Source organism: Centroberyx gerrardi, chromosome 22, assembly GCF_048128805.1.
Source record: "Centroberyx gerrardi isolate f3 chromosome 22, fCenGer3.hap1.cur.20231027, whole genome shotgun sequence".
Taxonomy (NCBI): Eukaryota; Metazoa; Chordata; class Actinopteri; order Beryciformes; family Berycidae; genus Centroberyx; species Centroberyx gerrardi.
Window position 1 is genome coordinate 24,733,250 of NC_136018.1, and position 144,179 is coordinate 24,877,428.

Consider the following 144,179-nt stretch of genomic DNA (forward strand, 5'->3'; position numbering starts at 1 on the left):
GAAACAACCTGCTCTTGGCTAGGCTCAGAAAGATGCTGGAAAATGAACATGTAAAAATGGATTGAGAGTGTTTTTGGTACATGACACCACACACACAGCTTTGAATTGACCTCAAGACAGAAAACACTGGAAAGTTTGAGTTTGAGTTTGAGTTTATTAGTATTCATGCTCACAGTTAACAACTTAATAGAAGCAGAATTTACATTAATAAAAATAGAAATATATCTATACATGATTGTACCTCATAAAAATGTAAAACTATACATATTTATATACACACATGCACCTATACATTCATACTCATACATACACATTTACAAAATACAACCATGCACTTACATACAACCATGCATACATTTTAAAATGCTGCTTTCAGCCTGTTTGTTCTGTACTGGACGTGTGTAAAATTGTTGCTGTTCCATAGCAGTCTGTTTGTATTATCTGCTCTTGTCTGTGGGAGCAAGTCATGGAGTGGATGTTGTGCGTGTGTCATCTCTTTGACCAGCTGAATGACTGCCTGTTTCCTCCTGCTCTGAAGAGATGGGAGTTGCGGTGGTGGGGTGCAGCCTCTGGAGATGATCCTGAGGGCCCTTTTTTGCACCCTCTCCAGTAGTGCAGCCTGGCTTTTATTGCACCCCACCAGAAGGACACTGCCATACTCCAGAGATGGCCTGACCACAGCAGTGTAGATGGTAGCCAGGTCCTCGCAGGGTAGGCCGTGTCTGGCTAGAACAGTCAGAAAGTGTAGCCGTTTAGAGGCTTTCCTCACTACCTGTTCAATGTGAGTGTCCCCGCTGAGGTCAGAGTCCAGGTGAAAGCCTAGGTACTTGGTGGTGGTCACGACCGGGACTTCCTGTCCCCCCAGAAACAGAGGAGCAGGTTGTGGTGGGTTTCTGGAGAAGCAGATTCTCAGTTCCACTGATTTTTCTCCATTGAGCAGCATATTGTTTGATGCAGCCCATTTATCCAGCTGCTGGGCATCCATCGCCATTGAGGTGTCACTATGAATATTTGTTAAGGGAATGGCCCGAGACAGTCCTATGTCGTCAGCATACCCAATGTGCAATGTGTTGTCAAAGACAGTCTTTCGAGTGGACACATGCCATTTGCCATCACCCTCTGCCTTCTTCCAGTCATGTAGTTGTGTACCCAGGCTAAAAGTCTAGGGCACAGCTCTGTGTTGGCCAGATGTTGCAGCAGCTGGGCATGGTCCACCCTATCAAAGGCCTTAGACATGTCAGCCAGCAGCACTCTCACCATTGCTTGCTGTTTTACATCTGTAGTCACTAACCAAGAATGTGTGGCTTTAACAAGGGCAGTTATGGTGCTAGACCTAGGGAGGTAGGCATGCTGGTTCTTACATTCAGACATCACTGTTGGCATCAGTTTATTTATGATGAATCTTTCCTGTATTTTTCCCAAGCATGACGTTAATGAGATGGGCATCCAGTCACTAGGAGTGCTGGGGTTTGAAGTTTTGGTTATGGGGCACACATTTGAAGTCTTCCATGCAGCTGGAACTGTTCCATGCACGTAGGAAATGTTCACAATGTAAGAGAGAACAGGGGCCAGATTTTCAGCATGATCCTTCAGCAGCCATGATGGTATGCCATCAGGCCCACAGGCCTTTCGTGGGTTAAGTCCTGTAAAGGCCCTGACACACCAGGCCGATGGTCGGCCGTCGGCCAATGTCGGGCCATCGGTAAGCGTCGGTGTCCCTAGTTTTTGCGGTGTGTCCCGCACCGTCGGCACTAGTCGGACCCTGATGGCGTCTTTTCGGCCGATTGAGCATGTTGAATCGGCGTTGGAGCCCGTCGGTGAGAGAGATCACTCTGATTGGTAGTTCGTGTTTTGCCTCTGGATGATTGGACTGATAAATTCCTTCAACATGTGGAACTGAACAGGAAAGAGCCGAACGAAATTTTTAAAATCGGAGGTTTCATTTATCTCCAGCTCTCGACACAGGTTCGAGAAAGCCCCTTGAGCCTGTCGCTGGAGTATTCATGATTTCACCCATTTAGTGCGGTTTCTCCTTATTTTTCACCTCCGCCTCTTCCTTTCTTCTTCCACAACCAAAAGACCAAGGGCTGACAATGCCAGTGCCATTTGCAACTTCTTATCAGACATATGGTTATTTCCCCTCACGCAGGCGCAGAACGTACGTGCTAGTTGGCCGTCGGCTGTAGTCTTTGCGGTGTGTTCAAGTGCAACTTTTTGGACCAGACGCAGGCGACGTGAGGCGACGCAACAGTGGGCCTTCATCGCCGCTGGTTCTTTGACGTCGGTTTGGTGTGTCAGGGCCTTAAGGGCTTTATTGTTATTCTCATGTGTAGAATATGGGACCTTAACAGGAATGAGGATTAAAAGCAGTACACAATAAATGCTCAAAAGTAAAATATATCGCTATTGTAACTTTACTAGCTGTTGCATTTTTAGTAGTTAGCAGTTAATGTAAGGCACTGACTACTTAGGGGTTTAAGCCCTTAAGGCTAAATCCTATTGTTATTATGCTAGTTTGCTTTTACTATAGTCACTTATCTATTTTTACTAGTAACCGATGTAACTGATAGTAATCCGATGGGGCAATTCGCACTGTGAATGTACGTCCACTAAAAGTGCTTGTTTTTGCCACTGACAGGCTCAGATTGTTATTATAAGTGTCTGACAACATTATGGAAAGGACCCTACAGAGAAATGAAACGTTTTTCTTTACCTTTCGCTTAATCCGAAACCATGTTTCAGTCATGGTTGTTTTGATTAAATTTGAAAGTGGTGAGACAGGAAACAAGTTATTTTTATCAAAAAATATATACAGTATATCCCATTTCTACAATTCTCTCTGGATAATCAAACTAAGTGTTTCAGTCATGTAAACAGGATTATTCTGGGGAGTTGTCAGTTTATGCAATCATGTAAACGGCTTAATCAGACTATTGCCTTAATCGCAGTATTGGCAATAGTCGCATTATTGTGCGCATGTAAACGTAGTCTAGACATGTGAAGTGCTTTGAGCAGGAGAAAGGCTTATCATTTCTTAGAGTCTATGAGAGGCTAAGATCATGCACATAATGCTATGGAAACATTTATTGTAAGGAAATGTTGAAGAAAGAAATGAAAGTTTAAGCACCAATTTTTTATTTAAAACAAAGTTAGGTGCAGTAAGGAGAAGCTGTCAATAGGGACCCCTAGTTCCAACGTCTATACTCAGGTGAAGTTTGTTAGTCCATACAGCGCCCTGAGCTCCACACCGGAACGGCGTAGAAGCCTTCTCCAAAACAACTGAAGTTGCTGGGGACCTGACTTCACAGTTCAAAAAATAACAGAAGATAACCATAAAATGGATCCATGCAGCTTGAGCAGCACAATTCAAGTCTCCGGAAGCTAAACGATCCCAAAGTGACTTGAAAAGACAAACATTTACACCATTATTTCGCTGAAATCGTCACTCTAGCCGTTATTTCAAAATACGTCATGTTTGCCTGCACTCTGGCCTCGATAGGTAAGACTAGCTCGAATTAGCAGAAACAAGACTTCTGGTTTGGCCATTTAGCCTTCAGAATAAAAGCGTGCGATTTGAAAATAGGTAGAAATAGTTTTAAACCAATTACTTTGTATTTAATCGTCAAATTCAATAAGTCAGCACCTTACTGTTTGATGTCCACTTAAGTCTCTGTTCTGTTCTGCACAGTGTAATACATGCAGCGTTTATAGTTAAACAAGACTAGGTCAAAACCTAGTATATGGCTGGACCGTGTATGGGTGTGCCACGTGCCACGGCCGACCAATGGTGTAACTAACTCCGCTGTAGACTGTTAATACAGAATAATAGTCCATACATCCATACTGATCTCCGTTCCAGCGCGTCCCGTCTCCTCTCTCCGCCGCTGTCCTCTCCACCGCGCCCACGGCCCGCATTGATCGATATCGGTCAGCCTGCTTACTGTGTGGGAGAAACGGGCTCCCGATCTCAGCGGAGAAACAAGATGGCGGAGAAAACGAAACTTACATTTCTGGCTCTGTGATCCTATGATGTGCCACGTGCCACGGCCGACCAATGGTGTAACTTCATCACTCAGTCAGTCAGTCAGTCAGTGAGTGACAGACATTCGCGTTTATAGGGCTGGCCCCGCTGTTGCAGTCCAGCCAAAAATGGCACATTCTATGGCATTTTTCATTATTATTTTGACATCAAACACTTAACAGTATTTCTACCTATTTTCAAATCTCACGCTTTTATTTTGAAGGCTAAACGGCCAAACCGGAAGTCTTGTTTCTGCTAATTAGAGCTAGTCTTACCTATCGCTGGGGTGCGCGCAAACGTGATGTATTTTGAAATCAAGAGAGGTAGATAGATAGATTGTCCTCTTAGAAGAAATTTGTTTCCACAGCCTGTACACATACAAAAATTTAAAACAACATCCAGCAAATATAGAGACATGGGGGGTTGTGTTTTTTGTATTGCACATATTTATTCTTTGTTCTTGAGAGAAGGACACAAATGTTATCCATTTCTTTCCCATCAGCCTATACACTTTTACAACCTATTAACGTGTTGAAATTGTCGGCAGCATATGTTAACATAATCCCACAATTATTTATTAGTCTATTGTTTTATTTACTATTTTTACTGATTCTTTTTATATTCAAGTTGTGTTCTTATATATTTCCTTTCCCCACTGAAATATGTTACTTTTGCCACTGCAATGACCAACCCACTAAGCAATTTTACGTTGATTAGCCGTTCAAAAAATGTCTAAATGGTTATAGGTGTCTAAGCTAAAATGAGGCTAAATAAGGTTTAAAAGTGAAGGTTTAGTGGACGTCTTCGTATTAGAGTCTTGTAGGGTATATGACAAAAATAAAGCATCTTGTACATATGGACTTCTCTGGTGCATATTTGTTTGATATTGACACCTGTTTATGCTTAACTGAAATATGTAATAATGTATTTACTGCTGGTTATTCGGGATCGCCAATGGGTTTTGTGAAGCATTGGTTAATAATTTGTGAAGGAGATAGGATCATTAGCTTTAAAAAGTGGGATAACCTTAGCTAATTTCAGATCCTTTGGAAGTACACCATTAGCTATGGAGACTAAAATATGAGTCAAAGGGGCAACAATAGACATTTTAACTTATTTAACAATAGAGACAGGAATATTATCATGGCCAGGAGCAGTATTCTTTAGTTGATCAAATTATCTCACACACTTAGCATGAGGATATTGGGGGGGGGGAAAAAACATCAATAGGAGCACATAATTACCTTCAGTGTAATCCAAGGCGTCACCTTTAATGTGTGTGAGCATTTGCAAGTTATACTCCTTTTACAAAGAAAGCAATTTAACTAGAAGGGGGAAAAAAAGTTGTAAAAGACGTGTTGAATACGTGTATCAGACGCATAGGTTTTTTAAAAATCCTGTGATGTATGAGAGGCTTAAGTCTTGTTTAAATTGAATCTTTTTTAAATTTGTTTTGACACATTCTCCTCTTCAAATGAACCGAGATTATTTGGGTAGCCTACATCCAGGAACAGGAAGTGTCCTTTTATGGAATGCTGAGACTTTTCTGGCTCGCACATCAACTTCCGGTAGGGTGTATGCTCGGAGCGAAGTCTCTATCTGGAAATAAAAATAAACAGATTCCTCTTTTTCAGTCTTTCTTTTCCAAACGGTAAGCCTCGCCGTTACTAGAAAAGCTGTCGGTACCTTTCTGGCGTCAGAAACCGACGTTTAACTCGTGTTATCTCAACATAACTTCCGTTAATTTCCCCTACTGTAAACAGTGTGTGGGTCCTGTGGAAGTTAAATCGGTTTAAATATATTGTGGCATCGTAATGCACGACACCGTTTCTGACATCATGTTTTTTTGTTTTTTTTCTGGATAAATCATTTCAGAAAATGTCCAAGTCTCTGAAGAAGGTAGTGGAGGAGAGTCGGGACAAGAACCTACCCGAAGTGGAGATGTGCGATAGAGGCATTTCCAACATGCTGGACATCCCAGGACTGTGTAAGACAACATCCTAAAGTTCACTTCAATGTGTGTCTTGAGCCTACTATTCGAAACTGTCACTACTCTTCTGTTCTACATTTGAAAAATTTAAGTAAATGAACACAGCTAGGACTCCTTTCTGGCCATGGGTGATGACGTCACTGCAGACAGCTCCTAGTGAGGTGGTAGAAAAACGCAAAACCTTCAATAAAATTAACCTACAATAGAAATACCATACTTAACCTGAAGCATAGTGTTGGGGAAGTTACAAAGTGTAGTTTTTCAAGCTACCAGTTGTTGGAAAATGGCAAATTTGGCAAATTGGAAGAAGTGGATCTACAGCAAAGCTACATTCAAGACAAATGCAATTTAGTTCACCAGTTACTTGTGAAAAGTAGTTCAAACCATTTGTGAAAAGGGATCATATCTACATCTGCAGTGTCATATAATACAAATTCACGTGACTGCAAAACTACCACTGATGAGGATGTTATTAGAAATAAAGTGAATGAATGTTGACAGCTGCCTGCCAGAAACTAGAGTCCAACCAAACCAAATAAACCTATATGGCTTTATCACAATGTTTACTATCTGTTGGATGTAACTACGTTTACACTCAGTCTGGATCTAAACCCAAACCAAGCTACACTATTTGGCTACTTCACAGAAATAGGTGGCATGAATGGTAACTTTCTGTTGGATGGAAACTTAAAATGAATCCTGAATTTCCTCAAGGGGATTAATGAAATGCTATCTTATCTTATCTTATCTTAAAATAAAGAATTAAAAAAAGAAAGGGGGCTTTGTAACATCTGACTGGTACAACAAGTAAAAGAGTAAATGAAAAAAAAAACTTGCTTTTCTTTCCCTTCTTTTCTAGACAAAAATAGTTGGTAGTTGCAGTAGTTAACTATGCCTCAAAATGACCAAAAAGTAATATACTCCTAAAACAATATTCAAATTTGAATATGGTTGAACTACCACCAAGCTATTGTGAAATGTAGTTTACTACTAGTTTAGTTACATGTATTGGAACTACTAACCAGCATTGATTACAGACACTCTGAAACACCCATACTTAACTTAAAGAACAGTTCTGTTTTTTTTTTTAGACAGTCACAGAAGAGAGAGACAGGAAAGACAGGGCAGAGAGGAGATTGCTAGCTCTGATTGTGTGTTTTCAAGAAGTTATCCCATGTTAAAGTAGCTAGTAACTGCCAGCACATTTAGTAAACTAAAAGGTAAGAAATGAAGCAAAATAAAAGTATGACATTCCCTAAAATGGAATTATACAAGTAATGCACAAGTAGCTTAGAAACAAACTATAAAGATGCACTACTAAATGCAGAGTTGTGTGCAGTCCTGTACTGATATAATGCTGCTTCTTGTTTCAGTCACGTTGTCCAACATCACTCAGCTGGTACTCAGCCACAACAAGCTCACAGGTAAGCTCCTTCCTCATTTATTCTGCTGACATGCAGGCAGGGTCTGAAATTATTACATGCCTTACATAGCTAACCATACTTGAGAATTAATATCAATTTGTGAAATAGGGCTGCACAATTACGGCTAAAATGATAATCAATGATTTTGCAAAATATTGTGATCACTATTATTCATCACGATCATGTGCATCAGTGTTAGGAAACAAAATCATTTTATGCCACTTTTGCACCATGGCATATATTTTCACTTTTTTCAGTGCAGTATTTCTCAAAGTAGCAGCAGAAAGTCTTTTTTTTCACTGTTACAGTTGTACTCATTGTATAAGTCAGTGAGCAAGTTTTAAATGAATGCACAGTACCTGATTCTATACAGAAAACAGCACTGAAAAGAGGTAGGTATATTTTTATGAGAGGTATATTTTTGCTGGTAAAAATATTAATTTAATATTAATATTTTAATAATTTTATGTTAATATTAATGAGCCTTAAAGACACAGCAACAGAAACAGCCTGTTCTTGGTAAGGCTCAGAGAGATGCTGGAAAATGAACGTGTAAAAATGGATTGAGAATGTTTTTAGTACATGACACCAAACAAACTTTTAATGGACCTCAAGACATAAAATAAAACACTGGAAAGTGTAGAATATGGAACCTTTAATTTCAGATACTGAATACAAGCCACAAAGCCTTCTGCTCAGCCGTTTTGTGCCTTTTGGCATGGAAGGTAAAAAAGATGAGTGTTGGGGTCAGTTTAATCAGATTCATATAGTTACAATAAGTAACAAACAGTGCAAATAGTTGTAGCTCATGTGCCCCTATTTCCTCTGTAACAGCATGTACATATTGACTCTTCACCTTCAGTAACAACCCAGTCAGTAAGTATTAGAATGAAGTGATGTGATTTTCTACCACTAGAGGTCAGGATAGGCCCATCAACAAACTCAGTGTTGCAGCATCTGTTAAACAAGGAACTGAAACTGTTGTGTTAAAGGATTTCTGTACCCATTTAATACTGGAAATGAAGGGTTATAATTATTATTAAAAATACATTATTATTATTATTAAAAATACTTTATAATGGAAATGTACTATTAGCAGATTCCTCTCCTGCTTCTCCTTATTGTGTTGTACAGATCACTGCCCAATCTGAATTATCTGAAAGCAGGACAAGTAGAAATCAGTATTACGAACGTGAACCATCACCTTGCAAAATATTATTATCTTACAAATCATTTAAAGCTGTTGCAGGTAGGTTTTATAAGTTCACATTTTGTTTGAATTCAGCAAAAGCAATCCACATGTTGGGTGAACATAAATGAGTAAATTAATATGTCAGAATCTCAGCAGTATTGATGTCACCCTTCAAATTAAATTTGGTGCTTAGGCATCTGACCAATTGAGGCAAATTCTGGAACAGGAGGGCTTTGCTCTGTGTTGTCAGTGGTTACTGGAGGGACGGAAGAGGGGTGAGAAGTGTGTTTATTTTCCTGTTTTCCTTCAAACTTGCCTACTGTGGCTTTAATCTTGGACTTGGCCTTAAAATCTTGTTTCTGTTAAAGCATGTGACAAAAATCTGCGTTTGGAAATAAGTGAAATTGTCTCACTCAATTGGCAGTTTCATTTGATTTCAGGTGTCTCAAGGTTTTTCATGACACAAATGATAATATCTAATATCCAAGGGAGATTGCTCCACATGTTTCCAGATAATTCCAACTTGATTCAAGAAAAATCTTGATGGTGAATGATGGTGAAATTATGTCACACTATTATCAGAGTATGTCACTGGTTGCAACTAATATTTTCAGACTGACTAAAGCCTGGGACACATTAAAAGATTTTTCCAATCATAATAACGACAATGAAAAGTTTGAGCAGCGCACATTTAACAACTGAAATCTGCAGATTTCCAGTCTCTTGTGATGCACACACACAACAACAGTTGTCTTTGAGGAGCGCAAATCAAAAGACATAGACTGTATACAAAAGACTGTGAATACGTGGCCGCAGTTCTCTCGCGAGAATGTGATTTTTCGTGGTACACCTGCACTTGCGAGAATGCTTTTTTCCGTGATATTTTGATTCCAAAACAAACATGCAGCCCACACGGCTTGCAGCAATTGTGGTTTGTGCTGCAATTTGCATGGAAAAAAGACTGAGAACACATGCCGCTTACTTCGTCTGTCGCAATCTCCGTTTTCATTGGCTATTGAAAAAAAGTCTTTGACGAGCACAAACCACATGATCATGCAAAGACAAGCCCCGATAAAATCAAACATGTTTGATCTCATCGTGACGTTGCCGATTGGGATCATGGGAGAGAGATTTGAGTCTTTCACTTCCACACACATAACGATTACAGGTGCGACTAAACAACGTGACTACCCTGGACTACCGGCGACCCCGCCCGATCTCAAATCATTGCCAAATCGGGCTTCAAAAACGTGTAATGTGTCCCAGCCTTTAGGGATGCACTGATTCAATATTGGAATTGGGTACGATCCCGGCGAATATATATGTATTGGTATTGGCTACAGGTTGTCTGATCAACCTTTGATCCATTAATTTATTAGTTTAGTTCAAATACTTTTTCCACTCAAATCCATTTATGCAAACCCCAGCCCCTCTAAGTGGTGGAAATTATGGGCTTTTGCCATTTTAATGGAGCCACACTATAGTTTTCCCTCTTGACTATCTTTCAGACACAGCCATCGCAAAGTTGACTTGTAATTGCAATGCAAACTAAAGGATTTTAACTAAAGGGTTTATTTGTCCTTGCATAGTACACAAAAATGGTAGATAGAAAACAAGTGTGCATGCTATTTAGGTGTTTGGGGTTACTCAGCCACTACAGACTTGACTAACACTTTGTGGGAAACACTGACACTGAAACACGCACACACAGGGTCAAAGATAATGCTCAAGTTGATTTAAATTTGGTATGTGTTCAATTATTTTCCTTCCTCTTCTTGACTTCTTGACGTTGTCTGTTGTCTGTTGTGGTTTGTGTGGCTGTTGTTCTCTAATCTGATGTTAGAGACGGAGAGATTACACACATGTGGCTCCTTCATTATTTTTAGCCCAGATCAAAGAGCACTGGGATTAGCTAATTGGTGTCATTACCTGCCTTTGGGCACTCTTAGGTATGCTAAATCCTCAGCTCAACCCTCCCAGAATTCATAGCTGTTGTATTATTTTTTTAATGTAACCAACTATCCCCACCCCTGCTACCTCACACACATATACCCCGTAGGTCCTTTTTAATGGTGGTTATGGTGTAAATGCAATAGAGGTCTTCTTATCCCAGCTAGGTTGGCAATCCAACAAAAAAAGCTGCACTGTGTTATAAAAGATGGAAGTGATGTCGCTGCCTTCTGAACTTTGGAAGGTAGTCAAGAATTACAGTGACATTTGGAAAGTCTTTCATTAGAGAGAGAAAGACTACATAAAGGTTGAGCTCCTATTGGCTGCCACCCAGTTGTAACATGCCTCCACTCTGGTCATTACCATCAGTCTAGCTGACCATTTCCCAACACACACAAACACTAAATGTCACGAATCATATCTGTGTGCATGCTCTTCATGCAGTACACTCATTCTCTCACACACACACAATCCACCAAGTCCCCAGGTCATACACCCAGATAACTAGATAGAGAAGCCCATATGGAAATCAATAGAGTATATTGTACGGAGGACCATATAAATTGTGTAGGTTTTGTCCACCTGGATGGGGGGTCGTGTTATTACCATTGATTCAGCCCTGGTCAGCGGCCCACAGAGAGTGAGGCCAGCTAAATGGAATTGATTCCTGACATCCTCAGTGAACCACAAGGACCTTTTAAAACCACCGACCATGGAGAGAGAGAGACAGTCACTGCTGTCAAGGGTTAGTTAGTCCTCACTGACTAGAAGACACAACATGACATCCTCTATCTTTAGTCCTCTACTGTTGGCCACTGGAAGTTGCTCAGTACTAGTATTGGCTTGATTGGCTGATGGATAGTATATTGGAGAGTGAGAGGAAAAAGATGTGCAGCCTTGGTCACATGCTCGACTTGAAGTGATTACAGTTTTTACTGTTTTTATGACAACACACTAGCCTGATATTCACTGAATGGCCATTTTGTTTCCACTCCATGTTAGCCGTTTTCTGTGTGGGGGGGTGTTTTCCCCGAACCAATCACTAGTGACTGACGTATCTATTATTATCTATTATTTTCAGTTACACTGATGCTGGGTGTATTACTAACTTTACCAAGAATGTCATCGTTTTTGACAAAAATATTGTCTTTGCAAAGACAATATGTTGGTTAAGGAATGATTTCAACAAATATTATGCCGAAACGGCAATAAAAAACTGTTGCACGAACGGTTCAAACTTTAGTCCTGCCCACAAAGGCGCTGATTGGCCTGATCGAGAAATTGCCTTCAACACCAAACTCTGAATCGCTCGACCAAATCTGAAGAGTGGGCGGGTCGCGATTCAGGAGTCTGGAACCAGGCTAACAACACACAGACCCTTATGCATAAAACTGAACAGTAACAGCACTGAGGTGCACAAAAGCTGCAGCTCACTAATTTGAGCTTAGTCTTAAATTTACCAGGCCCACATTACTGTTGCCTTATTGTCAGCCAAGGAAACTCAACATGGCATTACATTTTTAACAGCCACCGTGGTTATCCAGCCTGATACAGTGTGTGATATAGACTGGATCTTTCAGAACAGCAGAGAACAGCACAGCTCTGTATTTTAAGAGAAAAAATGGAGAATAGTTTGTAAGACATGGTGACATGGTAAAATGGTTTGCTTGTAATAGGGTAGTGTGAACCTAAACAAATTGAATACAAAAATGCGAAAAAGTTTGTTTTTCCACTATGGTTTTGACCAAAGAAAACAAACTGTAGTTGTGATCGCACTTTTAATGATTAAGCTTTCCTCTTCTCATAAATCTGTGTGTTTTAGTAGCAGTCCTCATCTGACTGGACGGCACTGTGCTTCTTTCAGCCTGAAACAAAGTTTTCATGTGTAGTTTGTCAGCTTCAAAAGCAGAGGAATTCAATGTTGTGACTGCGCACGCACGCACACACACACACACACACACACACACACACACACACACACACAGACACACTCCGATGCCTTCTGTGAAAGGTCCCTCTGATATGGTATCAGTATGCCAAGACCTCACCTCCCCACAACTCATCCCCACGGCAGCATTCACATCAGGGCCTGTTTGGTGTCTATCTTCCCTCATTCTCCCTTTCTCCCTCCTCCATCCCTCCCTCTTTCCATTGATCAGCCTGGTAATCTGATAGAAACTTTCTGCTCTTCATTATCAGCCCATTGATCTGTGTCCACCTTTCTGGCCACAGACAAAGAGGGATAGAACCATGGATGAGTAGATGGATGGATAGATGGATGAGTGGAGGGATAGAGGTGAAGGAGAGAAGCAGATATGTCCATCATGTTAAAATGTCAAAGTGTACAGCTGGGGTCAACACAACGGCTAATTGAGCCATCAAAGACGTGAGGTTTGTTTGAGCCCCGGGCTAACGATGATTAGCTTGTTAACAGGAGATGGGGACGGGAGGGTGTGTGTGTAACCTCACTGTCTCTGTCTCTTTCTTAGTTGGAGATATAAAGCCATGAACATGTTGGAGAAGAGAAAGTGTGTGTGTGTGTGTGTGTGTGTGTGTGTGTGTGTGTTTATGCACGTGCACATGCTCGGATGAACATGGAATCTGATATGCTTGTCATTTTTCTCCTCTCTCTTGCTCTCTCTGTCTCTCATCCAGTGGTGCCTGCTAACATCTCTGAGCTGAAGAACCTGGAGGTTCTCAACATGTTTAACAACCAGATTGAGGAGCTTCCTACTCAGATCAGCAGCCTGCAGAAACTCAAACACCTCAATCTCGGGTACGCCTCCATCTGTGTGTTTGTTTTGTGTGCGCTTGCCCCCACCCCTCCATTCTGATTCCTTGTAAATCTCAGTTGTAGGAGTAAATTGTTAACTTTCTCTGTTGTTTATGCTCTGGCTCTGCTGCCCCAGGGCCAGCCTTGTCTGCTGTCTGAGTTTCCTCCACACACATGCACACAGACACTGCATCTCACTACGTTGTCTGCTCACAGTGTTGTGGGTTCAAGTCCTGAAACGTCAACGATAAAATATGCAGAGATGATCTGTGTGTACAATGCGACAATATTGTCAACAGTATTGTTGCACTGTACAACCCTGTAAATTCTGTGTCAAATCTGCGTCAAAAGTGCTTCCGGAACCAAATGTCTCAACTCTATATAGTGTTGTCATAGTGTTATAAATATTTATTTTATTTATTTAACCTTTATTTTCTCAGGTTGTCTCATTGAGATACAATCTTTTTTTCAAGAGAGACCTGGTCCAATAAATGGCAGTGCCAGCAGCAATGTTATATGACACAATACATACAAAAAAATACATATAAAATTGATAGGTACAAATATACATAATCACATTAAAATATAGCGGAATTAGGGCAGGGATCAAGCCCAGGCCCGGCTCAAAAACCACACCCCCGAACAGAGAACTACATTCAGAGTGGAAATTATTTCAGGACTAGACTAGACCCCCACCCACAAAACTGCCCTAAGATGTATTCCAGCCAGAGGATCGTCACAGAGTGACTCAATTTATGATTTGTTTGCAAAGCAGACACATTGATTTAGAATGTAATCAGCTATCATGGATTTAAAATATGAGAGAGTAACAAGAACCTGCAGTTTCAGACTCTCTTGAAGAAAATCCCAAGACCAGGGAACGTGATAGCTAAATTACCTTTTTGCTTGTTCGGTACGGACCTTTGGCAGTGAGAAAAGTAGAATGGAATGAGAACGGAGATCATATCTACTTTCTTGGTATGTTAAAAGTGAAGCCAAATAAGCAGGTATTTTACCAAGCTTTGTTCCTAAAATAAAAGCCAGTTCTTAATTTAAGTTTCTTCACCAGGGTCTCAATATGTTTTCAATAATTTAACTTGTTGTCAATCCAGATCCACAGATATGTATATGAATTGACTAGTTTTATTGGTTGATCATTCAGTGTAACAATTTGATTCTGACATGAATTCTCAGATTTTGCATTCGAGAAAACCATGTATTTTGTCTTGTCAAGCTTGACAAGATTGAGATCATATAAATTATTCAGAATGACATCAAAGGCTAGCTGTGCATCCTTACGTGCTTGAGATATACTCTTGCCACTAGAATACAAAATTGTGTCATCAGCATAAAGATGCACAATGGCATGAATAGAAATGAGGGAGAAACTTTCTTCCTTTATAGAAGACACAGTTTTATCCCTCCATACCAGAGATGTTTTGCTCAGTTTGCAGATGGTACCCATACAAGGCGGACAAAATGGGGTTGATCTTTATTGGCACTACAACTTCAAGCAGTCTGTCATAAGTCGCAAAATTGGTAAAAACAAGCTTACGAGTAGCACCCATGTACGTTTGTTTGTGTAAGCGGAGACAGCTTGAAGGAAGTAAAAGTGAAAGTGGACATGGTTTGGTTATAAAAATACAAAACTATCATCTGCAAGCTTTGTAGCATGACTGTCATTACCAGGGGTTGAAACACCAGCAACTTATTTTACCACCTGAACACGAAATATGCGAGTAGAGTATTGTAAGTTTTTAGTCCTGCGACAGCAGGGGCCTAAGGATCGCAATGTGGGTCGGTTGCTCTGTTCACCACTTTTGGTCATGTTGCTGAAAGTGTGCCATAGGGAGTTAGATTGCAGACTATCAATCGAGAGACCCATGTTCGATTTCGGGCAGGGACGCTTCTACAAAATTCAATGTCACAGGGCTGTTAGACTGTTTGTCTTGTAAATTTAGTCTTATCAAAAGTTTAGATGATTGTTCCAAAATGCTACAGTGTGGTACTTGCTTTTTTAAATTAACAATATATTAAAGTAACTGCACTGTTGAAATTCGGGGAAAACAGGCATTTCTACAGCTTTCTTGTACTTAACATTTTTCAAATGATAGTACTAGAAAAACCAGTGGATATGAACAACACTTGGCTAAGCTAGAGATGTGTATAATACTGACTAGATCTACCAATACACCATTGGTATCCAGGGTTAGCAACTAGGTATGTAGTCTTACCTTAAATGTAAGAACTGAACTGTCAGAAACTTCTCACACTGTAGAATATTGAACATTATCCCAGTCCCCAAAAAGCCAAGGATCACAGGTCTTAATGACTACAGACCTGTCGCCCTGACCTCTGTGGTAATTAAGACCTTTGAGCGCCTTGTGCTGACCCACCTCAAGACCATCACAGACCCCACCCTAGACCCACTGCGGTTCGCCTACAGAGCAAACAGGTCTGTAGAGGACGCATTCAACATGGCCCTGCACTACATCCTCAAACACCTGGACTGTCCTGGAACATACGCTAGGATCCTGTTTGTGGACTTTAGCTCCGCCTTCAACACCATCATCCCAGCTCCAGGACAAACTCTCCCAGCTCAGCGTGCCTGACAGCCCGCATGGCTGTGTCAAACTCCTGAAATTTGCAGACTACACAGCCCTCATTGGCTTAATCACCAATGGTGACGAGTCTGCATACAGATGGGAGGTTGAACAGTTGGCATCATGGTGCAGCCAAAACAACCTGAAGCGCAATGCTTTAAAGACAGTAGAGATAGTAGTGGACTTCAGGAAGAGCCCAGCCCCAATCACCCCCCTCATCCTGGTCAACTCCCCAGTCATCACAGCGGAGTCATTCAGATTCCTGGGCACCATAATTTCCCAGTACTTTCTACTGCAACTGAAGAAATTCAACCTGCCACAGAAAATGATGGTGCAGTTTAGAGCTTTTAGACAGCTGAGAAGTAAATGCGCTTCCTCAGTTAGGAAAGCCAAATCATATTATATAAATGCAGTTTCTACCTCCAAACCCTAACTCAGCGAAATTCTGGAACGTAGTTGATTCTACTGGGAATAAAACTAGCGTTTCTTTAGCTTCTCATATGATGGTCACTGTCATTTAACTGGTCACTGGTCACTGGACATATGCACAACTTTTGACAAACAATTCATGGCAGCAGGCCATCTGTTTGATTCTGGAACCAAGGATCCTGGCAATTTAGCAGAAAACTTCAGGCCATCATATGCTAATAGTCTGAGTCTCCTAAATTCTCCCTTTTCTCTCCCCTTTTTCCCACGGCGCAGCCGAGGGCATCACGACGCAAATTGAGGTCAGTCAGTCAGTCAGTCAGTCAGTCAGTCAGGTAACGCTTAGTGAGATGTTGTGCTTCATCAGATGGCCTCTAGAAGGCGTTTCTGACTGTGCGACGCAGTGTTTCCCATACAGAGGCACAAAATCAAAAGTTGCTCATTGTATGGAAATGGATCTAAATCGATCTCTAATGTGCCTGATGTGCGCATCACATCATGTCTGTAATTTGGAGATGTACAGACGGCAGACCAGCAGCACTGAACTCAATCCACAGTCTCCCGGTGTGAAAACAAAAGTGAAGCTTAACATTCCACAGTTAGTAACGGGGATTTATAGACAGTAACTCGTCTTCGCTGCCCTACAAACTTTAACGGCAGGTGCCTTTAACGTTACCTTGTGGTATTTAAAGGATAACGCTGGTGTTTTTTAATGCATTTCTTACCGTCAACAAATCCTATTAAAATAACAACATCAGCAATGAATTTGTTTTGCTAAGTCTCATCCATGTAGCCAATGCCCAATAAAGCCATGTCCCAGTAGCCATAGAACTCCATTGTATTAAAAAAAACGATTAAAAACACGTCAAAGAGCCATACTGTTGCTCTGGGCAGCATATTTCATCATTGCGATGCACCGGGCCAGCCTACTTCTTCCTCAAACAACTTAATAAGCCGACCGTAAACACGTTTTCCATCTCAGGAAAGTAGTTCCGTAGCACCCAAAATAGTCCCCGGCGTAATGAAGAATGTGTTTCCATTTGAATTTGATTTGGTAATAACTGCAATAGCCTGACTTTTCGTGGTAACAGTTAGCAATGCGTATGTCTTTTTGAGCTGTATTTAAAGGGTTTTAGCTTACAATTGGAGCCAGTGACTTCCGGTTGAAGGCTAAAAAGGGTACGTGGGAAGTCGGAAAGTAATGGGAGTAGAGCAAACACATTGCTGATTTTGTTATTTTCATAGGATTTGTTGACGGTAAGAAATGCATTAAAAAACACCAGCATTATCCTTTAAGTAATGCTAGTGGAATTAGGTAATTGAACCGTGTTGCAGTGCTTCAGTGAATGGAATTGAACACGCGCTGTGGGTCTGTACAGGATATGTGCTAACCCTAACCCTGCCACAAAAGTAGTCACAGATGCACTTTTAGCCATTGGCTCCAAGACATCAACTGGCGATGATAGTTTAGACCTCTTCCTTCTAAAACTCTCTGCTCCATTAATCTCAAATCAGATAACACATCTTTTTAACCTATCCATCATATAGGGTTTAATCCCGAAGGCATGGAAGGCTGCTCATGTTCTCCTGCTGCATAATGTAGGAGATAAAAATGATATCAATAACTACCAGCCTATCTCCAAATTAGCCTGTCTGGCCAAAATCCTGGAGTCTCTAATAAATGATCAACTCAAGGCATTTCCCTTGAGGCATTCTCAGTTGAACTCTCATCAATCTGGTTTCAGGTCAAATCATAGCACCATCACAGCCACTACCTAAGTTTTAAATCATATTGTGTCTGCTCTGGACAAAAATCAACATTGTGCTGATCTGTTTGTTGATCTTTCAAAGTCGATCATTCCCTGCTTTTACACAGACTTTCACTTATTGGTCTTGACTCCGTTGCATGTAACTGGTTTCATAATAACCTTATTTATCAATATCAGTGTGTAAAAGTGGTTGATATTCAATCAGAGATTATATGTGTGACAAAAGGTGTCCCCCAAAGTTCAATGTTAGGTCCTGTCTTGTTCACTATTTATATTAATGATATTGTCTCAATTTAAAACTCTGCAGAATACATCTTTATGCAGATGACACAATACCATACTGTTCCACTGATTCTATGCAGTTTTGCTGCTGATAATCTGCAAACTTCATTCAATATTCTGGAAGAAGCACTCATTGAGAAATGACAACACCAAACTCCAGATTAACACCCTAAATGGTAGTTCATTAGAGATGGTTCCACACTATAAATACTTAGGTATGTGGATTGATAACAAACTCTTTACGTTCATGTTGATAATGTTGTAAGAAAGTTGTGGATGAAACTTGCCTATCTGTATACAAACAAATCCTGCCTCCCTGTTTCATGTAGAAAAAGAATCATTGAGGCAACTTTTCTTTCTGTCTTTGACTATGGCGATGTAATATACAGACATGCTGCTGCTACCACCCTTAAGCCCTTAGATGCAATATAACATTCCGCAGAGGTGGGGGACATGAAACAAATTTTATGACTTGCGACTTACTTGACTTAGACTTCAGACAGATGACTCAAAAGTACTTGACATTATGATAAGATATGATATGAAGATATGATAAGAGTATGATAATTTACCGTTTTTGAAACATGATTGGGTGACTTTCAGCACAACGCAGTGAACGGCGTGAAAGCACACAAACCTGACAACCTAATGTTAGCCTAGCAACGACAGCAGACCATAGCAGGCTGGACAACGCAGGGGGAGGCAACTGTAACTTGCAACTTGGATACAGCGTCACTGTATCCAATTCCGGACAGCATATGACCAAAAAATCACAGTTTCTCATAAATTAACCATCCTCCATCTGTCTTCTTTTACGTTTAATATCGCTTTTACCTTAACTTGCAATTGATTTTCTTCTAGTCCATGCAAATGGATGATAGCGCACATATTTTTGAGATGCAAAAGGTGTATCCAATTCGGGACACTTAATTCAGTCTGTGTTGGCGGCGATATTAACCTTTCCTATACTGTCACAATGTTACAGATACCTGTAAGTGGCTAAGCAGGCTATGTACTCAAGGCTCTCAAATTTCTGAGACTGCCAGAACTTTGTCGGAGCCTAGGACTCCATGGATCGGCTGTCGTTGACCTTGTCACACTGGACAAACAAAGACTGCCGACCATCGTTCATGACAAAAGATTTTGCCCAGATGTGAAAAATTTGTCTCGGACAGCAATAAGACGGACAAATCACACAGTCTGCATTCACCTTAGACCGGCTTCAGCGTTTACAGTGTTTTTTTAACCAACTATTGAGTAGTGTCTCAACTGCTCTCAACTCAAACAGCAGTCCTGTGTGTGTGTGTGTGTGTGTGTGTGTGTGTGTGTGTACACATGGTTACAGAGTTGGACAAGTTGATTCAATTCCTCACCCGTCTAGTAGAAATGCTTCTTATATTTGTTGCCTTAGGATCTCTAATGCTGGTAGGCACAGTATAGGCACACACACACACACACACACAGCCAGGGTGTCAATGTGAGCTAGGATTAGGAGATGGGCCTTGGTGTGTATTGATCCACAGACAAACATCATCTGGATAGTATAAGCCTCACACTTCTATTCAGGCTGCGTGTTCACTTTTGATTGTCTAATTGTTTATTTTTCCAGCTTTGTGTATGTGTGTGTCTATCTGTGGGCATGCCTGTAAGTACTTTATCTCATTTGTCAAAAGCAGTTTGTCCCTCCGACCTGTAAATTGCCTCCATACACACACACACACACACACACACACACACACACACACACGTAAACACAAGACACTGTCGCAGAATCAATTTGCCTCTGCTGATCAAATCCTCCCTGTCTTGCTAATTCCATGTCTTTGAGCTGCTCTGCGCTTGTTTGGCCACTGACATGGATAATAGTCATTCCCCAAGGACAGGCATGCAGACAGACAGGCTCATTGATTGATTGATATATTGATTGATTTGGAGAATACACACTTGACGATAAGTTGGATTTAGGGAAAACACACTTGACAAGCAACTGGGGAGCACACACTTGACGACCAGTTGAGTTCGGGGAACACACACTTGGCGACCAGTTGGATTTGACCAGCACACAGTTAACGACCAGTTTGGGCAACACACCTTTTGGCCTTTCAACCCTCTCTATTGATACTGAACAAAGCAGAAAGCCTTCTGAAATTATCTCTGATGCTGAACTGAAATTTCCTTGACCTTGTGCTGTGTCAGTGACAAATTGAATTAAATTTGAAAAGGTTTTAATAAATTGATCACTGCAAGAACAGTAATGATGCAGAATTTTGAATAGAAGTGCGTGTGCATGTGTGTGTGCAGTATGAACCGTCTGAGCGGCTTGCCGAGGGGATTTGGTTCGTTGCCAGCTCTGGAAGTGTTGGACCTCACCTACAACAACCTGAACCAGAACTCCCTGCCAGGAAACTTTTTCTATCTCAGTGAGTACACACACACACACACACACACACACAAACACACACACACACACACACACACACACACCTCTTGTGGTGCTGCTCTGGATGCTGTGTTAATCAGACGGAAGGAGGAGGGATGATTACTGACAGAATAACCTTTCATTATGTCATCAACACCAGACATAGCAATGATGATGTTCTGCATTTAATTTATTGAAGGGATTTGGATGGAGAAAAAACAGATGTTACCTGCTGTTCGTTGCTCTGTATTGAAAAACAGCAGAGATGATTCCATTTGCTAAAATGTTACCATGTTGAATTACTATATGGCATTTTGTAAGGAAAGGGCTCTCAAGATAGATGACAACCCCAGTAGCAATTAATAGTGATTAGGGCCTCATGATCAATCAGATTACATTTGGAATTACATTTTGAACATATGCACAATGTCTAATGCACATGAGGCTGTGTGTGTGTTTTTTTGTTTTTTAATTATTCTCTTTAACACGTTATCAAACTGGTTAGACTGATCCCACTCTGAATTGTTGATGTTGAGGTGTTAACCAATTGTTAAGCAATCAGAAGCCAGAGAGGCAGTGTCTAACATCAAGACAAACAGGATTAACCAGGCAGAGAGGCAGTGTTTAACAGTAATAGAGAGTGGATTAATCAATCAGAAGCCAGACCCTGGACTATACATATCAGTCTACATATACAGTAGAGTCAACCAACATATGGACTGTATGTAGTTCATATGTAAACACACCAAACGAAAGACCAGAGGGTCAACCGACACTTATCTCAGAAAAGCTAAAGCTGTTTTGTCTTGTTTAACTGCTTTATTATGGAGGCCAACAAAGCTGCCTATTCTGCCTATTATAAATATACAGTACATATACATTTAGCATTCTATGTCTATTTGTTGTGTGGAATTGTTGGGATTCCTTTATTAATGCATCAATAGTTAACTTGTTGAGGAGTTTCACTACATTTAGTGTTGTGCTGCAGTCGGTGGAGAAATTATTGGGACAGTGAGCTTATGTTAGTGATCTACAGTGTAATATGGATTTCACATTATTATTATTATTATTATTATTAATAATAATAATAATAATAATAATAATGATAAACTTTATTTGTATAGCACCTTTCATACATAAAATGCAACTCAAAATGCTTCACAATTTAGCACTAAAGAGAAAAGGCATAAAACAATTTAATAAAAACAACAAAAACAATTTACATTGAAAGAGGGATAAAACAGTGCAAATAAGTAGTAATAAATATAATAAGTAGTTATAATAAATACATTATCTAAAAGCCAACCTGAATAGGTAGGTTTTCAGCAGGCTTTTAAAAATGCCCAGAGAGCTCGCAAGTCTAATGTCCTCAGGCAGAAGTGTTCCAGAGTTTTGGGGCATAGTGGGTAAAAGCAGCTGCCCCTCTGTTTTTGTGGACTACGTTGGGCACATGTAAAAGAGTAGCATCAGAGGATCTAAGGGGTCCGGGTGGTTGGTAAAAAGTTAGGGAGTCAGAAATATAAGAAGGTGCCATGCCATTCAGGGCTTTGTAGACGAGTAAAAGGACCTTAAAATCAATTCTAAAAGAAACAGGGAGCCAGTGAAGGGAAGCTAAAATAGGAGTAATACGCTCTCTCTTCCTGGCTTTTGCCAAAAGTCTTGCAGCAGAGTTCTGAATAAGCTGAAGTCGCTGAATTGACTTTTTTGGAAGACCAGTGAGTAGGGCATTGCAATAATCTAACCTACTGGAAATAAAAGCATGAATTAATTTTTCAGCATCGTGTTGCGTTAAAATTGGTCGTACTTTGGCAATATTTCTCAGGTGAAAGAAAGCTGTCCTGGTGACTTTGGTGATGTGGGCGTTAAAACTTAAATCAGAATCTAGAAATCAGATAAGACTTTTTACTTCTGATTTAGTCAGGTGAGCGAGGTCTCCAAGTCTGTTAAAAAGATTGTCCCTTTTGAATTTGTTTTCAATTAAAAGTATCTCTGTCTTTTCCTCATTCAATTTTAATTGAATTCAATTTTAATTGAATGAGGAAAATGTCACTCATCCATTGATTGATAGAAGCCAAGCAGTTGGTCAAGGAATATAAGGCGTTTGGGTTGGTCGGTTCAACGGAAATGTATAATTGAGTGTCATCTGCATAACTATGAAAGCTGACATTGTGTTGACTAATGATATGACCTATTAGGAGCATGTACAATGAAAATAGAAGTGGACCAAGACAGCTTCCTTGTGCCACGCCAAAGGGTATGTCATATTTCTTGGACATATGATTACCAAGACCAACATAAAATTTTCTCCCTGTGATGTAGCATTGAAACCAGTTCAGAGCACTTTCTGAGAGACCGACCCAATTTTCCAGACGGTTTATTAAAATATTATGGTCGTTAGTGTCGAAAGCTGCGCTTAAATCTAAAAGGATGAGGATTGACACTTTGTTTGAATCAACAGCAAGCCTGAGATAATTTATTATTTTTTACAAGAACTGTTTCTGTGCTGTGATTGGATCTACAGTAAAACCTGATTGGAATTTCTCTAGGATACTGTTTTCATTGAGAAAGGTATTGAGTTGATTAAATACCACTTTCTCAAGTATCTTGCTCATGAAAGGTAGGTTAGAAATAGGCCTGTAATTACTAAGGATATTATTATCTAAGTTTGATTTTTTTAATAATGGTTTTACTACCGCAAGATTCCAGTTTCCAATGAGATGTTAATTATCCTTAAAAGAGAGGAAGACAGACTTTCATAAACGTTTTTGAAAAGGTTACTAGGGACTGGATCAAGAGCGCATGTGGAAGAGTTGGTTTGTGATACAATCTTACGGAGTTCTGTATCTGTAATTTTGGTAAAACAGCTTAAAATCGGAGGCCTGTTTTGGGGGATGTCAGGGAGTTTACCAGCTGTTCTGACAATGCCCGTCCTAATGGAAGTGACCTTGTTGTGAAAGAAGTTGGCAAATTCTTTGCACTTCAGAATTGAGGCTTGGCTGAGTGGGTCGTAGGGGGCTGGATTTAGTAGCTGATCGATGGTAGAGAACAGTACCCTAGAGTTTCCACTATTCTCAGTAATAATCTTTGAAAAGTGGGCCTGTCTCTCGGTGCGTACAGCTTTATTGTAGGTGGCAATTTGTTCTTTTAGAATGCCAAGCTGAATTGGAGAATTTGTGAGCTCAGCAAACCGTAGTTCTGCTGCAGCATCTAAATGCCGTTTTTTGATTATGAATTCAGGTTTGCTTCTTATAGTGTTTAACAGAACATCAAAAAATACACAGTAATGATTGGATATAGTGATATCGGACACCAGGAGATCAGTGACACTTATCCCTCTAGAGATAACTAGATCAAGAATGTTACCATGTTTGTGGGTGATGTCAGTGACATGCTGAGTTAATTCTAAACTGTGTAGAAGATTGAGGAAGTCCATAGCTTTAGCATCCATCATATTATTTATGTGGATGTTCATATCACCATTTATAATTATTCGATCGTAGCTAGTAATGATAAGTGACAAAAGATCAGAGAATTCAGGAAGGAACACTGTGGAAAACTTAGGCGGACGGTATATTGTTAAAATTAGTACTGCTGGTTCAGCCTTTAGAACAATAGCAAGATACTCAAATAAAGAGAAATCACCAAAACTGACCTTTGTGCAACTAAATTGGCTTGAGAAAATAGTGGCAATTCCGCCCCCTCGTTTACCCTGCCTAGTCGAATGAAAGAAATTGTAATTCGGGGGACAGGCTTCGACAAGTGCAGGCGCACCATCGTAGCTGAGCCAGGTCTCAACAAGAATCAAGAAGTGCAATTTCTTCTCAGCGATAAGATCATTGACTATAAAGCTCTTATTGGTAAGAGATCTCACATTGAGTAGAGCCATATTAGTTTTAGGCTTATCTGATTTCGGTAGATTATGCAGAGGTACTGTAGAAATATGAACTAGATTTTTAAAACTGCAGTCAGTTCGTCTGATTTCCAAATGTCGCTGGGCAGAAATCAGCGTTGGGATAGGAAAAGTGGTCCGGGAGGGAAATCGGTCAGTGGTGGGATCTCCTCGCCGTTGGGATGAGGTGCAGGGATATGGTAAAAGATGAATATGAGTCCAAGGAATAGTCACCTTTGTTGGCCTCCGTGGTAAAGCAGTTAAACAAGACAATAGCTTTAGCTCTTCTGAGATAAGTGTTGGTCTGGTCTTTATTTTTGGTGTGTTTGTGATGGCATCTCACTGTCTCCTCTTGTCAGACAAGCGGCAGTAAATCTATGTTTGACACGTATGTGTGTGTGTGTGTCAGTTGCTCCTGTCCAGTTTGCGTGGCGTTATTAATCAGCTGTGACTGGTCTTACTGATCAAATCCCAACCTGGTTAGGTCTCTCTCTCTCTCTCTCTCTCTGACTAATAGAGCTCTGTGTGTGTGTTACAGCCACTCTGCGTGCTCTCTATCTGAGTGACAACGACTTTGAGGTTCTGCCTGCCGACATCGGGAAGCTGACCAAGCTGCAGATAGTAAGTTCAGACTTGAAGACCTGGACCCCAACGCCATCCATAAGTGAACCTCTCATTCTACACTATACTCATGTTTTCTGACATTGAATCCATCCCACACCCTGAGATTCCATTGAGACCTGTTATCAGCTTTTGTTGGGTAACAAGGCAAGAGTAACTACAATTTTGAAAAACCTATAACTACAACCTGAATATGACATCTGAGCAGCACAAGATATGAAATGTTGATCAAACATTGTCAGTGACACAATATAGCTCAAGGGGTGCACTTACTTTTGCACCGCCTATTGTCTCAGACAAAAAAAAATTACAATAATTTCATTTTAAAATAATTTTATAGCCCAACAAATTGTGCAAAACCTCAATGGGTGTACAAACTTTTTCATGGCTTTTTCATATAGGGTTAAGGATATATATATATATATATATATATCGTAAGCTAATGTTCCAGTTCCCATCTGTCTGATGTCTATGCTAACTAAGTTAGCTAATTACAAAATACATCTCCCGGGGGAAAATGACTGCTTATACTAGTTAGAGTTACTGGGATGTTGTATGTGGGTCATGTCTCTCTCCCCGCAATGTAACTTATCCATGACCATGTAAACACTTAATATGAAAAATAAGGCTTTTCTTGTGAATGGAAGACGGAACTTCAAAATAAGAGCTAACTTGCTGATTCGTCAGGCAATGGAGAGATGAACCTTGAGCGGATATGTTGTTGAAAAGTTTTTCAGAGCACTTCATCCTTCTTTTTGTGTTCCGAACTTACCTACACATCCCTGAAGTTCCCCAGCTCAGAACTACATGGACAGGAAGGGCATGAGCGTAGTTCCGATCAGGGTCCTGGTTACACTAACGGCTCCCACTAAAAACAAACTGCCAAATGCAAAGTGACCTACCTTAATCCCACTTATCTTCATTGTTTTTTAACTAATTACTTTATGAAGGATTGAGTTATAGTAATGAACTTGTCACAGAACTTGCAATCTTAAAATAAACTCCTGACTCCACAACATATTCTCTGAATCATATATGAGCTTTAGGCAGTACACTTGATAGAGGGCAAGCGACATACAAAAACCCATTAAAACTATCAACATATCAGTGATGAGAAGATAAGAGTGATGAGAAATACAGCAATATTGCACACAAGGATTGCAGCGGCAGTAGCGGAAACACTGTGATGTAGGCACGGAAACTGAAAATGAAAAGCCTGTGTGTGCTGTGCAATTAAATCAAATTATATAATTTTTAGAGGATTTATTGAACAACCATTTCTCTCACAAGCATCAGTGCAATCACAAAAATGAAAGCTAAGAGAGTGATGGTTTATACTTATTGCATGTAACAATATCCTGTGCTAGGTAAGAAAAAAAACACCAGTGCAATCTCTTCTTAAAGCAAACAGCAAAACTGTTACTAACTTCCAAAATAAATGATCACAAAAATAGTTACAGCTGTTCTAAACCAGCCAGAATTCCCTGAACAGCTTTAGAGCAAATCATCTTTGTCACAGCTAAACAAATAAATGTGCAAATCAATCAAAGTAAAAATGGTTTTAAAATGACTGATTTTTTTCCTTGGTCCTTGTTACATGTGAGCACTCCTCAAGGTCTTTCCCATAAAGGATAAGGCTGGTGTTTTTAAATGCATTTCTTACCGTCAACAAATCTTATGAAAATAACATCAGCAATGAATTTGTTTTGCTAACAAGTCTTGTCCATGTAGCTGATGCCCAATAAAGCCATGTCTCAGTAGCAGGGTATATGCAGGAATCCTGAAGTTAAATTCAATACCTTTTAAGACCTTTTTAAGACCTTTTCAATATATTTTAAGACCTCAACGCCACTTCGAGCTGTAACCGGTTACATCAGCGACACACCTTTAACTTACATTTACTATACATTGATTTTGAGATTGCAAAACTAAACAGTCTTAGTTTGCGATAACTTCTATGGACCACTGTATCAATACAACAGAATTCAGATAGGCCGGGAGTGAACAAAGCTCAAGAGAATAAATTGAGTGACTAACCCAAAGGCAAGGTTTATTAAAAGTAATAACAGTAACATGCTCACACACACACGCACGCACGCACGCACACACACAGACACAACACGGTCATTAACAAAAATCTCTGTGGTCTTTGCATGCTTTGCTCTCTTTCCCATTCACTTTCCATTGCATTTGGCCTAACAAATGAGGCCATACATCATTTTCACACAAAACATTGTTGGGAATCACATCGTCAGCATGCTATTGGGCAGGTGGGGCTCTACAGCAGTGAATGGCAACTCAGCCATTAGAAGGACACTCCTAGGCCTACTGTATATTACAGTTACAACTGATAAAGCCACACACACACACACACACACACACACAGTCTTATGAAATCATTAATTTCAGAACTCAGAATTTCACTATATGTACTTGTGTAAACTTTGAACTTGGATAATGATAATATATGAAACAAACGGTGAGCTGTGGGGGGGCTCCCTCCTTACAAATACCTATCAAGATTCATGGCATGTGCCTCAATTCAGTTGCTTTGCGTTCCAACAATTTTTCAGTTTGCACCAGCTCATTGCGTTTTTCTTTGTGTCTCCTCCTGAGGGTGTTGGACTTCGTGATCAGTTGGGCCATTAACAATCCAGATTTTCCCACAAGCGCTACGCGGCTACGCAATTCGCCCGGTGCACAAGAGGGCGTCTCTTAACTTCCGGGTTATGCATTACTGTTTCCGGTTGTAGTTTGTTGTAGTAGTTGTGAGGAGCAAAATAAATAAATTCACGCAAACTTTTAGCACACAAACTCTTTGGACAAATAGGCTATTCACATTGAAAAAATAGCTACAAAATTAAATACCTCATAAAATGGCGATTAAGACTTTTTAATACTTTTTAAGGGCCTTCATTTTCGCTAAATTGATTTATTACCTTTTAATACTTTTTAAGACCCCGCAGACACCCTGAGTAGCCATAGAACTCCATTGTATTACAAAAATGATTAAAAACACGTCAAAGAGCCATGCTGTTGCTCTGGGCAGCATATTTCATCATTGCGATGCACCGGGCCAGCCGACTTTTTCCTCAGACAACTTAATAATCCGGCTGTAAACATGTTTTCCATCTCAGGAAGGTAGTTCCGTAACACCGAAAATAGTCCCCGGCGTAATGAAGAATTTGTTCCCATTTGATTTGGTAATAACTACAATAGCCTGACTTTATAATTGAAATTATGTCTTTGTGAGCTGTATTTAAAGGTTTTTAGCTTACAATTGGAGCCAATGACTTCTGGTTTGAAGGCTAAAAAGGGAACGTGGGAAGTCGGAAAGTAATGGGAGTAGAGCAAACGCATTGTTGATTTTGTTATTTTCATAGGATATGTTGACGGTCAGAAATGCATTAAAAAACACCAGCGTTATCCTTTAATCATCTACCCTGCCCTGTTTTTTGTTTTTTTTTCTCTCTCAAATAACACACTGAAATCAAGCCTATATTTAACAGGATCAGTAAACAATTAAAAATAAAAAAGAACAAAATCTGAATCATCAGTCTAGGGTGCGTAAGGTTTCTCTACTACTTCTCTCACTCTCTGTGACTGCCAGCTAATGTTTGTATGCCATTAATCACCTCTGCCCTTCTTGGACAAGAAGACCAGCGTATTAACCATGTTTGGTTTTTTAAGCATGAACACTGGCATGTCACAATTTTCCCTGAGGCACTGAATAGTCTTTCGGAGAGTGCACTGGTGCTAGGCACACATAGATACTTCCTGGCCAGATTACTTAACATGGGAAAGTTGACCTGGTGGATTTTCCTCCAGGCCAGAAGGTTACCTTCACTGTCAGTTGTGGGCGACAGCAGGTAGCTGTCGCCCATAACTGCTTCAACAGCTTGTTCAAGGTGTGCAGAGGAGGATGTAGTGGGGACAGTAGTCTTGAAGAAGCTTCCCAGTGTCTTCTTTGCCCTCTTCTCATCAGGGGCTCTGACTCAGGAGCTCTGCTGGTGCTCACACTCTGGGTTTGCTGAGCTTGAGGTAGCAACAGAAGGCCCCTCTCCTAGAAAAGTAAGAAACAACAATGGGGATTAATACAGTCCTATTTTACTATTCTACATTGTCAGGGTGTTAATACTTAAAAATGCTGAATCCTGAGTTATCCTCTCCATCTCAGACATCAACCTCGCCTTGATGTCTCTTAGGTTTTCAGCACTTAAATATTCTGCCTTGAATCTCTGAAATTTTTTTTTTTTTTTCACCTTTATTTATTCTGGAGGAGTTTCACTGAGAGCAATGCTCTCTTTTTCAGGAACGCCCAGATCACATTCACACACACATTCACACCTGGAAGCTGACCAGTACAACCACAGTCTGATCTGCTGGCAACTGAGCAGCTCCACTGGAGCGGTTGGGGTTAAGGGCCTTGCTCAAGGGCACCTCAGTGGTGGTAATGAGAGAGGGGCAAGCGCTGCTTTTCACTTTTCCCCACCCAGATTTATCCTGCTGGTCCGGGGGATTGAACCGACGACCTTCTGGTCACAAGCTCGCAGAAGCTCACAAGGATTGAGGAAAGAGGCAGTATCTGGAAGAGACTGTGTGACAGGATCCTTGTATTTGCTCTCCATGTAATCCACAACTTCCACAATAATTTTTGTCTTCAACACATGAAGAACTGATTTAAAATAGGAAATGCTATCATAATCTTACCCAGACAGAGCATCCGTGAAATCTTGTAGTGGCCTCAATTCTTTGTTGATCAATTCAAGGACTTCTATGTCTTCCCACAAGGGAACCAGGTGTCTTGTTTTTCTGTCCATTGAGAGGACTTGAGACAGAGCCCGCTGCTGCTCCAAAATCCTCCTCATCATCATCTGCTGCCTCGTCCCCCATCTTGTTTTGCATTCTGTGATTAGGACGTGTGCTGGTAGGTTCAGCTCCTGCTGGGCTTTATTTAATGCTTGCTTCTTTGTCCAACTGTGGGAGAAATGTCCCACCATCTTTCTGCACAGCTGTGCAAGGTCAATGCGGGTGTCATTTTTGACAGCATTTTCTGCAGAGAAAAAAAGCGTTCTCCTTTTAATATTGATCAAGTCAGCAGCATCAAAACTCCACGTAAAGTAATTTCGCACATATATGATTACTCACATAGAAGTGTGATGAGGCGCTCAGAGCTCCTCCACATGTCTACTAGTCTATGTCTACATGGGACAGCCTGTCTGTGGATAAACTGAAAGTATTTATTGCACAATATTGCGCAATTCTGTGTTTCCATGGAATATCCAAACATGAATGTCAACAGCTACTCGTCAGAAACACTTTTTTCAGACAAACCATGCCAAGGAGCTGCTTTAGAGAAATCCAGTGAGTGTGTTGTCTGGGTCGGAGGAACAGAGGAGAGGAGAGAAAGTGAGTGCGTAAAAGCACGTTCCCAAACTGATTTAACGGACAGAGCTCATTATAATTGTATAAATATTTGATATTTAACGAATGTTATCCATACTGGTTATTGCCTGTTATTTAAGCCTAATACTATATAACATTGTAAGGTAGGCTATAGGAAACGTGAGATTAGTGCGTGCGTAATAGCGCATTCCAGGAATTCCATGCAGTAAATTCACGACGATTGAACAATCCTGTCATGTTTTTTTTAAATACCTTATAGTTCATTATTGTTTATCATTTAATTGCACAGTTCTTTTTGCAGTTTGCTTACTCAAGTGCGTTTGGCGACGTGCGTATAATATTTTAGATGATAAAATAATGTCTACGCCTCCATTTCCCCCTATGTATATTGTATTTTAGAAATAAATAACAGACACTGATTTTGTTGTGTTGCTTTTATTACAAAGATAAAAAAAAATTTCCCTATGTAGACCACATTAGGTTATTTGCTTCAGTTTCGTTTCAATGACTATGTTGACATGGACTGCAATAATCCGACTACTGACCTTATTCTAAATAAGACAATATTTCGATTAAGGTGTTTACATGAGTTGCTTATAGAATGTTCCATTCATATTCCCGTTTACATGCTACAGAGCATAGTCCGATTAATGACTGAAGACGCACACCCACATTACGTCCCTACGTCCGAGTTTCCCTCCGGAATTTAACCTAAAACCGTTGTTGGGAAAAATGTTGGGACTTCTTTTTACCGGTGTCATCTTTTCTTCTGTAAACAAGTTACGCAACACTCGCTGGAAGCTAGAGCATGTGTCGTCAAGCAGTTGGATTGCCGTACGTGTCACAAAATGCTGCGGAAACTAGATAGGACGTCATAGTGCGATTAAGGTGTATACATGTCTACAATGCACTTCAATTATGCAACTAAAATCGGAATACTCCACTGGACTGTCTGAAATCGACCAATCAGCGCTAAGAGGAGGGCGGGCCTTACAGAATGGCCAGCCAATCAGAGCAGTAGCTCATTAGCATAAGACGCTGCTTATGTAAAACAACCTATTTTCTTGTAGGTGGGAAACAAACACTGGGAAGTGAATAGCTAAAGCTAAAACTAAACGATTATTTCTGAAAAAAACGTAACATGTATTTTATAGACACCAGGTAATTATATAAAATTGCTGAAAAAGCAAAAGATACCCCCCCTTTAAGTAACAGAAATAATAGTACTTGTATGAATAGTTGGCTATGCAGCTAGATCTATGTGAGAGTACTGATGCTGCATTCTGGAGAAAGGTTAATTTAGTATTCAGTAACTTATGTGTTGATTATAGCCTACATAGGAACTAGGCTTATTTACCCATATCAATGATGTATTTCAATTTCTGCTAGTGTATTTTGAGGCTTTGTTCTTGATTTCACGCTTTTGAATGCGCGGCTAAAATGCAACTAAAACAGAACCAGTGTAGACACAAATGCAGGGCTCAATGCCTGTTGCTGACGTGCTGCTGACCTGATGCGTCCAGTGTAGATTGAGGGATATGTAGGGCTCTGCTGTCCTGCTAAACCAAAGATCTGCCGTAGTAGCAAAGAATTCAACTTGCTTCAGTTCAGATTCTACACTAATTCAACATTTCCCATACATTTCAGGGATGCTGACTGAGAAACATGTTTGTGAGGGAATCTGGTAGTGTTTATCTAACTTATTTAATTGATTCACAAACTTGTCTTTGCCAACAGTATAAATCGGCACCATGTCTTTTCCTAAGTAGTATGTGATGGTCTCTGTTATTTCTTTATGGCGCTGGGATGATCTCTCCTAGGGTATCACCTTGTACAACCCCTTATGGTTGTGTTTTAAATGATGGTATAAGTTGGTAGTGCTCCCCCCACTTGTAGCCACCACGGCTCAACATATTTTACACAAAACTTGTGCTTGAGAGAGGTCATCTCTTCGATATCCAAAATATTGCCAAATGAAGGATGAACTTCCCTTTTTTGGTACCACATCTTCTTCTGCCTCTACACTGACATTTTCATTTGGAGAAGGTTCATTAATTTTGCGTTTTCACGTGGGCTTTGTTTATTCTTTTGGAATTGAATCTGTTTACGTTGTCAACTCGACAAGGCTACTACGGTCTGACTTGTGTTACTGTAATGTACAATGTAGATGCACACAAATTTTTTTACACTTGATATCGCAGTCCTTATGTGTTTATCGCGGAAATTCATATCACAATGACAATAAACAATAAATACGGTATATTCTGCAGTATATTCATTTTGGATCACAACTCTGTTAAAAAGTCCCGTCTTTCTTTCTTTTCTTCTTTCTTTCTTTCACCTTCCCATGTATTTTCGTGCATGGGAATGGCAATACAAAACTTTTCAGATTAGTCTTGTCCAGTCCAAAACTATGTATATTTCAGAACATTTTTCAAATGAAGAAACAGTTCCAGTAAGTAACATGTAGCATGAGATGTATCCAGATTCTGGATACTTCTGTATAGTTCTGGGAAAAGGTGTGGTAGCAAACCTCAGCAACACTGTGCCAGGTTGCAGAGGAAATACCACTGTTTTACCTGGCTTGTTCAGTACCAATAGAATCAGAATCAGAATCAGTCCTTAAAGGAATAGTTCACCCAAAAATGAAAATTCAGTCATTATCTACTCACTCCCATGCCAGCTGAAACTCGGGTGAAGTTTGTTAGTCCATACAGCGCCCTGAGCTCCACAGCGGAACGGCGTAGAAGCCTTCTCCAAAACAACTGAAGTTGCTGGGGACCTCACTTGACCTGACTTCACGGTTCAAAAAATAACGTAAAATAACCCTAAAATGGCTCCATGCAGCTTGTGCAGCATAATCCATGTCTCCAGAAGCCAAACGATCCCAAATTGACTTGAAAAGACCGACAGTTACACCATTACTTTGCTGAAATCGCCACTCAAGCTGTTACGTCATGTCTAGCTCGAATTACCAGAAACAAGACTTCTGGTTTGGGCATTTAGCCTTCAAAATAAAAGCGCAAGATTTGAAAACAGGTAGAAATACTGTTTTAAACCAATTACTTTGCATTTAATTGTCAAATTCAATAAGTCAGCACCCATATTAATGTTTGATGACCACTTAAGTGTACTTAAATGTAGTTATTGTAAGTCGCTTTGGAGAAAAGCGTCTGCTAAATGACATAATGTAATGTAATGTAATGTACTTAAGTCTCTGTTCTGTATGTATTTTGCGCAGTGTAATACATGCAGCGTGTATAGTTAAAAATGGCACATTTTATGTCATTATTTTGACATCAAACATTAATATGGGTGCTCACTTATTGGATTTGACGATTAAATACAAAGTAATTGGTTTAAAACAGTATTTCTACCTATTTTCAAATCTCACGCTTTTATTTTGAAGGCTAAACGGCCAAACCGGAAGTCTTGTTTCTGGTAATTTGTTACACATGTAGTTCTCCTTGTTCTCGTATCTCGGGTGCGCGCAAACGTGAACTTTTCAACAGCTAGAGTGGCAATTTCAGCTAAATAATGGTGTAAATGTCTTTTCAAGTCACTTTGGGATCGGTTGGCTTCCGGAGACTTGCATTATGCTGGACGAGCTGCATGGAGCCATGTTATGGTTATTTTCCATTATTTTTTTTAACCGTGAAGTCAAGTCAGGTCCCCAGCAACTTCAATTGTTTTGGAGAAGGCTTCTACGCCGTTCCACTGTGGAGCTGTATGAACTAACAAACTTCACCCGAGTTTCAGCTGGCATGGGGGTGAGTAGATAATGACTAAATTTTCATTTGTGGGTGAACTATTCCCTTAAGTCACCTAAATTATTGTTGTAGTTATTGTAATTAATTGTGAATTGTTAGCATAATGCTTGTGATTATTATTTTTTTTAATCTTTGAACATTTTTTTTACATGTTTCTTCTGTCTGTTTGTCTGCCTGTCTAGTTGAGTCTGAGGGATAATGATTTGATCTCGTTGCCGAAGGAGATCGGGGACTTGGCTCAGCTGAAGGAGCTTCACATCCAGGGCAACAGACTGACTGTCCTGCCCCCTGAGCTTGGTACTGAGCACACAAACAACCAAACAACCACACACTCACACACACACACACACACACACACTCACACACGCACACACGCACACACGCACACACATACACACACACTCAATGACGAGGGAGCCCAGTCAATCTTCTAGAGAACCAGTACCCGGAATTCCTATCTAATGTCAGATCAAGACCTGTAAGATCTGACCAAATCTCTAAGATTACACTAAAAATTCACATAGACTTAGAGTGGAGACACATGTAGTGTAGGTATAGCGTTGGCATAATTTCATTAAAGTATAGCATACTCTTAACATTAACACAGCGTTATCTCATTGTATAAAGGATACCTGCATTACACCTAAGCTGCAATGTATGCATGTATGTGTGTATATATATATATATATATATATATATATATATATATATATATATATATATATATATATTTACACACTCTCCGGCCACTTTATTAGGTATGCCTGGTCATCTGTTGTGTAGCTCATTTTGTTGTGAGAGGCTCTTCTGCACTCCACACTGTTGTACTGAGCTGTTATTGGAGCGTTTGTGGCCTTTCTGTTAGCTTGACCCAGTCTGCCTGTTCTCCTCTGACCTCTGACCTCTCATTAACAAGCTGTTTTCTCTGTAAACTCTACAGATTGTAGTGTGAAAATCCCTGGAGGTCAGCTGTTTCTGAGCTGCTGAACCAACAGTCAGACCGCTCAGAGTCTCTTAGATCAAGCATCTCGCCCGTTCTAATGTTTGGTCGAAACAAAAAAACTAAACCATATGTAGAGGAAAAAAGAAGAAAAAATCCAAGCCCCTCTCTTCCGTGTAAAGTTAAAAAGCCTTTAGTATTCTTGGCTATTTCATGTTAAAATGTTAGAAAACAGAGAACAATGAAACATAACATAAAAAAAACGAAACCACTTCACCATGTGCGCATGCTTTATATATTGAGCTGCAGCCACATGATTGGCTGTTTGGAGGAGCAGGCTGTTAACGAGCATCCACCTAATAAAGTGGCCGGTGAGTGTATATATACAGTATATATGTGTGTTTTTTTTTTTTTTAGGTTAATATGGAAGAGGAAAATCCTTAAGGTGAAAACAAAACAATGTTCACGGTTATACAAAAGAATTGCTCTTAGCTCATGCAATTGCAATCACTCGATTATTCAGTTATTGCAGCAGCCTTAGTGATATTACACATGCACTAGCCTCTCGTCTCCTCTCTTACTCCTCCAACCCACTACTCACAAGCACTCGCGTCTGAAGGGCACTTCAGACAAAACGTGATAGATATGTTGTAACAGTAGGCCTACTTGCTATTTGCTCAATCACCCTTTGTATGGAGAGTTCCCTATTCTTCCTCTGCTATCCACTATAGACTACCTTGAATGAAAAGCAACCGAACATTCATTATCCCCAGTGCTATCAAACTACTTAATGGCCATTCATGAGGAACTCATGATGCTTTGCCACATCAATGCATGTATGCAAATGTGGAGATGGCAGGCGCCACAGCTTTTGTATGCATTTCTGCATATTCTTCAAGTTAGACGGCAGGCGCTACTTCACACAGATTATAAAAAAAAAACAACACTTATAATGAGAATGTGCGTACCGCTACAGAAACTGACCCATGAGTGCGCATATTTTGGAGACAGTGGGGAACGGCGACTTTGATGGCAAAGTAGTGAAATAAAGTAAAAACAGCCTTTACTACGCAGTTCATTTCCAGGCCTACTCTACAGCAAATTAGAAATCCCTCTAATAATAATATTCCGTGTCAGAAGAACGTCTACAACTATATAGTGTCTTTGTTGCCTATCATTTGTCCAAAAAGCATCTACGTTTCATTATAGGCTCATATGGTGTAAATTAGTCTGAAGAAAGTGCATTACAGTCTTTTAGCAGAGCCCAAATTTGTTCCAAATAATTGCGACAAATTCAAGGTGTTAAGCAATTGGATTTAATGTCATAAGGTTATAAATTAATGATGCGTTATCGTTTTGTGGCGCATGGCCGGGGCGCATTGGAGATGCCGGTGGGGCACAGCCGTCCTCTACAGCCAGCTCCCCACCACCGCAATGAGCTTCTTGGCGTCAACCTTTATATCTTCATATATATTTTTAGTATTAGTTTTATAAAGGGTCCGGCTCTTGGAGCTGGCGGCATTAATTGCTGCTGTGACTTGCTGCCACTCAAACTTTATTTTGTTGGTGATGCCCGAACTGAAGCCACCGGGGAAATTTCTCTTTTCCGTCTTTGCCATTTTCTCACACAGAGAATGGAATGGCAAGCACATTTACAAGCATCAGTATTCATTAAGGGTGTTGTTGAGAGACGTTTTTCCGTTTGGGAGGAGTTGACAGTTGGCGTATGCGTCTTGACCGATGCGTTTACACTTGGCAAACTTAAGGATACAATGCGTCTCAAACCACCTCCGAAGGTGGTTTTCTCCAATGTGTCTTGGTTGCATTTACACTTTTTTGGCTTTTTTGCGTCTTGAGCTGATCGGATGGCTATCCGATCTCAGTGTAAATGGGGTATGTCTCCCTGTGTGAACTGATGACAAAAGTCACATTGTAACAACAAGAGGATACAAAGCTACAGATTCATGAATGTAGAATTGAAATGGTATGTGTGTGACAACATAACAGTTTAGCATCTATCCCACTATCTCTTTTCTCTCTCTCCTCACGACTTCCTCTCTTTCTATGTCTATGTGATGTATCCATTCAGGTAATATGATAAACATAAACAGGTGACCAGTAGTAATTAAGCAAAAATCAATAAATATCAATGTTGCACAATATTATAATAGATAAACATTCAGTGACAATTAAATTCAAATCAATTAATCTCTCAATGTCTGTGTCTATATTTCCCTAGGTAACCTGGATTTGACTGGTCCTAAGCAGGTCTTTAAAGCAGAGAATAATCCCTGGGTGACTCCTATTGCCGACCAGTTTCAGCTGGGTGTCTCCCACGTCTTTGAGTACGTCCGCTCAGAGACATACAAGTAGTAAGTACCAACTCACAAACGCGCGCACACACACACAGTCTTCTCTTAATCCTTTTCATTTAGTATCTGCATTTTCCTGCTCAGAGTAAAGATAGATAGTTTTTCCTACACTAGACTGATCAACCCCACAGTCAGTAAACTGCATAAAGCCCTGGCCAGTCTGTGAAACTTGATACGATGGGGACGAGAGAGGCAAAAGATTTCTCTGGATGAAGCACTCGCTCACTGCTGACACTTGGATTTCACTCTACGATTCATGCCAGAATTTAATTTGGGTGAATCTACGGTGTCTAAATTAGTGGGGATGGGACTCTCTTCTCTTTTGCAGCCCCACTTTGTCATTTAGGCTGATAAGACAGTTTTACATAAAAATCTTACATAATGTAGTTTTAAATGTTTAAATGTCATTCTCTTTCTGACGTAGCTCTAACTTCTGGTGAATAGAAAAATTAAATATTACTGAAATTCTCATTTTGTTTTGGACTCCATGGAGAATCCCTTCATCTGACCAACAGCCTGCCTCTCTGACACAAACTCCAGTGTCTCTGAAACTCTGTGTGTGTGTGTCACACGCACTGTCACGCTGGTTCTATCCATCCCATTGTTCCTTTACTCAGGGTAATGTCTTCTAGTGGTGATTCTGGATATTCATCACATTTACCAACTAGTGTCTGATGTGACTAGTCTTAGTGCTGATAAACCAGGTAACAACTGGATTGCATGTTAAAGATTTAAGGTTGGTGACAGCAGCTATGTCATTGGGATTATCAAGCCCCTCCAATCACAGATGAATGGTTGAATTAAACCACTCGCTACTGAAGATAATTGAGAATTGTGGTAAATTTAGAATATCTCAATACATTGAATATGCCCAAAATTACTGAATGTTATTATCAATCTATTATTACTGAATAAAATTCATATGTGCTGATGTTCTTTTATTATCCAATCTCTCAACAATATCGATACTGTTGAATGCTGAATTGAGGATGACGAGCCCTCATGCAAACCTTCAAAACAAAGGCAAAAGTACAGCAAGGTGTGGGAATGTAGTAGTAATAGAGTAAAGCTTGGTTTATGCTTAGTTCTGAGAGGGTTTCAGAAGTGTTCTGAGGTTTAGAGGGGGCTTCTGTTTGGGTAGGACGATGCAGTTCAAAAATGTGGCTCTCCGAAATAGAAACGTCCAAACACGCCGCCCACCACCGCAGCAATTGACTGAATGATTATAGAAACACTATAGGCAGCAGTGTATCTGTGTGCTTCTCTCGCTCTGTCCTCGCTTATTCTGCCTATCCAGCTGCTAGCTGCCTGCTTTAGTGTCTGAAAATAAAACATCCTGGTCTTTTTTTTTGTCTATTGAAGTGCGCCACCCACTTTGTTGTCTTTCAGCAACTTCTGGAAAATAGGCTCCTCTATGTTAGCGAGGAGGCTCATTTGCATACAGTCTATCACAGTGCATTAGCGCATTAATTAGTATTTATAATTATTATTGCAACGCATTAATCAAAAACTTTGATTGACATGTCACTCTACTGTGGCAGGGTCAGCGTTACTGCAGTATTGATGGATGCAAAGAGACAGAACCCCGCTATATTGGCTTCTTGTTCACTGTAATGGATTACCCTCACTGACAGGATTACAACCCGCCGGAGTTGTTTTCTGTGCTGTTTGGAATTGGAATGGAGTGAATAAGCCTGAGAGGTAAGGCAAAATGGATTTAAACACACCTTTCATTGTGAGATCCACGAATCAGCAGTTGTCACTGCCACTGCTATGCATGGATTTTAAATTAATCTCATAAGTAAGATATTAATAACTAGTGCATAACCAACTAGCCAGTCTAGCTGGTTAGCTGGTTCCCTGCCTCGCAGCATTTGATGTGGTTAATTGCTATAATTAGCTTGGCAGTTGACTTCGAAAGGTAACTTGTTTGAGTAGTTAAGGGTAATTTATGCTGTCAAAGTACCACTGAAGCTATGCCGTAGATCTGCTTTGGATTTCCTCCTACCTGTATCTGGTTGATGTACGCTGATCGTGAAGTCAACATGGAGCAGATCGAACAGACTAGCTGAGGAGGACTGCAAATATGTGAATTTGTAGGAAACTTCATCTCTGAATTATAAAGACTACCAGATGTCACTGAATTCGTGGTGAGAAAAATCCCAGAACAGGAGTTTCAGAGAATGTAAACACTACTACTACTTTTTCTGTTATTACTTCCATGCTAACAGCACAACACTTCCATCTAGCGTTTCGGGGGTCAGAACCATAAATGCTCACACCACCATAGACACCTACAGTGTAGCAACGCCAGCAATTTGACACAGAAGTATAACTAGGCCTTTAGTTTTTGGGCAAGCATTGCCCACTCATTTGCAGGGTTAGCAAACCAGGTAACTTGCATCAAACGGAGGAGCTGGGACAAAAAAGCACCTTTTGATTTGTTCCTAATTACTCAAAGATCAATAGAGGCAGATTAGCCATACATAAACAACTGACACGTGCTCTAACATCAGCAACAATCATTTCTTTATATCAATAAAAATTTCCAATCTAATTAATATTTATTTTTCCTAATAAAATTAGGAAAAATAAATATTTTTGTTTTTTTTTATTTACAGGCTCATTGTGACACACGCCCTTTCAGATGTAAATCTATATTGATTTAAATTGTAGTCAGTTTTAAATATGCCAAAATTATTAAAACAACAGATGTGTAAATGTCACTTGGTTTCACAACATAATAACAGCTCAGCTGTCATTGTGGCACATTGAAAGTGTATGTATGCAATAGTGCTGCACTATTTCATTCCTAAACATACACCCCCGCCCCATGTTCCTTTTTAATTGTATTTGGGATTTATATGGCTAGCCAAGGCAGTCAGAATTTAGAATGCAGACATGGTGAGGTGAGCTCGCGCTGGTTTGTCAGTTGGCAGTTATCAGCAGAGAGAGAACTAGCTATATTACCAGCTACCAGCCAACTCACTTCATCATTTAATTGTTATTTTCAGGTCAGTAAAATGTCACCAAGTACCTTGATACAACAATAGTAATGTATGTAAGCTAGCCAAACTATTAATTATGCTCTTATTTGGAAATTTAGTGTTTTGTGATAAGATACCCAATAGCCGTTGGTCGCTGCCGCGGCTAGCAAACGATCGCTATTTTCCGGTCGTGTTGCCACTTAAAATAATATTTGGAGTTAAATGTAGGGTTGGGTTGACTCACCGGCATGTGTTACTTGTTTGGGTTTGTGTGTACCGTTTTATCGGTTGATTTTAACTTGAAGGGAAGCCAGAGTATGGGTTCGTTTTGGCAATCGCTGATGCTAACATCTGATCAGCTGTACTAGTGTTTAAACCGTCGCCATGGTAACAGGGCGCAGGGCGGACATCCGTTGTAAGTACGTAGTGAATCAGTTTTTATGAATGCAAGTGTAGAGTATTATTGTTATTTATTTGTAGAAACATTATTACATTAGAGAATGATCATTTTTTGATATTTTATACAGAGAATGAATAGGTTAGTGTAATTCAGGGATGTTTTATGAATCTAATGTAATTATAATTTTATATTGTTGTTGATATTTTGATTATTTCTGTATTAGTAATCACAATGATTTGTACAGTTTTTGTTTGTCAGTTGGCAGTTATCAGCAGCCAGCCGACTCACTTCACCATTTAATTGTTATTTTCAGAATAAACACCATTCACAAAATATGCCACTCTGAGTCCAGTTCTGAGGTTCATGAGTGCAACATCATCACTGTGGTAAATTACATATCCTTGAACACTATTTTGCAGCTATGAAAATAATCTGTTGCAGTTTAGGATATTTTTCATCAGTAATTACCACTAACCAATCATGTGCAGCAGTCTTAGTTTTAAGGTGACCACGTAGTAGTAGCAAAGTAGTTCTTCTCTCCCTCTCCTGTGTAGCACCCAAGATTAGGTACCATGATACATGGAACCAATGCTAACTTTTAGTCCCTAGATAAATTTATAAAATGCTATAAGTTTGTAATCTCCAATAAATAAACACAAGTAGAAAACAGTTCCAGTTTCAAAAATTTACTTTCAACACAAAAGAATACATTTTTGGATAATTCAGGCAAAATAAGTTGGATTGCTCCATTTTTTTTGCAGAGTAGTTGTGGGTGGAAGTATAAATGCAATTAAAGCTGCAAGCAGCGATGATCGGGCCCTCGCACTTTGCGCACGTCGGGGTGTGCCGCAGCCGTGGCGTCGTTACTGGACACCGACCGGTCGACGCGGCTCTGAATTTTGATTATAAAACATGTCATTTCCTTTTGCCAGTAGGTGGCACTGTGACTATGATTCAAAATTGGCTTGTAGATGTCTTCAGGCCGGGACTATCATCAAACATGTGAAGTTTGGGGCAGATTTGACCATGTACAGTCGAGTTACAAGCCAATTCCTGTGTTGCCAGTAGGTGGCGCTATGACTATGATTCAGAATTGGCCTGTAGATGTCTTCAGGCCGGGACTCTCATCAAACGTGAAGTTTGGGGCAGATTTGACCACGTACAGTCGAGTTACAAACCACTTCCTGTGTTGCCAGTAGGTGGCGCTATGACTATAACTGAATATTGGCATGTAGATGTGTTCAGGCCGGGACTCTCATCAAACGTGTGAAGTTTGGGGCAGATTGGACAATGTACACTCAAGTTAACACAACTTCCTGTTTCATGGCGAAACATCGAAATTCGCCGCCCTGCCAGGGCAAGGCCGTTCGATGACAACTCCCAATCTTCACAATGAAGCATCATCAAGGTCTTAAGGCTTTTCTGACCACATTTGAGGTGGATCTGGTCAACCCGCTAGGAGGAGTACATCAAAGTATAAAACATGTCATTTCCTGTTTCCAGTAGGTGGCGCTATGACTATAACTGAATATTGTATGTCGATGTCTTGAGGCCATGACACTTATCAAACGTGTGAAGTTTGGGGCAGATTTGACCATGTACAGTGGAGTTACAAAGCACTTCCTGTTTCGTGGCGAAACATGGAAATTCGACACCTCGCCCATGACTCTAACTGAATATTGGCATGTAGATGTCTTCAGGCCGGGACTCTCATCAAACGTGTGAAGTTTGGGGCAGATTTGACCACGTTCAGTGGAGTTGCAAACCACTTCCTGTGTTGGCAGTCGGTGGCGCTATGACCATAACTGAATATTGGCCTGTGGATGTGCTCAGGCCGGGACACTTATCAAACATGTGAAGTTTGGGGCAGATGTGACCATGTACAAAGAGTTACAAAGCACTTCCTGTTTCGTGGCGAAACATGGAAATTCAACGCCTTGCCACGCCCACGCCGTTGGACGAAAAGTCAAGCTTTTACCAACTTTTAATCGTCAAGGTCTGTTATATACGCTGAGCAAGTTTGAGGTGGATCCGATTAACCTCCTAGGAGGAGTTAGTTAAAGTATGACCCCTGTAAATGGCCAAACATGCACAAAAATGCCACAATAAATACAAAATGGCTGACTTCCTGTTGGGTTTAGGTCATGGCACCTATTGATGTTTTTTTTAAGTCTGGACATGAAACATGTGCCTACAAGATTTCGTACATGTAGGTGAAACGTAGCACGAGGGGTATTTTTTTGAAATTTTGTAGGGGGTGCTATTGAGCCATTTTGCCACACCCATGCGTAAGAGCCATAAAATATCAAATTTTCACCACTTCTGAGGCATGTGCAAAGTTTCACAACTATCCGAGCACCTTTAGCCCCTTAAAAATGCGATTCATTCGGCCCAAGAAAAAGGAAAATAATAATAATTCCTTGCATTACAATAGGGCTTCGCACCGGTCGGTGCTCGGGCCCGTGCCTAATAACTTCACAACTTGTGTGCGACTTTTTTTGTCCTGTTCTTCTTCTGTAGACACTCCCCCGTAGAACTCTACAGAAAACCCCTCATCCACATCAGATCCCGTGGCTTGTTTTGGCTCATACATACAGATCGTTGTGGCTCATACATATCGATTTTTACTATCATTTGTAGATGCCATACAGTGACTTACCTAGCTAACTGTATTTGACAATGGCGGTTACAAGAGCAGTAAATAATGGACAGTTGCTGGCAGTCATACCCTCATCCACACCCATGCCCACTAGGGCTGTCAAAATTGGCCAAAAATGACGTTCGATTATTCCTTCTAAAAAAACACATAGGTTCGAACCATTCAAATATCTATTCGCGCATTATGTCCATAAGAGGGCAAACCAATACAACGAGAGACATAACTACTTGTATAGGTATATTTATTTCTTTTAAAAGATCTACATACCCACACATTACAAAATAAACAAATAAAATAATGTCCTGTGCCGTAAAACTTCATTTAAAGACCGTAGACCTCTCTCTCTCTCTCTCTCTCTGCGCCGTGGTTGGTGCTAGAGTGAGAACTGAGAATGCGCTGTCTCTCAGAGCGAGATCAAATCAAATTAATGATTCGTAATTGATATGTTATTCGATAGCCTAATTTTTATACAGGTTGCTAGTGGTGGCATGGTAGGCTAACTGTAGCTTACATGGCTTGCATACAACTTTATCTCGAGGTTCCACAATTTTGCCGTCTGCTGACCAAAAAGCCAAATTTCCAAACAGGCCTTTTTAGATTGCTCGGAGTGCAAATTACTCTCTCTGCGGCCGAGATGGGTTGTGAACTCTCTGCCATCATTACCACACGGTTGTTGTTGAATTATTCGCTCGTTTCAGCTTGACCTACATTTCATTTTCAATCAATGAAAGTGACGTTGTGTGACTTCTGTCCGTCATGCAGTGCATTCAGTGCGGCGGCCCAGGCCCATGCGAGAACTCGTGAGGCAGACAGCCGCCCTAATGCCCACACAATCCTTCTGCTGTGATAATAATTTTTGCAATATGTCTGAAAGTGTTATGTTTTATTAATTTCTAAAAAGAAAACATTGTAGAACCATTTAAAAACAATTATTACAATGCTTTTAAGTATTAATAATAACATTCTGAATATTATATTATTTTGTCTTTGTTCATTGTGTCTATAAGCAATGAAAGTTCATTTGTCATTTGGGAGACACCCCATTGGCACTTTATTGTCCTAAACGTCAAACGTCCTAAAATGTCCAGTGATGTCAAAGCAGGTATTTTGCCTTTGACAGCTGATGCAAAACACCAGCTTTGACATCACCAATTGGGGTGTGGCCAGAAGTGCAACATGCTTGAAAGTTTCAACCCATAGAGAGCAGTGCAGCAACATTTTTCTGCCTTATTTGCCATTTAAGTTCTACCCCTGGTTGTATCTAATTGTCATAGATACTATGTTGTTTCAGGGGGCTGAGTTGGTCTGCTGTATTCTAATATTAGTCTCCTGTATTTTTGAAGCCATGTTTCATTGAGCCACTGCTCAATGTTTTCTATTAAACTGTGAATCCTAGCAATTAATAGGATTACATAAGGATTTATTCTACAGTCAAAGGGGAGATATGAGAATGATAAGATCAAGAAAAAAGAAGCAGTATTTCAGTTTCTAGTTGCAACATGTCCTGGCTTAAAACCAGAGGTATTTCCTGCTTTTCTTTGTGAAGAAATAGCCTGTGGTTAAATCCAAGGGAGAATTTGAATTAAACATTGATCATCCGATGTCCTGGTCAACCAGTGAAAAGAAGTGTCGGCCTTTCTGAGAGCTGACGGTAGAAGAGCTTTGAGCTGAAACTATATCTTTGTAAGAAGATGTCATGACAATTGTCACCAGGAACCTGAACCTTCTATTCTTCCTCCGGAAAAACTCATATGTCTCAGCCCAATTAACAAACTTCACATATAAACCTGAGATGTTGCCAAGCTTCACTGCTGTGAGCTGTTTATGTGTTGCATTAGTAATTGACCCAAAGCGTAACAGCCATTGATTTACTAAAATCCATGCAAAGATAAGATCTCGTATAGAAACAATATGCTTTCCAATTTATGCATGCTATAAAGCTCATTCAGACAAAGTATGAAAAAGTATGGGTAATGATAATAAGAATTTCCAGGAGCGAGTCTGTGTAGCTAATTAAGTATTAGTTGTATTATTAACAAATAGTCAAAGGTGTAAAAGAATGAGTGATTAACCGGCAATGTGTAAAAATTCTGCAAGGAAAAATATGGTATTTGAAAACTGAAAACATGTAGGAAGCTGGTGGACATTTCCACTTTAAAAATGTTGTTTAACAAAGGGGAACCTAAATCCAGGATCAGCATGCTAAGCTGATCAAACAGCTGCATGTGGTCTGGTGTGTATATATTTATGTCTGATATGGACATGTATGACATTTGATTTGTCTGTAATTGAGAGTGCGGGAGTGTCAGTATTAGCAGTCTTGTTTCCAGTGGAGAGGAAACTGTTAGGGGGTTGTACTCTGATAGTAGTCATGTTTTTTCTCTTGCTATTCCAGGCAGGAGGAGATGCTGTAAATCCTCTCTTTGTGAATGTTTTAAAACTGCTGCTCTGGGGCATACTCTGGAACTGATCCCCTCCACTCTGTTTGTGTGTGTGTGTATGCGTGTGCATGAGTGAGAGAGAGAGACCATGTCTCAACATTATTCTGATGTGTGTGCATACATGTGTAGGAGCATGTCTGTTTGAGCATGTCTGGAAATTATTCCAGACATGTTTCCAATGAGGCAGGACAGATCTTTCTGTCCTGCCTCATTCAGTGCTGCTGAATCCTTAGTGTGCATTCACATTATTCTGCTTTTTTGTGTGGAAAAAGTGTTTCCTCACCTGTATTTTGTAATAAGAATTTGTAAAAGCTGGTTGAGCACAAGGACCAGCTGCAGTAGCCCACCTGCCATTATCAATCAAACATGTCTGAAGTCCAACTCTCAAACACTTAGAAACTATCCCAACACAGTACCAACTAGAAAATGTGCTCAATTGAGCACAGACCTCCGCCATGTCTGACAACACCCCGCAAGGCAGTTATGCAGCTTTTGGTGATATGCCACGCCCAACACCTTCCTTGGCCCATTACCAACCTTACCATACCAAGTTTTGTGCAAATCTGTGCCCAACATTTTGAGATATCCTGCTAACAGACGAACAAACACACACAAATGTGTGTGAGTGAAAACATTCTTTGCCTTCCTTCCACAACTCTTCTCAACTATAGCAACCAAAACAGAAAGCACGTGTAGGATTTGTACAGCAACCTAAAACTGCAATGCGAGGCAGGACTGGTGCTGAGCGTTTTGGCAGCGTCAGGTGAGCGCTGGAGCGGGGAGCTGAGAAGACGTCTCTGGGTGTTGTTGCTATGGTAAACGTTAGCCTAGCTAATGTTAGCTACAAAATGGCAGGATGCCAGCTCTTGATCCCGCCCCTGCTTCATCCTCATTGGTTGGCAGAACTCTGAAGTGACAGTGATGAGCAGTGCGCTTCAGACAAAGTTTAAATAGTTTCAACTTGAGTGCTCACGGCGCTGAAAAGAGGTGAGGTACCTGTTTTGGGTCATAAGCGCTGAAAGCGCAGCTTTTCCATAGGAAATAATGAAGAAACAGCGCCAGCGCTTCTTTCACAGGTCTTTGGTGTAACCTAACTTTGTTCCGAGGCTTTCTCTCCGCTGTGTGGAGTTGCTTACTTAACCAACCAAGCAGTGATTTCGAGCATGTATTATATTTATATTGAATATAAGTTCTATCGCGATAGATATCATTATCGTTATACAGTCTTCTGTCTGTCTTCTGTCACTGGGAGCTGCCAAGTACCACCACAATCTTCTGTTTCGGACACTGAGCAACTGTGCTGGAGCAGCTGGAGCTGGTTAAATGACTTGCTCAAGGGCACCTCAAGAGTAGCTGTTTAGGGAGGGGAGAATGCAATTTCCAAACCAGCTCTAATTTAAAAATGTTTCTTATCTGACCGCTTATACTACAACATACAGACTGATGTCTTTACAGTATCTTCAGTTTTCTACATTTCCGGCAGTGGAGGCCTGCCACTGTTAATTCCAGAGATGTCAGAAAGTGTACAATTCCAACTTCCTACCATGAAAATTGCAATGGAACAGCCCTTCAACTTTCCAAGTAGGAAACTCAGGCAAGATTTCTCTGATTTTCTAAGATGCAGTTACCTAACGTTGCGTCAACATGGCAGCATACACTATAAACACCACACTGTATTATTTTTAACCTGTTTATAAACCTGAAAATAAAATGAAAAAGAAAAAAAAATGATTTCAGCATTGTGTGACCTTAAAGCTGCAGTAGGATTTCTTTCTTATGTAAAACTATATCTGGTGGGAAATCTTCTCCACACAGGAAGTGACGAATCATAAGAAATCCAAAACTGTGGGTAAACATGAGCCTGCTGTAGGCCTATGTTAGATAATTTAAGATTAACACTTAGACACTTAGATAAACACTTGATATTTTATATATTTATTTTCTTCTTCCCTAAGCTGTTTTAAAGTGTCTCTTTTTAAATAGTCACCTCGCTGCCATTTGGCAGCGAGGTGTGAAGTTGCCTAGTGGAGCTTTAATTGTATGAAAACACCTGTGTAGTAATGGTTAAACATAGAAATTTAAAATGTAAAGTTGTACATGCAGTTACTAACATTCTGTGCTACTTAGCTAGACAACATAACATTAGCTGTTGCAATGGGGAACAGTATTTTACGCTGGGGAAAGATATCATAGCTTCTTGTGGCCGTGCATTAGGGATGCGTCATTAAAAACCAAATATTCAAATAATCGTTTGCGGGGGATCGACAACTTTTGCAATTTAGCCATTATAATATTTTTTGTTTTTTGTTTTTTATTATCTTGAGATATGCCATTAAAGTAATTAAAACAGTGTGAACTATGTGGAACTCAAATGGTTGAATTAGACCAGCCATTAGAGGGCTTCTGGTATCTTTTAAAAAACCCTCCACTTCTCTCTGGTGTTATTTTGTCCCTATGCCTATTGCCACACTAAAGCCCAGCGTGGGCAAACCTGAAGAAAGTAAAGGACAAGCTGGTTTACTGAAAGGTAGCATGGCTTCATCCAACTATTTTTACCACCTAGGAAGATAAAGCTAACCAAACTAGCATGGCAACATGATTGATAAAGTTATGCAACCGATCAGTAGGCCTACCGTAGAGAGCAGAAAGTGATCTGCTTTAGCCTTTGTAAATTTTGGCATGCACTGAATGTGTGCATATCAGTTTAGACTACGCGCTGAATAGTCGACCATGAGAAAATGGACTAGTGCACATCACTAGTGTCCATGTTTCGCCCCTGTTTTTTTTTTCAAAGCTGGCCCGCTGGAACCCACCAAGGACGTAATTCCGCCCTGCCAGGGAATTTCTGACTTCGAATGAAAGGCTACATTAGATTTTGTGAATTGACAAAGTGATCAAATTGATCAGTCATCTGTCTGCCTCATCAGCAGCTGTCAGGCTTGATGATGGAAAGCTCTGCTACTCAATACCATAGACCGCTATTCTAACTTAATGATCAATCACTCTCCACTGGTCCATGTCAACGGACATAAACACGCACACATATGCACACACATTTGCTTTCTCTCTCTCACACTCATTCACTCACTGGTATACAAAAACTGCAGTGCGCACACGCACAAAATTGTGCTTCTCTGTCTCTTTTTTACTCTTTGTATTAGTTTTATTTTCTTATGTTGTATTACATTACTTGTACTTCCAGTTGGTCACATTAAATTTGACTCACATGCATGTCCACTCATATTAATTCAGGACAGAGTTAATACAATATGACAAGGATGTACGACTTCACGGAAACAGGTAATTTCCTGGTGTCCTTTTTCTCATACTGCATTATAATGCAGTATAATGCATACTACATTATAGTTTCACAACTTTCATTAGCCATGTTCAGTCAAAAATATTTGTAAACCCTTTAAATTACAGGCCATTAATTACACAGTAATGACTGGAAATAACTCTATAATATTTATCTATCGCTATAATATCCAATATCCAGTAAAATAGATGCAATAATAGGTAAATAGCACTAAAGTGCTAGTAATATACAAGTAATAAAAAGGTGCGTTTACTAGTAATTGTATTAGATAAGACAAGCTACCGCATACTTTTGAAAACTCAGAAAGGTGCTGGAGGCAAAGAATAAATTAGTTCAAAAAGGAAGAAAGCTTCCACACACTATCTCCATCGATCTATCTTCCACAGAGGGGAGAGACATTGACTGCACCTGTGCAGAAACAATCTGTTTTTTCATTAGGTTTTCCTTTGTTTACAATGTAGGATACATACAATAATACACTACATATTTTAGAAAAGACATGCTAATAGTGACAATGTACAATATTCACATATGTATACAAAAGTACTCCATACTAACTAGCAGCAGTAGGCTAGATAGAGGCTGGAAGCTTTCTTCCTTTTTGAAGTAGTTAATCCTTCACCTCTAGCACCTCTTTAAGTTTTCAAAAGTGTGTGATAGTTCCACTTATCTAATACAATTACAGGTCAGATTTATTTATTTTTTGTTGAGGTGCTGGTTAGCACCATGGGGCAGAACAGAGCACACAACACACGAGGAATGCAGTTCTTTACCCCTGCAGGGGGTGTTTATTGTGAGGTTGGACGGACAGGTGAGAGTTTGGTATTCGCCTCCAAGAAGCACGGCTGGGTTCGAGAGCGGCCGTGGTGCTCCAGGGAGGCAAGGAGGAGAGAAGAAACAAAGATCCAGTGGTGGTCTTGGGGAAGAGGCAGCCGAATTAGAGTTCTCAGTCTGGTCAAACAAAGAAAGTACAAAGGTTAGCTGTGATATTGTCTGTAAGACACTCAAGACCAGTCTGCCTGCCAGGTTGGCTGCCTCTCCTTTAAAGGGCCGCTAATTAGCTGTGATGTGCGCCAGCCGTGCGTAATGATCTCCTGCTCTTCCCCGGAGACGTGGTGCTGACTCCTGTCCTGCTAACTCCTGCCCCCCCAACCCCAAACTGCTGGGCAGCAGCTACGGGAGATAGCCTGAGGCGACCCAGAATTTCCGTCTTCAGGGTCTCATAGTCGTGAGCTGCATCCGCCTAGAGGGAGTACTAGGCTCGCTGGGCTTCACCTGTTAAGAACCAGAATATCTGTCCAGTCAGCAGTGTCCTAGCCTTCTCTCAAAGCAATTACCTAAAAGTATGTATGTACGCTTCCACATCATTCTGGTCCAACTTCGTCAAGGGTTGGTGCACTTCCTTTCATGGCTCCAGCAATGGCATTCGCTGGGCTGTCTCCCAGCGGCTCTGGATAAGCTCCTTGGTGACACACCCAAGATTCATAGTCAGTTCCAGGGTGATTCTCTGCTGTTCAGCGTTGTCTCCACCAGGGTCTTAATTCCTTTGTTCATGGCTGGCTGTGCAGTAGATAAAACAGGCAGAGAAAACAAAACGGAGGTAAGTGGTTCTGTGGTGGCCAAGGATTTAGGCTCTGTTTGATGCCCATGTTCTCCAACACTCTGCCATTTGGCAGAACAGAGCACACAACACATGGGGAGTACAGTTCTTTACCCCTGCAGGGGGTGTTTATTGTGAGGTTGGACGGGCAGGAGAGAGAAGAGAGATAGTAGTTGGAGGCGAGGTTGGTCCGTGGAGCCAACATGGGGAAGCCAGGGCCGAGACGTCTAGTCCACCAGGGAGAAGGTAGGTGAGCACAAGTCCGGTGTTCACCACCAGGAAGCATGGCTGGGCTCCAGAGCAGTAGCGGGGCTCCAGCTAGGTGAGTCAGAGGAGAGAAAAAACAGAGATCCAACAGTGGTCTTGGGGAAGAGGCATATTATTATATTACTCAGTAATTACCAGTCATTCTAACGCTATAAGTAGTTATTATGTCTATTTTACTTGAATAATACATAGTTATTTCCAGTCAATGCTGCATAATTAATAGCCTGCAATTTAAATGGATAACAAATATTGTGTTTGGCATATTTTTGTTTCTTTAGTGTGGTTAAATTGGTCTTAAATCCTCAATACCAGGTAGCATAAAAAATGTCTTTGATTTTCTAACCTGCAAATACCCTGCATTCATTCGCTCATGTATAAAAACTGAAGCGTGGGCTCACCCAGTTTCCTCCTGCATCAGTCATCTATCCTCCAGCTGTCTGCTGACTATGCCACCATACCTCCATCCTTCCTGACTGGGACCTATTCAATATAGATGAAACTGTGGGGGATCCAGTCTGTAAAAGTGATGACATTTAGTCAGCCACTGACTTTTCTAATATCGTTTGAAGAGAAATTACAGATTTCAGTTTCCTGTGGCTTTAGTTGTGTTGTTTTGTTACCCTCTGGGACTTAATAAAGACATCAAGGTTTGAAAAAGAAGCAGAATTCCTATATGGAGAAATGGTTTGCCGTGTAATTGGATGATATTTCCCCATTTCAGGTATTCCTGGGGCACGATTACTCCAGTGCGAGTACACGCAATAAACCCCGAAAAGCAAATAAAAATCTCTTGCTTTATTATGTATTGAATACAGTAACCACCCCTTTCTTTTTGCGTGCTGTCAGCTGCTTGCTTACTAGCTCCTGTGACTGTTCTTTCCAGCTGCAATTAACCAGTATGGATGTACAAACGTAACTAAGGTGCAACATTATTGGATTGCAATATTAGCCTTTACTAGCTAATGTTATAACATTATAACACCAGCAAATTCTATCAGTACTACTGTGATATGGACAACACAGAGCTAATGTAGCAGGTCTGTGAAGCTTTCTTAGGTCCTTATTTTTGGCTGCAGACCAAATAACAGAGCAGTATTCAAGGTGGGATAACACTAATGAAGCAATAACTAGTTTCATAGCAGCTGTAGTAACAAAAGGAGAACACTTCCTGGCAATAGATATGCTTATTCCATTGAGATGTTGGGAACAAGCTGGGAGTGTGATCTAGAAAAATACATAAGTTTGGTTTTATCAGAATCTAGAACCAATTTGAGATAGTTAAAATCAGCCTGAATGGAATTAAAAGATTCTTGGAGGTCCTGGCGGCTCTAGATAGAGAGGCGGCACAAGAGTAAACAATTGTGTCATCTGCGTACAGATGGATTTTCGAGTTTTTCACAGCTGAGCCAATGCTGTTTATGTAAATAGTGAACGAGACTGGACCCAAAATAGACCCTTGAGGTACGCCCCGGGCAATTAACCTGGAGGATGATGTCTGACCATCGGCAAGAACTCTCTGCGACCTGACTGATAGATAGTTTTCAAACCAGCTGACTGCTTTGAAGCTCAATCCAATGTTGTGGAGCCTGTTAATTAAAATTGTGTGGTCGACAGTGTCAAACACTTTGGATAAGTTAATAAATACTGCTGCACAATGTTTTTTGTTATCAAGAGCTTGTACTATGTCATTTAGCACCTGGGCAGCAGTTATAGTGCTATGGCCTGATCTAAAACCTGACTGGACAGAGCTCAGCAAACCACTTTTCTGTAAAAAAAATCCTTTAACTGGGCATTTACCAGAGATTCCATGATCTTAGCAACTACCGAAAGCTTTGAAATAGGACGGTAGTTGCCAAGGTCAGTGGGATCCCCCCCTTTAAAAAGGGCAAAACATAGGCCTCCTTCCAGATTTTAGGGATGGTATTTGTAGAGGGCTCAGCTATCAGTTCTGCTGAAAGTCTCAATAAATAAGAGTCAAGGCGGTCTGGGCCTGAGGGCTTCAGTTGTAGAAATACACTCAAAAGCAAATCCAAAATCGGAAGTTCCATCACCATTAGGAGGGTATACCAAGACACTAGATTTCGAACCAGGATATATACGGTCGAACAAAAACCCTGCAGAAACTAAATGTTCATTAAAAACGTCAACAATGCATTGCTTACCCATTATTGGCTGAGAATAATGATTGATTTGTTGTGGGAGAGAAGCAGAGGCAGTAGGATTAAGCGACTTAATGGTCTTCCAAAATTTGGAGGGGTTATTTAAATTATCAGGGATCGAGTTAAGATAAAATTCTGATTTAGAATTCCTTATGGAAGTAGTGCATTTATTACGGAAATATCGAAATCTGGACCAGAGAGAAGGAGAATTTGATTCTCTGGCTTTAGCCCATGTAACATTACATTTGTGAATTAAATCAGAGAGCTCCGAGGAAAACCAGGGGTTATCTCTTCCCTTGATTCTATATTTTTTAAGCGGTGTGTGTTTATTTGTGGTAGATGAGAAAACAGAATAAAAATAATTCCATCGACTAATTCCTCCCAGGTCACCACAATGAATATTGTGCAGAAACGCCAGTTCTATAAACCTTTTATAATTTCTTTTTATAATATATGAAGGGATTGTTTTAGGGAGCCTGGCATCTCTGACACATGCAACAACACAGTGGTCACTAAGATCATTTGCAAAAACTCAGAGAGTTTATGAGGATTGTTTGTAAGAATTAAGTCCAAGAGCATGTATTTACTTGGATATTTAGAATTAGGGCGAGTTGTTAAATTAACGAGCTGGGATAGGTTCAGCTCACAACAGAATAACCAGCAAGAGACTTCTTCCTCAAAACATCAGAGAAGCAGTACACATGGGAGGATCAAGAGAAGCAGAGATCCATTGTAACATTGTAAAATTGTTTGATTTTACTTGTGTACGTTCATACACATGCCCATACTTCATAGGCTTGTCAACCGACTCAGCATGAGACATGGTAGATGACAAATGCAGATAATTCATAAATTGACTGAGTTCATCATGGAGTGGGTTATGAATGGAAGAGCTACTTATAACCAGAAGTAGTAGCGCAGCTAAAAACCACAGTCCCTTTGAAAAAGTCATGGTGCATAGGAGTTAGTTGAGTCAATTGCAGTGTGTGAATAGAACAGTACCTCTAGGTAGCTCCCAAACCAAGAGAGTGCAACTGCTGAGAAACCATAACATTCTAATTTAGCATATGGCAGTTTGTGATCGATAAGATCGAAAGCTGCACTAAAGTCTAAGAATGCAGCCCTACTAATTTCCTTTCATTGAGATCTCTAAGCCAGTGATCGGTCATCTGGACTAAGGTAGTGGTCGTGGAGTAACCTGGTCTATAAGCGTGATCAACTGGTTGGTCACAAAGTAATCATAAATCTGATCAGAAGCCATTCTTTCCATAACTTTACTAATGGTGGGGAGTAAGCTTATGGTCTAATATTAGGCTACTATTAGGTTAAATGCTTTGGCCACAGAGTAGAGTTTTTTTCCTGAAAGGGCACGTTTGCGAGAGACAATCAATGTTAAAGTATTTTTTTCTGTCGTCGACATTTTATCAAAAACCTCACAAATTCTATCCAAATACTTAATATCTGAATTAGGCAGCCTGTAACAGTACCCAATCAGTATAGGTTCAACGTGCTAGGTGAATTTGAACACAGATAACCTCTACATCATTAAACCACAGTTCCCTGCAGAGGAATGTGACTCTGAATGTACAGCGCAACATATTTATCAGAATCAGAATCAGGTTTATTTTCGCCAGGTACATTTTCACATACTAGGAATTTGACTTGGTGAAGTTGGTGCAGTGCAATATACAAGCATTTATACAGACAAACAAGCACCAATCAAGCTTACAAATATAATTTAAATATCAAATATCAGATACAAAGAAGAAAGAAGAGATTCCTGAAAAATATATACAGTATATACAATAAGTGTGGTGACTAAGTGGGTCAGCGAGGGTCTTTTTACAAGGGCTCAGTAGCAAGTTGCATTTGACCAAGTACCAAAAATGAATAAATAGTGTTACTATACAGGGAATACAAATACAATAGATACGACTATGTATTTATAGGGTTGGGCTCTTCCTGAAATCCACTACTATCTCTACTGTCTTTAAAGCATTGAGCTTCAGGTTGTTTTGGCTGCACCATGATGCCAACTGATCAACCTCCCATCTGTATGCAGACTCGTCACCATTGGTGATTAAGCCAATGAGGGTTGTGTCGTCTGCAAATTTCAGGAGTTTGACACATTCATGCGCAGAGGTGCAGCTGTTGGTGTAGAGGGAGAAGAGTAGAGGAGAGAGTACGCAGCCTTGTGGGGCACCAGTGCTGCTGATCTGGGCATCTGAGATGTGCTTCCCCATCCTCATGTGCTGCTTCCTATTTGTCAGGAAGTCAGTGATCCACCTGCAGGTGGAGTCGGGCACGCTGAGATGGGAGAGTTTGTCCTGGAGAAGAGCTGGTATGATGGTGTTGAAAGCGGAGCTAAAGTCCACAAACAGGATCCTAGCGTATGTTCCAGGACAGTCCAGGTGTTTGAGGATGTAGTGCAGGGCCATGTTGACTGCGTCCTCTACAGACCTGTTTGCTCTATAGGCGAACTGCAGTGGGTCTAGGGTGGGGTCTGTCATGGTCTTGAGGTGGGTCAGCACAAGGCGCTCAAAGGTCTTCATTACCACAGAGGTCAGGGCGACAGGTCTGTAGTCCAAAAAAGATCACCAAAAGACCAAAGATCACAGTCGTTGACCTGTGATCTTTGGTTTTTGGGGGACTGGGATAATGGTTGATGTTTTGAAGCATGCAGGAACTCTGCATACTTCCAGCGAGGTGTTGAAGATGTCCGTGAATACTGGAGACAGCTGGTCTGTACAGTGTTTCAGTGTTGAGGGGGAGACACAGTCAGGTCCAGCTGCCTTGCGGGGGTTCTGTCTTTTGAAGAGCCTGTTAGGGGGCTGGGGACAGGGGGTGGGGGGTTGGTTATGTGGATTGGAGTCAGGACTGCCACCTTCTCTGTCGAATCTACAATAGAACTCATTCAGGCTGTTGGCCAGTCGGAGATTGTATTCTTATCGTTATAAAAACTGTATCTGTATAAATTGTATCCATTAATACATAATAGTTATTATAATCAAATGAGTCCAAATGAGTCTCAGTTAAAGCTAGTACATGAATGTTTTTAGAAGTTACTATAGACTAAATTTCATGAGACTTATGTCATAAGCTTCATATGTTTAAATGTGCTATGGACAGATTCTAACTTGGAAATCCAGCAATGGCAGTAAAAGTGTTCATTGGTATATTGGTCAAACATGTTTTGACTTGACTTTGACTTTGTGTAGAATCTTCTGTTTTTATCTCAGCTTGGTTCAGCAGAGCACTTTTTGTTGGGATCTAGCAGCACTTGGTGGGCTATTTGTTTGTTACTGTGCTATCTTTCTCTTTTAGTTAAATCGGTGTTTAATTTGAAAGTGTTTGGTTTGGTGCTGAGTAGTTTCGCTGAAACTAGTTTAGGTGAAACCAGTTAAATTTCAAAGTGCTTGGCTGGGGAAGGCCAGTTGGTGTTCAAGTAGTTGTTAATTGCTGGGAGTGGCTTGAGCTCCTCTGGTGAACTGGTACTTTTTGGCACAGTCATTTACAGCGTCAGCTGTAGTGTCAGCCTCTTGTTGTCAGCCTCTGCGCACTTTTTGCGGGAGTGTTGTGGAAATTCTGCAATAAAGGAGAGCAAACACAAACTTGTCTTTCTGGCTTTTATTTTAGCATTTGCAAATGGGCTCAAGCATACAGAGAACGAAGGTCCCCACAGCAATGAGCAATGATCTGCTCTCAGTACAGTATATTTATACACCTCAGTAACCCTGATAAGAAAGGAACTGCTACAGTCTGTCTCGCTATCTGTCTGCATCCAGACCCAACCGCAGCTTCCTCCTTTGTCTGGTCAGCAAACAAGCAGACGCAGGCCTTGGGGACTGGTTCTGCGTATCCAAAAGGAGACGTGACCTGGTCACACAAGTTATTATACAGACACTCAGTAGTTTTCCATTCTTACATTACAGTACACTGTCTAAATTGTATTTTTCCAGCACAGGAAGTCAATTGAGGGTAGGCCAGAGAATAGGGACACCCGGCTAGGGTTGGCTAGGGTTTCGTGTAACTACCTGTCCTCGCTAACTGCTTTCCTACTTAACTGCTTCCCTGTCTGCTACACTATGTGTCTCTCTCCCATCCCTGTTGTAACATCAGCTCAGAGGCCCCGTAGACATGGCACTATTTTCAGGTGTAGGAACCCATGTAATCTTATTTACCCAATTTGCACCAGCAGTCCTTGTCTTACTATTGCTGGAGGACTCTGGAACTGCCAGTCAGCAGTTAAGAAAACTGAGACCATCTCAGCCCATGTTCTATCTCAATCCCTCCACTTTCTGGCCCTCACTGAGACCTGGATCATACCTGAAAATACTGCTACCCCAGCATCCCTCTCTGCTGCTTATTCTTTTTCTCACACCCCCAGAGCCTCAGGCCGTGGGGGAGGCACTGGACTCCTCATTTCACCCAAGTGGACTTACACTGTCATTCCTCTTTCACACCTCTCAATATCCTCATTTGAATTCCATGCTGTTTCTGTATCTCTACCTATCAAGCTCAACATTGTGGTAATCTACCATCCCCCTGGTCAGCTTGGTGACTTCTTTGATGAGATGGATGTCCTACTCTCCTTCTTTCCTGAGGATGGCACTCTAGTCATTCTTCTGGGTGACTTCAACATCCAGCCAGAGAAATTGCAATCCCTGTCCTTCCTTAACTTTTTCTCATCTTTTGACCTCTCCCTTTCTCAATCCCCTCCGACTCACAAGGCAGGGAACCTGCTTGACCTCATCTTCACCAGATCCTGCTGCACCTCCAACCTTACTGTTACCCCTCTTCCTGTATCTGACCATCACTTTATAACCTTCTCCCTTCCCATCTCACCCCCCACTTCCCACTTAACATCCACTCACACTATCACCACCCGGCGCAACCTAAAAACTCTCTCACCTACCTCGCTCTCTTCTGCTATCCTTTCCTCGCTTCCCTCAGCCGAGCAGTTCTCTCTCCTGTCCACTGAGGAGGCCTCCACTACTCTTCTATCCTCTCTTTCCTCCTCTCTTGACTCTCTCTGCCCACTAACCACTAAACCAGCTCGATCCTCTCCATCCGCTCCTTAGCTGTCTAAATCTCTGCGAACTCATAGAACAGAGCTTCGGGCAGCTGAGAGGAAATGGAGAAAATCGCAGCGCCCTGACAGTCTCGCTGCTTCCCACCTTTTCCTCTCCACCTTCTCCTCTCAACCTTCTCCTCTCCAACTTCACCTCTGCTGTGTCAGCAGCAAAGACTTCCTTCTTCATTACTGAAATCCAGTCTTCTGCCCCCAACCCCAGTAAGCTGTTTTCCACCTTCTCCTCCCTCGACCCACCCTCCCCGCCCCCTCCCTCTTCCCTCTCAGCTGATGATTTTGTCACCTACTTTGCTAAGAAGGTGGATGACATCAGCTGTTCCTTCCATCATCCGGCCACTAACAATACTATTCCTTACTCCAAACCTGCTTCTCTGCCTCTTGTCCCTGGGCTTACTTCCTTCTCTACCCTCTCCCCAGAAGATGTCCTCACACTTGTCAGGTCTAATCGAGCCACCACCTGCCCCCTTGATCCTATCCCTTCCACTCTTCTCCAAACCATCTCCACCGACATCACTCCCTTCCTCACTGCCCTTATCAATTCCTCCCTGTCCGGTTTGCATCCTATCTGTCTAACCGCTCATACCAGGTGTCATGGAGAGGATCTCTGTCCAGACCCTGCACACTTAGCACTGGTGTCTCTCAGGGCTCATGCTATTCTCTCTGTATACTAAATCCCTCGGCCATGTGATCTCCTCTCATGGCTTCTCCTATCACTGTTATGCTGACGACACTCAACTCTACCTCTCCTTCCCCCCCTCAGATACACAAATTGATGGCCACATCTCCGCATGTCTCCAGGTTTTACTTCTAATTTGTCATATTTCAGAACTGCAATGTCACCTCTTTCTCTTGCAGCTCTCAACTGAGGCAGTAGATCCCTTCTCTTTTTCCTGACAGCTTCTGAGAAGTCCTCATTTACATGGATGTTGGTACCCTTCTGCTTTTTAGTGGCAGAGAGAACTGTCCTTGTGACGCAGTAGCTTGACCACTATTTGCTGTGGCCTGTCCTGCTCGTTGAGCTGGCCAAGCCTATGGGCTTGTTCTATTTCAGTTCTGTCACCATCCAATCCCAAGTTCTTTTTCAACATGGATCTGACCTTTTCCTCCAAGGTTTCCCAGCTTTCCTCTCGCTCATCTGTTAAACTGTCCACGACAATGTTGTTCCTTCTTGTTTGATTTTCAAAATAGTCCAACTTTGCAGTCATGCCTTTGGTATACTCAGATACCAAAGCCCAAATCCAATTTGAGCTTGTTGAGTTTATAGTCGATGGATTCCCTCACAGACTGCAGCTCTTTCACTGTGCTGGTAAACTCCAAACTAGATTTGACTAATTGAATGTCTCTAATCATTCCATCCAGCCTCTTGTTTGTCCCGTCCAACAAAAAGTTTAAAACTCTCTTGCTGTTGTTCGATCAATTCCTTGTAAAATTCTTTCTGTTGCTGGAGTAACTGAGACAACATACATAGGCATGATGTTGGCCACAGTGAAACGTATAGTAGCAGTAAGAAAGCAGCACAACTTCTGTTCGCTTATCAAACTGTTTAAGTATTGGAGTTTTAAATGTTAATTATCTTGTATCTCAATGAAAATTAACAGCGATTTTGTATATTGGCGTTAATCAAACAACAGAAGTGCAAAGAGCACTTGTGCGCTGAGTATCGCGGCCACAATATAGCATAACATACTCCATTCACTCACATGTTGTGCGGAGCGTGGATTTTGTGGTGGTGGGTGTACATCTTTGGATTCGTCATCCTCTGGTTCATCAGGTTCTTACATTTGTTTTTGTGTATGTGTATATATGTGTATATTTTAGTCTACCTGCTCCTCCATGAGCCTATGAGTCCACTCCATTAGGGTGTGCCGGTACGCCGCTCATAGCGGCGAGGGCGGAGAAAACCAGTCAGCCGACGGCAACAAACACATCATTGTGAGCACACTTGACAGCTGAGTAATCAAACGACAATGGACGATGGACCAAAAGCCTTGGTTGTAGTTGCCCTAGTTGATGTCCCTTGAATTGAAACAAACACATTTCCATAATTGCCAGCATGAACAATTATGGTTATGTTTGCGCGACATTCACGACACTGATCAGTTCACTGTTTTACCCACGTTTGTTTTTATTTAGTTGCAACATGTCCTTGCCGTTCTTGCCGAGCTTTCAGAAGCACAACCGCCATGTCCCTTGGCATGTGCTGTTTGTAAATGGAGTGGAAACCACGTGCACCCGGGCCAAACGGTGCACATTATTTCAACAACATCAAATCACTACTGAAAAGTTTTCATGAGAATTGTTTACATGTGACAGATCCTAGTGTCATATGTCCATATAAGGGATTCCAGATAAAACTGCAAATTTGTGCCCTCCCTGGGTGCAGTTACAGCTTAGGACACTTCAGCTACCCCTCTGGTCTTTCAAACCTTGGTAAATGTCTAAAAAAGATACTCAACTGTGAAATCAGGAGAAAATAAAGGCTATAAGTCCAGTTTCCCAAGGCTTTAAAAAATAACGTGTTAAATTGTTTTTTATTTTGTGCTATTGATCATTTTGTAAGACCATGGGTCACTTTTTTTGGCGAACAGTGGATATCTCGTTTTCAGAAAGCAACTTAATTTTAAAATTGCACTGTGGGCTTGATAAACCTCGTCTTCCATGTATTTTTTTTTACCACTTACAGAAACGGACCAATGATGTGTCCATTGAGTTCTTTCAAGCATACCTCACGTCATTATTAGATGATGTTTCTCAGCATTTTTGCGCCTGATTCTGGGTCAGTGTTCCCAGTGGTTTAAATTCATGTCTAAATTCTCCTGGGAGAGATGTCAGCTCCCATCTTTCTACCTCAGGAGTGGGAGAGATGAAAATGTCCTCTGCTATATACGAGGACAGCAAATGAAAACGCTACAGACGTAACAGGCACTTTGCCGGAGATCTTTTAGTAGAGTAGGGCGAAGCAATTTGTTCCAATGTCAGCTCAACTTCCTCACATTTTAGAGCTGAGCATTTCATTGGACCAGATTTAGCGATCAGCCTTTATAGTTTATAGTTTACAGGCCAATAGGAGCTACTGCAGGCAGCTGGGCAGCCACATACTGCTGTGTGTGTGTGTGTGTGTGTGTGTGTGTGTGTGTGTGTGTGTGTGTGTGTGTGTGTGTGTGAAAGAAAAGGGAGGGTGTGTGGGTCAAAGAGAATGAGTGTGTGTTAGAGAGACACTGTTTATTATCACAGAAAATATGAGAAGGATGTATGAGTGTTTGTGAGAGAGAGTGTAACAGTGAAAATGGAGACTGTGTGAGTATGTGCGCGTGCGCAACTAGCAGCTGTCTGTCTGACAGGTGTTAACAGCTTTATCCCAAAGAGATCTTCTCTGGCTTCACAGCTTCATTCACACCTGACTAAATGTCCTTCACCTTCCAACTCTGTCAACACACACACTCACACACACACACACACACCTGTCTGCACCTCCAATATCTAATTTAGTCAGCTGAATCTTCACTATAGATGTCCAAATATGTATAATGGTACTGTGCACCTCTAGTCTCCATGCAGGGAATTCCGTCCCCAAAAGGGAGGTCAGTGGTCAGGGTCAGTTGCAGAACAGCACCACTGGAGCTGGTATTGAGTATCTTGTTCAAGGACACTTCAGCAAGGTGGGAGTTTGAACCTGGGTCTCTCCGAACATTGGACCATACTGCTGCCTGCTGTTGCGTGTGTGTGTGTGGATGGCATGGGGGTGGGCAGTGGGAGGAGGGTGTTACCTGTCATGCATATTTCATCAGTTTTCTTGTTATTCTGACAGAACGAGTTGACAGGCCAGCTAACCGCTACGTGGCTCCTAACACATTAACATACACTAAAACCTCTTCCTCTCCTCCACAATACAGCATCTTTTATTCATTTATCTCTCTTTCTGTCCATGTCTCTCTCATCTTGGATTTTATAGTGTTTCACTGCTGTTCTGTTCTTATTGTAACAGAGAACCCACATTTGGATTATCCAGAGAAACGTGGGAATTTGAGGTTTTTCACTAAAAAGTGTCCTGCCACTTCTGTACTACCACATCATGTTGTTCGTCTTAGCAATAGCCCTAGCTCTGTTGCAGTTATAAGATGTTATGCTGCTGCTTTTGGGAAACCTGATAGAAAGAGTGAGATGATGCATGCAACTGCACCCCTGGCAACCTGGCATTTTTGGATGATGATATGGAGCAAGGATAGGTGGGAATGGGTGGTGCTGAGGGAATTCAGTGGAGAAAACATTTAGAATGTCCTGAAGATCTTTCATGAAGCTGTGTGAACTACTGCATCCAATGTACCCCCAGGCTGTCACCTTTGTGTTGAACGGACACATAAGTGACTTCACCTCGTTTGTTTAAAATGGGGTGCGCTGAGTGGCGAAGTATGGCAAGGATTTGCTTGCTTCCTGGTTGCCATTTTGTTTAACTTCTGCCCATGAGACTATGCACTGTTGACCGGGGAAAAGCATTGACGTAGTTGAGAAACAGGAGTGCGCATTACATTCCAAGGTCCTTCCAGTCTGTAATTCCTTCCACCGATGATTTTCCAACCTTTTGAGGTTCTAATATTTTCTAACTGCTTTTGTTAGCTACTGTGTGACAAACTGCTGGGCTTTACTAGCTGTACAAATGTCCCAAATATTAAGTGAGTTTACCTTTTAATGGTTTCCGTATCATTAGAAAAGCACCAGTGATTACTTTGGAAATAGACTACTAGCCTACATTAAATTGAGAATCTATTTTAACGGATTGGATTAAACTCACCTTTGGTTGCTTTTCTGCTACAAATACACAAATTTAAATGGGCTTAATGTTATACTAGACACTAAGACATTTTGTTGTGATTCATTAAAAAAAATAGCCTAATATTACAGGTAAGGCTAATAAACTTATAGCCTTCAGAATACAGCATAAGGTGACCAGATTCTTTTGGAGCAATGTTCCCATTTTTTGGGGACGTGTGGTTCACGTGCCCCAAGACAGAACTCTAAAGTGGCTCCATTTCATTGTAATTTCAAATGCACTCTTTTTCACCATTTTCTCGGCTTAAATTAAATTTTTCTTTCCTTATTTAAATTGTTTTTTATACTCTGTTTGTCCTTTTCCCTTTTGCTGAATCCTAATACTTTTGCTTCTGCAAAAACCTAATTTACCCATGAGGATCAATATAGTTTGATCTAATCAGTTTAAAATGATACTACTCTACCCGCTACCGATTAGGTCCTTGTAATACAGATGATGATATGAAAGTCGGTAATTGTGTGAAACACCAGATGTAAATCCAGACGGGATTAAAATGACCCCAGGACATAAGAGTTCACTCATACAATACACTAGATAAGTAATTTAAGACAGAATTTTTACCGGAATAGTCAGAGAAAATCACTGTCAATTAATATTACTAGAGGAGGTGTTGTAACGTAGTTTTTACTTAAGTGAATCAGTAATTTCAATCCCAGATCAACGTTGGTTTATTTATAGGATTTTCAAGGCATACAAAAACCAGGATATACAATGCACAAACCATACACAAACCTACAGACATACATAAAAGCCATCTTGCAACTGCGTGAATTGTTTACTGAAATACTCTGCACTATTTTAGCATTTTATTATTTTATCCATTTGTTGTTTTTACCGATCGTCCTGGTTTTTTCAAGTCTTTATCAAATCTTTGAGTTCTAAGAAATCCATGGACGGATTACTGTATTTACTGCTTGCTACCAACCCGGAACCCTAACAGCAGAAGGCTAACCAGGCAAAACTGAGACACTGCCGGCATAAACTTACCGGAGCAGCGGCCCAGCCTTCTGGGCCTGTGTCGCTATCAACTCCCAACTACCATGCCCCCACTCACCGCTCACTCCAGCTGTGAGAGCTGCGAGTGAACAGTCCTCTCGCCCCCCTCTACCGCAGGTCTTGGAGCTAGTCAATAAATTTGACATCTCGGATGAGCATGAGTTTCCCCCACTGACACCCACACAGCCCTCCATCCCCGCCTCCGGTGTCTCCGTCGGGCCTCCTGTCACCGCCTCCCCGGCCCCCGACTTTGTCCAGACAGGCGGCTTTCCTGCTGACCATCGCTTCAAATCACATGCCACTCCCACACAGCCAGCTGACATGCAGCCTTTTCCCCGGGTTGCAGCTCCCTGCTCGGACCGTGGCCCCCCGCCTCCCCCTCCGGCCTCACTGATCATCGGTGACTGCATTGTCAGGAATATCAAATTGAAATCTGTCGTGACCCACTGTCTGCCGGGTGCCAAGGTGTTAACCATTTTAGAGCAAATCCCGTCTTTTTTTAGTAAGCACCCATACGTCCATATTGTTATCATCCACGTTGGCACAAACAACACCTATAATCAGCAGTCCAAAATATTAAAACATGATTTTAACTGTTTCTAATTCACTGAAGGACTGTGGAAAGCATGTTTTTTATCTCCGGACCAATCCCCTCGGTTTAGCAGGTTGCTCAGTCTCCACATGTGGCTTTACTCAGCATGCATATCGCACAACCTGACTTTTATAGACAATTTTAATCTTCTGGAAACATCCATCCTTTTTTAAGAGGGATGGCATTCATCCCAGTTTGCAGGGCACACGTGCTCTATCAGCAAACATACTACATGCAATCCACACCACTTCACGCTCGTGACTAAGTACTCCCGGCACATGTCTGGACACAACAGCGGTTACTAGACAAAATTCTTCTTCTCTGCCGCCACCCTCACACACTAGCACTGTCGATAGCTCCCCCTGCTGGTCTAAGCCCCACCATTTCCCTATAATCTGGAACTGCAGTTATGATTGTTGTGCTGCAAAGCCTCGGAAAGTTCCTAATAACAGTAACTTAACGATTGTCAATTGTGTAAAGTTAGATATACTGCAACCCACCACTCAGATTCTTAAGTCTGCACTACTTAACGTCCGGTCACTGACTCATAACACCTTTATGATTGGTCAACTAATCGAAAACTATGAACTTGATTTTCTCTTTCTCACAGAGACTTGGCTGGACAACAATGGTATTTTTATACTTAACAAAACTTCTCCCAATTTATATATTTTTTTACAGTTCCTAGAGTTGATAAAAAAGGTGGGGGTGTTGCTTGTATCTATCTGAACACTTTTAGCTGTAAACAAATTTCTTTTGGTGATTTTTCTACTTTTGAATACCTTGCGATGAATCTTAAAGCTGTTCAATCTGTACTCATGCTCATGACCTATCACCCACCGAGACATAGTGTCGGCTTCCTGGATGAATTTGGAGAACTGCTCTCCAGAATTTCAACAGAATTTGACAATATACTTATTAGGGCTGCCCCCGACCAAAGATTTTCCTAGTCGACTAGTAGTCGTTAGTTCAAGCCATTAGTCGACTAGTCGTTGCACGTTTATGATATTAATTTAATTATTTAAATATATATTTTTTGAAAAAACACACCCAAGTCGCGGCTACTCGCGGTCAGAAACACTGGTGAAATACACTGTGGTTCACCAAAAAAAACACACAATAGGCGTAGGCTATCATTCGCTTGCTTTGAGCCCCGCTGCTGCACAGAACGCTGTTTGCTTGTTTATTCAAAGTTTATTAATATTGAACGTGTCGCATGTCCAAATTGCACCAAATCCGACACTGCACGTCCTTGGGTCCCCAGCAATACACCCGCCAAGTGTGAAATAGATCAGACGAACGGTTGTCGAGATATGCGAAGGACACACACACATACATACACACACACATACATACATACAGACAGACAGAGATTCCTTGCTTTGTAGTTTGATGGCATCAAAATCTCACTCCAGCCAGGTACCCAAAGTTGGCAACCCTGGTCTAATAACTTTTTAACAACAAGGCGCAGTTCCCAAATGGAGTTTGAGGTTTTTTTTTTTTTTTTTTTTTTTTCCTGCGACTAACTGACCAATGAAAACTTGGTCGACTAAGACTCTTCTCATCGACTAACGGTTTGGTTGACTATTAGGGGGCAGCCCTAATACTTATAACCGGAGATTTTAATATTCATATTGATAACACCACAGATTCTAAAGCATTTGATTTTATAAGGTTACTTAATTCTTTTGATTTTATGCAGCATATGTCAGGACCCACTCATAAACATGGACATACCTTAGACTTGGTCATCTCACATGGGTTGAACATACGTAAATGTCCCACACGTTAGATGTTGCCATCTCTGATCACTTCTGTATTTTCTTTGAAGTGTCAATCGCAATCAAACAGATGAACAGTAGGAGGACCATCAGCAAGCGCTATCTTAATAAAGAGTCTGTTGAGACTTTTATGCATCTCATGCCCACTCTCCCAGCCACTACATCCTTTTCCTGTGACGCTATAGTGGAGAGTCTAAATTCTAGACTTACTGACTGCATTAATATTGTTGCTCCACTGAAAAATAAGATTATCTCAGGCAAAGTAAAAGCGAAAAAAAGAGATTGCCGGAGAGCAGAAAGGAGGTGGAAGCAAACAAAGCTAATTGTCCACTTTGATATAAAAACCATCTGAAAATCTGCAACAAGGAATTGAAGTTTGCCAGGAAATCCTATTTTTCAAGTTTGATCGACAATCACAAAGACAATCCAAAATTTATTTTCTCCACTATTGATAAGTTGATAAACCCTTCCCCCCATATCTCATCTGAACTCCTCACCATTGATAAATGCAATGAATTTGCAACATTTTTCAGGGACAAGATCACTACTATTTGAGAGAATATTACTAGTACTGGTCCACATAGCACTGCTACTGATTGAAAAAGTAGTACACATTCAGCTGAATGATTATCTTAATAAATATAGTCTCCATGAGACATTCCAATCAGGCTTCCGGGCCTACCATAGCACTGAGACAGCACTGGTAAAGGTGGTTAATGACCTGAGAGTCAACTATGACTCAAGTAAACTTTCTGTTCTGGTCCTTTTAGATCTTACCGCTGCCTTTGATACAATTGACCATGCGATTTTACTTGATCGGCTTCAAAACTGGGTTGGCCTAGTTGGCACAGTCCTGGAGTGGTTTAGATTCTAAGTGGTCGTGAATATTATGTTGGACTAGGCACTTTTACCTCTAAGCATATTGGCATATCTTGTGGTGTCCCCCAGGGCTCAATTCTTGGGCCGTTATTATTCAATCTGTACATGCTCCCACTGTGACGTATAATTAACAAACCAAATAAATATCATTGGTTTCCACCAGTATGCGGACGACACCCAATTGTATTTGTCACTAGCACCTGAGGAACAGAGTCCTATTCTGAACCTTATAAATTGCTTAGATGACATCAATATGTGGATGTCTCAGATCTTCCTACTACTAAATAAAGATAAAACTGAGGTCCTTGTCATTGGCAACAAAGCCCAGAGAGAGAGTGTGTCAGCCTATTTAGACTCCCTATCTCTTAAGGCCAAAACCCATGTGAGGAACTTAGGAGTTGTCTTAGACAAAGAACTCAGTTTTAAAAACCACATTAGCAATGTCTGCAAAACTGCCTAATACCACCTTAGAAATATATCCAAAGTACGTGATTTTATCTCCATTGCTGACACTGAAAAACTTGTTCATGCCTTTGTCTCTACTAGATTAGACTACTGTAACACACTTCTGTCCGGCCTGCCCACAAAAACAATTACTAATCTCCAGTGAGTTTAAAATGCTGCTGCCAGAATTCTGACGTGCGCTAGAATGAGAGACCATATTACACCTGTTCTTAAATCCCTTCATTGGCTGCCTGTGTCTTTTAGAATTGATTTTAAGATTCTTTTATTGATTTTTAAATCTATTCATGGAAATGCTCCCAACTATCTTAAAGATATGATTGCTAGATATGTTCCCCACAGATCTCTCAGGTCATGTAACTCTAACCTGTTAATGGTCCCCCGAACCCAATCCAAATATGGGGACGCAGCTTTCAGCTCTTACGGCCAAAAGCTCTGGAACTCACTCACAGAAAATCTTCGAGCTTTTGAAACACTTGGTACTTTAAAAAGACAACTTAAAACCCATCTTTTCAACTTTGCTTTTACATAGTGTCGTGGAATCCTTCAAGAAACACTCAGTTGACTGCTGTTGATTATGCTTTATTTTACGTGCACGGGAAAAGACCATTGCCTTGGTAAGTAAATTACTCTCTCTCATCGGACGCTAGACACCGATCAGTATTTATACTTGCTCGGGGGTGGCGCTAGTAGAGGAAGTAGAATCTTACATACAACCAGCCTGCAGTGACACCTACAGGCAGAGTGGTGCACAGCATATATATATACACAATTCTTCCACATTCCCCTCTGTTTGATCATGTAGATCAACTTAATCTACTATGTGGAGGTGTAGGCTTATATAAGAAATGAAATCAAGAAAAAATCAAAACAAAATTACACAATACAATAGTATGCAATGACTGGGAGATGGAGCTAGGGAAATTTATGTACATAAAGGTGAGGTAGGTTAATGAAGTTAGTAGATTCCATGTAAGGAGCTAAAGGATTCAGTGGTTCTTCGTTTTCTTCGGTAATAGAGTGGCCATATCTATTTACCATGAGGGTCGCAGAGGTCTTAGTGCAAGAAAAGAGTACCAATTTCAAACAGTAAATCAACATTAGGAATATTGTTACTACAATAAAAGCATAGAGTACATAATTAAATATTTCCGTACCAAAAACACCAAACTTATTAGAAAACCAATCAAAAAGTGAGTAAGAGTTTGGTGAGTGAAGTTTTTTTGAAATGTTATGAAGATGATCAATGATATGAGGTATGGTGACATTATTGTAATCTGGGATATATGTACAACACTCTGACCCAATTACAACACATGTTCCACCTTGACTTGCCAATAAGTAATCTAATGCAGCTCTATTCTGCAGAGTCATCATTCTAACTGAGGCTAATTCAGCATTTATTACAGATAGCCCTTTAGAGGTGATGTTGGCTAATTCTTCAACGAGGACAGACAGGTCGGTAATTTGGTCCATAGCAGACATAACTCCATACAGAGGAAAGCTAGCTCTGAAGAAATCACAGGTGTTGCAGCCTTTGTCATGAGTATAGAAAAGGTTTGAATGACGTTTCTTCCTATTATGAGATGTAAGGGGTAAGGTTGGTGTAACACGCATGGCTGGTAATATATAGCCTAAGGAGCAGATGCCACGCCAATTTAGAGGAAGAGTTGTGTAAGCGTTTTTTCCACAAATCCAATAAGCACCTGCTGGGGCTTTTAAATACATCTTAGATGGGGATAGTATTTTTCCTAACAATTTAGTCCCGCAATATGCTACCTCTATGGTAGGGGCATCTCTACTTTGCCTTAATGGCATTGTAACACGCCCACAATCAGGGGGACAAGTACAACAATTACAGGTAACTGGGTGATATTGGCACATTGAAAATTGATCGCAGGAACAGTAACAATGTTCATAATCAATGTCCTTGTTCCAAATAACGGTACAATTAGATACTTCTCCAACAAAAGGACCTGTACCATCTCCTGAAATACACCAAGGAAAAGTAACTGGTGAGATAGCAATTGAAAGAAGCTTGTTGTCATACTGACTACGAGTGGGTAGAGAATAATTCTTGCAAACGGTTGAATAATCTACTTTGTTCTTCAGCGAGATCATTGGGATGGTAATGGTGTGGGCTATAGACAATAAATGACAGGGAAAAGGGGTAGAGCCATCAACGGGAGACTGCCTGTAGTGGAGTGAGGGATCAGTCCACAGACGTAGCAGTTGGTCTTGTTAGCCATGAAGGCTACGGTATGTTCTTGCGAGAGGAGGGGGTTGCAGTTGCAAGCTTTCAATATGCTGAATAAGAGGCTGCCAAGCACGATTACATTTGGGGATAGTTCTACATATGGTATGTTTGATTTTTTCGAACTTCATAAAGTGGAGTACATCGGCTATCCAGCATGTATGTGTTGGTGGAGCAGCACTTTTCCAATTTAGCAATATCAGGCGCCTAGTCAGTAGAGTTAAAAATGCCAGAAAGTCGTTGGTAAACAAAAAGTGGGGAGTCTACTGGCAAGACACCGAACAAAGCAGCAAGAGGAGAAGGTGCAATAGGGGTAGAAAAGACTTGAGAGAGTCAAACACAGAATCCCAGTATGTAGTTAGGGAGGGACAGGACCAGCACATGTGCAAAAGATCAGCAGAGCCTCTGTGGCAACGAATACATATTGGGTTCTAAGTGTAATGGCCACAGGGGGTTGCAGTACAAAGAGGTTGTCATACAGGGCATGGGTTAGACTGAAGGAGAGGGTCAATGGGGGAGGTGGGAGGGATGTTTGGGAAACCGTACAAAGTCCCTAACCTGAAAGTATCTGAAGCAATGAGCTCTGGGGGTTCGAAATCGGTTAACAAGTTTGCTCAAATGAGGCAAATATGATTGTACCATAGCTCAAAAGCATTGTCCTGTAGGGATGGGGGTAACAGTGGATTAGCATAGAGGGGGGCCATGAGAGGGAGTTGCTGGAAGTAGTGATGCCTAATAAATTGGTTCCAAATTTTGATGCTGTTTGCTATAATGACATTTTTGTTTCGTTTAGAGGGTTGGTATGTAAGAGGCAGATAGAGCAAGGCCGCCAATGAAGAAGGGGCAGCAGTGACTGACTCAATATGAGCCCAAGCAGGAACCGGGTCCAGAGATCTTAGCTTAGCCCAGTATAAAACAGAGCAGAGGTTGGAGGCCCAGTAGTACAACTGGAAATGGGGCAATGCCATACCACCCAATGACTTGGATTTTTGCAAGATCTCTTTGCGCATCCAAGAGGTTCTTTTTGTCCCAAATAAATTGTGAAATACTACTGTCGAGCTTATCAAAGAAAGATTTTGGGATGAAAATAGGGATGCATTGAAAAAGATAGAGAAACTTAGGGAGAATGTTCATTTTAACACCATTTATGCGACCTGCTAGAGGTAGGAGGATGGCCGTTGAAAATCTTGGTTCATACGATTGAGGAGGGGAGTGAAGTTGTTTTTAAATAGGTCATCAAATTTCTCAGTTCTTTCAACACACTTTAAACTCACCAACCTACAATCAGATCAGTGAGTTTGGCCATCTCGGTTTTGGGAGGAGGTGGTTGTGGAAAAAGAAGCAATAGGTGGTATAATAGTCCAAGCATCTACTCAATAACATGGTGGAATCTCCCACAAGCTCCCTGTGGAAATGTATTTTATTTTTTCTGATCATTTTCCTCTTCCACCACTGTGTCAGATTGAGTTCCTCCTATTCCACATGTACCGGCTGTTGGAGCAGAAGAGGGAGCTCTGAAGCTATTAGGTCTCATCATTAACAACCAATTAGCTTCCCATTAAGGAGGTGTGTCTGTGCCTGTGTCTGCAGGCAGACCCCACTCAGCACTTTTCCAAAGTGCTGAGTCGTCATCCTTGGCGCTGCAGGAGTAGAAAGCAGAATTCAGAATGATATTCACCTGTTTGGTCTTGACCACACAGTGATCAGTCTAAACACTGGCCTTCAGCTGGGCTTCATCACGCTTTAGGTTCAACCTTTTGGAAGTGGAAGTGTTTTTGTGGCGCACGCTCCTTTTTTTCAGCATCACTCTGCTTCATTCAGTTCCCCACATTCCAACCTGGTGCTGCCTAGTACAACCACAGTCTTCTACCGTTGGTCACTGGGAGCTGGCTAGTGCAACCAGTGATGCCCCACTGAACGCAATGAATTTGTATTGGGTCGCATCTGCGCTCTCTCACTGGCCGCTTATGGGCGGGCTGACTTGTGTGGTGAGTGAGTGTCTCGTCAACCCCACAAGTTCTTTTTTTCTCTCTCTCCCCCAGCCCCCAAGAGTTCTTTATTCACTTAATAAAGTTGCATTGTACTGCATTACATTGCAATGTATTGTATTGTACTGTAAATCACGGACGTGATTTACAGTAGGCTTTTCTCCTTTGCCCAAATGGAAATAAATGCTTCACAACAACAATGTTAGTGTAACTAAGAGATTCGCTGAAGAAATTTTTTTTTTACATGGTTAGATTATCAGCTATGATACAAGTTTCGCACTCTTCACAAGTTTCACTTTTGCATTTCCTGGTTGTACAGACAAGGCGTCGGTGCTGCAGCCTCGAAAGTGATTGGCTCTTGAGACACGAACACCGCGTACATTTGCATAAAGTTAACTTGAGCTCAACTTTTGTCCCGCCCTTTTCACCGCGCCGCGAGCTTGGTCCGCACCGCAAGCTATCCCAGCATGCTCAGCACAGCGATTTATTCACGTCCCATAGAAAATCAGTGGAGGCGGAATTGGTCGCTAGGCAATTCGCGTTCGGTGGGGCATCACCGTTACCGAGTGGCTACACTGAAGCAGTTGGGGGTTCAATGCCTTGCTCAAGGGCATTTCAGTGGTAGTTGTTAAGGCTAAGGAGAGTGTTTCTCATTCACTTTCCCACACAGATTTTTCTAGCTGGTCTGTGGATTACAACCAGCGACCTCCAGACACAAGCCTGCTTCTCTCTCCTCTAGCTCAATGGATAATTGGTTCAAATAGTCTTTTCAGCCTGGGGTTTTATTTACCTGGTACTGCAGGCAACATAACATGAAAATTGTTGATGGCCATTTCTCCAGGGCCAGTTTTGGTGCCATTTTAATATTCCCATCACCCACCTTGTGGCCCACAGTGGCTCTTCAGCAGACAATAGACCAAGTCTGTGAAGACATTTATGGGCTCAAATGGAAAAAAAATTCCAAATGTTTTTTGAATGCATGCAATGAGGTTCAAAATGTTTTGCAACTTGTAGTAGCACATCAACATTTGTGAATGTGTGAAAAAGTTTTGTTCAAATAAATACAAACCCATAAAATAAGTTTCACACATTTTTTGCAACTTATAGTTGTATATCAGCATTTGTGAATGTGTATAAAAGTGTTGTACAATTAGATTCACATTTGTGAATGCATAAACAGGCATGTAGTTGCACATCAAGGTTTGTAAATGTGTAAAAAATACATGCACAAATGAAAACAAATAATTACAGGCACAACTCAAACTTACATGCAAAACACTGATTACAAGTACGGAATTTTGGCACAGAATTGACACAGCGATCTAATTGGCCAATGTGGATGCTGGACTTTACATGGCATTTGACTATCCAATTTGTCCCATAAGTAAATAGGAGTGCTCAACTCCTAGCATATTATTTAATGTGGTCAATCGGTAGTGCTGTTGCTGATCTGTAATCAGGAATTATTCTTACAGTCAAACTATGTCTAGTAGCACTGGAGTACTGTCACAAAATACTCTCCTGTCACACACGAGACTTAAATGTTATGAACAGTGGTCTGAAACATTAGTCTGAAACTAATGTGTGCTATGTTTAGATTTTCGTGAGACGCAATGATGTAAACAAATAGCCACACGCAGGCCAGCTGTGTTGTTGTTTTCACCTCTTTTCTAAAGCTTGTTGTCATGTAGCAGTAGCTTTTCATTTTTTTAAAACTAGCTTGTCTCCTCCCTCGCTGTTTGAAAGTGGCGCTCTCCCCCTCCCATCCCTAAAAAAGATTATCATAATGGGCGGAATCGATGAAGCAAATGAGTACACTTTTTCAAGTCATAACCTTGCTACCTACCTCTGCACTTGTCATTGTGGGACATGTAACCTTCAGCGGGAGAAAAATCTGGCAAAGTGAGACTGGTAACCACATTTTTCCGTAGGTACGTTTATTTTAGCCATTAGCCTTTAAGCACGGTTTGTCCTAAGGGGCTTCTGTAGCCGAGCAGTTTTGCTGTGTGTGTTTACAGATGTGTTGCTGTTTCTGTCACCCTCTAGTGGTCGGAAAATCGCTTAGTGTAGCTTTAATGCATTGAGCTCATTCATAAACATTCCGCAGCCTTGTTGACCGGAGCAGTGTAACGTTTCTGTGGCGTTATTGTCAGCAGTCACCCAGGTGAAAGCCAATGACAATCAACATGTTAATGAGCTGTTACATATTCAATGTCCACACGTGTCAATGAATCCACACTACTTGACGTTCCAGAGCAGCAAACTCAGTGCCTGTCAAACAGTCGCATTTGCCTTTGCATTTGGGGAAGCGAAAGAAACCATCATAGCGACTTACATCAGTGAGCAGACCACGGCGTTCCTCATGTCCAGTGTGTGTGGGTTGGAATCACATCGTTTATAGTCCGCATTTGCCATCCGGTTGCCTCGGTTGTGTCTGGTTCATGTGTCCTACCTTCTGCCACCTTGGCCATAATCGCCACATTTAATACAACTCTATACTCCGATTATGTTACTTGATTTGTGCTTAGTCTAGTTCGTTAGTGGTAGCATTTTCCATTAGCTGCAGCTCATAGCATCCGAATAGTAAAATGTTGGATAGGCTATGTTCACAACTACGGCGATGACAGTACAATTCTGTCATTAGGAATAATGTAGGAACTAATGCTTGAGCTACGGTTATCTCCAGCAGTACTTTGTTTACACATTCCAGCTGTATGGAGGGGGGTGTCGCAAACAGCGCTAAGACATCATAAAGACGTTTGCAAAAGTGTCTTTTTTTTAGCACTACTACTAGGAGTCACCAAAGTCAACAATTTTCAAATGCTACACATAGGGGCTTTAAGGGGAAGTTTTGTTTCTCACAACATGTGAATATGTGAATTGTTTTTTCATTCTTTTTTCATTTTTTTCACATTAGTGAACTTCAGTGTTTGCATTCAAAAAACACTTGGCATCCATTTGAGCCCATAGACCTCTACTGCCTGGTTTGACGTCCCCCAGTTGTCCCAGCGTATCCGCAAATGCAACATGAAGCAATAAGCACAGGCTCCAGTGGGGGTCGCCCACATTGGCTCCTGTGATATAGGACTTTTCTACTAGTGCTAATTCACATTAGCGTGAATGACCTCAAGATTTCATGGCAATTTATTTGCACATACTTGCATCTTGGGTCCAAACACGACCCAAAACCATGCAGGAAATAAGAGTTATATACAGACCAAGCATGCAAATCCTACTATACTAGGCCACAATATGGTATCATAAAAGGCTATTTATTTGGTTTGTTTGGTCTGCGTATCACTCATATTTTGAAATTTTGTCATTTACTAACAGCTACAGCGTAAGGGAGAATAGTGCATGTGCAGTATGATGAATCATGGACTTAGACATAAAGTTTGCAGTTTCTGTGAAGTAGACTTTAACAACAAAATCAAACTTTTAAATGTCCATTTTTTTGCACATCTGTTCTCCTCAAGGAGGAAATCATTGCATCAGAACTTGTCTTTGACCAGCCAGTGTATGCTAAAGATTTAGAAGTAAATCCAAATAAATGATAGGAGTGATTCTTGAGGCAATTCAGGATATGTGCAATTCTGAATCTACAGCTCAAAACACAATTTGCTACTGCTTGCTTTCCAGTTGTGCTGGGTGTTTGTAGTCTCACTTGTGTTAGACTGTCTTTTAATTTCTTCAATGGATAATCAGTAAATTTGGGGATTTTTCTTGTAGCCAGTATTACAGTGTGTCCAGCAGGACAGAGGCTGCCCAGTGTTGTCGCCTGGATGCTTTCTTGAGCTTACGTCAGCCTCACACATTATCTTCTTTAACATGTTTTATCTCTTTCCTCTCTCTGTCTCACTCCCAGCCATTTCTGCTTGGCCAGGCCTGCTGAATGCACTATGTGGTCCCACTCAGTTGCTGTCTAATTAAATTCACGCATTAATGCTTAACAGAGACGGGTGCACAGGGGCGCAGCAGTAATCGGGTCTTCACACGTAGCCATCAGAGAGGGAAGGGGGTTTTGGAAGGCTGATGGGAGGGGATGTGAGAGAGGCCGACTTGCAACCTCTGTCTGGTGTCACCATCCCCTTCCCCTCCCCCATCTGTCTCCATTGCCTAACATCCTCTGAAGCAGAGTTGCCATAAAAACAAAGCTTGAACATGTGGAGGGGTCTGGGCTGGTGATTAGAACTGTGTACTATTGAGGCTAACTCCGAATCAAAGGCTTTTATCTCTAGTCTTCTATGTTTAATGAGTGTTTTAGTGCGCTGAGGTTGTGCAGGAGAGACATGTCTGAATTACGTGCGTGGGATTTGAACCCCTGCAGTGTCCCCAGTGTGCTGGTCCACTCACACACTGTAACCTTACTACACGTGTCTGGATGAGGGACAGTTTAGAAGCCTGATGGCTGTGGGGTAGAAGGTGTCTGTGAATGTGGTGGTCCGGGTTCTCTTATACCGTTTCCCTGATTGTAGGAGGATGTCCAACAGTCCATGGTTGGGGTGGGTGGAGCTTTCCTAGCTGAAACTAAGTGGGTTTTCTAAGATGGGTTTCCACATCATTAGAAATACACGGTTACAGACTTACAGACAGAAAATTAAGAACTGTTTTTTGGACAATGGCAGGTAGACTGTGCTCAAACATCTGGAGGAGAGGTGCCACCTCAAATGAGCATAGGATCCATGGAAGATGAGGGCATTTTTCATTATTAAAATCTATCTTTAGATCTATCTAAAATCTATCTAATAAAGATTACTTTTTAATGGAGAAGAGAATGTGGCGCCTTATAGCTAGACACTAAAAGACATTTTGATTTTTATTTGTGGGACACTGCACATTTTACCGGCCATTAGCTGGCATATACCGGCTAACACGGCTACCCGCGTTTCGCCATGATTACAGTTTACACTGTGCCGAAATTGACCCCTAGTTACAGTACGTCTGTCCCTCACTCATACTGCTCTTGGCACTCTCTCACACACTGTGGTGCTGAGGTAGAGGGAGGAGGCCTGCGCAGCCAGAGAAGCGCGAACAGGCTCAATAAAAACAACCTGCAAATACAGTTTATGAGCTGCAGACACTTTTAGCGGAGAAAAAGAAGAAAGAAAGAAAGACAGAAGAAGAAGAATTCCAGAAAATACAATAGGAATACAATATATTCAATAAATGGATTACAGGTAGATTAATAAAGGTTTACAAATACATACCTACAGAATACAGCACCTTTTTTAACCAAAGGTAGAGTTCTATGATAAGACCATTTTATTCTCATAGGCAAGTCAAAGTCACGATTTTGTTATGCATTAGGCTACTTTTTATATCCCACCTCCCCCATCGCTGGCCACAGGACCATACCATTATCCACATTGTTACTTTTCAGCAAGTTCCTGATGCTGAGCTGATGGAGTCACATTGACAAAGAATAAATACATTTATTAATCATTAGGATCAGTAGGATCAAAGGCTGTGAATTATCCATAGGATCCATGGTTGTAATAAATATATACCTACTTCAGTGTTTAAAGAAAGAATGGGATACAATCAAGCATGATGACACAAGCATAGTTTATTGGCCAGTAATTTGTTCAGAAGGTATTGTAGTTCACACTTCACTTGCGATCTCACTAGAAGTCCAGGAAATTCACCTTCCCAAAATTCTAAAAGACTCGGGTGTTTTACTAACCTTTGTTTGTAAAAAAAAAAAAAAGCCAATCATTTTGGTTGCCCCTCTCCTTTACATTATTCCTGGTGGTGTCTGCACAGTCAGTGTAGTTGGAGATGTTAGGGCTCATTTTCCTACCTTCAGAAGAAGTCAACTGCTCACATTCATTTTTGTAAAGTATGTAATTTCCACAGACCAGCTGGACAATCCATCACAAGAAACATGAAGACTTAAATTGGTTTTGTCAAAGTTTCTCTGTTTTATCATTATTTCATTGTCCCTTAGTTGAGGGTTCTCATATCAGTGTGAGCATTACATTACACTCTGCCTACTGTCAATCACCCACAGGAAGAAATGAAATTTCTGCCAGGAAATAATCCCTCAAAAACACGTTTTATGCTTAACAAACGTTATTGTTACATCTATGTCCTCTCATTTGGGGTGTCTTTATGAATAATTATTATAATGCATTTTATTTGTACTGCACTTTTCATTCACAGTGAATCTCAAAGTGCTACAGAGTTAAAAACAAAAAAAGAAAATGATCGCTAACAAGAGTTAACATGAAAAAGCCTTCCTGAATAGAAAGGTTTTTAGGCCTGTCTTAAATGCTGCCCTTAGATCAGGGTTCCCCAATTAGTTTTCCCCAAGGGCCAAATTATGTCAAGCATGCCAAGCCAAGGGCCAAAACGTCCGGGTTTTTTTTCCATTGCGCCAATAAAAGTTGTTTTATGTGCAGATGTTGTTGCTGCTATTACCATTATTATTATTATTATTATTATTAGTAGTAGTAGTAGTAGTAGTAGAAATAGTAGTGGTGGTGGTGGTGGTGGTAGTAGTAGTAATAATTTAGGCCTGGGTAGATTGGGTCACACAAGAAATTTAAGACTTGTATTTTGAGTTATGATGTTTTAGGATTGAGTTATGACATAGGATTAGTTTGGTAAAATGCCATCTAATCAAACTATCAAACATGGGTCTGAAAGTGTGAATCATGACCTGAAGTGACTCTTATCTTTAAATCTGGCAAAAACATATGAAGCTAAATAAATGTTATGATGACAGTTGACCATACGCGGTGCTGTGGGTGGGCCTAGGTGGGCCTGGGCCCACCCACTTGGAACCCAGGCCCACCCAATCACAAGACTTAACACACGTAAAATTTCGTCATGTAAACACTCACTCTTTCTGCACATGCTCGTGCATTTGATGTAAGTAACGTCAATTACGTTCTCTGTTTTTCCAGGAGAATTTGAATGGATGTGCTTTTTATTAACCCCGGGGCGTTCGGGCTTGATGTTGGCAGCGCAGCCCATTTTTATATCAAGTGCTGACTCCGCCTAACCGGGCCAGTTTCGGTGTACGGCGGTGAAAATTACAAATGGACCCAGTCACTGCGGGGGCAAAACAAAACGTCTTTTTCTGACACTAATGGAGTCGTATGTTGTGATAAAACTGTTGCTTTATCAGAAAGAACAGCAGTAAATCAACATGTTATGACAGGTGCGTTCACGTAAGTGCCAATGGGTCGGCGCGGTCCAGATATTTGGCTCAATAGGGCCACCTATTGGGGATCACTGCCTTAGATGGTTAGGAAGGCTGTTCCACAAGCGTGGTACAGCCGAGCAGAAGGCCCGATCCCCCATGGTGCGGACCTTGGTTCTGGGGGCCCAGAGGAGCAAGCTGTTGCCAGATCTTAGAGTGTGGATGGAGGTTTGTGGGGTTTGTGAGGAAATAAAGGCATGGACAAGCTTCTCTGCATCTGACAGGGATAGAGTGGAGCAGAATTTGGAGATGTTTTTGAGATGGTAGAAAGAGGTTTTGCACAGATGTTTTATATGGCCATCAAAAGTCAGGTGAGGGTCAAACCTAACACCCAGATTAGTGACTGAGGAGGAGAGGGATGTCCTGGCTGTAAAAGGTGAGATGAGGTATGGGGGATGACTGAACCTGGTGTGGAGTGTCAACAAGGAGAACTTTAGTTTTGCTGCTGTTTAACTGGAGGAAATTGTTGCTCATCCAGGCCTTTATCTCCTCAAGGCAGGTGCTGAGGTGTGACATGGCTGCAGAAGGGCTTGGGGCAGTTTTGATGTACAGCTGGGTATCATCAGCATAGCAATGGAAAGACATCCCATGTCTGCTGATGACACAACCAAGGGGGAGCATGTAGAGGGTAAACAGGATGGGGCCCAGAACCGACCCTTACGGAGCACCACAGTTGACAGGGAGCAATCTAGACCTGTATCCTCCCAGTGAGACATACTCAGTCCTGCCAGAAAGGTAGGACTGAATCCAGTTAAGTGCAGAACTAAGTATGAGCTTGGACAGCAGTTATATTTATACTAGGTTTGACATCAAAAGGTTTGCATTGTAAAAACAACGAAAAACAAGTAAATGTAAAAAAAAAATCAAATTATATACAGCATGCATTACAAAAGGATTGGGAGAAATTTAAATTTGACATTGATTGTAGTAAATGGGCTAGAACTCTAAATTACACTGGTATTCTCCTTTTAAGGGATAAGTGGCTTTCTAAGGGCTCCCGGGTGGTATGTTAAGTGGAGGGAGAGTGTGTTGTAAGTGACCACAACACATTAGTGGGAATAGAATCAAAATCGCAGATCAAAGGTTGCAGAGATGTAGAGATATTATTTCAAAGATAGAGACTCTACTTTTCTGTTGTACAGTATAGCATGATGCCTGATGGAGGTCACTTGTGCAGACACTTCAGGATCCAGACCATTTCAGCAAAAAGAAACCTCTCCATAAATAGATTTTTACTTTTCCATACTCTTAATACAAATGTCTTTTAAAAATAGACCCAAACTAAGTCTTTCTCATCCACTGCTGTTGGTTGTTGCTGTAGGGAGAGTTCTCACCACCATTAAAAATGTAGCTCCCACTGGCTTGTGACCAAAAGATTTACATTAGACAGGATACCAGATAGCACAACCAGAGTTGGCTGAGGAAATAAGAATTAACATAACAATTAACAAATTATAATCTTCACATATTTGGAATAAGTAAACGGGGCAGGCAGGCAAGTGTGTGCGTGCGTGTGTGTGGTAGCAGCATCCCATCCCTTCTCGTTATAGGGGCTTCGGGGAGGCCAGGGCCCCCAGTCTCTCATGGACCAGCCAGGCCCCTACAGCCCATCCATCACACTGCTCATTAAGGAAGAACAACACACTTTTATTTTTTATATTCACTCTCTTTCTCTTTATCTTCACCAATGTTTACTCCCTTTCCATATCCTTTTGTTTTCTCTGTTTTTTTTCTGTCCTCTTTAATATAATGTCTTCTCTCTTCCTCTCTCTTCAAGTTTGTTTATTTCCTTTTCCTATATCTTTACTGTTTCCAGTCTTCACCTCTGCCCTCTGTCTCTCTCTCCCCCTGCCTTAATCAGTAGCTAGTGGAGGCTAAATGAGGCTGCTGTACAGGGAAACCATCTCCATTTAACAATCCGACCACGTCTCATTAGTCAGTGCTGTTGTTGTGTGTGTGTGTGTGTGTGTATGTATGAAGTTGGATTTCTGCCATTGTCCTAGAGAAACAGAACCTGCAATACCCACCTGGAGTGTCTGCGTTAAGACTGTTTTATGGTTATAAGACGTGTCGACAGGTGTCTTACGAAAAGTGTCGGACGACACTGAGGCATTTATGCTCAAACAAGCTGTGCGTGTAAACACGCACACAAACACACAAGCTAACGTTGGCAATATCCAGCATCTAACGTTACTATAAAAAAATTTAAAAAACATTGTAGCACGGCCTAATTAGCCTACTGTTAATGCCAAGGGTTTACCTTGTGATTGTGAACTGATACATTTGTTGCCATATAGAGCTACAGTAGCTAATCAAGTTGACATTATAGTAAATGAAACGGACATAATAATCTTAACATTACCTGTCACGAAGACCTCTCTATCGCTGTTTTGCTGCCAATACGTCCGCACCAAGAGCTGCAGCAATTTCCCCCCAGCTCGTTGTTTTTTGTGCATCTTTAAAATTCCTTTGTGACGAGTCGCACAGGTGAGGATATTTCCTCACCTGTTCTGCCATTTTCTCCTCAAAGCCATCCATTACTATTTTTACTACTTCTATTCTACATTTTTATCCTGCTCGACCAAAGCTAGACAGCTGTTTCCATCTCCATGGCAACGATAGAACGCTTGGTCCAGCCAAACAATGAAAATGTAAGACAAATCAATGACGGCGTCTGTGACCTTACAAATTTCGACAGGTACAAGACACTGTCGGACAACACATACTGCTGTCTTTTTGACGTCATTTTTGTCTTCAGACACTGTTGAAAGACACCTGCCTTATAACCATAAAACAGCCTTTACACTTGACGTGCATCCATGTGTTTACACAGGCGGTGTCCTGTTCTGCCATTGAAGGCTGAGAGTATGCAGTTTTTAATTCCAGTCAAAGACTACACCAGCTAATTTCACTAATTAGTTGCTCCCTCTCTCTGGTTGAAGGTCTGCTAATCAGTGAAATCAGTTGGTGTAGTGTCAAGGTTATTATTGTGATAAAGGGATATCCTTTATCACCAGTTGTTTGTGATGAATCTTAATCATTGTCATTACCTTCTTTCCATTTTCTCCTCTCCTTTGTCATCTTCTTTTTTTCTCCTCCCTTTCTCTCTCCTCCTGTTCCTTCTCTTCTACCTCCTCCTCCTCTCATTTTCCTCATCTTCTCTGTTCCTCCTTTCCTCTCTCGTCGTCTTCCTCCTCTTCTTGTACTTCCTGCTGATCTTTCTCTGCTTTTATAGAAAGCTACTAAATTGCCTGGCAGCTCTAGTGAAGATGAGCCGGCTGGGAGAGGAAGGCCCATATCAGATCAATGGCCTCTGGCCTCCCTGCGCATTTATCACACGCACACACACACACACACACACACACACACACATATTGTAGCTTTAACTCTGAAATGCTGTGCACATGCACACCCATACAGAGGCAAATACCAACTTTCAATCTCTCTTTCTCTCTCTCACACACACACACACACACACACACACACACACACACACTAAGTTTTGCTGTGATTAATTAAGCCGTGTGGAATAGCAGAGTTCCATAAAGACACCATCAGGAATCTGAATCCATTCGCCTCCCTTCCCTTATTCCTGCATTTAATTGGCCCTAACAGTTCATCACCAGAGCCATACACACACACACAGAGCACACTAAAAGAAATGGGAAATCTTTGTGTTGATCTCTAGATAGAACTGTTGTCTGTAGTGCTTATATAATAGCATAATGGAACTGTTGTGCTCATTGCGTGTGTGTGTGTGTGCGTGAGTACGTGCGTGCTTCTTTGTGGATATCCCATGTTCCTCCTGGGCTCTGGCCTCTCCAGTGTACAGCAGACTGTGACAGAGAGAGAGAGAGAACTCAGCCAAGAGACCCATGGGACTTAACGTCTACACTTCTTCACCATTTGAAACATTTTCAGACTAAGAAACCAAAAACTCCAGGGTTATTTGAGATCTCAGACACTGTACATATCTATCAGAATGACACTGAGATAGTTGTAAAGTACATACTAAAACACATGGTACAGGACAACAGACGTTTAACAGATTAACACAGTAGTACAGTACATACTGACAGACATGGACAGGACAACAGACCTCTAACAGACTAACATAGTAGTACAGTACATACTGATACATGTGGTACAGGACGACAGACTGATACTGATACTTGACGCTGAAAATGTTTTAGCATTTTTTGTTGTCACGATCAGTGGTATCAGAGCAAATATCATGCCTTGATCCTCTTGTCCTGATTTTCCAGGCACGTTCCAATCTGCTTACTCAGTTCATGCCCATTTCTCTACAGGGTCTCTCAGATATGGTACCTCACATGGGCTGCTGTCCAGTCTGTTCGATATAATCCCTCCTAAATTTCTCATGTGGGCCCAACTGTACTCTACTGATAAATCAGTCCCTCACCTCTGGGTGTGTCCCTAAACAGCTAGTGTCCAGCCCCTCTTGAAAAAACCTGGCCTTGGTACTTCTCTTTTATCCAACTACAGACCTATATCCAAGCTACCCTTCATATCCAAAATTATAGAAAAGGTAGTCGCTGAGGATAAAACAAAATTTAAATAAAATAGATAAAATTGAAATTTCAAAATCACAGTACTGAAACAGTACTGAAACTGCTCTGTTAAGATAATGGTGAATTTTATATTTTGGTGTTACTAGACTTGAGTGCAACTTTTGACACAATTGAACATGCCATCCTAATGATAGGCTTAGTATGAAATGGGTTGGTATTTCTGCAAAGCTTTGAAGTGGTTCTCTTCCTACCTGTCCAACAGAAAGTGTACTAATCTATTGGCAATTCTGTGTCTTCAGCTATTGTGGGGTTCCCCAGGGATCAATCCTTGGACCCATTTTGTTTTCATATATGCTTCCCTTGGGCCATATTATCAGTTGGTTTGTTTTCCCAACGAAGCAGCAAACGAAGCAGTTGGTGGTTTGGTATTGTATGTATGTATGTATCCTAACATTGCTTTGCAGATGACACACAGTTGTGTCTGTCTGTAAAGCCAGATGATATAACTAATTTAGTCACTCTTCGTGACTGTTTGGCTGCTGTTAAAGACTGGATGGCTCAAAATTTTCTTCAGCTAAACCATGACAAAACTGAGGTTCTTGTTATTGGTCACCATCACATACACCTCTAGAAATCTTGGTGTTATCTTTGACCCACACATGAAGTTCGAGCAGCATGTTAATAAGCTTGTTCAGTCCTGTTTTCTCCAACTGAGAAACACTGCCAAAATTAGAACAGTTATTTTAGAACTGCCAAGCTGCTGTGGCTCAGCTGCAACTAGTGCAGAATGCGGCAGCCAGACTCCTAGCTTAAGTCTAATCGTTATATCATCCCATATAATGCCTATTCTTGCCTCCTTGCACTGGCTACCAGTAAAGTATAGAATTGATTTTAAGATTCTCTTAATTACTTATAAAGATTTGCATGGCCTGGTGGCGGCTTGCATAACTGAGCTGCTGATCCCCTACCGACCTGAGCAACAGCAAGGGTACTCAGGTCCTCCAACCAGGGTCCTCTAGATAGCCCTCATTCCAGACTTAGAACCAAAGAAGATCGTGCCTTTGCTGTTTTGGCCCCCACACTCTGGAACCGTCTCCCCTTAACTATCAGATCAGCTGAGTCTGTTTAAGCAGCGCCTAAAACAAATTTCTATAGGCTGGCCTTTTTTATAATAGTCAGGCTGTGCTGTTATTTTATGTGTACTCTGCATGTATGTATGTATGTGCGTATTAATGCATCATCTGCCTGCATGTTGTTTGTATTCTTAGCTGTATTTTTACTGTTTCTTTTCTGTCTCTATGAAGCACTTTTAAACTGTTTTAAAAAATGCTATATAAATTTAGTTTTACTTACTTACATAGTACAGGACAACAGACCTCTGACAGACTAACATAGCATTACAGTACATACTGACACACATACAGGTACAGAACAGGACTTCACATTTATTACAAAGTTTAAACCTGCAATAAGAGATTTTAGACCCTGTAACCAATCCTGAAACTAACGTGTGCTACGTGGAGATTTCCGTGAGACGTAATGATATAAACAAATAGCCACACAAGCGGACCAGCTGTGTTGTTTTCACCTCTTTTCTAAAGCTTGTTGTCAAATTTGGCCCGAGTAATGGCGAATCGATGAAGCGAGCGAGTAAACGTTTTCAACTAGTAAACTTGCTACCTGCCTCTTCACTCATTGTGGGACATGTAACCTTCTGCGGGAGAAAAATCTGGCAAAGCCTTTATGCGCGGTTTGTCCTTAAGTCTCTACTCGCCTAGTAGCTTTGCTGTGTGTTTATAAATGTGTTGCGGTTTCTGTCACCCTCTAGTGGTCAGAAAAAATCGCTTAGTTAGCTTTAAAGCAGTAATCCTCAAGTTACTGTCTTTTTCTTTTTTTGTGCTGCCATTTTGATGCCAAGCGTCCATGATATGGTGTTTTGTTTTTTTGTGTCTCCATCTTTGGTGCTAAGCAATCATTGTTGTGGTGTTTTTGCACTGCACTTCCAAGACGGCACTTCTTCTTCTCAAACAGTGTGGCCAGTACTGTGACGTCTTTTTCCTTGGAATTTCTTTTCTTTTCTTTTGTTTATGAAGTTTGAATTTCTGTAGGTGGCCCTCTTTTTTTTTGTCTGTTCAGCCACAGTGCTATCTCTGCTCTAACTACCCAGTTCTCATTCTTTTTATTCCGAACAAACAGAAACGAAACATAATTTTTCCTGGGAAAAACCTACCCAACTCCGCAAATGTAAAAGCTTTCATAAATTGGCTATATTGAATCTATTGTGTTATATTAATCAGTAATAGCGAGTCACAAAATGGACATTTATATAAATGAAAATGCAGAGGATTATTACTTGAACTTACTGGTTTATGTGTCACATTCCAAAACACAAAACATTTGAGACATTCATCACTACTGGAAACATCTTCAGCTTTCCATTACTTAATATTAGGTATGGTTTTTCACTCTTCCTCTTGGTACTTTATCTACTGATGAAGTCAAGAGTCAACAAAGATTTTTTTTCTTGTCATCTGCTCTCATTTTTTTAAATCATGAGTTTGGCTTCTCCTGCTATTCCTCCTTCCTTACCTCCCTCTGTTCCTTCTACACCTCCTCCACTTCTACTGAGTCTTACTGTATTCTACTAATGAGTTGCAGTTGTTTTTTCTTTTTAAAGGTATATAACACAGTGGAAATAGGAATTTATCTCTTCATATAACCTGCAGAGACAAACATTAACATGTATTTCATATTAAAATATAATGGGAGATTGATTACCTTTCTGCTTGCGTTTTTTTTCTGTTCCTGGTCACCTCCCTCAGTACTGGAATCAGAGACACAGACACCATGATTGGGATCTCTCTTGCTCCTGCTCTCTTTCTCCCTCTCTCTGTACCTCCCCAGAGAGATACTGGTCCTCTCACCCTGATCGTCCTCAGTATTCCTCTCCTATTCCCCTCCATGTCAGTCCACAACTGTCAGAGACAGACAGAAAGGATGGAGTGTGGCCAAGAGAAAAAGGCAGAGTGAAGGGGGAGAGAGATAGAGGAGGACCCCCCCACCTGCTCCCACCCTTCTCTCTCATCAGAACGTGTAAAACAACAGCAACAGCAGTGTGTCTGTCAAGCACCAGTCAGATATGAGTGTGTCTGTTGAGCTGACTAAACCAACTAAGTACACGTTCCACCCGCCAACTCCATTGTTTGATGTGGTCACGTCACAACACCACACAGACACACACACACCTCAGTGAGATATGATTTAACACAACTATATGATTTAATAGTCCATGTGCGTACCACTGCAACAGATAATGAATCTAAAACTGGATCATTTTGAACAAGTACACAGAGATTGGCAGTATTTGAATTTAATGCATTTAATTACTTATGCACAGTTTGTAATTTATATTGCAATATAAATTATGTATTTCAAGTAACGGCAGAGAGTGAGTGTGTGTGGGAGCAATGTTTGGCTAGCGCAACAGGTTTATCGGTTAAATTAGCTATTCCACCAACGTCACAGACCACAGGGAATAATGTGACCTACTGTTAAGGTTTGCAGGACAGCAGAAGATGTTGTCTGTAAATTGACGGCGAAGAGTGTGGCTCTGTGTGTGAGATCCAATATGGCATTATCAGTATGGGACTGAATGTGTCATTTAGCCCATAGGCGATCTCTTAGTCAAAGACGCCCTCTAGAGGCCATCTCATGAAGCGACATCTCACTAAGCGTCATCAAAAGAGCTAGGACTGTCAATTATTCACTGTGGATGACAGCCATGTGGCTTGTTGAAGTGTCCTTGAGCAAGACTTTTCATACTTTAATACTTTTGCGTAAAATATTTTATATTAAAGCTTAGATAGGCGATGTTTTTAGAACAATATTGGTAATATTTGGTGAAATTATCTTTCATCCTGACAGACGTAAAATAAAATGCTACTGGGACTGGAATAAACTTGCGTAAGGAAGCAAGTTATTTTTCCCACAGCACACGATGTGTTCATCAGGAAGGAGCCACATTCAAGTCAGTCAGTCTGCCCGTGTTAGGTAACTACAGCTTTGCAACTGTGGTAGCTAATCTATGTGCAACAAACTGAACACACAACTAGACTGACCTTGCAGAGCTGTGTTTTGTGTAAAAGGTTTGGAATTTATCAAGTTTGCTGAGACTATCTTTCCAGTGTAGAGTGAACCTAGACCAACGTTTGTATCACAATGTGTGTTTGTAACCGCAATGGCTAATTTCTGCCATTGCAGAGATTTGCCCCTCTCAGTTGACAGGCATGTACATGCACATACCTGAGCCTCGTTTGAAGGTAAGAGTAACGGGAGGGGAGGGAGCAGAGAGGGAGGGGGTGGATTTTTTTTGTTGTATACTTCTTTAATTCTATAACTCTTGTTCATTTCTCCAAAGTTGCCTACAGCAGCTTTAAGATATTAGAATCTGTAAACCCTTCACATTACCAGATAGTCTGTGCTGACCATCAATCCCAGCCAAGCCTCAGATCAGGGATTCTCCTCCCGATTGTTGGGATGTCCAAATATGGTGTTAATCAGCCCAATTATCTTCTAGTGTATTTCCAGCTTTAGTCAGTATAAGTTGCGCTGGATAAGAACATCAGCTAAATGACTAGAATGTTAAGGTAAAATGTGAATGCATTCCAATGCTAGCAAGAAAATCACCTCATCACCTTATTATCAACAGGCCAATGCCCTACTTTAATTTGGGACAGTGTGAGAGTTCCAGGACATTTCATTATACTGGCATACATTTAAACCTGCAATAAGCGATTTCAGACCCTATCACCAATCCTGAAACGAACGTGTGCTATGTGGAGATTTCCATGAGACATAATGATATAAATCTCTATCCACACACGCGGGCCATCTGTGGTGCTGTTTTCACCTCTTTTCTAAAGCTTGTTGTCAAAACCCAGACCGACTCGAAGCTCCTCTCGGCCCATTCAGTAGCTTTTCATTTTTTTTAAACTAGCTTGTCTCCTCCCTCGCTGTTTAAAAGCGGCCCTCTCCCCCTCCCATTCCTGGAAAAATGTAAGGGCGGAATCGATGAAGCGAGCGAGTAAACTTGTTAAACTAGTAAACTTGCTACCTACCTCTTCACTTGTCACTGTGGGACATGTAACCTTCAGCGGGAGAAAAATCTGGCAAAGCGAGACTGGTAACCGGGGACACTTCTCCGTAGGTACGTTTAGCTTAGCTATTAGCCTTTATGCACTGTTTGTCCTTAGGGGCTTCCGTATTCCAGTAGTTTTGCTGTGTGTTTCTGTCACCCGTTAGTGGTTGGAAAATCCCTTATTGCAGCTTTAAGAAAACTACACATCCTGGTAACTTCTGTTGTTGGAGCACCATCATAGCAGAAGGCAACTACAGTGCATAACAGGTGTTAAGCTCAATGTCCACCAGATGTGGCACGGCTCTGGCACGGAAGCGGAACGGCCGGGACACGGGATCGAAACGGCTCCGGAACGGAAGGCAATGTACACTGCACGCGTTTGATTGAGTCATATGCATCACCCGCAAGTCAATAAAGTGCATTTTAACGCTTATCAGATGCAAGCGGATCCGGCAAAAATAGACCAGACGTGGAAAAAGAACAGAGCAGGTTCCGGACGGCTTCCGCACAGAAACCGTGCCGCTACCACAACGCATCCGCACCCGGTGGACATTGCAGCGCTGATTCACATGGGCGCGAGTCTGTTCCGGTACACGCACGGCTTCCGTGCCGGAGCCATGCCGCATCTGGTGTACATTGGGCTTTAGAGTCCAGGGCCTTCAGCTTCATTCTCCTTGCAAGCTATTACTTTGTGAATTCTTACCATTGGTCAGTTCCTGACAAGCTACTTAGAAACAAACGAAAGACAGCAGAGACTTCCTTGGCTGGAAATTTAACCTCCAACCCATACACAGGTGGATTCACAACTCTGGATCTTCAGATGGTCCCTTCCGATGGTTCATAAATTCCTCCTTTGCCCTAAATAAACGGCTTGTCCTCACCACAGTGCTGTTTACCCCCCAAACCCTCCACAATTAGTTGTTTCTTCCCGTGGAGTAACTTCCGGTCCAACGAACACTCCATCATTAATTAGGCTGCATTATTCTCCACTCCTCACATCAAATGGATCGCGCCTTTCCTCCCCCTCCTCTTCCCTCCATATCCTCCTTCTCTCCTAGACTCATCCATCAATGCTGTGAACCTACAATTATGCTAACACTCAGGCTTGTTATGACAACACAAAGTGCGCTGCACTGGCCACTTATTGACTAAATGAGTAATCCTGCTCTTCTTACACAATCAGTCACCACAAGCCAAACCCCAAACAGGAGCTCTTCTCTGTTCTCTAAACCCATCCTTTCACTCGCCCTCAGTTCCTCGCTGTCTCTTTCTTCTCCTCCTCCTTATTCTCTCCTTTATTACACTGATTAAGTAGAAATATGCATAGTTTGGTGTTATCAGATGCACTGGCTAGAATGATTTAACCTGCTTATGTGTTATGTGGTTATGTCTATATGTGTAGTTGACAGTTTCAATGATATCTATGTTTGCCCTTGAATCCTAGGTTTACATGGTCCTAGGACCATTTTTCAGGACTCTAGGGCCTGTGAAACTATTCAAAAAGATGAAGGAGGGGCATCCTGGTGGCTCTGTGGGCTAAGGGGCATACCATGTAAACGTGATGATGTCCTGGGTTTAAATCCGGCCTAGGACCTTTGTCGCATGTCATCCCTCTCTCTCACACAATCTTTCCTGGCTCTCTCTCTACTTTAAACTATCTAATAAAGGTGAAAATGCCCAAAAATAATCTTAAAAAAAAAAAAGCTGAAGTAGTAATAAAAGAGAGGAAGTTAGGAAATCCACTCCTTTTGGATTCAGTTTTCTTTCTCTGTTTTTATTTTTTTTAGTAGTCCTTACTGAAGACAATTGTTGATGCGCATCTCTTCCTCCCCGTCGACAAAGCATTTTGTTTCAATGTGTAAATAAATAAGACTGGTTTTCTTGAGAAGTTGGCTTTTTTGAGATACAGGGTAATCCATGAGCAGTGACAGGACATATGATAAAGGAACCAGACAGAAGATTTGTCTGTTGTTGTATTACCTTGGGGCTTACTGTGTTCCAGAGCCAACCAGTAGATTCAGTGTATAGAGTCAGTTCTGACAGATACAGAGTTAAAAGCTGTCCATCTCTCAGGGCCTTGCCACTTCCAGACACTCTGCTGGTCCCAGGGGCCGCCCAGTACCTAGCCCCTAACCAGCCCTCTCCTCTGGGACACAACGGCTTGGCTGACTGGACAAGCTCTGCAGGGAGCTCTCTCTCTCTCTGTGTGTGTGTGTGTGTGTGTGTCTCTCTCTTGCTGTCTCTCTCTCTCTCCCTATTTTGCTGTCTTCTATCTCTCTCTCCCTGTTTTTCTGTCCCCCCTCTCTCTTTCTCTCTCTCTCTCTCTCTCTCTCTCTCTGTGTCTTTGTCTCTGCTGCATGCCTGCCATGGGTATGGTTGTGGTGGGGTGGAGAGAAGATGGGGTTCGGCAGCTTTTATTCCCCAGGAGAGAGTGTTGACATGGGGCTGAGTTAGATAGACTCCCGCCCTCCCGGAGAGAAAATACAGGACACTTCAATCATAGACTGACAGCCTTCCCCTAGTGTGAATTTTGTCCATATACTTCCTATCTGTGTGCACGCCAGTGTGTGCGTGTATGTCACATTTGTTTGTGCACATATGCATGCTCCCACGTGTGAATTTATGGCCATGGTATATGTCATTAGGCTGTGTGTGTGTGTGTGTGTGTGTGTGTGTGTGAGAGAGAGAGAGAGAGAGAGAGGATTTTTTTTTAGATTTGTTCAAAGCTATCCATTCCTTTCTGTTCCGTTCCAATCCATTAAAAGTTGTCCTGAAATTCTTTGAATATAATAATAAATAAATATATTTAAACTGGGTGAATAAAATCGGAAAATGTCAAGCATGCCCAGAAGGCATGTATTGCTTCAGACAGTAATTTACTCACATGTTTAAAGTAATCTTTTGGGTGTGAGTGGCTTAGTGAGTTTTTCCAGCAGTGTTTTCCTGACATGTTTGTTCATCTCAGTCTTTTCATTCTAAAAAAGCTCAGTGTATCTTTATGGGGATTTCGCTGTATGACCTCTGGTTCTTGGGGCCTTAAAATCGAAATAATCCCGACTACCACTGTACATAAAAATACAGATGGTAATTCTTCACTGAATTCACTGTAAAATTTCCTAGTAGTGGGATTTGTTTTGGTCTTTTATGATTCAAGGTAGAGTCAGGTTTTTTTCTGGAAAAATTGAAAAATATGTTTTCTCATTATTTTAACCATAATTACCTCCACCAATGGAGTTGGGCGGGTGTAGTGTCTCACCCACCCTCATGTTAGTCAAAACACCAGTGAAGTTTGTATATCCATAACATACGGCGAGTTTGCTAGCACAGCTCCGTTGCAGCCTTCTTCAGAAGTTGCTAGAGAACGTTTCTTTACAGTTCCAAAAATGGCAAAAAAATCTGCATAAAATTTCTGCAGTGTTCTGAAGTGAAACGAGTGCACTATGGGTCCAAAAGTCCAATATTTACCTCATTATCTCCTAGATTTTCGCACTTGTTCTGCACCGCGGCAACTGTCGCAACAGTAGCAAGCAGATGCTGCCTTCAAATGCGTTCGGAAATATTGTATTTATGGGTAGAGTGCGCATAAAATGACCCAATAAAGTGGTAAATACAGTGGTAAATATTTTGTTTTTGTTCAGTGATGTTGACAGCCAGTTACTTGTTTCACTTGTTCTTGTGTTGTGTTCTTTCAAGTAATGTATTAAGCTGTGCATTAAAAGTAGTTCTGAGACAAAAGTAACTACACAGCAATCTTTTTTGAGTAATAAAACAACTTTAACTCCAAGAAAGCTTTAGTCTTTTACCCCTGACAATTTATACAGTAGGAATCGATAAGGAAAACGATAATGAATTGGATTGATAAGAAAAATTTGAAAATTGGCACCGGAATCAGTAAAATCAGTAAAAATCAGCAAAAACCCAGGGCTATGGGTTGGTGACAACATTGGTGAGTGCTTGCTCGCTGCTGTTTAGGAGACACTTTCGGAATACGTTTTGATTCATCACTTCCTGTGTGGAGAAGATTTCCCACCAGGTAATAACCATACCAACATGAGAATTTAATTTGTTCAAATAGGCTGAAACTACAGCTTCTCAATTAGTGGGGTTGCGATGCTCTTCTCTGTTGCAGCCCCAGTTCCTGATTCAGGCTGATAAGATGGGTGGATTTTTATATTAGACTCTTCCTTACTGCAGCTTTAACCAAAATTAATCTGAAGAAAGTTTGTTAGAGTGTTAGTCTACAATCTGATCATCTTGGTGTGTGTGTGTGTGTGTGTGTGTGTGTGTTGTAGTCCCCTGCTCTCGACCTGAACACAACTCCAGCTGGATGTAACTCTAGTTGCTCTCAGCTCAAGCCAAACAGCCCATATGATGTTTACCTGCTGTGCAATTAGACCTACAACTCCCTCTCTCTCACACACACACAAGGACAGTCAAAAATATACAAAAACATTTATCACTCATAGACACAAAGATAACCTTACATTCACAAATGCATACATAAATATGAGCATGGATGCGCAAAGTCACACATACATGCACAGCTGTGGAGACGTGGTCAGTAATGATTGGGCACTTAGTCAACATTCACTGTGGTTTGCTTATTAGTGTCACTTACTGCCAAGCACAGTGGACGTACGTCTTCTGTCACCACCTCTCTCTCTCTCTCTCTCTCTCTCTCTCTCTCTCTCTCTCTCTCTCTCTCTCTCTCTCTCTCTCTCTCTCTCTCTCTCTCCCCCCTCTGTCACTTTCTCAATCCCATGGGTGTGTCTCGCTCATACAGAAGAGAGAGAGAACTCAATGGAGTGGAAAGGACTCTTCCTTGGGCTCTGTCTTTCTGTCCTCTCTCCTCTTCCTCCCTCCTCCTCCTCCCCAGAGCAGCCCAGTTCAGAGATAATTGTCTCTTTGTGTTTCCTCCTTTTTTCTTTGGTTTGATCGTCCTCAGCTGGAAGAGAAGGAGCTTATTCAAAACAGAGAAATGTTTAAGTGTGTCAGCGAAGTGAAATTAACAGCTAGTGACTAGGGATGTACCAATCAACTGGCATAGTCGGCTGATAGATCTAAATAGGTTGTCGGTGATCAGCCGATCATTGTTTAAACTGCCTGATCATATTCTAGGTGACATTGGTTATATATGCCCATATGTTATTTATGCTCATTTGACAGTAATCAAATAGGTATTTTGTTTTTGTTTTTTTCCCACGACGCAGTGGAGGGCATCACGAGGCAAGGTCAAGATTCAGGTCAGGCAGGCAGTCAGTCAGTCAGTCATACGCTTCGTCAGATGGCCTCTAGAGGGCGTCTTTGACTGCAAGATTCAGTGTTTCCCATATAGAGGCACAAAATAAAAAAAGTTGGTCAATGTATAGAAATGTATCTAAATCGATTTCTAATGCACCTGATGTCACATCGCATCATGTCTGTCATGTGGAGATGCACAGACCAGCAGCATTGAACTCAAGCTGACAGTCTCCCGGTGTGAAAAAAAAGAGTTAAACTTGACATTCCACAATTTGTTCCAAACTCAACCGGTGTTAGTAACAGGATTTGTAAACAGTAACTTGATAACTCGTCTTCTGCTGCCCTACAAACTTTAACGGTAGGTAATGTTATTATCTTGTGGGATTTAGTTAAGTAACATTAGTGGAATTTGGTAATTTAACCGATAACCGTGTCACAGTGCTTCAGTGCATAGAATTTAAAGGTCCCATATCGTGGAAAATGGGATTTCCCTTTGATTATAAAGGAGTTGGATGTGTTTTCTAAACATTGTGAAAGTATCAAAACGCACGGTAGGCAACTAAATCCACACAATCCATATTAGATAACCGTTGGATAACAGTTGGATTCATTCACTATTTTCAGCTGACAGCTCAAATACAGTGCACAAACTTGGCCTACATGGGAGGTCGGGAAGGAAGAACACCCTGTTCTCAAAAAAGAATATAAATTGATAAATTGAAGTTTGCTAAATTGAGTTATTTGGCTGTAATGTAAGACGTCATGTTCAGCAAAAACAAAACACTGCCTTTCAACAGCAGAACCTTATACTAACTGTAAAGCATAGTGTGTACAGTGTCGGGGCATTAAGGTTTGCGGCTGCTTTGCTGCCTCAGGGCCTGGCCAGCTTGCCATCGAGTCAACCATGGATTCCACATTGTATCAGAGAATACTGGAGCAGAAAGTGATGCCATCTATCAAAAAGCTGAAGCTGAACTAAAAGTGGATCTTGCAACAGGATAATGATCCACAACCCTGGCTGATTTAAGGGGAGATGCAAGGGGATGCCATTTCCCCTCTTGAAAAAATTGACAAAGGGTTAACTGAGAGGGGAACTTAGTGTGTGTGTGTGTGTGTGTGTGTGTGTGTGTGTGTGTGTGTGTGTGTGTGTGTGTGTGTGTGTGTGTGTGCGCGCGTGTGTGTGTGTGTGTGTGTGTGTGTGTGTGCCTTCTGCCCGATGTATGCAGGGATAGGCTTCAGCACCCCCGTGACCCTGAATTGGATTAAGCGGGTAATGACAATGAATGAAGATTGATTCAATTAATCCATTCCCTTTTTTTAAGTAACTAGCCTTAAATCACTGCAGTTTGACATACAGCATTCTTATCAAGATAATTTGTTTCTTTTTGGCTGAATATGGTAGTTAACTGAGTTGTTAATACAGTGGAAAGTGTATTGAATATAGAATTACAAAACAATAAAAAAATAAAAATATTCTGTATTATAATATATAGAAAAGGGGTGTCTGATCACAAAACTAAATGAAGATGAATGAAGATGTGAAGCACCTAAAGATGTAAAGCACCTAATGGATCCACAAAGTAAATCACTCACTGACTCACTGTTAGCCTGTCTGCCCCCAGTGGCTATTGGAAGGCATGGTACACACAATTTACAAGTAGAAAGCTGAAAAGTGCTTGCGGAGTGCTGTTTGGGAATATGGCAGAATTATAGGGTGCTTCACATCTATGACACTGTGTGTCCTTGTTCAGTTTCAAATTGACTCAGCTCTTGAAGAGCCTTTGAATACACCTGGTGTAACATTAAGTTGAATAATATGAATGGGTAGAATTTACAAGGTGATACTGTAGATTGTATTGTGTAAGGTTTCTGTAAGTTCCTCCCCCCACCCCTTCCCCAGGGCCACGGACAGCTGTCCCCACCAGACTCCACCATCTCCCCCAAATCTGCCCCTCCCCCCAATTCAACCACTGTCCAAAACAAGAGATAAGAGACAATTACAAGAAAAGCCATTTTTCAGTGTTATTTGTTAAATTAGGTAACCTTTATCTATCAAAAGTCTTGAAAATGAAATATGCATATGTCCAAATATATCAAAAAACTCAGGGGGTGTACTTACTTTTTCATAGCACTGTATATTCATTTCTGATATTGTGTAATGTGTATTGTGTGTAATGTGTAAATTTCATAGCCTATAGAACTCGTTGAATCTATTGGATAGAATGAAAACCTTTTTCTTCAAGCACACACTAACATAACAACTATGTTTGGATAAGAAATTATGATTTATTTCAGCAATGTAATGCAGCCACAACAATCTGCTAATGAAGTTCAGCTAAAATGCATAATTTTAATCAGCAATCGGATTTGTGATCAGCCAATCACACTGTTACAAAACTGGTAATCTGAATCAACCAAAAACCAACTGCAACTCCACACAGATTCCCTCAAAGCTGGAAAGATTTTTCATTTTTTCACAAACACACACACACACACACACACACACACACATATACACACCTGGTTGTACATTAAATTGAGTGATTTGAGTGATTGATTAAGTTGTCTGTGAATGCTAAAGCCATTTCTCCTCTCCTCTCCTCTCATTTCTCCTCTCCTCTCTGATCTTCCTCAGTCTCTATGGCCGACACATGCAGGCCAACCCAGAGCCTCCTAAGAAGAGCAACGATAAGAGTAAGAAGATCAGCCGCAAGCCGCTGGCCGCCAAGAACAAATGATGAGGAGAGAGAGAGGCGGAAGATGACTGCTTGCTCAGCCAGCAGGACCTCACTGCATGTGCCTTTTTCCCCTTTTTCTCTATTTATTGATCACCCATTTTGCATTTTGGTAATCTATCAAAGTGTTTATTCTAACTATATAGTGTTAGATATTGTTTGGACCGCATTCCACTGTGTGTCTGAGTCCAAGATGAATGTTTTCTGTGTTCAGCTGGATACATACAAAGACAAGATTCATCTGAGGGAAAAAAGGGGTGTTTCTTCACCACTTCATTTTGACCTTTGGTTTTCATGGGGCGCTGCACACAATTTATTCTAACCTGTTCACCTTATCCAGTGGCCGTTGGTTTGGGCTCCATTTGTTTCCACTGATTGAACAAACAGGTGATTATTGGTGACGCTTTACTTGAAGTGCATTGTAATGCATTACCAGCAGATTAGACATCCTTTAGGAGCAGAGATAAACTTTTATTACAATATAATCATCAGACAACTGGTACAGGTAACTGTTTGAATTTTGAGGACTTCAGTACCCAGAAATCCTGTAAGGTTCTGTCAGTAAACTGCCCAAGCACTGCCGGTCTGTGATGCTTTATACCACAGGATACCAAAGGTACGAGCGAGGCAAAATATCTAATCTTATAATATGGTTATAATGTTCTTATGATGCCTTATGAGCACCACTGTAAGTTAAGTGTTACCTAATTCCTAAGTCCTAAAAGTCCCACATCTGACAAGACCACTGGCCAATTTACCCCATAATGAAAAATAGTATGAATGGTTGAAAAAAGTGGACAGTGTTGTTTTTCGTTCAATTACAGTTTTTCACAATTGCTTACACACTTTTTCTGAAACTAGGCTCATTTTCTCAAAACTCTAAACACAAAAACACTAACACAAAATGCAAAAGTCTACAAATCTCTTGCAAAATGAAACACTGCATTCAAAACTGTAATCTTCTCTCAAAACTGAATGCATCAAATTGATACACACAACCATCATATGAATACATCTTTCTAACAACCGACTACACACTGATGTGCTCAACTGAAAACACTACTATGAATATCTTACCAGTGGGCTTATGCCTTTTGCATTTTCAGAGTTAGCCTACACTTATGCACAGTAGCCTGTTTTAAAAGACTGTTACAGTAATGTATATATATGCAAATATAGTAACACACAAATACTTTATTTCAATTACAAATAGTTTATTTCGATCAACACTTGGATATATGTTGGATATGTGAAGTGTTTTTTTACAGTTTTCTGTAAAAAAAAAATGTATGTTATTCTATTTAGGTCTGACCACAGCACCATCATCTACATCACAAGCCGTGTTCGCATAGACTGGTCGTCTCTCAGTTCTGCAGACATGATGTGATTTGTTAGGAATGTTAAGAATATTTCTTTTTTTCATTACTGTAACGTTGGCCAACCATCACTGAGTAGCATAGGCCTACTGATATGTAGTATAGTATACTACAGTATACTATAAAGAACTAAAGAAGCATAGTGTAGAGAGTAGGTTACTTGTTCTCTTTCTGAATGTCCAGATGATGGAAGCAACAGTGAAGCGGCTCAGGTTGGGCTGGACTCTCTGCCCAGCCTCCCTGCTTAAACCATGGCCGAGCACATGGTGAACCAAAGTGGCCTGGATCTCATCTGAGACAGATGAACTGAACTGTTTCAGGTTTTAGTGATTGTGTCTCAAGTTCCAGTTTTGTGTGTAAATAATTGTGAAAAACTGTAACAACTTTGTGGTTGAATATACATATTGCCTTAGTTGTGACCCTCCTAACAATGGCCACAGGTGGAGATGGACAAACCACTGTATTGTCAACCGACATGTCAGGTCTTTGTACACATTCAAAAAGAAGATTTCATCTCAGTCAGCTGAGTGACAGGTCTTCCCAAACAGATTTTAAAAATGATGGAAAAATAGTCCTAATTACTCACCTTTTTTATAAGTTGGCTCTGTCACTGTGGCCTGTGTTTTAGGTCTGAATTTGGTCAGTGTTGTCAACAGTTTGTCTGATATGCCTCAGCATTAAACCAAGCTCCATTAGAATAAAAAAAACTCAGCTTCCCCTTCACACTGCTCTAACAAGCACAGAGGGCCAGGAGAGGATTCAACTGAACACACTCTGTCACACACAAGTATCACACACATACACATACATACACATACTCACACACACACGTCTCACATATACACACACACACACACACAAACCCTCTCATACAGTGTGCGCGTGTTGTGGCCAGGCCGAGTCCTACTGTATGTGGGATTTTGGTGGGTTTTAGGCATTTTAGCTCTGTCTACTGGATCCTAGCCTATAGGGGAGGGTTGTAAAGTCACACATTCACACACACACACACACACACACTTTGCTTGGTTCATTTTTTAACTCCCTTGTTTGCCAAAGCAGAGATGTTGAATCTGCCTTCATCTGGTGTTCAGTTGTGTCTCTCTCTTTGCCCTACGGTATACAGCTTGGCCCAAAATACCCCAGAGCTTGTTTAGCAAAGGGCAATACAGTACAGTGTAACAATAGGACATTGGTGTTCCTCACAAACCGGCACTTGGGACACAAAATGGAGTCTACTGAACTACAGTCCTTCAAATACAATCCCCACTAGTAGCCCTAATAGTGAGGAGCTGAACTCAATTACAGCTCCCATTATTGTGTTCATTCCACTGATGTCTGAGACCAGTGTGTTTGACTCAATTCAATTGTTCTAGTTTTCGGTGCTGCTTCGACTCTCTTATCTGGGACAAACCAAACTAACAGTAGCCTCAATTCCAGATTTTCTTCATAGTTATTTTTAAAACTCTTGCCAGCTGTCCTTCACATTTCAGCCTGTTGCAAAATGAACAAATGTAATCCTTTTTTAACGTATCATGCTTTTATCACATGCCATAATATGTAAGTTTCATGTGTTCTGTTAATTAACCATTTTGAATAAAGCTATCAATTTTGTTTGGATTTGATTTATTTTTATTTTTTGCCTTGTATTGCTTATTTCATATGAACATATAAGCCTTGTCACATTTGGGGCAAAAAAAATGTTTTCTGAACACAGTTTGCTAGCATTGTTAGCATTCCTCATTGAAACAGAGGGAGCTAGTACTAATGCTAATCGGCTGTTCCAATAAGTAAGGAGTCAAAACTGCTTTTTCCACTCCGAGGCTGCATTCACACCAGTCATGTTTGGAGCAGTTTATTTAGTTTGGTTCATTTGGTCAGGTGAGAACAATGCCATTCAAACTCAGGTGACACCAAATGAGTGCAATGTCTTCCAAGAGAACTGCAGTACAGTTTGGTAGCTGTGAATGTAACCCAAACCAACTACAGGAAACGACCCCAAAACGCAAGGGTTTATGGGTATAAGTAGATAGATGTTGACATCTGATAGTCAGCAGTTTTCATGCTTGGAAAGCTTAGCATGATAAAATGAAGCAAGGGCAAACCAGTCTGGACTGATGCTCATATGCAGCTATTTCTTAATGTGTTCTTAACTTGTATCAACCAATTTGTTCTTATACAACATTTGCACAATATCTTATGAAAAAGTTATGCACCCTTGGTTTTAGCTATACCTATGTGATTCATACTATACCTGTGCATGGTCATAACCTATCAATGTGGTAAAACACATTAGGTTAAGGTTATAGTTGAGGTTAGCAAACAAAAATAACTTTGGTTAAGATTAGGGTTAAGGTTATGGCTAGGTTCAGGCAAATAAAACCAGTGGAACCTACAACAATTTGGTTAAGGTTAGGATACGATTTTGGTCATGCTTAAGTAAGAAATACCACAGCTGAAAATGTAAATTTCACTTAGTTTAAAACTTGTCATGAGTTGGGAATTGAACCCAGGTTGTTGGAGTTGAAGGTAAATTTATACGCCCATCCACCACGCAATGTAAATGTCAGACTACTGCCTGTTTCAGTCACGTGAGCTCTGCCTCCTGCCGCCTAGAATATGATACGAAATTACTCTGCATTACTTTTTGTAACTAAGTACAAATTTGGTATGAGAACAGGGTCTCTGAAGACCAGAGAATGTAAATTACAGCAAAGAGCACAGAAAAGTCCATTATTCCAGTCCATCTTAGCTGGACTGGAATCAGGCTTGGTTTGACTTTTATCGAGAGGTGAGCGAGAGAGATTAGAAGAAAATATCTTAATACAAACCAGGTGTGTGTGTGTGTGTGTGTGTCAGAGAGGGTGAGAGCTGCTCATCCCTTTCACACACCAGGCTCTTGGGCTCAGCAGGCACATCTGTCTGGCCATCAGAGCAGAGGCAGACACACCATAGGACGCCTGTACACATACTGCTCACACTCCTCCCTCTGTCTTCCCTCTCTTTCTCACCCCATCATCATCATCATCATCATCTGGATTCTAACACCGTGCTGCTCCTGGTCTCTTATTACAGTGACAAACCAACAGCATCCAGCTGACTGGGCTGAGCATGCAGAGGTTCAGTTCCTACTGCAGATAGAGAAAAAAAAACAGCATCCAGTCCTCTCGTTCTGTTAGCGTTTTAAGTAGAACCACTTTCAATTTACCTTGACTTGAAGGAAACTTCCCCAGAAATGCTATGGGTGTCTGGGGGAATTTTTGAAATCTGAAATCTTTTGTTCAGTTTTGTTCAGTGGCATGTACATACCCTTTCAAGGGAGAAAATACAGTATACTTGCATTTTGCACCTCCCTGAGATTACAATGTAATGCAATCTAAAAAAAATTATAAAGTATGAAATGTAATATGAAAAACAAATGTGAAATATCAAATTATTTGTTTAATCAAGATAGTTTGCATTTCCATTTTCCAGCAACTAAGAAATAATACGTTTATATAGAGATAAGCAACGCAGTGTAAATGCCCTTCAGACTGATTGCATTCCCCTTTTAGCTTATAGCTCAGGTTACCCCAGGTGATGAGTGTTAGCACTAAATGGCTTAAAATGTAATAAAGTATAATAATATGTAATATGCATGTAATAATTTACTGGATAATATAATAACATCTTCATGGTGATACTGTAATTTTGTTTCCTGGTTACGTGATTGTATTATTAATACATTATTACATTTACCAGTGATTATTCCATTATAAGGGGTGTACCTTTTTAATTATTACAATATCAGCCTGAAGATGTCATTACATGATATTGTAATTTATCACTCTAACAGGTTTCATTATATTTTGAAGACATTTAGAGGGACAAGCAAGTTCTATTTTTATGCCGAGTGTCATCACTTCTGTCATTTCTCCTGTCTGATTTTTTTTCCTATAACCCATTTCACACATGAAACCTGTAAAATTGCCATTTTTTTCCGGTAAAGGTAGCAGTTTCTGTTGTTCACACAAGACATGCCTTTACGCTTTTTTTAAAGTAATGCTACCATTCACACAATACTGGCGATACCATTAAATTCCACTCTTGTCATTTCCCGGAAATTATGTTTAACTGTGATGTTATGGCATCCTTCACACATACGGTTGATACAGAACATTACTAGTAACATTACCACGTCTTGAGCAGTGAAATTGGCAGAACTGATTTACTGGCATTTCAACATCGACTCCTTTTCACATATGACGGTTTGCTGTTACATTTACGGAACAGGCTGCATGTGTGAAAGGAGCTTACATTTAATGATGCAAAAAACAGTCTTTAAAATAAAAAGTGGAGCACTGGGAGATGTAGCTAAGGAGACGGCTGTTGTAGAAGCTGATGGCATTGACAAGGCCCTGACTTCAACTTGAACTGCAGAATTTCTAAGTGATGGAAACCAAGACCTAATCCATCTTTCCTTTGACTAAAAATGTACTGTCCTTGGATTTCTCACCAGTTAACACAGTTAACACACATTCTGAATCTGTGATTTAACCAACAGAGCAGGAGGAATATTCAGGAAAGTTGTGCGAATGCAGAGGGTGTGGTTTCCAAACTTTCCTGGAAGAATAGACCATTCGTTATCGTAGCCTTAGTTTAATCCCTCCATCCATCTCAGAGGCAATCTAGAGTAATGGCAACCTGACTCATCCTCTATTGCCGTTCAATTGTTTTGTCAGAGTCTATTAGATAGACAAAGCTTAGGCTGAAAAATGAACCCGGTCATGGAAATGCATCATTATGCGAAGGCAATACCAGTCAGCTATGAGAAACAAAGGATGAGTCGGTGACCTTTTCCAACTATCACTGTTATTCCTCCACCCCAAAGCTCACTCTAAGATTGAATAAATTCCAACAGCCAGTATTTCTCTCAGTCATCGCTCTAGCGTTTGAACACCACAACAGCATTTGAATTTAGGCTGTTGTGGTGTTGCTGTTTTTCTCAGATGCCTCTCCTTCCCTTTAAGTGGATGCTGTTCCTGCTTTGTTCTTGCTTCTTCTCGATTCATCTCACGCCTTCCAAGGACACAAGTCCCTGGCTAACCAAAGCCCATTGATTTTCACTGGGTGATTTATAGGTAGAGTGTGTGTTGGGGCAGCCCTGATTGTCTATGGGGGGCTGCACTGTGCCACTTTAATGAGAGTGGTGACACAGGGGCAGAACAGCCAGGACCCCACCAACCACTGGATGAGCTACTAATGTACAGCTGCTGCTCTTCTTACTATTCACAATAAACCCAGGAACAGTGCGCAGGAGAAAGAGAGGGAGCATGTGTCTAGACTAGAATGTTAGTCAACTGACTAAACTAAGGTGTTTGTGTTTACACAGTGACTTGAGCTCAGTTGACTGCATGAAGCCGGTGAAGTTTAATTTCCAGTTATTATTTCATTGTGTGTCACACAGTTTCAATGTGTATCCATACTTCTTATAAGCCCTTAACAGCAATTCATCATTCTCTACTGTGGTATTGAGTGAAGTGCCAATCCAATGATCCTCTGTTACCTTCACAGCTCATTTTCAGGGACTCTCAATAAGTGGATATTTGGAGGCCTAATGAAGCCAGACTAGGCGAGGTTAGTTTGATTTTAATACCGTCAATACACCAACATTCCCTCAATGTCCTTGTTTTGATCCAGAAGACAAATTGGTTTGTTTCTTTATGAGCTACGAATCAATTAATGACTTTGAAAAATGTTTCTAATGTTGGCAATTAACATGAGCAACTACTTGCTACTTGCCTCTGGTTTTCTGGTAAATGATATGAAGCCTTTCTTAACTGAACGTGTTTTTTCTCACTTCTTTTTACTCCAAATAATCTATTTGTTTAGTAGCCTAACTTTCCTTGTTTATCATTGGCCTAATTGCCTCTTTATTTGCGTTTGGTGTTGAACCCGAATCCTGTAGGCTGGACTGGGTGTGGGTGGTGTCACTACCACATTTGTATTTTATAGACTATGGTGCCTTATCTTTCCCCCCTCTCTCTCTCTCTCTCTCTCTCTCTCTCACACACACACACACACACACACACACACACACACACACACACTATCTCTCTCTCTCTCTCTCTCTCTCTCTCTAGCTTGGTCCTACTGTGTCTGCGCTCTTTCCTCTTTCAGCGCTATAAATCAGAGGGTCTCCTGGACTGAAGCACGGAGGATTATAGCTGCTCTACAAACAGTTTGCTTTTAGACCTGTGGATCAAAGAGGACCAGACTGGGTGTCTGGATCTGAAGCCACTCAGAGATGCTAAATCCAGTGCTTTTGGAAATCAGCGAGCAGTAAAGTAGCCTGGAAAGGGCTGAACTTTCAGACTCCAAGTGACACTTGAATAAGCAAACATCAGCAGAAAAAGTGTGGAGACAGAAGGACCGAGAGAAAAGGACTCGTAAGGGGGCTTGGCCCTAAAAAGTTAATTAACATTACCGACAAGGCGAAGTGTAGCTCTGCTACTTTTTTTTTTCTCTAAAGGGTTACCTCTTCAGCCAGCAAGATTTCACCCAAAAGCAGGCAAGAGGATCGTCCTGCGCTGACGCGGCTGGTCGGCAGGAAGCGACTGGTTGCGGCGGGGGTCCTGGGGGTCGTCATGGTTCTGGTTCTGGTCATCCTCATCCCGGTTTTGGTCAACTCAGCTGGGACGGCGGCGCACTACGAGATGCTTGGTACCTGTAGGATGGTGTGCGACCCCTACGGCACTAAATCCCCGACCAGCACCGCCACGGCGGACACGGTTCGAGACAACAGCCTCGTCCAGTCTTTACCCACTTTTATCCAAGGTCCAAAAGGGGAACCGGGTCGTCCGGGGAAGGCAGGTCCCAGGGGTCCCCCCGGCGAGCCGGGACCGCCTGGTCCGACGGGGCCACCCGGGGAGAAAGGAGAACCGGGTCGACCTGGTTTACCGGGCCCTCCAGGACCCAACGCGGCCGGAGCCATCAGCGCTGCCACTTACAGCACCGTGCCCAAGATCGCCTTTTACGCAGGGCTGAAAAAGCAACATGAGGGCTACGAGGTGCTGAAGTTCGACGACGTGGTGACCAACCTGGGAAACCATTACGATCCGACCACGGGAAAGTTCACATGCTCCATCCCCGGGATTTATTTCTTCACCTACCACGTCCTGATGCGCGGAGGGGACGGCACCAGCATGTGGGCTGATCTGTGCAAAAACAACCAGGTAAAAAAAACAACCAAAAAACCCCACTACACTTACCCATCCGGTTACGCACAGGGCGCAACGAGGACACACAGAGAATAAATGGAAATGCGTGAACTGCGAATGTAGTAGTTGACCATCAACTACATACCTTGTTATCCAGATCGGTGTTTTAAAAAGGGCTGTATACAGTGGCTGTATTCGAAACGTATTAGAAACGTTTTACGCGTGACACTGTTGGTGCGCTTTGTTGAAGCCAATTCATCCACTTCACGTCCACCTCTCCTCCTTCAGTCACGTCACACCACTGTACATATAAAGTGACTGTATAGACTGACTATATGGACTATTGACTGACTATATAAACTGACTATATAGACTATTAACTGACGATATGAAGTGACCATATAAACTATGAATCGTGAAACTGACAATATGACAGTTTGGCATTAGCAGACGCTGTTATCCAGAGCGACTTACAATTAGTGCAACAGTAAAATAAGTGAACATTCCTCAAGCATCAATAGGGTCAAAAGTCAAATAATTCAGAGTATCATGAAAACAAAAGATACCACAACATTAAACAAGAAAACTAAGTGTAAGTATAATATTCAATAGCATAGTAACAACAACAACTAAGTGTCAAACGTGTGTGTGTGTGTGTTTGTGTGTGTGTTTGTGTGTGTATGTTAGGGACCATGCCTTGAGTAAGGGGAACCAAGTAGGGGGTGAAGGGAGGCAGGTAAGGGGTCAGGGTTGGGGGGAAGCCTGTGGAGGATATGAACCCTGGTTCGGGTTAGGGGTCAAGGCCAAGGCAGGGGAGCAGGATACGGACCAGCAGGATGAGGGGATAGGCAGGGGGACAGGAGGTCAGGGGGCGAGGTGGAGTCTGAAGAGATGGGTTTACTGTGCAGTCCTGGATGAGCTGGGAAGATCATTCCACCACTACCAGGAGGGAGAAGAGCTGGGACCAGGCAGAGCAATGGCCAGGTTGTCGCAGGGAAGGGAGGGACCTGTCTATATAAACTGACTATATAGACTATAAACTGTCTATATATACATTCTATATGAGCTGTCTATTAAAACTGACTATATAAACTATGAATTGTCTATTTAACTGACTGTATACACCATGTACTGACGTCCACAGGCAGCAAGAGCCACATGGGCTTCTGTTGATCTGACAAACAGCCTTTAGGGTCAGTTAGATCTGGTGGCTCTGTATAATCAGCTTTCATTACGTCAAGCCAAGAATGACCACTGTTAGATGATTATGAGATCACAGGAAAACCTATTCAGAACCAATTCATTAAACCCTTGTAAAGAATTCTATCAATTACACATTAATATGTTGTCAATTAATAGGTGTGCGCTTCTTCATCTGCTTCTTCTCATCATTATTATTATTATTATTTTTACTATTATTATTATCATTATTATTATTATTATTATTATTATTATTAGTAGTAGTAGTAGTAGTAGTAGTTGTGGTGGTATTGTTAATATTGGTGGTGGTCGTTACATTTTTAAAGGACCAACAGAGGCCACTTCATGCAGCAATCCGTGCCTCTTCTCTTGGCTACATTTTATGTTTTATCCATAAGAGTGTCCTGCGGTCTCTTATCAGGCTGCATGGAGGCTGTCAGGAGCAGATCTAATCCCACGGCCCCCAGGGGCCAAACCGCTGTTGGAGCGCCGCTCCACCGAGCGCGTCCCTCCTGTCCGTCAGCGCACTAATGCTGCTCCAAACAGCACAAAACACACAGCAAACAGCCCTGGAATAAAACCAACAGTGTTTTATGCTGTGACAAAGAAAAAGCAGAAAACTATGTCTTCAATTACTGGTGAGACTTTTTAATATCCTCAAACAAAGAACCCGTCCCTGTGTTATTTCTTTGTAAATGATCAACAAACTGCCACTACCTTGAGCTGTGATCCATTTGAAGATGACTTGTAAAATGCAGCAGAGTCAATTAGTGGAATGGTATTATCAGCTGATTTGAATAAGCAGATTCAAACCCTGCTTGATTTACCTCGCTGATTTACCCTGATTTCTCTTTTTAATAACAGCAGGCAAGGTTACTTCTGCCAAGTATTTGATCAGTTCATTCCAAATGCACATTCATTTGATCCAGACTGTTTCCATAAATTGATACTTTCACATTCAGTCCTATTTCTGTTTATTTCTGACAAATGATTGTCTCTGATATGGAGCTGATTTATTTCCCATCCAATCTTTACTATCTGCATGGAAAGTCAGTGTTAGGCGCCTCCATCCAACTAACAGAGGGATGGAACATTTCCATTAGTTAATTTTCACAGGGCATTTTTCCACAGGCTGCTATTAGTTTCTGTGTTTGACACCTTATCAAATAATAATAATAATAATAATAATAATAATAATAATACAAATCAATTGTCATTAGATGGAAAAGTACATGCAGAGATGAAGCAATGGTTTAAAGACATAACTATCCAAATGTTTGTGGCCATTCATTTTGCATTTACAGAATATCCATTGAGGGGATGTTATTTTGATCAGAGAAAATGACCATTGACGTGCAGAAATGCAAAAATTGGCCCTTATCCAATGTGTCAATGACTGTCAAATACTGTTCTTTTCTACATTTATGATACTAGTTAGTAGTCTAGTCTTAGTGTGTGGTAACAAACGTATGTGAAATAATTTTTTAAGAGCATCGGAGTCTGATACAGCTTAGTATGATGGCTGCAGTCTGTATATAATATCTAGGTCCAGATATTTAGCCTGGTCTCCTGAAATTGTGTCTTAAAATGCAAATAACATGCTCCATGCTCGAAAAGTGAGAGAAATGTGTTTCCTCAACAGGAAAGGATTACATAGAGGAGACTAGAATCAGGCAGTAGTTTGACATTGGAATAGCGCGATGGAATGTAAGGGTGTGGAGGCCAGGGGTGGACGGGTGGATACATTTACCTTCATCTCCGACGGGAATGGGAGAGAAGCTTTCATTTTCAGCAAAAGTGTTTCTTATTTACCTATGACCCAAACATTACCCTAGCCTTAACCAAATTGTTGTCATTAATATCATTCTTTAAACTCAGTTAGATAAGCACTTATGCTTACAGTGCTTGCTATTCAAATTGTGCATACCTTGATGCATTGCATTTCTTGCATAGTACAGTGGAGACAACTGGCCTAATCATTTGGGGGATTGGGCTTGGGGAGGGAGGAGGATGGGATATATGTGCTGGAAGGTTCTTTCCGTACCCTTTTCATTATTCTCTGTTTTATTTATTTTCTCTCTCTGCGCCCACATTTGTATTTCTGCTTTAGTCCACTCTAGTCTTTTATCATTTACTAAAGCACACTAAACATGAACATCAGATTTAAATTGGCCTCATGGAACATTTCATGACATTTCAATTGCTTTACTGCAGGAAACTCATCTATCAGACACCGAACATGCTAAACTTGAAAGGGACTGGGTTGGTCAGGTCTATTTGTCCTCATACAGTTCAAATAAAAGAGGTCCTGCAATTCTCATAAATAAAATCATTACATTTATTCTAGAGTATCAAGAGAAAGATCACGAGGGTAGGTTTATCCTTATAAAAGGCAACATTTTAGGGCAACACTACTATATTGAATGTCTATGGGCCAAACACGGACTCTCCCATATTTATATACAGCTACATTTCTGATATGTTAGCCCCCTATGCCCAAATGCAGACTGCGATCCTCAGGTATGGCCCTCCTCTGTGTTCCAAAGTCCCACCTCATCACGAAAGGTGACTGGGCTTTTGCTGTCAGGGCGCCTCGATTGTGGAATTCCCTGCCTGAGGATCTCAGGCTAGTAAAATCAGTATCATCTTTTAAGTCACTCCTTAAAACTTACTTTTATGTAAAGGAATTTTCTTACTGTAGCTGTTATTCCTCCTCTTTTATTATTTTATATCATGATTTTAATATTTTATTTTCTCTTTTATCCTTGTTTTATTCTCTTATTTCTTTTCTTTTAGTCCTACTTTTTCCGCTTATGTTTTATGACAATTTTTGAACTCTGTTGATGATTTGATCTTGTTTTATAAAACACTTTGAAACCTTATTTTGAAAAGTGTTATATAAATAATGTTCCTATTATTCTTATTATTTATTATTATTATTATTATATCTGACACAATCTTGTTATTTCACTAGCATAGTATGGGAATTGGGATTATTTCTGGTGATTTTAACTGTGTATTAAATAATGAGTTGGACAAGTCCTCCTCTGCCTCAGTTTCAAACCCCAAAGCCTCCAGTGCTCTTAAAACCTTGTGTAATTCCACTGGCCTTGTAGATGTGTGGAGGGAACTGAAGCCTAATTTTAGAAATCATACCTTTTATTCAGGCCGCATAACTCTACCTACCTGCATGCATATGGTGTGGTCTAGCAGTATAGGCTCCATTGTATTATCTGACCATGCAACAGTATACTTAAATCTAGATATGGGTATTACAATCCCCCAAATTTGTTATTGGCTATTTAACACGTCTTTAATTCAAAGCAAAGAGTTTTGTTCCATAATAAAAGAGAAACTCTCTCAATACTGGCTTGAGAACCAACATTCTCCTGTATCACCAGTAATAATCTAGGAAGCTGCCAAGGCCAAAATAAGAGGTTATGTTATTTCACATACATCACTGATCAAGAAGTTAAAGGCATGCTGAGTAGGATTTTGCGGGCTGTGGCTTGTAAACACAACTTTCAAATATGACCCCTCCTCCCTGCGGTTGCCAGAATGGTACAAAACCGTAAAAAAGTACAGCTAACGGCAAGCAGACAAGGTACGTTCCAAAATGAGAGTGAATCTGGGGTTGGCTTTCACCCGTTGGAGAGTATTGAAGGAGAGGATGGGGATGAAGAGCAATGTGGAGTTGGCCTGTTTTTTGTTGGACAGGTAGGTGCCGGTTAGCGTAGCTAACAGCTTTTTTATACGCTAACAACGGTAGCTCGGCACACAACACACACTAGCCCTGACCAGAACTCCAGTTACTCTGTATTAGAGTTCAGGATCGCTACGTAGCCAGCGTGGCTTTTAGATATAAAACGATTTAGCCACCCACTGCCAAAAGGTTGACGCCCAGAAACATCCCGAACATTCCGAAGGCAGACTCTCTGCAGACACTGACGCTGTCACAGACTACCAATGGATGGATGAGTTTATGCTTTTTCAAGGGGGAAAATCCTACTCAGTGTGCCTTTAAATAAAGAAACACAGACAAACTTGAGGTAAAGGTAGAGAAACTGGAACATTATGAATTTGGCAATCTATATATTCTTAATCGGTTACTTGCTCGTCAGCTGAAAAGGGAACAAAATGAAAGGTCTATTAAATCAATAAAACTGGCTGGCTCTATAACCTATGACCCTCTTTTAATCAATAAAGCATTTGGAGACTTCTATAAACTCCTCTAACAGAAAGTAAAGGAACACTGGTGGAAATTTCTATTTACTTGGATCAACTGTCTCTACCAGCTTTAACAGAGGAGGATAGGGCAATGCGGAATGCACCTCTTTGCCATATTATGATGCCTACCATCAATGATTTGATGGAAAATGGTACTATGCCAGAATTGGGCCGAACTGCCTCTTTCAGTTTACTACTAAAACGGGAAAAAGACCCCTTTAACTGCTCCTCTTATAGGCCAGTATATTTGCTTGGAGTAGATTTAAAGTCAGTTGCTAAGGTACTCGCAAGACGATTGGAAACCATACTTCCAAAGCTAATTAACCCTGACAAAACTGGATTTGTGAAGTGCAGGTATAGACAATGAATATTGAGTATTTTGGAGTATCTGGTTAGAAATGGGAAAAAGACTTTTGACAGTTTAGTGGGGTTGGGGGTTGATTGCTGTTATGAAGAAAATGGACATAGGTGATAATAACTTCATAATATATTATATATTATATGTTGGCTAACATGGGTATCTCTTGTTGTAATTCACTGAGGCAGATTTGGAAGGAATGGTCCACTATTTGTGAATAGATCTATCCTTTGAAACTATGTGTTTTTAAAAAATATAATCTAACAGAACAGAACATAAATCACAACAAACAGTAACACACCAATATCCCCAACCCCCCCACTGCTCCCCAACCCACCCTGGTCCCCCCTCCACCCTACCCCCTTATCACCCTCCCCACCCAGCAAACAAAAACAACAGACAGCCAACAGTAAACAACCAAGAAAAGCAAAACAAAAAATTATGCAAGACAGAAAAAAACAACAACAACAAAATAATCAACAATACACAGGAGTATAAGACAGGGGGCTAATAAGAAATATATATAAATGTATATACCAAGTTCATAAATCAGCACAACATTTTTTCAGAGTAATTGTATCAGTAAAGTCTTTTAGAGGTCGCTATGCTCGATGTCATTAACATATACTATACAAAACATTTACTTATACAAATACCATTTCAAGGAGGTCGATGTACAAACTACATGGTGCCCTACAGACAAGACATACACCTTTTGTAACCTCAGGGTACGTAGACCACCAGATCTATGGTATGCTCATTATCCTGTACATACCCAATTTTGTAACTACAATACAATGCATACATGTACAGTTGTCGTTATTATGAGGCTGATGTACACAAAGCATGGAGCCCGGCAAACACGTTGTACATCTCCTGAGACCCAGGGATGTACAGACCTCTACCTCAGAATCCCAAGAGGCTCAAAAACAGCCTGTGGTCCAGCGATTACTGGAAAGTAACCTAGAGATCTATCCTAAATGTGCCGACATAAATATTCAATAACTTAATTTCAAATTCTTCCATAGGACATACTACAACCCATGTGATAAGGAAATAGGTACTATTATGCATGTATTCTGGCAATGTGACCGGATTCAATCAACCTGGAAGAAAGCCCATTTTCACAGAAAATATTTGATTGAGAGTTTGACATAATGCCTAGCTTATATTTATTTTAACATGACAGCAATTTTGTTCTTTATTCTGATTCTGTACACTTGTTGGACACAATATATTTTTTTTTTTGTGAAATATACAAAACAAACAGATCAATAAACCTAAATAAAAAAAACACATCATTGACAAGGCTAATAAACAAAGGCAAGACTTAATTAGCTATGCTATAAAACCTGTGTATAGGGGCAAGGATTAGGTATCTGTATTCCAATCGACCTCTCCCCCTCACCAACACACATCATCCCAATTCAAGAAACACTTCCATTTCATGAAACAATATATAAACTCCAACACACTTGAATCAGTATATCCAGACCACGGCCCCCGATCCGAACACCTCATACACAAACCCACACTCTACTCACTGTACTGCAACAAAGAAGACTAGACCAAACCAAAACCTCTCTAAAAACCCACAAACACATCACCACATACACCAAAATTAAAAGAAAACAAACGTAATCACGACACTATAAAAAACAAAACAAACTTAAAAAAACAAAAACAAAACAACAACAACCGAACAGGACTAACATATAATTATAGAACCGTTTTTTGGGGGGGGCCAATAGACAATTTTATCATGGCCTAACAGCTGTATTGATCTATCAAGACCATTGTTCTAAAGTACACAGTTTCACCCATTTCTTTTTATGGATCACTAACATCTCATTGTCATTAGCTATTGTTTTGTTATTTTAATAATGCTTAACCACTGCTGTAAAGTAGCCTAATGTTAGCATCGATTGTGTTTGGGTTCTAAATATAAAGAACTTCCCTAATAAAATCAGAAGATTACAAATGGCATCACTCCCATCCCTTAGATCTCTGAGTATTATAGGCTGTATATATAGGATATTTCAAAATTGTACATGTTGTACTAAGTGGGTTTTTATATATTTTCTGTAACCAAGATGCTTTTAATGACTGGTCAAGAGCTTTGTTATTAAATAAATTTAGACCAGCATTGTCGTAGGAATTATAAATGCATTTCCGCTTGATCCTCAACATTTAAAGAAACTTTTGTCTGGTGTAGGTAAAGCTTGAAATAGGTAAACTGAGAAACCACAAGTGTGTTTATTAAAGTTACTTTACCATAAAGTGATAAGGCTTTCCCTCTCCAGGGCAATAAGATTTTATCAATTTTTACGTTTTTATATTGTTGTATCACCCCATTATAAAAAAAATCAATAAACACATAATTACAAAAAAAAGGAAATGCCATGCTCAATTCCTGCTATTGTCACGGTGGAGGAACGTAATGTTCACAGAATTTGTGTCCACAAAACGTCCACACACAATCTGCGTTTCAGAGTTATTACTCATTTCACAAAATTTTATGAGACTGTGTTGAGATATTAACTCTGTGCGTATGGTGCTGTGCATGCTTGTGCATGTGTCTGTGTGTGTGTATGTGTGGGGGTATGTGTGTTTGTGTGTGTGCTCCTGCAGGTGCGTGCCAGTGCCATAGCCCAGGATGCTGACCAGAACTATGACTATGCCAGCAACAGTGCTGTGTTGCATCTGGAGCCAGGAGACGAGGTCTACATTAAACTAGATGGAGGCAAAGCTCATGGCGGCAACAACAACAAGTACAGCACCTTCTCTGGATTCATCATCTACGCTGACTAGACATTAGGAGCTCACTTATTGGACCTCTCAAACCCTCAGTCATTGCAGGCCTTATGGCCCAACCCTTCACTTCTCCATCTACAAATGTTGATGGAAATGTTGATGTTCAAATGCATTCTTTAAAACTCCCTTGGGACAACCAACATAAAATCTCCTCCACCTCCACTGCACTATTTTTTTCTGGATTAATTGTGAAAAAACAATTATGACCTCACAATCTTCTGCCCTGACCCACTTTCACCTCACCCCACCCCAGTCTAACCCTACCAGTAATCCGAACCTTAAAGAGTAATTCTACCCCCAGTTTGAGCTTCTCTTCGCCTACTGCAGGATTTAAAAAAATGCAAGACAGTGGGCGTGAAGAGCACGGGAGAAGAGGGAGGGGTTTGGGGTTGGTAGCAAAAGAATAGGATAGTTGTCCTCAAACACGGCTACATCTCCAACTGAACACCAGCTGCTCATTTTACCCACTGGAGGGCGAACTGAGCCAGGTTTAGTGAGATAAATACGGCACCGGCAAGTAATGCACAAATGTTGACAATATGACCAGCGTTGTTGTGTTTCATAACTACATAATATTAAATACCAGTTTAGAACTCAAAAAAAGTGTTTTAGTGTGGAGTAACTATAACCATAGCCATTACTGTAACCCTAACTCTACCCCTCACCATACCTTCACCACAGTTCATGACCAGAGGCTCACCCTTGACTCATCATCCACTCAGAGAACTAAAAGGAGCCTTTCCTTCCTCCACCTTCATGGCTACGTACAAGGCTAGATTTATATATCTCCTACTTTACATATTCTGTCTTCATCGCTGTCTACGGTGACAGTGGTTTTGGATGAGAGCATCAACTAAATGGCTGAAATGTCAAAGATCAGGGTCTAACCAGATCCTCTCCTGACACCTCCATGTCCCACTTCAACTTCAAACTTCTGTCTCCATGCTTGTTTAGCCGTTTCGTGGGGGTGGTGGTGGATGGGAGTGTGGCTGGGGGGTGGTGGTGGTGGTGGTGGGGGGGGGGGGGTTAGGGTTAGATAGGGTTCTGATCTTAACCCCTCCTACCAGTACGCAAACAAATAATGCAAATTAACAACAGAAAAATAAAACATGGTAAGTCAAGTAGTTACAGTATATAGCAGCTGTGCAGGGTGCTGTTAAAGTAGTTCTGTAAGAAAAGAAAAATACTGACAAAACTGAAGCCTATTCATATAACACTACTGTGTACAGTAGAGCCTGGGATGATTTTGTGCAATACTAATAATTAACTATATCAACAGTGATAATATATTGTAATTAAAGAAAAACCACAGTCAGTATATTTTTGCTATAAGTGTCATGTTGAGAAAATAGTGGGGAACTGCTGGTAATACTTTACTTTACTTGAAGTGCATTGTGATGCATTACCAGCAGATTATAATCCCACTAGAAACCTAGATTAATTGTTGTTACAATATAATCATCATACAAAAATCACTTACCTTACCTTCTTTTTAATGGCATGTCATTAACTGTACAGTTACCCCATAAAGTATTCAACCCCCTACATTTTTTGCACATTGGCTTTATTATCTCATGCTCTGATTTTAATAATTAGCATGCACTCACAATGTGCTTATTATGTGCTTATGATGCCTTATAATGTGGTTATGAGCACCACTTCAATTGTAATGTTAATGAAGTGCTTTCACATTCATTCCTTAAAGTATAAAATGTATATTTATTTTACTAACGCAAAAGAAAATGAAAATTTTTAAATTTTAAAAGTCATTTTCTGGGGCCTCATTTCTAGAAAGGTCTTACGATCACATTTGGTATTACCCGGTGGCGCCCCAGAAACTCACAATAAAGTAGTTATTTATAAAACATCAACTTGACATGGAAATAGTTGTTGCTCTACGTCAAATTTGTATGAAGGGGCCTAAAAATATTAATGTTGATAGGTGATAGGTGTTGATATTATTCTTCAAACTGAGTTTAATCTTTAAAGAAAACTGATGAGTAAGTGTGATAGTAGTCAGTGTAATATAAAGTTGTAGTAAGTGTACACAACTTTATATTAAGAAGCCAATTATTGGTGGTATACAGAAACTAATCTGAGGCATGATGAATCCAAGATTCATTGTCAAGCCTAAAGTGTTTAACATTACAAACAGAGTAAAATATCCTATAAATAGTCTGCTACAAGAAGCAAACAACTGTCAACCATTGCTGCACTGGCTTTGTTTATAGAATGACTGCATTCACAAGGCAAACTGCTGCGAACATGTTCAAATTGAAGTTCATTTGTGATTTCTATATTACAAGTGGGTAAGACACACTTTAAACAAATATACACAGCTGTGTTCAGTCTCAGATATTTTTATAAATTAGACATGAGCACAATTTTAAAAATGATATTGAGATAAAGATTAAGTACATTTTAAAAGTGAGGCCCCTGATGTGTTGACTTTGGTTGAGTGGCTTTCAGGGACACTGAAACATGGAGGAAATGGAGGAGTGAGGGCTTCCATGTGGAAATTTAAATAGCTACTGTTGCTAGTATTGAGCAAAAGGGGAGTCACCCACCCCACCCACCAAAGTACCCACCCCACATACCTAGCAACCCACCTACCTGCTGTACCCCACCGACCTAACTACCTACCCACTCCCCCCCCCCCCCCCCCCAAAAAAAAAAAAACTACCAGGATTATTATAGTTTTGTATTTTTAATTTTTATTTTTTGTTTATATTTTCGTTTTTATTTCCATTTAGTTTTTAATTTTGGTTTTCAAATTAATTTAGTTTTAGTTAAATTTTTGAAAGTGTTTAGTATTAGTTTTTATTTAGTTTCGGTTTTAACATTTTCATTAAGTGAGGTATTTTTCAGAGGCTAATGTTTAAGAAGTTAAAAAAAAAGTATTGTGTAATACAAAATATAACAGATTGTAAATTGTTTTTTGCATTTTATTTATATTACTTTTCATTTTATTTAAACACCTAGCACAATACACTTGCTCTTATCTGAGACAGAATTGTGCTCGAAATAATTCCAAATAGGTCTCTGGTGTTTTCTGTCGACCATTCTCACTGCTGGTTCCATGGCTAACTATTTTTTTTTACCAAATGTAAGTGAACAACGGGTGCCCAGGCTGCCCACAGCACACAGTGCTATCTTGTGGTGTAGTCATCGCATAGCCACAGAAATGACAAAATGAGAGAGAAAAAAAATCTTCCACTCAAAACATTTCACTTTAGGCTACCTGGCAAGTAAATTATGAAAAATTAAAACTAAGGAAATTTCGTTTGCATTTTTATTTCACTGCAGTTAGTTTTGTAAGTAGAAAATATAGTTATATATAGGATATACAGTATATACATAGTAACGTTTCTATTTTTATTTCAGTTTACAACTAGTTTTTGTTTTCATTTTAGTTACTGCTAACTTTGGAAACTACCCACCCCAGCCACGGTTGCAGCCACCCCACTCCACCCCAGTCAGCCCACTCTACCCCACCCTCCTAACTACCCAGCCTGCCCATCTAACTACTCACCCCACCCCAGGCCACCCCACCCATCTAACTACACACCCCACACGATGGCCATGTTAGGACATCCTCAGCAGTCTTTGTCATTTCTAGACTGCAGACTTAGAGTTGTATATGCGTTATCTGTACTTTGTCAAACTTAGATGGAGTTGATCAGATTGAGATGGACTTGAGTCGGGTTTAGCTGTCTTTTGTCAGACTTAGATGGAGTTGTATCGGGTTTAGCTGTACTTTGTCAAACTTAGATGGAGTTTGTCAGATTTAGATGAACTTATGTCAGGTTTAGTTATCTTTTGTCATGGAGTTGTATCAGGTTTCTGACAAAAGACAGCTAAACCTGATGCAAGTCCATCATGACAAAGGCGGCTGAGGATGTCCTAAAATGGCCATCGTAACCCCACCCACCAAACTACCCAGCACACCCATCTAACTATCCAGCCCACCCATCTCAATACCCACCCCACCCCACCCCACCCCACTACACCCCACCCCACCACACCTCACCCCACCCCACCTAACTACCCTATCTGTTTCCCCTCTCAATCCTATGTCCTGGACGGCAGCCTAATGGGTACAGAGACTGTCCTATAGGTCACTGGTTCAATCTCTGCAATAGCCAGTGTGTTTCCATCAATAACTGTGTCCTGCCAAAGTGCCCTTGAGCAAGACACTGAACCCCTACCTGCTCCCTCATTGTAAGTTACTCTTGATAAGAACTTCAGCCGAATGCTAAAAATATAAAATGAAATGTCTTCCTCTGCATTATTTGAAACAACTGAATAAGTTCTCCCATGTAATTCCCAAAAGGCTGTAACCAAATTGCTTTCATCCATAACATGTAGTCAGTGGTGTTGAAAGGGATGACAGGGCAGAGGGGGCAAGCACCTATAACATTTTGAGATCAAAACCCGACATCTATCAAGCTACGCAAAAACAGCTGTAACATCATTGCCTCTTTTCCTGACCATATAAAACGTCCAACTTTCTTATGTTTTTTTACATACAGCCTGGTAGTTATCTACATCAGTCTCATATTGCTCAAATAACAGTGTGAAGTATTGCAATGTGAAATAAAAGCACTATGCAGTAGTGAATGACGATTTACCAGTGTACAGTATCATGGATCTTAAAGCTAGTGTAAGAAAATGTGGATCACTGTTACTGGAACCATGTGTAAATATTGCAGTGATTCAGATTGTTCTTATATATTTTCTGTGCCCCCCAAGAGCACAGGAGAAGTGATGCTAAATAGTCTATTAATCAATGGGACATTCATGCATTAATCACTTGATTGTCTTGAAGTCATATCTTTACTGGTGTGTTTGTGTGAAAGAGATATGTAGATATGGAGATATGTGCGTCAGGTGTGTGTGATACTATGAAAAGTCGTCTTGACTCTTCTTTTGTCTTCACAAGACACAGCAGTTACCTGTATACTGTTACTCCAACAATGTTTCCATTAAATGGACTGAATTCATGTTGCATCTATTTATTGGCTTGATTTATTTTGCAAAAGGGAACATTTCTCATTAGAACTTTCTGGTGGTTTCTGGGCTGGTGTAGATCAGATGGGGGGTCTCCATCTTCTGAAACATTATTCTCATTATTATCATCTGTATTCAGCAAGTACAATAAATGTGCAGGGATTAGTCTTGGTGACACTGATGCAGAGACATACTAACAACTAGCGTAGTACTGACACAACAGACCTCCAACAGAGTAACATAATAGTACAGCACATACTGACACACATGGTACAGGACAACAGACCTCACATACACTACAAAGGAACCAGACCTACCACACTACACTACACTCTACATACAGTATATACATTCAGCATTTATTCACTATTCGTGCAGCATGGCAGTAACTGTGCAACTGTATTTATCCAGACAGCCTATGAATCAGCTGTCAAGCTTGACCACCATTCATGCCTTAAGTGGGAAGGCATGAATGGACGCCTGTCCCACAATGCAACCCAGTCCCACTGCTTCACTTCTTTTGTCCTTGAACTGGAAACACTGTGCAATGCATTACGGGATGGGGCTGAGAGGACTGAGGGGGCTGACCTGCCTTATGTAAATAGTGATGTTGAGTCTCTTCTCTTCTCTTCTCTTCTCTCTGTTTCTCTTCTCTTCTCTTCTCTTCTCTTCTCATTTAGTTGTATTCATTCCATGACATTACTTGTCATGGTCATGGGTTTTTGATCATTTTAGTGCATTGTACTTAGTTCAGCCTCCTCTCTCAGAAACTTTAGCTTTAATGGACTTGTTCATTTTCATGACAGTGGGTTCACTATTGTTACAGTCTAGGTTTACAGTATTATGATTGAAAAACCTTTCAATCATAGGCTGCCGTATCACAATACTTCTGCCTTTATTTTCTACTAAAGAAACTAAAGAAAGAACTAAAGAAACTGTTTAAAGGAGTTTAGCTCAATAGGTAAAGCATCTCGTGCATGTCTCTCGTGCTGAAGATTATGGGTTTGAAATCCCGGCCTGGTAAGGCACTTCCTGTTCCGGTAACATGCAGTGAACGCCTGCGTGTGGCTCTCGCTCTACAAACCGAATAATAAATGTAATTCTACGGAGCAATCAGATTATTTAGAATCAATTAACCTACCTATTAGAATTCTACTCAGCAACATAAAGAACATAATCTATCAAAACCGGCAAACCGACGGCAAGAACTAACTTTTATTTAGATTTCAACTGTCAGACTCCACGTGGTACATGGCAGAGCAGGCCATGCCAGGAAAAGAGCGCAACCTACGCAGTAAAGACATTGCCGGTATGGACCGCTCTGAGTTTGCCAGCCTGATCAGAGAGGTTATCAGATAGGAGCTTGGCACTACCTTGGATAGTAAATTAGAACCCATCCAAAGATCTATAGACGCTCTCCATGTCGAGATGAAAGAGAACACATCTAAAATCTATTCACTCGAACAAAACGCGACATTGACTGCCGCCTCTTACTCCTAGAGGGAAACTTTAAGGCAATGGAGATTGGCAATGGAGAATGTCTCACTGAAACAGAAGATTGAAAAATTAGAAAACCACAGCCGCAAATTCAACATACGTGTGCTGGGATTACCGGATGGCGTTGAAAAAGGCAACCCGACAGTTTATATGAACTCTCTCTTAAGGCAGCTGTTTGGTGAAGAAAAGATGGGCACCCAGCCCCTTATCAACATCGCACACCGGACGGGTCCAGTGACTGCAAGCGACCAGGGATCCAGGCCAGCGCGCCCAAGGTGTATGATTGCGAGGCTATACAGCCTAAAAACCAGGAACCTCATTGTGCGTCAGAGAAGATTCATATTTTCCCCGACCTTACGGCTGAAGTAATGAAGAAAAGGGCTGAATTCAAAGGAGTGATCACCTGTCTGAAACAAGCAGAGGTTCGTTTTGGACTTCTGCAACCATGCAAGCTGATCCTGACCTTCCGTGACACTACGGTAACGTTCACCGACCCCGTGAAGGCACAAGATAATTTCAACCAGGTTATCAAACCAACTTTATAGCTCTGGTGCTCGCACCGAGTGGCAAGACTGCCTTCAAATGACTATTGACTTGATAAATGAGAAGCCTATGCAGGTTTAAAATGACTTTACAAATAAGCCGAATACTTTATTAATTCTTCAATCTATTTTTTGGACATTTAGGTTTATGGGGAAGGAATGGTTGAATTGATTTTGTTTGAAACAACTCATTTCGTTTATAATGCGGAACTAGGCAAGACTTTAACTGACTATTAACTCTATAGGCCTAAATGAGAAGCCTACCTATGTTTGAAATGACTTTACAAATAAGACGAATAGTCTATTAATTATTAAATATATTTTTTGGACACTTGGGCCTATGGGAAACGAATGATTGAATTTATATTTATTTGATACAAAAGAGGCCAACCCGAAGCCCTTATCTTGGCCGTATGCAGTGCGTTGGCCTTATCAATAGCCTAGGCGACAGGCATAATGTGTGAATCTAAGTAACATTTCCCTGTTTTGTAAGGCTACTTCGATGGTATGATAGGCTGCTCTTGTGTTTTCTTCATTTCCATTTTAGCCTGTTATTAAAATTAAATTATCACTTTCTTCATTCTTATCACCTTCTTTATTCTTTCATATTTTATTAGAACTAAGTCACCATCTTTAGCACTTTTCTCATGGTTTAAGGTTTAGTGATCACTCCCCACTAACCAAAATAGAAGAATAACTCATTTGTAATTTCAAATATCTTCAGGGGAGGTGTTGCTTTGTCTTATTTCGCTATGCCTTTTCATTTCTCTACCCGAAAGTACAAGAACAAAGTATTCTTTAATTCTCTGTAGAAAACTTTTTCTTTCCTTAGTAAACTTCATAGAGCAGGCGCAGCCACACTACATGTCTCACCCCTGCAGTACAGGGTGGAACGCTCAGAGCAGCGGCGTCGTTAGGCCTGTGCGTCCGAGGCTACAGCCCCTAATGTTTTATAAATAACCCCGGATCTCGAAAAAAAAAATAAAAAAAATAAAAATTTGAGTTAGTAGTCAGAGCGGGCCGGTTATTTTATGTGAGCCAGCTTTGAAGCCCGGCTTTGTGTGCATCGTGCTACGTGTGTCTGTTTGGTAGCGGGCTCTGCCAATCTGTCATCGTGTAGTTTGAGTCGAACTAAAGGAATAGGCTACGTTATGGATGATTTTAATCGGTCGGTCCTAGTCTAGGTCAGAGAAGGCAAGGTAGGCTACATACAGCCAGCCATAACAGCCAGGAAACACAATGTCAGGAAAAGACAAGACAGATTATGGATCTTCTTTACGTTTTCAAAAAAGGAAGAAAGGTAAGATATGTTATAGGTTAGTTTAATCAAGTGATTGATTATCCATATCTGGAAAGACGCTCAACATCTTCAATATAATATTGGATCACTGTAAACAAAATGTTACTATTTCTCTCCAGTCAGCTGGTTAGTCAGTTAGTTACTGAATCCTCCCATTCAGGTCTACTTATGTGGGCTGCTGAACATTAAATGCAAAAACGAATTATCTTTTATAGAAATATATATATCTATATATATATATAGATATATATATATATATATATAGATATATGCCTCTGTATATTTTACTACGCTGGTAGACTCCTCCAGCCATTCAGAATGGATTAGGCTTTTCATGGTGATCTTTGATGTGGCATTGAAAAATATCAGCTTCCTAACAGAAGGACATCACAGGTTCAATAATTTACTTCTTAAAATGAGTCATGCTTAAAGTTAAGTTTCCATATGTAACAAACAAACCAAAGTAGCTCACTATTAGGTTGTAGTATGTGACAAAGTGGGTACCGCATCATTTGTCACTGTGAACATTATTTCTTAATCCATAACTTAAGCCCATTGTTACATCTCTACATGTTTGTTAATTCTATCACATATTGAGTTGACCGGTAATTTCACTGTGTAATGCGAACACACATAGCTATCCCGGGTCTGTTTGTGTTTAGCATTATATTTTGTTGAGATTTCCAAATTCCATATTTTTGGTTTAACACAGTAATGACAAATGACAAACAGTGTTGCTATTTCATTTACCTTTATTGTTGTTTTGGTTACAGGATTTTCAGAATTGTATAGTTACGTTTTCTTTGTTCACAGAAGTACTCTTACCTGCCGCGGGAAACGACTGTTTGGGAGGGGGCCGCAATGCAGTTGCGTCTATTATGTGGTTGATGACGTCAGCGATGATGTCATGGCCTATTCCATGTCGGAGGGGGGTTCTTACTGTGCTAATGTGTATTATTCTTTTGCTGTGCGAGATCGCGGGTATTTACTGTAGGCTATGTGTTTTGGTGATGCATTCAGGTACAGTAGGAAATTGTAATTCTGTGAAAATAACACTATGGTTATTAATATATAAAAGCTGGTAATATCTCTCACCTCTGTAGTGAGGTTGGTGAAGGCCAGGGGAGGTGTCTCTGAAATTGATGGCTGTATTTAAAGAGTTGTTCTGAGGCAGCTGAGAGGGAAGGTCAGGCAGTGCAGATGCCAGTGCACGTGCTGTTATTTTGATTTGGTATGAGTTGAGTTATCCTCTGTTCTGTAAATCTTCAGTTTTTTGAATTTTTGTTTTCTTTTTTTTTTTGCACTTCGGTTGCACTGTAAATAAATGTCCACCTGTCAAATTGCCTTCTGAGTCAGCCTCCTACTTCACTAAAGGCCCTCAGGCTATAGCTATCTCACATAGTAATATAGTGATATAGGTAGTGAAATATATAGAAATATAACTTTTGATTAAATATAACTCACTGGATTACGATTGGATCTTTTTTTTACAGTAAAGAGACAGATGAGGAGTGAGGAGCACATACTGTATATCATATATATTTAAAGTTTTATATATTAATTGATAACCGTGTCTCTGTTCATTTTTTGCAAAACCTGAAATGAACAAGAGAGAGGAGGAGACAGAGAAAAAGAAAGATGAGGGGAGGAGACAAATAAGTGTCAAGAGAAGAATTCAGGAGGCAGGCCTGAGGAGAGAGACAGACAGACTACAATATACTGTATCACTGTTGGCCTGTACAGAGTGCTGCTCAAACTGTTTACTATGCTGCTTCATTTACACCCATGTATGTTCATGTCAAATTACACCAGATTGATGCATTTTGCTGTTGAAATTGTAAAAAATTTCTCCCGGGGGCGGGGGGGGCGGGGATGCCCCCGGACCCCCCTACTATGGTTCTGTGACTTCCTCTGGGCTGAGCCCCGGATGTTCTGAAATCCTAACAACGCCCCTGGCTCAGAGGGAGCTTCAGAGGGAGCTTCAGAGGGGAGGGGGGTGGGGGTGGGTATTTCGTTTTAGTTTCTCTCCCATGTTCATTTTTATGTTATTTGCATTACCAGCTATGCATTTTCTGTTTGTTTGTTTATTTGTTTTGTGAAGGGATAGTGTCTGGCCTGATACTAATTCTCACTCATTTCTATGTCTAAATATAATTTTATGACATGGAACTTAAAGGGGATAGGCAATCTAACAAAAAGGAAGAAAGTCTTATCTTATCTGAATGAAAAGAAAGTGGATGTAGCATTTCTAAAAGAGACATAATTATTACCTCCAGCTCATGAACAATTGCAAAAGGGTTGGTAGGTAAAGTATTTTATTCTTCTTTTACCTCCAACTCTAGAGGTGTGACCATTTTGGTAAATTGAAAAGTCTCTTTTATCCCTGAGGTAATTAAACAAGACATCAATGGCCGCTACATTTTTGTTAAAGGTTTTCTGGACAACAAGGAGATTATATTTATGAATTGCTACTGTCCTAACTTTGATGACTCAAAATTCATTAACGACCTAACACTTATGCTGTTGCATTATAGTATCCCTATTTTTTTGGGGGGAGACTTTAATTGTGTCCTGGACCCCACACTGGACAGATCTTCCCAGAAGGCTCAGTCTCTCTCTAATATGTCTACGGCCTTGTTGAATAACACCCAGGACCTGGGCCTACATGAAATATGGAGAACAATAAAAAAAGATTTTTCATTCTATTCTCCTGTACATAATTCATACTCTCGAATAGACTTTTTTTAAAATTCCAACTGCTTTTGTCCCAACGGTGTCCAAATGTTTGTATCCCGAATAATCTCCAAACGCTCTGCCCTCTTTTTCATGGTAATGTTTGATGTATTACACCTTTTAACACCTCCCTTTTAGCAAACCATGACTTTTAATGAATACATTAACAATAAGTTAGAGATTTTTACTGAAGCACATCAGAATAGCACAGTATGCCCTCTTGTGGTCTGGGACACTTTGAAGGCTTATCTTAGGGGGTGTATCATAGCATTCTCATCATCTCTGAAAAAGAAGAGTAAGAACACCCTATCGAGATCGAAAATGAAACTAGAGATTTAGAAAACCGTCATATTACATCTAAAAATCCTCAACTGCTTCTGCAGCTAGATAACCTCAAAATGAAATACAACATTCTAAACACTAAAGAAATTGAGATGTCATTGTTAAAGTCAAAACAAAGATATGTAGAACAGGGTGAGACAGTTGGTAAACTTTTATCCTGGCAGATAAAGAAAGAAGCAGAAGAGAGAACAATTTTAAGGATAACAAAGCCAGACAGTCAAATTACACTGAATCCATTGGAGATTAATGAGACTTTTGCATATTACAAAGAGCTTTATAAATCTGACTCTAATAACAACTCAGATCTCCTTTCTACATACCTGAACAAAGTGACTCTCCCTATGTTGTCAGAGTCCGACAAAGCCTCCCTTGAGAGGGATCTCTGTTATGTTATGTCTCTGTTAAGAAATAATTTCCCTTCAAGATAGCAAATCCCCAGACCAGGATGGTTTTCCTATAGTCCTATAATTTTACAGACACTTCTCCCCAAAATTAATGGATTTTCTTATGGCCATGATTCAGACTTCTTTTGAAAAAAACTGCCTTCCTCCTTTATCCATTGCTATCATCACTCTCTTAAAGAAGAAAGACAAAGACCCATTACTTTGTTCTTCTCATAGACCAATTTCTTTATTATCTGCAGATTATAAATTGATTGCAAAAGTGTTATCCATACTTCTGGAAAGTGTTATGTCACATATTATCCATGTAGATCAAAGTGGCTTTATTAAGGGTTGTTTTTCCTCTGACAACTTACAGAGATTTTTTAATATATTGTATCATACCAGTAATTTAAATAATGAAAATGTTGTTATATCCCTCGATGCAGAAAAAGCTGTTAATCGAGTGGAATGGGACTATCTGATGGCAGTTTTAGTTAAATTAAATTTTGGCCCAAACTTGATTGCTTGGATTCGAACACTGTATAACTCCCCCAAGGCCATAAGTAGGACTAACTCTAATTATTAATCTCCATTTTCACTCAGTCTAGGTACTGGACAAGGCTGTCCAGCCTCGCCTTCTTTGTTTGCGATTGCCATAGAGCCACTTGCAGTAATGATTAGGTCTCATCAACACCTTAGGGGTATTGATATTGGCAATGAGAACCACATTATTTCTCTATATGCAGATGATATTTTACTGTATCTTCAAACCCCCTCTTTTTCCATTACTTTACTGCTAGTCTCAGGGTATAAAGTAAACTGGTCAAAAACTGAGATTATGCCAATTTCCCAGTTTAACTCAGATCAACTACAAAAGCAGTTAAATTAGAGATGGTCTCATTCTTCCATCAGATACCTGGGGGTGAATATCCCTTCCAAAATTGAAGATACATTTAACCTAAATTACCCCTCGTTAATCCAGAAAATCTCTAAAGACTTGAAAAGAATGAGTCTGCTCCCTCTATCCCTGATAGGCAGGCAATATAATTAAGATGATGGTTCTGCCCAAATTTCTATACCTCTTTCAAAATCTCCCTATCACACCGCCTATGAACTTTTTTCAGAAGATGCAAAGTGTTTTTTCTTCTTTTTTGTGGGATAATGAAACGGCTCAAGTTAGTATTAAGGTGCTGTACCTTCCCTACAACAAGGGCAGCCTTAATCTACCCAACTTGAAACTATATTACTTTGCTGCTCAGCTCAGTCAGATCAATCAGTGGTTCTCTCTCTCTCCATGTCCTTGGGTTAAGATTGAAATGTTTGACTCCCCTTACTTGACTTCCCCTTATAAATTGAAATGTCTTTCTTATTATGATCTTAGTGTTGTTAAAAAACTCACTCAGAATCCTATGATCTTAAACAGTATGCAAGTATGGAAAATGTCCCATAAATTACTGGGCTATAATGAATCTCTCTCTCCATTTACCCCTATTTGGAGAAATCCTTGCTTATCTGTTTGTTTTAATGATGACACTTTCAAATCCTGGGATGGACTTGGTATACATGAAATCCGACATCTTTTTATCAACAGTACCTTTATGTCCTTTTCTCAATTACAAAATATCTACAATGCCCCCCCCCCACTCACATGTTTAGGTTTTTTCAGATTAGGCATATGGTTGAATCAAAACAACCTTCTCTAAATGAACCACTACCATCTAAGTTAGATGATGTTCTCAACACTACAGATAGAATCACTAAATGTATATCCAAGGTCTACAGAATATTATTAGACAGATCCCCAGCCAATACTGATAAGGTCAGACAAAAATGGGAAAACGACATTGGCGAGTCAATAAGTTTAGAAGATTGGTCTCATATTTGTTCTAGAATTCACAACTGCTCTTATAATTTCAGACATAGGTTATTATACCTTAAAACTGTTCATAAAGTATATTTTACACCTGAGAAAATACATAAAATTAATGGGGAACTATCATTTCTGTGCTGTGAACTTTTTCCCACATGTTCTGGTCATGTATCTTTTGGAGTGTTTTTACTGACACAATATCTACCTGTCTCAATGTATCTATTCCATGTTTACAAAGATTGTGTCTGCTTGGGACTCTCCATTCTCTCCATGGAACAAGCACCAAAAAAAAATATATTGACCTTGCTTTACTGGCAGCCAGGAAATGTATTACTATATATTGGAAATCCTCTACTCCTCCAACCATATCACACTGGCTTAATGAACTCTCAAGTTACATTCCTCTTGACAGAATCTATTATAATAACAGGTGTAAACAGCATGAATTTCTTCAAATTTGGCAACCACATATAGATCATATGGCATCCAGGAAGATGACATGATAATAGCTGGTATTACTGTTAAAAAAAAAAAGTCTTTGGGCTTGTTATTATTGTTATTTTTGGTTTGTTTGTTTCCTTTTTGTCTTTTGTTTTTTGTTCTTTCGTTGTCCTGTCTTGTCCGAGTCGGTAATACTTTATTTGAAGGGGGGTGAATAAGGCTGACATAATACTGTCATAACTATGTCATGACAACTGACATGAACATTAAACTTCATGAATGTTTACGACTATTGTCATTAAGTGTCATTCGGTTGATGTAATGACACTTTCAATGCAAAGTTGACACTGTTCTAGATGTCTCTGTCATGACAACTTGACATTAACCAAAGGGACATAACCTGTCATAAACATATGTCATGACAGACTTCATTATCAAACACAAATAAATCCTTTGGTTGTATGTGTTAACATTACAATAAACTGTCATATGTGGTTGTCTTTGACAATGGCTGTCACGAGACCGTCATAACTGTCATGAGTGTTTTCCCTGACCTCAAGTACAGTGGTAGAATAAAAAGATATAAAGATATCATAAAGTGTTATTACAATGTCAAATGCTCTTATGACAGTGTCATGAGTGTTTTCCCTGACCTGAAGTACAGCGGTAGAATTTGGACATATCATAAAGATATCATAAAGTGTTATTACACCCTAAAAACTGCAGGGTTGAAAACAACCCAATCTGGGTAGTTACTACACCTACTTGCAGACCTACTTCAAAATACATTCAAGTTCTGGTAATGCAAGTCATACATACATGCAATAATAAACACATTTGGAAAAGTTTAGAAAAATATGTATTTTTCAAAAAGTAATAATAACAATCATCAATAACAACAATCAATAGCTAATTTATTTTTAAACACTGCATTTTAAACTCTTTTTTAAATTAATTTTTACAAGTTTTAAATTCCATACCAGAGACACTATTAAACTGGAGTCAATAACAATATCAATAGTAACATTAAATAAGCCCATAAAAAGTAATGGCCTTGACACGAAAAGGATTTTACTACTGGCTACAAACAATCAGGTCCATCCGTGGAGGGGAACCAGGAACATGCAAATGAGCTAAACCTTGAGTCAAGGTTTGACTCAGAAAAGACAGCCTCGCCCCCCCCCACCACCATCACCTCTGCCCCCATCCACACCTCTGCTGCTGCTCTCTCTGAGGCTGAAGAAGGTGCCCCAGCTGTTGAAGACCTCCTGCATTGTCCCGGTGCCCAAGAAAGGACGTCCCAGTGGGTTGTCTATCAATGACTACAGGCCAGTCGCTCTGACCTCACACATCATGAAGACCTTTGAGAGACTGGTTCTGCAGCACCTGTGCTGAAAGTAAAGATAAAGTGTGCCAGCCAGCCATAACCCCTAGCCCCCCTAGCCCCCCCCTTCCCCTCCCTCCCCTCACCGGCACTAATGACTGAACTCCATTGATTATGTTTATATACAGTATATATATACGAATACGCATTTATAATAATAATTATTATTATTATTTGCATTTTTGCACTGTCTCTATAGTTTCTATATTATGTACATTACCTCTATTTTTTTTATCTTATTACCTCTTCTCTTTTATTATATTATTGTACTTATTGTACTTATTTTCCTTGGTACTGTTAGTTGCTGCTGTGGCACCTGAATTTCCCCAAGGGGATTAATAAAGTGCTATCTTATCTTATCTTTAAATTGATTGATGGGGGGGCATTAAAGTTTCAACCCATAGAGAGAAAAAAACAACAACATACCTTAACTAATAAACAGCCAAAAAATTGTAATGATATATAATGATAGGTTTAAATGTGCAGCTGCAAATAGTTTGATAAATTGACAATGTGACATGTTCAACTATGTCCGTACTCTCAAGATGATGTCTGTAAAGCCATGTTTAAATTGATTAATGCAGGGCACTAATACAGTTATAATATTCTTTCTGAGGCTTTCAACCTTTGTTTTATTTTCCCACTTGGGCACACCAAAGTGGAAGTTGGCAGAGGTCTTTGGAGCACAAGGTTGTGAGTTCAAGTCCCTGATGTACTGTGATCATTTTGAAGTTTCATGAAAAGTAAATCAACACTAAATCATACAGCGCAGAAAACTCAAAGCAGGTGTTTGACATTATCCGTCAATAGCAGAATACCTGATTTGACATCACTGATTGGGGAGTGGCGAGAAGCTTAAACCCATTGAGTGCATTGCAGCAGCAGTTTTCTGGCCCATGTGATTTAGTATTGATTTATTCGTTAATGGAGAGCACTACAAAGTTTTATAAAGTGATTAGCACTGTCAGTCATAGGCTGCAGTGTCACAATACTTCTCCGTTTAGTTAGTTTCTCCCCAGTAAAACCACAACAATAGTTTGGCTCAGTAGGTAAAGCAGCAGTGGAAGGTTGTGGGTTCAAATCAAGGCTGGTCTTTTCAGAAGTCATGAACAAGGGTTACATTTTCCAATAGAAAGTTTGGCCATTGTGAATAACTTGAACAATGTGCAATGGACAGTATGGTTGCAATTAAATGATGAAGTCACAGGCTAACACAAAATTGTCCATAACTAATCGACTCCATGTACAAGCACAAAACTTCACTGCAATTCTGTCTGTCTACCTTCCTTCCTTCTTTTCAATAATGGATAGCAGGGCTCTGAGGGCAAAATGTCACCCTATAACTCTAAAGTGCTTTAAAGTGAAAACAGAAGAACAACACAAAACTGAACATCACCCCCCTCAGGAGGGTCACACCTTGTCTTTGCTTTCTTAGTTATGTCAACTGTTTTTGTGCACAAACAAACATTGCATCACAGCCAAATATAACTGAATAATGTATAAAATAAACAATTGATACAACAAAGTATATAAAAAATAAACCTTACTGATGTTGGATGAAAACTCATTCCAACCATCATACTATAAAGCAAGGAATCTCTGTCTATGTGTCCATCGGGAATCTCTGTCTGTCTGTCTGTGTGTCCGTCGCATATCTTGAGAACCGTTCGTCCGATCGACTTCACACTTGGCGGGTGTATTGCTGGGGACCCAAGGAAGTGCAGTGTCGGATTTGGTGCAATTTGGACATGCGACACGTTCAATATTAATAAACTTTGAATAAACAAGCGAACAGCGCTCTGTGCAGCAGCGGGGTGGAGCGAACAGTGCTCTGTGCAGCAGCGGCGCGAATGGGCACTGCACTAGTTCAAACAATTTAGTATACCGCTACGTATCCTTCAAACATGCTTGAATTGTTTTGGACATGCTATAGCCACTTACAATTCATTGCATTTGCCAAAAAGTAAATTTGACAGCACTTTGTCACTGAATTGTGGGCGATGGGGTCACATTATCACCCCACCATGGCTGAACATTCAACCGGTGCACTTGATGCAGGGACTGCCAACACCCTTACTGCCACCTTGAACAATGAGGGGAGGGTCAGCCTGTTTATGGCCCAAAACTGCAGGCAGCTCTGTCCATCACAAATGTCCAAACAGTGGTTCAGCTGAATTTGGATACTGGAAATTGCAGCTCTCTTCTGTTTTTTGCTGTATGCTGAGAACAGTCCTGGCTCACTCTCTGCCAATTATTGGTCCTGCTCATCAATGGTTGGTTCAATTGGGGTGGTATCAGTCTTGGACGCCTCTTTGAGAATCACATCTGATTAACACAAGTAAAAACAATAGAGTCACAATGCGCAATCAGGTGTTGAACACTGCATACCAACTGTCATAACACATAACTGGGAAGCCGTAAGCCAACATGTCATGACAATCTATATCAACCAAAAGGAGAAAATAGCCGCACACTCATTCCGATTCCATCAAATATTTATTGATCGATCAACGTTTCGACCAAAGAGGCCTTTTTCAAGATCAATTGTACAAACCGTTGAATAATCAGTTAAATAGTCAGTATACACACATACAGCAGCTGGTAGCGATCCACAATCAGTGACGTAATCAAAAAAGCAGTACATATAAGGGAATTAGTCTGCTACAATCAATCATTACATTGAAAGATAGAAAAAAATTGTTAATAGCAAATACACATAACAGGAAATTACCTATGACTCCCGAGAGCAGTAAGTCCCATTATTTAAATCTAGGTCAAAATAACCTTTATTACCCAACCTAAAGAGGGCCATCAATATGTGAGGAATTCAGTAAGCTAATAAGAAGGGCATATCGGCTATGAAAATGATTAAATTTTTAGATTATAAGAGCCACATCTTAAGCATAATAGGACAGACCTTAATAATAAGAACTTTTTTTTAATAAAAGAGACTATCTAAACATAAGGAACGGAGCTGCACTATCCAGTCTGGACTTCATCTCTAAACAGGGAAAAAGCAGATAAGAGGGCCAATATATACCGTTTACAATTTCAAAAACATACCTAACAATCATATACAAGTAGCTAATAGTACAAAAATTCACGAAAAGCCTTTTAGATAAATAGTAGTAAACAAACAAGAAAAAAACAGGTGTAGCCTAACGCATAAATATTCATACCCTGTGATTAATATACATTATATATGTGACCATAGCGTGCGAACACAGAGGGAACCTCTGGCGTAAACCTGACAACGCCACCCTGGGAATTGCGCCCAGAGAGTTAGTTTTACCAAAACCTCATACAAGAGAACACAAGTTCGTAAAGGAAGAGCAGAGACCAGGTTTCCAAGGTTAAAAAGATACTTTTATTTAGGAATAAAAGGATCAAAGGATGCTGCAGGGGAAGACCAAATGAGTATAAAAAGATACAATTTATTTGGGCATAAAATAGTTAAAAATATAAAAATGGTTTAACCAATAAAGAGAATTTGCATTAGTTAGAGCGGGAAGTTACCGACCAAGGCAGGTGGTATGCCGGAGCCAGGGGGGACCAAAGGCCGAGCCTGGTTGGAAGAAAACTATACGCAACCATTCACAACAAATCACAAGGGTTAAAGTGCACAGTGCAGAACAGCAATAGGTTACACACTCAAGCATGCAGTGAGAGAGGGAGGCTATCGGCGTAATAGGCCCCGGCTTAGGCCGCCACCAAACCCCGGAGGGCAAGACCCCGTCTACAACAAGGGAGACAAACAAACACGGCAGATGGTTGTGTATTATCAACCTATTCATAGGATGACAGGAGGCCTACAAACACTAAACATCATAATATAAAAAACAACATGGGCAAACAGCAGTTTGTGCTATAAAAAAGAAACAAAGAAATGTTTACACACTGGCAATGCTATGGTCCAACTCAAACATGTAAGGGCTGACTGTCCATCAATCCTGTTTTTACCTTAACTTATCACACAAGGGTCAAGACAACGCTCCTTGCATCTGGTACTCTGGGCAGGGGCTGCGATCCACTCTAGGCTAAAGACATGTTAGATATGAGTGGCTACCATGACCAGTTTGAAGGAGGTGGTGCATGCAATATGTTTAACATACCTTTGCCAGTGGGCCCACAGATACTCCAGCAGGTTTGCTGCGAGTCAGGGGAACAGACTGGAACCTGTTAGGAGGGGAGTACCCTTTAAGGTGGACCCATGTTCTTAAGGTGGACCAGTTCACCCTGTTACATATAAGTAGAGGTCCTGACCCAGCCCTTACTATAGACATCAAAACCGAGATGGAAAGAGCCAGGATATAGGTAATACAATTTAAAAGTAACACTTAAGCTCAAATTCTACATTAAGACAAGGTGTAAGAGTTTTCAAACGGTGTATCCAATATGCTTCTTGTTTAAGTAACAAGTTGTCTAAGTTACCATCTCTGCGAGGGAGAACTCTCTCAATCCCTATGTAACACAGGGATGAGATAGGGTGATTTCTCTCTAGAAAATGAGCCGCTAACGGGTTGTTCATATTTTTACAGCAGATATTGCTACTCTGCTATGCAAGTTTTTAGTTCTCTGTTGGTTTTACCCACATAAGATTTGCCACATGGGCAGGTAATAAGATAGATTACAGCTTTAGTGTTAAAAATTATCTTTAATGATGTCCAAGTCTTCAGGTCTGCTACTGATTCTTTTAATTCTACAAAATTGACTATAGGGTAGGCTGTTTTTTAAGTGAAGAGGATGGTAAGAGTCTGCTCTTAACAATGTATTATTTGCAGTAAGGTTTCTGAAAAGATCAGTGAATAGTTGATTATTTTCATTTATGATCCATAAATCCAAGAAACTAATACGATTTGAGCCAAAATCCATAGTGAACTTTAAATATTCGGAGCATGTATTAACCCTTTATACTCTGCAATAGAAATGGTCTGCCAGAGCCTACACTAGTATTTTTGCTTACTGTGATGTCATTTTTTTGAGTATCTTCAAATGTTTCATATCCCTAAAATCTGCACAACACAAGCTAAAAGGCTGTGTAAATCAATAAACCATAATAACTGGAAAAAATATTGAAATTGTGTCAAATTAAAAATCGGACAAAATTGGCTAAATACATTTATTAATTAATTTATGTAAGAAACATTAACAAAATATTTCTCAACACTCCAAAATGTATTTGAACTATGTACATCTTTTAGTTTTTGAGATATGCTCATTTTTGTGAGCAGAGTGCAAAGGTGTTTTTGTTAGTTTTGGCCCTCGCACCCCGGCGAAGAGGGTAACCGATGTCTGGAAGACACCTGCCCACTCCCTGTTTCCTCTCTGCCCGAGAGAGACACATTAGCATTTGGCTTGCCAATATTAGCAGTTGGCCAGCCAGTATTAGCAGCGGCTAGTCAACGGCTAATGTTTCTCCAGACATCGGTTATCCTCTTTGCCGGGGTGGGAGGGTCGGCGGCAGGAGACGTTTCGGGGATAGCGCAGCTGAGAGCGGAGCTCGCCGACAATCAGGCTTCCTTCTCGGTCAGACACCCAGAACACTAGTGCCCTAAACAGCCAGGTGTGCCGGACCTTTTCACAAGCAGACACGGGCGTGGTACAACGTGATGACGTCATCAATGACATATACGGAAATGGATGTAACATTAGATCTCTAGAACATAGCTAATCCGCAATTCAATAGATTTTACCTCTCGTAAGAGGTATACAACTTTACAACTTTCCGCTACGGAGCCCCTCTGGGGTCACATGGTAGAAAAAAAAACTTGATGTGTAAATCCGTGTGAACGGATTTGTAAACTGTGCGAACGGATTTGTAAACCGTGCCCTCGGATTCACAATCCGTGCGAACGGATTTGTAAACCGTTTCCGTTCGCACAGTTTACAAATACGTTCGCACGGATTTACACAGAGTTTTTTTTTCCTACCATGTGACCTGTGTCACATGGTAGGCCCACCATGTGACCTACCTGTATTCCGCAGTTCGTTTAGAGTGGAAAAAAAACATGCTACAGGGGTTGCATGGGCTTGCAGTGAAGACAGAAGTCTTAGCTTTCAGATGGAAAAAGAATTATGATGCTAGCTATTATCGTTTCGATTTTAGAGCCTATCCGAGTTTAAAGGGTTAACTGTTGGAAAAAATCATTTTGAAAGATAAAATAATTCTTAGATAGTAGAATCTCAGTTAAAGTCATAATGCAGGTGTTTGAAGGTGTTGGGTTATTTCCTCGTTTAGCTATAATAGATATCATAGATTCCATGCCTCCTTTGTGCCTCCTTCGTGTGTGCATATATATAAAGATTGAACATCGAAAGATACTAAAAGAGTATCCTCAGGGACAGGATTGATAGAGTCTATAAATGAAAGCATGTGACTCGTATCTTTTAGAAAAGAGGTTAACGTTTCACAGAAGGGTCTTATAAAAAAATCTACAAAGGCTAATGAGGATGTCAGGGAACCAATACTTGCAACTATAGGGCGACCTGGGGGGGCTTCAAGACTTTTATGGATTTTAGATAAAACATAAAAAGTAGGAATGATAGGGTTTGTTACTTTTAGGAATTCCAATTCTTTTTTTGATATCTCACCCTTGCGAAAAAAGTTATCCAGTATATCATGAACCAGAGTTTTAAACATGTTAATTGGATCCCCAGATAATTTCTGATAGAACGTAGAGTCAGATAGTTGTTTTTCACATTCATTGACATAGATATATTTAGAACAGTGGCACCTCCTTACAAATACAACCTGTTATATAGCTATATAGAAAGATATATAGATGTCAATTGAGTCCTGTCTGTCAATCAAAAATGCGTTGTTTGATCGTTGTAGTCTGCATTTAAACTCTGTTGGCCAAAATATGTACTTGGGGCACATGCACATCTAATAGTAACATCAGGTACCTGGTATGTTTAGAGGGAATATACATATTCTAACTTTCCACAAATCAATAAATCATTTAGAAAAATGTCAGCTCATGATTCAGCTTTGTAGAAGACACTCGCAGCTCAATAAGATCACCATGAGAAGAATCACGTTTGATTACACTTTTTCATCTGTCTCTCAATAATTCATGCTCATTCAGTGTCAACATGTAGATCTAGATTTTTTCCAATTTTAATTTTAAATTGTAAATAGCCTATTCAACTTTTGTAAGAGGAATTTTTCAGATGTAGAAAGTTATGAACAAGATGGAGCTATTATCTTAGACTCAACCTACTCTGAAGTAATCCAAATAAAATAAAATAGCATAATGACTGTCTTTAATATGCATAGTGTCAGAGAGAAGAAGGGAGACATGATGCTGACCAGCAGTTTGGTTTCCGGACCCTTCTTTTCTCACCACTGCCTCTATAAATCCAGGCTCAGCCTGAGATAGCTGGCCTCCTGACAGGAGGAAAGTAACTGTTATTTTACTATGAGGTACTTGTCCTTTACTTGGGTGTTTCCATTTAAGACTTTCTACATTTTAAAGGAAACCCTTTTAAACGTGACCAATTTTTAATCGTCACATAAAGAATTATTCCCTGGCCTATTTCTGGGCTTGCTTTCTGAATAAATAAACTGCACTCTTCACTTAGCAACTGGATACTTGACTTCCTGACAGGCAGACCCCAGGTGGTAAGAATCGGCAATCACATCTCCTCCCCACTGACTCTCAACACCGATGCCCCCCAGGGCTGCGTGCTGAGCCCCCTTCTCTATTCCCTGTTCACCCACGACTGTGTTGCAAAGCACAGCTCCAACTCCATCATCAAATTTGCTGACGACACTACAATCATGGGTCTCATCACTAATGGTGATGAGTCTGCCTACAGGAATGAGGTCAGCGCCCTGGCAGGATGGTGTCAGGACAACAACCTCTCCCTCAACGTCAGCAAAATGAAGGAGATGATTGTGGACTACAGGAGGTCGCAAGGGAGCAGGCACGCCCCCACATACATATATATCACGGATGATCTAACCTGGTCTCTGCACACGGACAAGGTGGTCAGAACTGCCCGACAATGCCTCTTCTTCCTAAGGAGGCTAAGGAAATTTGGTATGGCCCCTCATATACTCACAAACTTCTACAGGTGCATTGAGAGCAGCTGTCCGGCTGCATCACCGCCTGGTATGGCAGTTGCTCTGCCCACCAAAGCTCTCCAGAGGGTGGTGAGAACAGCTGAGCACATCATCGGCAGAGAGCTCCCATCACTACACTTACCAGAGACGCTGCCTGCGCAAGGCTCGCAGAATCATTAGGGACTGTAGCCACCCAGCCAACAAACTCTTTACCCTGCTGCCCTCCGACAGGCGGTACCAGAGCATCTGGTCACAGACTTGCAGACTCAAGAACAGCTTCTACCTCCAGACCATCAGGCTACTTAACAGTTCTGTTCAGCAGCCCTAACCTGGCCTGTCACATAGCCACCCCAAGGACAATACTTCATCTGTCATACACTGCCTATTTGCACTCGTTCTGCCATTTGCACTGTCAGTCTTTCCCAACGGTATCACTGCCATTTGCATTACTCATTTATTGCACTTTATAAATGTCATAACCTCAATTATATGTATAATATTCTATATTATAAACATAATTTATGATAGTAACTATAATAATAATTGTAATTTATAATATTCATTAGTGGTGATTATTTGTGTTGTTAATTATTATTGTTATTATTGTTATTAGTATTATTATCATATTCATATTATTAGTTTTAATTATAATTTATGATAGATTATATATATATATACAGTATATATGTATGTATATATATATTATTTATATATTTATAATTGTCATATGCCTATATGATTTATCCTTTATAATGTTACTGTTTTACTTTCTGCAATAGTCGAGTTTCGATACATTCACTGCTACTAACCCTAACACTTTATTAGTATATTAGTATATTTATTAGTATATAGTATATATAGTATATATAGCCTTTACATATATATTTGTATTTCCTATTTTGTATTTCTCTTTTTATTATTTTTATTCTAGTACTGTACTTTTGGTTGTTTACGTTGTTTGACCTGAGCCTCCCCCTGAGCACTTCATTGTACAGATAACCCTGCGTTTCTGCGCATTTGACAATAAAGAACATGAACTTGAACTTGAATGAGAATGGGTTGGACCACCACTGCAAATATTACTTAAAATTGACTTGGACCGCAATTTCACTTTCACCAGCTTTCACGATTTAGGCCTGGATCTACTAAAGGTTTGTGCCAGTGCAAATCGCATTGCGGGTGCTAAAACCTTGTTTTCTGATCTACTAAGACGTTTTTTTGCGGTTTGGTCTAATTGTATATGCATTTGTGGGTGTTCCAAGGCTGAGGCGCAAAATAAAGGGAGGGATTTATGGAAATTGGCAGCGGAGGTGATTTATCAAGAGGCGGTGGCCGTTATCATCTGTCGATTGCACACGGAATTTAAGACCTAGGAAAAGCATGTCTTATCATTTTGCGCATAGGATAGCTCTGCTGAAACTGTCCCTGGAACCGGCTCTAAGATCAAAGTGACAGTCATCTACACAGCATAACATGCAGTCATTAGATCGCAAGATTCAAACGAGTATGAAAAATGTACAATTTAAGCCTCATTGGCAGCATTGCAGAATGCACACTCAATATTCAGACTATTACCTAAATATACAAAAAGGAAAAGTTGCAGGCTCTTCTCTGGATTTGACATTTATTATGAGCCAATGTCTCTGTGACATTGCCTTGATGAAAACAATGCAGCTAAAACGTGTGCGTAACTGTCACAACAGTGGAGAGGCGTGTGTGTGGCTTCTCCAGCTACATGTAGCCATACCTTCACCAGGTCTCCATCCCTCCCACACTGGCACCTGCGTCTCAGTCAGGCTCTCCTGCTGCTCCTCCAAGGGAGTTAAGGATCCTCTTTGGTTTTATTTGTGGTAAGCATCGTGGGTCACCTCCTCATATCATACCAGCGCTTTTTACCTCCACTAAATCGCTCTTGTGGTGCCCAACTGCATTCACTTTGTTATGTCATTCCAGAGTGACTTTTTACGCGCGAGTAAAACATCTCTTCTCTGCAGCTCTTTGGGGTTTTCTCTGCCACCAACACTTCCAGCTCCACTGGAGAGACATTTGCGCTTCTTTTGCCCATCATTACATTGCCGCTAATGGGCTATTGTGCGCATTGCTTGGCCCTTATATTAGCGCAGTCGTAATTTGAATTATCTGCGCCTCCGCTCATTTGCGTGCCCTACTTTCGTAAATACCTTGCGCTGGCGGTACCAATTGCACCCGCAATTGCTTTTGCGCTGCGCTGGGAATTGCGACATGTTAGTAGATCCGGTCCTTACTGTCTTGCAAATGTGACAAATTGTTGAATTTAAATGAATTGTTCTTGTTCGGGTCGCTTCACAGTTGAGGTCCGTTAAAACTGATGTCAGATATGGGTCACTTTTCAAACATGAATGAGAATAGATAAGACAAAAAAAAAGATGTTAGCAAAAAATAAGAATTGAGCATTAAGGCCTGTAATGTGAACGTAGCCTTAGTGGATCCCTATTAGTAGATCCATGTTAGGAGATCTGGGCCTTGGTTTGTATAGTGTATGTGAAGTGGACAACGAGGAGCTGGGATTTCAGTGTCAATGTTGGACTTAGTGACTCATTCTATTTTAGTCTCACACACACAGTTATGTACATGTGTGATGTTTCTTTCTAAGGCAAACCAACTCTTTTTTTAAAACATTCTTGTTGTATTGTTTGTAATGATGTACGTTTTTCAATGTAGAAACTCCACAAAAAGGAGTGCAAATAAAAAGACAACATTTCAAGTCCATTGCTTCTTTAAACAAGCAGACATCACAGTATAGAATCTGATCATGTAGCCGTACATCATACACACACACACACACACACACACACACACACACACACACACACACACACACACGTGTCCTGTGTTGGAGCCACCTGTTCCAGTTCCGTGTCCTTCACACTCACACACACACGCACGCACACACATACACACTTGTACACAGAGATACACAAATGGGGCAGCAATAGGTGGGCTTGTGACTAAAAGGTTGTTGGTTGGAATCCCCAGACTGACCGTGAAAATGTAGATGGGGTAAGTGGGGAAAATCTCCCCTCCATCAACAACTACTGTTGAGGTGCCTGTGAGCAAGGCACTGAATCCCCAAATGCTCCAGTGGATCTGTTCAGTGGCCACTGTGGTTGTACTGGGCAGCACCCAGTGTGAATGTGTGGAACTGAATGAATGTTAAGTAATGCCTCAAAAGAGCATGGAGCTCTGTCAATTGTCCCTGGTTAAATAAAGGTTAAAAAAATGGACACACAGACAGCAGTAGTGTCATCACTGAAGAGTTGATGTAGAAACATCAAGATGAGATGTGAAGTGGACAAAGAGGAGCTGGGATTTCAGTATCGATATTGGACTTAGTGACTCATTCTATTTTAGTCTCCCTGTTTGATGCATGACTCAAAATGAGGCGAATATTAGCAGTGTTCTCCACTAGCCTGGATTCTACCTCCTCTGTCCCAGAAAGCAGCCTGTTGGCTCTGCCAGGCCTGTCAGCTGGATAAATAACAATACCTTGGAAGACATTATCAATGCTTCTTTTCTCCACTCGACATATAGTTGGCACAGACTAAGCTGAATAACCTGCTCATGAAATGATTATGCACTGCTTCTAGTAAGCTGTAAGGGTGCACCTTTAATCATATATTACACACACTATTTTACATCACATTAAATAATTATGGACTATGGCATATATTGATGATAGAAAAAGTTACATAGTTAACAGTGTTGAAGAGTCAAATACACAAAAACAGACACATGCATAGACACACACTAACACGCACAGACACACACACTAACACACGCACACACACGATTGTTCACGGCACACAGTGGTTCAGTACTGTCGCATCACAGCAAGAAGGTCGTGGGTTTGAATCTCCATCCTTTCTGTGTGGAGTTTGCATGTTCTCCCCATGTTTGTGTGGGTTTACTCCCACAGTCCAAAGACATTGTAGTGGTGATAGGTATTGATGATGTCTGATATCAATATAATTTAGAGTTAGATTCAATGAGAATTAAGAACACTAGATAACAGACAGCATCAACAGGTCTCATCTGAAGGACTGAATTCTCGCCCACACAACCCAGCACAGGACTTTATGTAAAATAATATATTTATTACTAAACTAAAGCACACTCAATAATCAGGTACATATAAGTGAATATGGTACAGTATGTACAAGAGGTATACCTATGACTGAGTTGTGATTAATCAATGGCAATAAGAATAGATGATCATGTGAACACATACAATACTGACAATTAAACCAATAATTCAGCAGACAATCATGGAAGTTGAGCAGTGGAAGACATGAGTCAGCGACGATAGTAATAAAGGGGCGACAATATAACTATCTGGAAAACTGACTTGAATGATGAATCTTTGAATAACGAAATAGTTAGGACTACAGGGAGCCGTAATAAAGTGTGTGATATGTGTGTGAAGTGTGAATGAAATGGAATAACTATGTGTGTGTATGATATGATACCCAGCGGACAATGACCATACATATGACACCAGCGGAGGTCCTGAGGGAGATGAAGCACGCTGAGGCCGGGAGTCTGTGAGGAGTAACTAACGCCGACCCACTCTGGAGGTTCCAATGATTATTCAGAGTTAAACTCAGCAGGATAGCTGATAGCAGTTGTAGCAGGCAGGACACACAAACACACCTGCTGGTGTGTTTGTGTGCGTATTTGTGTCAGGCAGATAGACAAGGTAGCAAGGCTCTCTTCACTGTTTCGGATGAAACAGGCTCTCTACTTGGCTTGTGATGCTGCAGTTGAGTCCGTCTTCGGAGACCAACCAAAGTTGTTGGCAGACACCATTAGCACACGTGTCGCGACCACGTATAGTGCATGAAATCCGCATTGGACATGTGTGCATGTGGTTTTGGTGTGATCAGGTGAGGGGGGTGTGTGTGTGGGCTGGTAAGCATAGTGTTACGGCTCATTACATATGCATCAGATCTATTCAATATAAATGACCGTTGTCACATTGACAGTATAGGATGTACAGTATATGATGTAGTATGTATATGGAGGTCTGCGCCGATGATCATATAGGCTAATCACGCGATTATACGTGATCGCGATTATATGAATTCCTGTGACCGTAGCCTATAACTGCAGTCTGTTATTCCTTAAAGGTGTTTGTCACTGGAGCAATAATAATTGGGCTAACACCTCAACTACACAGCATGCATAAGATTTCGGTATCCAAGCGGCATTTTAAGCTGCTGCACCAGGTCAGTTCATGTTCTGCAGCAGTCTGCCGGTTGTGTTGCGCCAGTCTACATTTTACCTCTGGGTAAGTGAACACAACTATCTAGTTTTGGTTAGTTTTCCATTTTATTTTATCTTAGTTGGTCAAATAGACTGGATGTGGGCTAGTGGTTGCTGGTCCCGGTTGCAACCGGTCCCAATGGAGCAGCGCTCCTGACACAAAAAGATTTTTTTTGCCCTTGATTCCGTGATAAGTTATAATCTTTACAGTATTCTCAATATAACACTCGTCTTTAATTCCCAACAATAGGCTATTAAGGCGTGTGCCTATCGGGCTTAATGTAGCCTACCGGGACAGTCTGGACCGGAGCACATAACGGCCGCTTCTTTCTTGCGGTCGTTCCCTGCTGTGAAGATTTGGTGTTTACTTAAGATTTTCAAGCGGGTCTGCTATCGTGCAAAACATTATTTCGTTCAATTATAACATATGCAAACACATTTTTTTATTAAACCTTAAATAATAGGCCACACAAAGGCTATGTGCAGTCTATTATATATCATGCACAGTGTGCAGGAAAAAAACAAGACAAAAGACACATGCTATATATAAATGATGGAAATCAATTAAAACAAAGTTTCTTTTTAAAATAGTTTAAAAATACTTTTTTTGCATGTGTAGTTATTTTTGAGTCTCATATTTATCCATCTGTTGCTGATATTCATGTTAGGCTTCCTTCAGTGATGTTTGTATCAGTTTATCTGCAGCCTACATGGTCACTGTTCATTTATTGCGA

The 144,179-nt window shown here is 40.7% G+C and overlaps 2 protein-coding genes across 2 annotated transcripts; both read left to right on the forward strand.

Moving 5' to 3' along the window:
* Positions 1-5,579: 5,579 nt before the first annotated feature.
* On the forward strand, positions 5,580-100,390 carry rsu1 (Ras suppressor protein 1). The gene is made up of 9 exons (XM_071906671.2): positions 5,580-5,672; positions 5,897-6,008; positions 7,385-7,435; positions 13,233-13,353; positions 20,732-20,850; positions 25,277-25,359; positions 34,718-34,832; positions 37,715-37,847; positions 97,304-100,390. The coding sequence occupies exons 2-9, from the start codon at positions 5,900-5,902 to the stop codon at positions 97,404-97,406; spliced, it is 834 nt and encodes a 277-aa protein (XP_071762772.1). The 5' UTR covers positions 5,580-5,672; positions 5,897-5,899; the 3' UTR covers positions 97,407-100,390.
* Positions 100,391-105,378: 4,988 nt separating this feature from the next.
* Positions 105,379-114,571, forward strand: c1ql3a (complement component 1, q subcomponent-like 3a). The gene is made up of 2 exons (XM_071906669.1): positions 105,379-105,990; positions 114,392-114,571. Exons 1-2 carry the CDS (start codon positions 105,403-105,405, stop codon positions 114,569-114,571), a joined length of 768 nt encoding a protein of 255 aa, XP_071762770.1. The 5' UTR covers positions 105,379-105,402.
* Positions 114,572-144,179: the final 29,608 nt, after the last annotated feature.

What these genes read in the sequence shown, in the direction of transcription:
- rsu1 (XM_071906671.2), top strand. Translation starts at nt 5,900, where the DNA reads ATGTCCAAGTCTCTGAAGAAGGTAGTGGAGGAGAGTCGGGACAAGAAC. An exon ending in GCTGGACATCCCAGGACTGT is followed by an intron (nt 6,009 to 7,384) that starts GTAAGACAACAT and finishes TTCTTGTTTCAG; the next exon opens with TCACGTTGTCCAACATCACT. An exon ending in CGCTCAGAGACATACAAGTA is followed by an intron (nt 37,848 to 97,303) that starts GTAAGTACCAAC and finishes GATCTTCCTCAG; the next exon opens with TCTCTATGGCCGACACATGC.
- c1ql3a (XM_071906669.1), top strand. Translation starts at nt 105,403, where the DNA reads ATGGTTCTGGTTCTGGTCATCCTCATCCCGGTTTTGGTCAACTCAGCT. An exon ending in ATCTGTGCAAAAACAACCAG is followed by an intron (nt 105,991 to 114,391) that starts GTAAAAAAAACA and finishes GTGCTCCTGCAG; the next exon opens with GTGCGTGCCAGTGCCATAGC.